General features: G+C 44.4%; 6 protein-coding genes, 1 non-coding gene and 2 pseudogenes across 40 annotated transcripts; 2 read left to right on the forward strand and 7 right to left on the reverse strand.

Annotated features, from left to right (window-relative positions):
- The first annotated feature begins 906 nt into the window (after positions 1-906).
- On the forward strand, positions 907-16,461 carry MAP3K12 (mitogen-activated protein kinase kinase kinase 12). 2 transcript variants are annotated; one of them, XM_057557486.1, is made up of 15 exons: positions 907-1,083; positions 9,221-9,369; positions 9,469-9,677; positions 10,290-10,473; positions 10,640-10,831; positions 11,112-11,270; positions 11,437-11,595; positions 12,337-12,445; positions 12,704-12,813; positions 12,937-13,053; positions 13,177-13,314; positions 13,504-14,128; positions 14,329-14,399; positions 14,491-14,764; positions 15,171-16,461. In XM_057557486.1, exons 2-15 carry the CDS (start codon positions 9,233-9,235, stop codon positions 15,267-15,269), a joined length of 2,583 nt encoding a protein of 860 aa, XP_057413469.1. In that variant the 5' UTR covers positions 907-1,083; positions 9,221-9,232; the 3' UTR covers positions 15,270-16,461. The 2 variants fall into 2 exon arrangements, with proteins under 2 accessions (XP_057413469.1, XP_007179508.1); XM_007179446.2 differs by having other exon boundaries at positions 9,221-9,677.
- A 121-nt stretch (positions 16,462-16,582) lies between these two features.
- Positions 16,583-39,303, reverse strand: PCBP2 (poly(rC) binding protein 2). 30 transcript variants are annotated; one of them, XM_057557509.1, is made up of 15 exons: positions 39,124-39,280; positions 36,610-36,752; positions 36,017-36,040; positions 35,896-35,928; positions 34,889-35,005; positions 32,236-32,367; positions 31,133-31,261; positions 30,013-30,087; positions 28,079-28,171; positions 26,956-26,997; positions 25,634-25,706; positions 25,085-25,123; positions 24,103-24,155; positions 23,020-23,189; positions 16,583-16,998 (listed from the first exon to the last, which is right to left on the reverse strand). In XM_057557509.1, the coding sequence occupies exons 2-15, from the start codon at positions 36,676-36,678 to the stop codon at positions 16,962-16,964; spliced, it is 1,086 nt and encodes a 361-aa protein (XP_057413492.1). In that variant the 5' UTR covers positions 36,679-36,752; positions 39,124-39,280; the 3' UTR covers positions 16,583-16,961. The 30 variants fall into 30 exon arrangements, with proteins under 30 accessions (XP_057413492.1, XP_057413491.1, XP_057413490.1 ...); XM_057557508.1 differs by having other exon boundaries at positions 24,103-24,158; XM_057557507.1 differs by having other exon boundaries at positions 30,013-30,099.
- On the reverse strand, positions 34,364-34,470 carry LOC114237640 (U6 spliceosomal RNA). Its single transcript, XR_003623180.2, has one exon. It is a non-coding gene; the product is annotated as a U6 spliceosomal RNA (small nuclear RNA).
- A 6,268-nt stretch (positions 39,304-45,571) lies between the features above and the next one.
- Positions 45,572-49,224, reverse strand: PRR13 (proline rich 13). 3 transcript variants are annotated; one of them, XM_007179444.2, is made up of 4 exons: positions 49,137-49,224; positions 48,478-48,516; positions 47,747-48,111; positions 45,572-46,242 (listed from the first exon to the last, which is right to left on the reverse strand). In XM_007179444.2, the coding sequence occupies exons 2-4, from the start codon at positions 48,494-48,496 to the stop codon at positions 46,198-46,200; spliced, it is 429 nt and encodes a 142-aa protein (XP_007179506.1). In that variant the 5' UTR covers positions 48,497-48,516; positions 49,137-49,224; the 3' UTR covers positions 45,572-46,197. The 3 variants fall into 3 exon arrangements, with proteins under 3 accessions (XP_007179506.1, XP_007179505.1, XP_007179507.1); XM_007179443.2 differs by having other exon boundaries at positions 49,089-49,217; XM_007179445.3 differs by lacking the exon at positions 49,137-49,224 and adding an exon at positions 48,960-49,070.
- A 4,398-nt stretch (positions 49,225-53,622) lies between these two features.
- On the reverse strand, positions 53,623-54,676 carry LOC103011070 (3-hydroxyisobutyrate dehydrogenase, mitochondrial-like; annotated as a pseudogene).
- A 7,211-nt stretch (positions 54,677-61,887) lies between these two features.
- AMHR2 (anti-Mullerian hormone receptor type 2) lies at positions 61,888-67,406 on the reverse strand. Of its 2 annotated transcripts, XM_057557298.1 has the most exons (11): positions 67,358-67,406; positions 66,874-67,056; positions 66,427-66,618; positions 66,081-66,155; positions 65,787-65,923; positions 65,441-65,671; positions 64,066-64,180; positions 63,751-63,923; positions 63,414-63,561; positions 63,110-63,246; positions 61,888-62,212 (listed from the first exon to the last, which is right to left on the reverse strand). In XM_057557298.1, exons 1-11 carry the CDS (start codon positions 67,404-67,406, stop codon positions 62,003-62,005), a joined length of 1,650 nt encoding a protein of 549 aa, XP_057413281.1. In that variant the 3' UTR covers positions 61,888-62,002. The 2 variants fall into 2 exon arrangements, with proteins under 2 accessions (XP_057413281.1, XP_057413282.1); XM_057557299.1 differs by lacking the exons at positions 63,110-63,246; positions 63,414-63,561.
- A 7,828-nt stretch (positions 67,407-75,234) lies between these two features.
- On the reverse strand, positions 75,235-118,306 carry SP1 (Sp1 transcription factor). The gene is made up of 6 exons (XM_007179441.2): positions 118,225-118,306; positions 116,991-117,148; positions 115,154-116,669; positions 83,033-83,201; positions 80,309-80,508; positions 75,235-79,035 (listed from the first exon to the last, which is right to left on the reverse strand). Exons 1-6 carry the CDS (start codon positions 118,229-118,231, stop codon positions 78,722-78,724), a joined length of 2,364 nt encoding a protein of 787 aa, XP_007179503.2. The 5' UTR covers positions 118,232-118,306; the 3' UTR covers positions 75,235-78,721.
- LOC103009996 (actin-related protein 2/3 complex subunit 3-like) lies at positions 79,485-80,295 on the reverse strand (annotated as a pseudogene).
- Positions 98,832-99,332, forward strand: LOC103010289 (glycine cleavage system H protein, mitochondrial-like). The gene has a single exon (XM_028165826.2). The coding sequence runs from the start codon at positions 98,832-98,834 to the stop codon at positions 99,330-99,332; it is 501 nt and encodes a 166-aa protein (XP_028021627.2).
- Positions 118,307-121,649: the final 3,343 nt, after the last annotated feature.

Here is a 121,649-nt window from a genome sequence, read left to right on the forward strand (position 1 = left end):
ATGGCCCTACACCTTTCTGTAGCTGGTTCCCCTACGCCAGGAGACCCCCCCTCTGGGGACTGAGAATCAGGCTATAGTGGGACAACAGGATTAGTAGGACTAAGGCACATAGTGGCCTCATTCCCTCTGCCGTGGGTCTTGGGTCTCTCAGCTAAAGAGAGAGCAAGAGAGGATTCTGGCCTCTTAAGACTAATCGACTAATCTGTGTGCGGAGCAGAACGCGTATTTTTGGGTCCCAGAGCTCCATTCCCTCTTCACCAAGGTCTCACAGCCACTGGCCTGAAAGTTGTAGGGAAAATCTTGTGACCTTGGAGAGAAAGAGATCACGAAAAATGTCTGACTCTGAGTGTTCTGGGAATGGATCAGGGAAGAGATGGGCTTCTCTTTGCGGGGGTAGAGGTCCGGAGGAATCTTGGAGTAATAACAAGGGGTCATCCAGGAACACTGGAGGGGGACGGGGCATTGAGCTGAGTGGATTCCAGCTGGGTGGAACTGGAGTTGTGACAATTAGGGGAAAGAAGACAGGCAAGATCGTTTGACAGGGGGAACGATGCTAGAGCGCTGGGGGCTGGGGGTCCCACCTGAGGGGCTGCTGTCTCAGGGTATAGGAGGGAGCTTTTAAGACCAGCATGGTGGGCTCCTACGGAATCGGCTTAAGGCCGGGGGTGGGATCGCTCCAGGTCCCCGCCAGCAGGGAGGTGCGGGGCCCGGACGACCAGGGACGAGCCTGGAACGTGCCTGATGGCAGCAGCAGGCTCCTTTAAGAGGCCGCGGCTCCAGCGCAGCATCCCCCGTTCAGGGCGTGTCCGTCCCGGGGGGCCCGGGGCGGGGGCCTTGGAAGGAGCGGGAGTTCAAGCCGCGTGAGGACGGGGCTTGGGGTCGGGGGGTGGGGGGAGAAAGCTGGGGCTGACACCCGTGCACCCGGACACCGCACGAGCATCGCCTGTGACAGCGCCCCTGGTCCGGTCGAGGGCAGCGGGGGGAGGAGGGAAAGAGGAGGAGAAGGAGGAGGAGGCGGGAGCAGCATCCGGAGCCGAGCTGCAGCAGCGCCGCCTTTTGTGCTGCGGCCGCGGAGCCCCCGAGGTGAGAGCCGGGCCGAGTTGTGGAGGGTCGGAGGCAGGGATGGGTCCGGGTCCTGGGGTCCGGGTGCCGAGGGAGGGTCGGGAGGCAGATGTGGCGGGGTGCGGGGAGGGTGGCGCGGGGATGCTGAGACCGTGGGGATGGAGGAACTGGGGACCTGGACCCGACGCCTGTGGGGATGGGAAGGAGGGGAACCGAGCGGAGGGACGCCGCGGCCCAGCTTGGAGGCGAAGGGCCTCCAGAGCTGAAAAGGAGTGTGTGGGGTGGGGGTGGGGGCACGATTGGGGGACGGACGTAAAGGACAGGGGGCAAGGGAACATCCTCCTCTCCTCCCACTCACCCTCAGGAGTGGGGAGAGGGAAGGAGGAGGAAGAGTTTGGGCCCCCTCAGGGTAGGAAAGGAAGGACAAGGCCTCATGTGCCCCTCACTCCCCTCCCCCCTACACACACACACTTAGCAGGCTGCACCTGAGGATTATAGGCAAGAGCACCTGTTCCGGGATGCCCAGGTGATGGTCATCCTCCCCTCCCCCATTCTTAGGTGGCTTTCTCCCTCCTCAGTCTCTCCATCTTCTCTGGCTCCCCTAACCCATTTCCCAAGCCCAGGCCTTTCATGGACCTCCTCCCTTTTCCCTACATACTCCTCAAACTCCTTGGCTTAAAAATATGCAGGAATCCTTTCCACAGAGTTAAAACTCCTATAACCATGGCCTTGGCTAAGGGGAGGGAAGAGAAGAGAAAGGGTCAGAGGCTCTATAGACAGTGGAAGGAAATAGTGGGGTATCCCTTAGAATTGAGGGAAGAGTCCCACCTTTTAGCTCCTTTACCTGCTCCCTCTTGGGAGGAGAGTGGGTCAGCAGCCCTCAACCAGGAAGGGGCGCACACGAGGTCTTGCCCCAACACAGAATCATCTCAAGCCACAGTCAGTGCCTCCCTCTAAACACAATTTCCCTTCCAACTCACAGAATGGACTCCATGGCTCTGGGAGCTCTGATTTTTCAGCCAGAGGGTCATATCTAGGGAAGGCAAGTAGGAGGGATTCAGGAAGGAAAGGGCCTGAGTATGCCCTGCATCTTCCCATCCAGGCACTGAAGTTCCTCTGAGCTTTAGGGCCTGCTCCCTCCTATCTCACACTTAAGGGTGGAAAAAACTTCTACCCTCTCCAGCCTGCCACCCATCTACTCACTCACTGTGGGGACTGAGGCAATGCTGGGAAGACCAATGGTGTGATACACTAACCCCAGCACATGTGAAAACGAACCGCTAAATATCCATCCCCTAATTCAACCCAAGTATGGGCAGGGGAGGCAAGAAGTTTATGTAAGAAAGTGGCTCAGGACTTTCTGGTTGTCCTTACAGCTAAGGATGGCAAAACCCCTCTAAAAACTGACTGCTGTTTCTGGGTCCTTCCCCCTGAGGTGATGTGCTACTCTGGCTTTGCCAGGAAGAGGACCCCTAAATTCTAGTACCCACCACCCTGGACTTGCCCAATGGCTTATCACGTGCAGTCCCACCTAGCCCTGCTGGTCTGGGAGAAAGAAGGGATTAGGGAATCAACCCCTTCCGGAGTCCCTGTTGAGGCAGAACAAGGATAGTGTGGAGATGACGCCAGCAGGGGACACGGGGGCTTCATGATGGGCTGGCTACAGACACTAGTCTGTCTGCTTCCTTTGCTCCCAGGAGAACTAGGGGCAGCTGTGCTGGGGAAAGGTGACGAGGCGGCAGGGGCGTGCTATTCCAGAGGAGAAGAAGAATCCTCCAGGATACAGCCCTTTTCCTTTGGTTCCTTCTTTCTTCACTCTCCTTTTTATCCCTGTGTTTATCTAGCTCCCTTTCCACCTATACCATCTCTGCTGCCTCTTGCTTTGCGGAGGGAGACAACGGAAAGAAGGGAAGGGACACACGTTTATAAAAATCTACTACTGCTTGTTAGGCGCTTTCCACATGCTAATGTTTATAGGGAGCTTCCTGTGTGCCAGGTACCAGGCCAGGAACTTTATTTGGATTATCTCAATACTGCTTTTAACAATACTGAGAGGTAGAATGATCATCATTTCTATTTTAGGGATGAGGAAACTGAAACTTAAAGAAGTTAAGTAATCTGTTCAAAATCAAAAAATCAGTATGTGGCAAAAGAGTTTAGGATTTGAACCCAGGTGTATCTGACCCAGAGCCTATGTTATTACCCACATAATATCCTGCATTGCCACTGTGTGAATTAGTGACCACTGTCGCCATTTAGAGATGAAGAAACTGAGGTTTGTTAAGAAGTCTCGTACTCCAGGTCGCCCAGCTGCTCAAGAGCAGAGACAGGACCTCAAGCAAGCCTCTCTGCTTCTCAGGCCATCCACCCTCCCTCCCTAGCTCACTGTCCAAGGCTAGGTGACAGGAATGGATATAGGCACTCTGTAATTTTCATTTCTTCTTTTTCAGTTTAAAATAGATTTTTTAATTTCTTAATAAAAATACCCACAATTCCACCTACTTAGAAATGGTTACACATTGGTTTCTATCCTTCCAGATCTTTTTAAATGCACATCCGGCTCAGGAACAATTTGTTAAAATACGCTTAACTTCTTCCAGGTGCACCTGAGGTCCTAAGTAGCAGGGACCCCTGTGACCCATCATACTTTGCTCCTACCCTCGCCTTCCCCTCAAACCTTGACGGGTAGGGCTGTGGGGTGATCCTGGGCCACGATGGCCAGGGGGTGAGGATGGGGTACAGGGAATTAGGCCTTCCCCCTCAGTCCAGAGGAGGTGGGATATAAGGATTTGCAGAGGAAGGACGGGGGCCTCTAGCACACCACTGCCATTGTGACCTGGTTCCCCTGGGACGTGAAATCAAGATTTGTCCTGGGGAAGTAGAAGGTTCTGGTTTCCCTTCTGGTCAGACAGAAGAGATGGCCTCTCCAGAATCCAGAGAAAGACCTGGTGTCCAGCCAACCAGAAAGACAAAGCCGGGAGCCCCAGCACTGTGCTCATGGCATTCCCCACATCATCTTACTTAACCCTCACCATCCCATAAGATAGGGTTGGGAGTCTCGGAGGGATTACGTTCCTTGAACTAATTCACGGCAATATGAGGTTTTAGTTCTGATCTCTCCAAATCCAAAGCTGGTTCTTTTTTCCTAAACAGTACTGCCCCCTTCTCTCCCAGCCCCTTCACTGCCCACCCTACTGGAGGAAGAGGTGGTGGCAGCTAGGGGTCTCAGGGCTGGACCTGTGTGAGGCTGGGGGCCTGGAGTTAGGGGTGAGCTCCAGTTTTGCCCAGGCTCTCAGGGGAAGGCATTCCCCCCTTATGAGGGCACAATAGAAAAGCTGTAGTTCTTTCCATCTGAGAATAACCCTGGGGCCAGGACCACAGATCCTGTAAAAAGCAAAACAAAAACAAGCTGCAGCCAAGTGGCCAGGAGCCTTGGCCAGGAGGGGTTAGAGTCTTTTACTCTCTCAGGATCTCAAAGCCTGGATTGGTGGAACTACCATTCCCAAGTCTTGGGTCTCCTTTCTGTGTGAAGACATCCCCTCCACCCCCAGTCAGGAGAGAAGGGGAATCTTCCTTCCTTTCCTGAGTGCAAAATAGGGTCCAAGACAGTGGTGAGTGCTCAGTGTGAGAGCCCAAGACTTGGACAGATGGCCTGGCCTCTCAACTGAGCCCCCAAGACAGCCAGACAAGCAGCTTGGCATTGAGATTCTGCTGTTAGAACAGGAGGGAGTGAGAAACGATTTAATGGGTTGCTTTGCCACAGGCCTCCAGCATCTCAGGCAGGAGAATCTGGGAGGAGGAATGAAAGGGGTGTGGGGTACTCCCTGCCCGCACTCCACCCCTACAGCCCCCTGGAGGGAACCACCAGCAGAGAACCTGGTAGCTGAAACTGAATTGGGGCTTCCTGGGGTGTCCGAAGAGTGGCTTCCCCTGGAAGATGCATAGTTTAGGGACCACTCTCTCCCCTCACCCAATCTGGAGCCGAGTTCTGCACAGTGACCTTTTGGTAAATATGGTTGACAGAATGACTGACAGAGATATCCACCCCTTCCTGTCACATCCCTGCCCTTCCCCCATGCTCTGCATAATTGATGGCCAGGGAGACATCCCACCCCCAGGGTGACCGAATGTCTGGGGCAGGGGTTCCTAGCCATGATATCCTCCGCCCCCCGCCCTGCAAAGCCCTGGCGCCAAGGCCCAGGTGGTGAGCAGTGGGACACAGCTGGCAGGTCAGAGATAAAGGACACAGAGAGAGAGTGTGTGTTGGGAGAGAGGAATCTCCAGTTTACTATAATCCCCTGGGGCCTCAGCTCCACCCCCCCCCCCACCCCACCCCCAATACACACACACTCCTTCAGGTCAATCTGGAAGAGCTGTCATTAGCCTGAGAACAAGGAGGGGTGGGCTGAGCGTGCCTGGGTTCCCTCCCTTTCCTTCGGTCCCATCTCCTATTTCTTCAGCTACTTCCACTGCCCGAAAAGACAAACAGGTGAAATGGCTTCTCTCCCTCTCCCCAGCTGCTGGCCCTGGATACTGGAGGGGCCCCTGGGGAGGCCAGGGGAACTGGAGGGAGGCTTGGCTGCAAGTGTCTCGGAGCGTGTCACCTTCTCTATGCCTAAGGCTCCAGGTTGCCAAATACCAGGTGAAGGCTGAAAAATTCCTTTAAAAAGCCAGGTGTTGTGCCTACTCAGAGCTCAGCTTCTAAATAGGAAATGAATTGGGGAGGGCACAGATGATCTGTTTTTCAATCCCCTTTCAGCTCCTTTTACTCAGTGTCCTCTGCTTTTCAAAATCAGTTTTTCAGTCCATCCTTCTTAGGAGTGTCTCTCCCTGTGCTTCACGCTGTTCGGTCTGGCTTTCTCTCAACTAGGTAGGCCCTCCTTCTCTGGCCGTTGCCTGTCGCCGTTTCGCGTGTCCAGTCTTCCTGTCTCACCATTTCCTGCTTTCTCTGTGGCACCGCACCCCCAAAGTCAACCCAAGTCCCCTCTCTTCACCAGCACCGGCTCTCCCTCCAATGCACGCGGGGACGGGGGTCGGCGTGGGGAAGAATGGACCCCCGGTGGGGTCCACGGTCCCCGCCTGCCAGCCCGCAACCAGCACGTGGGCCAGCCCGAGTCAGGGGCGGGGCCCGGGCTGGGCCCCACCCCCGCGACCGCCGCTCACGTGACTCCGGGCTAATCTTGTCCCGGTGACTTCACGCGCCGCCTCGGGCCCAGTCGTCATGGTTACGCCGCAGCGCCCAGCGCTTCCCCCAACCCGCTGCGTCCCCTCCCCTTCTCCGCCCGGACCCCCTCCTCCTGCCGCCGGGCCCCCGCCCCCAGCCCCAAGCCACGTGACGGCCGGGAAGGAGGTCGGGAAGCGGGAGGGGGAGCTGGGGCCGTAACCCCTTCCTCTCCGCTTCGAACGGCCCTCACTCTGGCTTCTAGCAGCCGGAGTGCCCCAGTCCCGCCAGCCCTCCCTGCAGGCCCACCCGGGCGGAGCGCCGGGAGCCCCGGCCTTCGTTCTCAGTGGTCCGGAAGGGACGCCCGGCGTGGGGGGCGCAGGCGAAAGCCCTCGGGTCCTCCCGCGGACGTTCTCCGGCGAATTGGCACGTTGCTTGGGCTGTCATTTGCCTTACTACGTGCATCTCACCTCTTGAAGCCGCCGTTATCTCGCGGGATATGTTGGGGATTCGGAGGCTGGGATTTCAGCTTTCTGAGCCTCAGTTTTCTCAAGAATATAAAGGGACCAATGATAATACCTCCTTCCCTGGGTGGTTCTGAGGAATGAGGGAGCTAATGCATGCGTAGTGTACGTCTGGTCCTTAGGACGATCCTCTGGGGTGTGTAGGGCAGTGGTTGCACCTTACTGGACACCTTCCTGCTCGCCGGGTGCTGTTCGAAGCCCTGGGATCCCGTGCGACATCGTCACTCTCAGGAGTGCAGGCTCTCGGAGGAGCCGGACGCCCGCTCGACCGCACTGTGTCTCCAGGATAATGGGAGCCATGATGGAGGAAGCACAGGGGGCTGTGCCAGCCCAGAAGGAACAGTAACTCAGAGCAGCAGGGACAGGGAAGAAGACTTCCAGGATGAAGTGAGACTTGGAAGACAATAGATGGGGCTTGAGAAGCGCCTTTCAGGTTGAGCACGGAGCTTGAGCCTCTTCCTAGCTAACAGCACCTTGGGCAGGTTATTTAAGACCTCTGCTACCTCTGTCAAATGGGCGTAAGGATGCCTAACTTAGAGTTGTTAGAATTAAATAAGCTAATGCACCTATAACAGAGGCTAACATGCATGGTAAGCTTTCCATAAGTGTTAGCCATTCTCATTAGGTGCCCTGGCCCAAACTCCTGATGTAGCTTGGTGACAAGCTCTGTCCATTATGGCCTGGGTACCAACAGCAGTGGGAGACGAGGCTGGGGAGGGGCCAAGAGCATGGAGGTGAGGCTGCAGGACCAAGTGGGGGCTACTAGAGGGTTTGAAGAAGAGGGGTGCTGGCCAATTTGTGCTTTAGAAAGATCCTTCTAAAGGCTAGGTGGAGAATGGGGTGGGGGGAGCCTTAGAAGAACTTGGAGACCATTTAAGGGGCAGTTGTCCTGGGCCAGGTGACACAGCTAATGAGGCCTGAATTAAGGCAGTAACATGGAACTAGAGAAGAGAGACTAGAAAGGCACTGGGTCAGGGCTTTTCGAATGTGCCAGGCATAATAAGAATCAACTGGGGTGCTTGTTAAACACTCATCCAGGCAAACCCCACACCCACCCACTGAAAAGGTCTTTGAGAGGCCTGGAAATCAAGAGTTACAAGAGCTGAGACAATCAGAGGTGCATCCCCACCCAGTGAGCCCTTTTTATTGTAGATTCCTGCCACTCCTCTCCAGTCGTGATTCAGAGGCTCCGATGCAGGTGGTTAAGGAGGGACCCTACTATGCTGAATAGTTAGAGAGGACTGCTGGCCTCAAGAATCCCTACACCTCAGGATGATCTGGTAACTGACTAGATGTGGAGAGAAATGGGAGACCAGATGACTTCTGGTGTCAGGCTTCGGACAAGATTGGTATAGGTTGAAGAATTCGCTGTGCCTGAGTGATAGCTAGTTTATCCCTTTGTACAGTTGGAGAAATGGAGGCTCAACTACAGCTTGCCTGAGATCATGCAGCCAGTAAGCAACAGAGGCAAAGCTAGGATTCGGATTTTTTAATGGTTGCTTTATAGATAGCACCCAGCTACGAACTAGGACAAATCTCTATTGTTTGGAAAGCTGGATCTTGGTTTGGGGAGTGGGGGGAGAGGGCAATGGAGAAAGAGGAAAGGAGACTGAACTGAACCGTGGGGGAGCAGTGGGACTGATGGGAGGGCTAAGGGGGATGAAGCAGTAGGCTACAGCTTGTCCTGACACAGTTTCTGCATCCTCCTTGGACGGTTCTACCTTTTTCCCTCGTCTGTGCTGGGCAGATAATGGAGCTGATTGGTTACAGCCGTCACTTACCTCGGAGAGGCCCAGGTGTGTACGTGTGAGCACCTGAGAGGGAGACCCAGATGTGAGCCCTGAATGTGCCTTAGGATAAGACTCTCAGCAGGATCATGTATCAAGTACATGAGTGTGAGGCCCAGGAACGTCATGTGAGAGTGCCTGAGCGGCACTGAGTCCTAGCAGTGTCACCTGTGTGTGCTTCAATGCGAGGGAGGCTTAGGAGTGTTACTGTTGTGTGCCTAAGGTTGAGACTCAGAATGTGTATATCCCAAGGACCCTTATATGACACGTGTGTGCACGTGAGCCTCAAGTGAAAGAAATAATGTGCTCCAGAGGTGAATTACAGTAATCTTACAGGGAGAAGGGAACTAGTCTATTACCGTACTTGAGTTTGGGACGTACCTTACCAGTATGTACCTGAGCAGGGCTGTTACCTGTATCTACGTGAGAATGGTACTTAGGTATGTTGCCTGTATACCTAAGGAAGACTTGTGTCACTAATAGATGCTTGAGAGGAAGCTTATGTTTCCCAAGATGGATCCCAGGGGGAGCTTGGAGGGGGATAGGTACCTGAGGGTGAGGTTCAAGTGTTACTTCCAGGAGGCTCTTGTGAGCCCAGCTCCCCACCCCATGCCCCTGCTTCTAGGGCGAGGCTCCTGAGCTGGGGCACCTGCGGCTTTGACGGCCCCTCCTCCTTTTTCCCACAGGGCCCAGAGGCCATGGCCTGCCTCCATGAGACCCGCACACCCTCCCCTTCCTTTGGGGGTTTCGTGTCCACCCTAAGCGAGGCGTCCATGCGCAAGCTGGACCCAGACACTTCCGACTGCACCCCCGAGAAGGACCTGACGCCTACCCAGTGTGTACTCCGAGATGTAGTGCCGCTCGGGGGGCAGGGCAGGGGCGGGCCCAGCCCCTCCCCAGGTGGAGAGCCGCCCCCTGAGCCTTTTGCCAACAGTGTCCTGCAGCTGCACGAGCAGGATGCTGGGGGCCCAGGGGGAGCCACTGGGTCCCCTGAGAGTCGGGCGTCCAGAGTTCGAGCAGATGAGGTGCGGCTACAGTGCCAGAGCGGCAGCGGCTTCCTGGAAGGCCTCTTCGGCTGCCTGCGCCCTGTCTGGACCATGATTGGGAAGGCCTACTCCACGGAGCACAAGCAGCAGCAGGAAGGTAGGCTGTGTCCTCGAGGAGACCCTCTCCCCAGCTCCCTGAGCCTGAGATCCGTTTGGACAGCCCCACCTAAGTCGCCTGATGATCCTTTTCTCTCCCCAGAGCCCAGCCCCTTATTTGTCCATCAGCCACTGACTCCCCAGTTTTTCTTTTCTTTTTCTTTTTTAATTAATTTATTTATTATGGGCTGCGTTGGGTCTTCATTGCTGTGCGCGGGCTTTCTCTAGTTGCGGCGAACGGGCTTCTTATTGCGGTGGCTTCTCTTGTTGCGGAGCACGGGCTCTAGGCGCGCGGGCTTCAGTAGCTGTGGCGCACGGGGTTAGTTACTTCGTGGCATGTGGGATCTTCCCGGGCCAGGGCTCGAACCATGTCCCCTGCACTGGCAGGCAGATTCTTAACCACTGCGACACCAGGGAAGTCCCTCCAGTTTCTTTTTAGACCACCCCTTCATTTCCTTCCTGTCCCCTCATCTTCTCAGCCCATTTTAGCTACTTTTCTGCCTCACCCTCCTTGAGTCATTTCAGCCAACCCAATGCTTTTCCCTGAGCCTGACCACCCCAAGGCCCCAGGTGTGGCTCTCTGAGCCTGTGGCACTGTGCCTCCTGTCCACAGACCTTTGGGAGGTCCCCTTTGAGGAAATCCTGGACCTGCAGTGGGTGGGCTCAGGGGCCCAGGGCGCCGTCTTCCTGGGGCGCTTCCATGGGGAGGAGGTGGCTGTGAAGAAGGTACGGGACCTGAAGGAGACTGACATCAAGCACCTGCGAAAGCTGAAGCACCCTAACATCATCACCTTCAAGTAAGGTCTGGGGCAGGGGCCGGGGTACTCTTTTGAGGGCAGGGATCTACCGCACCCTTCCTGAAGCGGGTGCCAGAATGGCGTGGGTGGGAATGGGGGTGCCAGGTGTGAATCAAGTGGATGCTGGGCTGGCTGAGGCCTTCATGCCACTGTGTTTGGCTCCCAGGGGCGTGTGTACCCAGGCTCCCTGCTACTGCATCCTTATGGAGTTCTGCGCCCAGGGCCAGCTGTATGAGGTGCTGCGGGCTGGCCGCCCTGTCACCCCCTCCTTGCTGGTTGACTGGTCCATGGGCATTGCCGGTGGCATGAACTACCTGCACCTGCACAAGATTATCCACCGAGACCTCAAGTCCCCCAAGTGAGTAAGCAAGCAAGCAGGGAGAAGCTACTGTGCACGGTTTCCTGTAGGTGTCCCCACACAGGTCAGTGTGACCATCTCCCTGCTTTCAGACCCTGTCCTAAAGTCCATGTGGCCATCTCAGAAACCCCTCCCAAGTGACAGTCCTATCTCAAGAGGGCTGTGGTAAGCCCCCCGTTTCTGGGTGTCCCAAATGACTTAAAACAGAAAGGTAGAGTTGCTTCAGCTAGATGAGGTGCGTGGAGGGGCCCGGACCCCAGCTGACTACACTCTTTACCAGCATGCTAATCACGTACGACGATGTGGTGAAGATCTCCGATTTTGGCACTTCCAAGGAGCTGAGTGACAAGAGCACCAAGATGTCCTTTGCAGGGACAGTAGCCTGGATGGCCCCTGAAGTGATCCGCAACGAGCCTGTGTCTGAGAAGGTCGACATCTGGTGAGGGCCAGGCTGAGGACTGAGAATAGCAGGCGGCCAGCATGAGAGCTGGCGGGGTGGGGGGTTCTTCCAGGGCCTGAGTACAAGTGAGAAGTGAGACGAGCCTGCAGTAACCTGCAGGGCCTCTGGAGGAAGAACCCCCAAGTGACGTCCCTCTTATCCCTAGGTCCTTTGGTGTGGTGCTGTGGGAACTGCTGACTGGTGAGATCCCCTACAAAGATGTAGATTCCTCAGCCATCATCTGGGGTGTGGGAAGCAACAGTCTCCACCTGCCTGTGCCCTCCAGCTGCCCAGACGGCTTCAAAATCCTGCTTCGCCAGTGCTGGTAAGGACCACCTGGCCACGCTGGGAAGCAAGAGAGTGTGGCTGACGGTTAGCCAGCACCCAGGACCCAGGCACCCAGGCCCAGGATCCTGAACAGGGAAAGGGGGACAGAGCTCCCAAATATGGCTCTCCAAGAAAGACCCCAGGATTCAGAGTGTGTATCAAGGGGACTAGGATAAACAACTGAGAGAAATTGGGCTGACCAATAGTCTGCAGGGGTGCACAAACTGTGTGTGACCTTGGGCAAGCAGTGTTCCCTCTGAACCTGTTTCCTTATCTGCAAAATGGGGACAACAGTGTCTGATATAGAGGGTGGCTATGAAGTGCCTGTGAAGGACCAGCACAGCCACTGAGCATGGTTGGTTGAGCCTCAAGTAGACTGTCTTACAACGCGGGAGGCCCTGGACCCTTGTTGGGAACCTAGACCATGGAGGAAGGTGGGAGATTTCTAATCTTTGGTTAAGCATTTCCCCAAATGTGTTTCTTTTAATGGAGTTACTCAAAAAGGTTTGTTTTGGCAAACAAGTTGGAAAATAGGATTAAATAGGTTTCCTTACTGCAGGACTTTGATATGCTAACAGATGACCTGTAACATTTCCTAGATAGTTGACCAGGGAATTCTTTTGTCACAGAATACATTCTAGAGTTGGATTCTCCAGGACACGCTTTGGGAAAGGATGCTCTAGTTCCTTTCTGGACCTCCCTGAAATTCCTTTCTCTCCCACAACTCCATTCCCTCCAGGAACAGCAAACCACGAAATCGTCCATCATTCCGACAGATCCTGCTGCATCTGGACATCGCCTCAGCCGACGTACTCTCCACACCCCAGGAGACTTACTTTAAGTCCCAGGTGTGCTGTGGGGAGGAAAACGAATACCTTAGCTCCCTCTCTTTGCAGGGATAATGGTATCCTTTGAGTGGAGGCTGGGAAGAAGGGTGGCTGGGGATGGATAGATGAGCTCTTGAAGGACTGAGACCTGGTCTTGGTTGATCCTGTGCCCCACTCCCGTCTGCTCCAACACACACAGTTTGCAGCAGTGCAGGCACCTGCGAAGGCTTTCTACAGGTCTCCTCACCCCTAATTTTCTCTCACCACCCCCCCCCCCAGGCAGAGTGGCGTGAAGAGGTAAAGCTGCATTTTGAAAAAATTAAGTCAGAAGGGACCTGTCTGCACCGCCTAGAAGAAGAGCTGGTGATGCGGAGGAGGGAGGAGCTCAGGTGTGTGTTTTGGGAAGGTGATTTCACCAATAGCAGGGTCTGCAGACCAGTTCCCAGAGACTGGGATAAATTATCGCACCAGGTGAAGCCAGCTCACCTCGGGGACCCTTCTGCCCATTTCAGACACGCCTTGGACATCAGGGAACACTATGAGCGGAAGCTGGAGAGAGCCAACAACCTGTACATGGAACTTAATGCCCTCATGTTGCAGCTGGAGCTGAAGGAAAGGGAGCTACTCAGGTAATCACACACACCCTCATTTACCAAATCCCGTCTTCCTGGAGCTGTGCCTGACTTGGAGATCCTACTGAGCCTCGGCCCCCATCCCTGGTCCCATGCCCAGCTAAAGTGTTTTGTCTTTAGGAGGGAGCAAGCTTTAGAGCGGAGGTGCCCAGGTCTGCTGAAGTCACACCCTTCCAGAGGCCTCCTGCACGGGAACACAATGGAGAAGCTCATCAAGAAGAGGAATGTCCCACAGAAGCTATCACCCCACAGCAAAAGGTACCACCAGAGTTTACAAGTGCCATCGCTTGTGAATGGTAAGGGGGATGCTGGAGAGGCAGGAGTAGGGCTCAAGGATGCCAGGAAGACGGATACTGAGATGGGAGAGGTGCCTTGTACTGCCTGAGGTTAGGGAGTGCTTTCATGTGATAAATTTATCTCCAACTTGCACTTTCCCTCTCCCACCAGGCCAGATATCCTCAAGACTGAGTCTTTGCTACCCAAGCTAGATGCAGCCCTGAGTGGGGTGGGGCTTCCTGGGTGTGCTAAGGGCCCCCCCTCACCAGGACGGAGTCGCCGTGGCAAGACCCGTCACCGCAAGGCCAGCGCCAAGGGCAGCTGTGGGGACCTGCCCGGGCTTCGTGCAGTTGTGCCACCCCATGAACCTGGGGGACCAGGAAGCCCAGTGGGGCCAGGAGGGGGACCCTCAGCCTGGGAAGCCTGCCCTCCAGCCCTCCGTGGGCTCCACCATGACCTCCTGCTCCGAAAGATGTCTTCATCGTCCCCAGACCTGCTGTCAGCAGCATTGGGAGCCCGGGTCCGGGGGGCTACAGGGGGAGCTGGGGACCCTGGCTCACCACCTCCAGCCCGGGGCGACACCCCGCCAAGTGAGGGCTCAGCACCTGGCTCCACCAGCCCGGATTCACCAGGGGGAGCCAAAGGGGAGCCACCTCCACCAGTAGGGCCTGGTGACGGTGTAGGGCTGCTGGGAACTGGAAGGGAAGGGACGGCGGGACGGGGAGGAAGCCGGGCTGGGTCCCAGCACTTGACCCCAGCTGCACTGCTGTACAGGGCTGCTGTCACCCGAAGTCAGGTAAAGTATGGAATGGTTCCTGAGCTCTTCCTCTTTCCTTCTTCTCCGTGGGGTGCGGTGCAAGTCCTTAATTTACCTCCCATGTTAGGTTCTTGATCTTAAGCCATTCCCGACTTAACCCTTTATAACCATGTTTCCTTATTCTGGGTCCTTGATGACCTCTTCCCCCTTTGACCACAGTCCGCTCATCTCTCCTGCAGAAACGTGGCATCTCATCAGAGGAAGAGGAAGGAGAGGTGGACAGTGAAGTAGAGCTGACCTCAAGCCAGAGGTGAGTGATGGAATCAGGAGGTAATGGCACTCTTTGCTTTCTGAACTGCAAGGTGTAGTCAAGCTATAATCCTGGTCTGCCCAACATACAGGTGGTCTCAGGGCCTGAAAATGCGCCAGTCACTATCTACCTTCAGCTCAGAGAATCCATCAGATGGGGAGGAAGGCACAGCTAGTGAGCCTTCCCCCAGTGGCACACCTGAAGTTGGCAGTACGAACACTGATGAGCGGCCAGATGAGCGGTCTGATGACATGTGCTCCCAGGGCTCAGAAATCCCACTGGACCCACCTTCCTCAGAGGTGGTTACTGGCCGGGAACCCAGCTCCTTGCCCATCCCACACCACAACCTACTCAGAGGGGAGCAGGTGAGTCACAACCAACCAGGTATTGGACAGGGAGCAGATGTCCAGTCATTTGAGATCTGCTAGGGAGACAGATGCAGAGGCCAGAAAGATAGGTACTTAGCCCCTGTGTCACTCTGTGTCTGAAGCTGTTTCCTCCCGTACTAAAGAGCAAATATCCACATGGTAGAATTTGGGAGGTCTAGAGTACCTAGCGAGGTTGCGTGCACGGTACCTATACATTGCAGCCAGGGAGGAATCCTGAAACTAGGAGTCTGGTGCCTTGGAGAATGGCCTGAGCAACTGAAACCTGGAGAGAGTAAAACCACTAAACCTGCTACTACAAAGACCGCAGTGAAGGATCCTGAAGGAATCTATTTGCCAAGAGATGCTGAGCCGCACATCACTGCCTTTCTGCTCTTCTTCACAGGGCCCTCCCAACTCTGAGGACTCAGACTGTGACAGCACTGAACTGGAAAACGCCAACAGTGGTGAAGCCTTGCGGCCCCCAGCCTCCCTCCCTCCATGAAAGCCACTCTTATCCTTGTACATAGAGAAATATTTATATAAGTAATATATATGCGCCACATAATCAACAAAGACAGGGCTATCCCAGCCTAAGTCTGGCTCAAGGGAGACTGACCCCTGACCAAGTCACCTGATAAACTCTAGGGACACTGGCAGCTGTGGAAATGAAAGACAAGTACTGCCCTAGAGATATGGGTAAGGGCAAACTGGCCCCTTCCTGCTTCACTCCAATACATTCAGCAAGTGGTGAGGCAACAGAAAAGCCAAACTTGCCTAGTTTCCTCTCTATTCTGCCTAAACCCTGAGGAGCAGGAAAGGGAGCCATTTAGACTGCACTTTTTTGTTTTCTGTTTACTCTGTTTACACATTTTGCACTTGGGAGGAGGGAGGCTAAGGCTGGGTCCTCCCCTCTGAGGTTTCTCAGGTGGCAATGTAATTTCTTTGTCCCTCCATCTCTCTGCCCAAGCGCTGGCTTAGGGACTAGGGGGAGGCCAGGAGATTGTGAAAGCATGTGATGGCTCAGGCTGAAGAACTGGGGTGTTGTTTTAAGTCCCTGCTTTTATCTTGGTGCCTGATTGGGGTGGGGACTGTCATATTGTAACCCCTGTGAAAAAACCTTGAAATATAACCACTCCATGCAGGCAAGCTGTTGAGGGTTTTCTTGGTGACTGAATGGGGTAGCCTGCATGGTTAAGTAGGAGCCTTGGGCTCCAGACGTTATCTGAGGACTCTGAGTGACTTCCTCCTTTTATGCTTTTCTAACAAACTGAACATCACTTACAGCCCCAACCTTGTAAAATCTACATAAATGGGAACAGGTCTGTCTTTATAAAGGATTCTAGTAGGACCCATACAATACCCATTCTTTTTAAAAACAGAAGACTGCAGTTTTAAGTCTGGACAAGAGTAGAGGCATTCCCAGCAACCTGAATCCCAGTGAGACACACATTCAGCTGCTTCCGTGTGTATGCATGTGCATCCTTCCCCACCCACCCCGTGGAAGTGCTTGCTTACACTTTGCAGACAAGTCTTAGGAAAATATAACCCCCCATCTTTTGGACCAAGGGCACAGCCAGCCAGCTTGCTATATAGCTATTAAGGTCACTCTGCAATGCAGGCTCAAGGGCTACAGAAAAAGATGGGAGTGGTAAAACAGAAGAAAACATCTTCACTGGAATAAAGGCTTACATTCAAAACCCAAGCAGGGTCCTTGTCCTTTGACGGATAAAAGGTGCAAAAATAACAGCAAGACACCAGGAACAAAACCCACATGAAATCACTGTGGCATCCAGTTTCTATTCACAAAGAAAAAGCTCCAGTCCATCTTTTAATTTTTTTGAAAAATTCCTGACATTACAGAACTAAACTGAAATGTATTAATATTCCACTCTTACATTTCCATGACAAACAAAAAAATTTCATGAGCCAAAAAAAAAAACCAAAAAAACAAAACACAAAAAAAAAACAGGGAGAAGCTTATAAAACTAAATATGGATCTCAGCATTAACAGCTGAACAAAGAAAGGAATTAAAACGCTTTAATTAAAAAATCACGAGTGGATGATAAAGTGTGTAGAAACTGAAAATTTACAAACTATTTAAAACCTGGAATCGCTGACTGTTCAGAAACTACACAGATGGATCATGGGTGGTGGTGAACAGCAGAAAGGGATTATGGATGAATCTGCATTGTTCTAGCTGCTCCCCATGCCACCCGTCTCCGAGGAAAGCCTGTAACACACACACAAAAAAAACTCGAAGTTAGTTTTCTGAGTGCCCAGCAGTACCTCACCTCCAAAACTTTTAGCCTGGTTGATGAGATGTGAAGGAGTACATAATCTGCTTCAGTATCAAGGGAGACATTTTAAAGACTTTCTGGATTAATCAGTACCATGGTCCTATAACCCCTGCAATCCAAGCTTCCTGAGGCAAATTACCTCACAACCAAGGGAAATTGAGGACCTTGGTTATTAATTGTGGGTATCCCTCAAACTACGCTCTATAGAATCTTTGGGGGAGATGTTAAGCACTCTCTGAAAATACCACACACACACACACAGACACACACACACTAAAGCCTTAGAGGGTCACAATATACACAAACTGTTTCTTTACTGCCCAGCTTATTTTAGCTTCTCCCAAGCTACTGATAAAACAGTCCCAGGTTTCTCCATCAATGTGAAGACTATTACTATTAAGAGATGCTTGAGTTTTAAACACTAAGGCATGTTAAAGAGGGAGCAGCAAGTGTTAAGTATGGGTCAAGAATTATACCCAACCTATAGTTTTTAGACCTAGTTTTCAAGACTTTAAGTGGAAGTCAAAACAATTTGTTTTCAGCACCTCCCTAGCTCACTCTAGAAGCTCCCCAATTTGTGGTCCTGTTAAGCCAAATTCTCCATCCAAATATACCTGGCTACAATGCCTGTTTCAAATAGACTATTTGAGGTCCTGGAATCCAATTTTGGGCTTTGAAGGAAAGGTCTTTAGATGTTCGGCGATCAGCCTGCTTCACTGATATTAGGTAGCCAGCAGGACTTAGCTCCCATTTTGAACAGAACTAAATGTGTAAGACCCAGTCTCAGTTTATAACTTTTTTTTTTTGGCCGCACCTCCTGGCATGCAGAACTTCCCCAACCAGGGATCGAACCCACACCCCTGCAGTGGAAGCGTGGAGTCTTAACCACTGGACCACCAGGGAAGCCCCTGAGTTTATAACTTTATTTCATAAAGATTTTAAATTTACTGGCATTCGTGTCAAGAGAGTATTTGCATCTCTTCCAGAATAACGCAAATCCAAAAACTGGCCAGGAAGGCAGGGGCAAGGGGGTGGGGGAAGGGCAGGAAATAGGTCCTTCAACTACAAACTGCATTTAGTTTCAAGTCAGAAATGCTACTGTAACCTCAGCATAAAGGAAAATAGTTCTTAAAGGGGGTAGGTTCTTGCCAACCTCAAAATGGGATGATTTAGAGCAACATAAACAACAGACGCTGAATCAAAGGGTTTAGTGGGAACTGAAGGTTGAGGAAAGGAGCTGCCGCAAACAGTTTAGATCTAGGACCTAAAAAACACTAAGTTAATGTAAGAAGGTGGTGGCACTCTGGCACCAAAAAGAACTCAAAAAGAATAGTCCAGAATTTATACACAGCCTGGGCAGGATTTGGGGGTGGCAGGGAGAGGGGGCAAGGAGAAGGGAAAACCCAACCAGAAATACTGTGTTAAGGACTGTTAAGGACTCCAGAATAGAAGGACCACATGGGGGAGCTGTAAGCTACTAAAAAATCGAGCACCAAGAAGTACCTTTGGATGCGGTGATTTTGGTCAGCCCTTAAAACATCTGACTTGCTTCCAAGCAATCCTTTAGGGAGTACTCATTAGGTAAAGAGGCCTTCTAAAATCAAGAACTAGATAAAATAAAAACCAGGTTTCTGGGGGAGATGGTATCAGCAAGATATAAAAAGAGCTTACTAAGGAAAGCTGGACCACACGATAAAGGAGCATCTAGCAACCAACAAGAAAAACCCTATCTGGACAATGAAATTTGCCCCCCTAGTCCTTCATGCAGACTTGGGACATGTAACACTTACTCACAGCCCCAATATGAGACTGAAGGACCACGATACCAAAAGTTAATATATTGCAATATAATTAGGTTTTTTGTTGTTTGTTTTTTAAACAATGTAAGCCAAAGGGGATATGGGAAAAGGTCACCAGGAAAAAAATCTCCACACTGGTTTTCTAAGTCCTGGGAAGAGCATCATACTTTCATTACCCTGGCAATACGCATTCAGGCTGAATGGAAACTATCAGAGCCCTTCCACCATTTTACCTGCAGCATTCCTACTCTTTTACAGAGAGAGATGAGGCTTCAGGGAGATCAAGCACAATCTTAGAAGACTGAGTAAATGTAAAGCACAAATTGCTAGTCCTGACTACTCACTCATGTGGTCTGCAAATTTAAATTCTCCCAGAGCCTCTATTTCTTTAATCTGATAAAGTGAATCAATGAGTTACAGTTGATCTTAAAGGTCCCTTCCAAATCTAGGTCTTAATCCTCTAATTATGACAGGGTTGGTGGGGAGACAAAGGTAGGCGGGGAATAGAATAAAAGGGTAAAAGGACCTGGTTGAGTAATCAGGGTTGACTTAGGATAACTGGACAGAATCCTGCCAAATTTGAGGCAGTGTCACCCATTGGTTGTTCAAAATTTATCCAATGTCACAGGGAGAGGGGTAATACTAGTTCAGAGGAATGCAGACAGAAGCCGGCAAACTTTATTAGACTTTTCCCAACTTGCCTCCCCATTCTGGGTAAAGAAATAACTTCTTTCCTTCACAGCACAGTCAACTAAGGTTCTTACTGTGGCAACTTTATTACAGCTAGAAACACAAATCTGGCCAAGAAGGCTGGTTGATAACCATGAAATAAAAAAAAAAAAAAAAAAAAAAGGTTAATGGAGAAGCTTTTATTCATTAACACAGAGCCTAAAACATTGTTATATTGCAAGGCAGAATAAAGCTACAAAAAAGTAACAGAATGAGAAAGAAGAGCAAGAACTGTGGCTCTAGATAAAGAATTCAACAAGTCAGACTCTGAAACAGGCACTCAAGCAGAAACGGCCTAAACCTAAACAGTTTACCATTGCCCCTGCCCCCACCCTGTTATCCCCCAAAACAGTAAAAAGGAAACGGTCACAAGCTCACAATAGTTTGGTTCTCACCAATGTTAACAAAGGGAAAACAAAAACAAAAACAAAAACAAATACTTGAGGGGGTGCCCCAAGATATATGCAATCAGTAGGGAGAGAATCTCTGTTTCTCGCCTTTCAGTTTGTTAGTTACACATGGCACGGCAGAGGTGGTGGTGGTGGTAGCTGAAGCCCCGGCACCCTTAGCAGCAGACACAACATTTAGAGCCAGGAGAGGGATGGGTTTCATGCCAAGCAGACTGGAGACACAAGGGGCGGTCGGAAGAGGGTTGGGGAGGCTGGAGGGTGCGTCGGAGGTCCCCGCTGTGGCGAGCGAGGGGGTGGTGGTGGAGGAGGAAGAAGAAGAAGAAGGGGTGGAGGGTTGAGAGAGGTTGATGCTGAGGTGATCAGGGATCGTGACGGAGGCTGCCTGGGAGGAGGGTTTAGCGTTTTCTAAACTGTAACAGAGGAAAAAAAGGAACAAAAAAAAAGGGTGGGTGGAAGGGAAGACCACAAAAGGGAAAAGTACAGGACAAAATCCGCTTCAGTTATCAGTAAGTGCCTCTGGTTGCCAATTAGGAAGACTTAATATCAACTTGTGACAAGCTGTCTTTTATTCTGTGTCCCACCCTCTAAAAATGTAGTTTGCCAAATTCCATTCCACAATGCTATTTAAAACTGCTATGGTGAAGAAAAAGCTGACAGACTGAGAAAAATCACACACTTCCTTATTACCTGACACACTGATCCAACCCAGAAGGCAGAAAAGAACGATTTCAAGCAGAAAATGAAAGAGTACCCATCCACCTCCAAACAAGAACAAATGTTTCACCCACCAATCACTTGAGCAGCTTTGGGATACTAATGCACAGAATTTTTAATTGTTTTTTTCTGTAACTGATATTAAAATTTGCTTCTACCACCACAGCAAACTTACCAAATATATCAGGATGGAAAGGGACAAGAGCCTAAAGTAGGTCACTCATTTCAAACTTCAAAGATTGTAGCATTTTCAATGAAAAATGCTGAGAACAGAAGCATAGATAAAGCCTCATTTCTGGTGATGGGGTGGGAGAGAAAAAAGGTTCTTTGTTTTTGTTTTTAACTGACTGTACTTCTCATGTAGACCTTAGAAAACTGGAAGAGAGAAACTTAAAGCACTGCTGAAAAATTCAGTTTAATAAAGTAAAACTACCACTGCTACTCCTAAAATAAGCTCTAAATCACAGTGATGACCTGTAGCTCCCAAATGCCTGCATGTATCTATGGCAGAACTGCAGGCATTTGCTGAAGTCTGTTGGACATCCTACGGCTCAAGATTAACTCTTTAAAGGCAGGGAGGCTCCTCTCAAGACTCCATTTTGTTTACCTAAATCCAAGGACAGTTGCAATCCATAAAAAAGGTGCCAAAATCAGTAGAAATGCTCAGGGTCCATTCCTGAAAACAGAGAACTCTTTCTTGCCTAGTATTCATAATAAAACCAGTTTGCTTTCTGCGTTCAAACTGGGCCAATATGAGAAAATGAAGAGTTAGCTCCGTGCACACATAGTCCTTGCTTGGTGTTAAATGAAGCTTTAAAAAGTTTTGACCCAAATCCATAGCTTGGACAGTTTCATTAAAAAGGATGATCCTGAAAAGAGTGACTAAAATCAGGAAACAAAGATGGACCAAGTTCTGCTTCCTTACAACTTAGCCACTGACCTAGTACAGGGGTCAGGCAAGCAGGTTATGTGGAAGTGCTATCTGACAACATTCAGGGCAGGTCTACCCAAGCAGAAGAAAAATCGCTTGGTTTCCAGCTTCCAAGAACACGATTCTTGCCTCTTAACAACCCACCACCCCCATTAGAAACAAGGAAACAAACCTTTGCAAACAGCCTCCATGCAAAACTAATAACTACCATTTCAGTCTGAACAGTAAGAATTTGACATCTTGGTAGCTGAAGAAGAAAGCAGATCTAGACACAGAAAAGTCTTTTCTACATAAAGACTAGAAAATACCTCAAGGCATGAAAAGACATAGGCAAAAGTCAGAACCACTACTGGGGAACTGATAAATTCTTAACCAGGGGATAAAAGACCACGGAATAAATACAAGATCTGCAGAAGCATGGCAAAAAATAGATCCCATACTTAAGAATTCCTTTCCCTTGCACTAGATTCAGGAACCCATAAAATTTTTATGCACAACAGAGACCAAAGAATTGTGACAGAGGTAAATAACAACTAGGTAAAAGTCTACATAAAAGGGATAGCTAAGTCCCTTGGGGAATGAGCTAACACTGGTTTAAGATGTTAGTAAGCAATTAAGAACATGACTTAAGCACATGTGCTGAGAAAGCAAGTAATATAAATGCCTTGTAGGATGCCCATTGGACTGTGAATAGTCCTGCTACAATTGTATTAACATTAGCTACGTCTGGATAAAAAAAAGTAAAATCTCAGAAAGTCATTAAGAGATGAGATGAGACTGTGGGGGAAAAAGAAAATACTAAGCATTTCTGAAACATCCAATACCTGTACCTTCTCCTTTTCCACAAGCTCTGAACAATGGAACACACTGGCAACTTGAGAAAAATGGATGTTTTCAGAATAAACGGTAATGACTGCCTCCAAGAAACTGTCTTGCTGTCACGTAACTTCATTATCCTTATTTCAATTAAGGGTGCTTTGGAGCCTAAACCCAATCAGTGAAGTATTAGTCTATATGACATCTACAGCAAGACCCACATTTGGTTTTAAGTCAGTGCTCCAGCCAGAGCAATCCTACTGGTGAAGACATGCTCCATACCTTCCACTCCCAAAACCATCAAAAAGTCAAATGCAAACAATCTATTCCCCGTCCCCCAACCCCATGCAAACTTATTACAAATTGGTTTCTTTTTCTACTACACTAAGGATGGATGAAAAGTAGAGCTAGACTTTAAACTTTTTCTTTTGCCATCTCTACCCTTCCCATTTCCATCCCCCAAAGAATCCCACACTTTACATTACAGTGTAACTTCCCCCAACACACACATTACTTGTGCTGACATGAATAACACAAAAGATAGGGAACCCTTACCTGACATTGATTAGATATTGAGCCAGGCTAATGCTGGCAGCAGATCCAGTGATGGTAACCTGCCTATCAGTAGATCCTTCCACTGGGTTCGCAATTTTGATCTGCGCCCCAGACATCTGACGGATCTCATTGATTTTGGCGCCTTGACGCCCGATTATGCAGCCAATCAACTTAAGGGAGAAAAACAACAAGGCATACCAAATTAAGAGTTGCATGGTTAGGTCCAAGAATTCCACCCCACTCCTCAGGCTTCTACAGCTTGGGTCCACAAACATGACAATGGAAACTACTATCTGCATCCTACACATTCTACTCATATACTCCTGATTTTAAAAATTGAGTTATAGATTATATCTCAACTCTTGCCCTATTCTTCTGTCTGATCACTACAGGTCAGAGCCAACTCTAAGCTGAATGACTCCTAGGAGCATTAGCTCATTTCCTCAGAGTACTAACTCCAAAGACAAAATAATAAAGCAGAGCAAACATGATGATAAACCTAGTTTACCAGAGATAGGAATAAAGATAAAAGTATATTCTGTTTTTGACAAAAAAGATCCCTTAACTCATCCTGCCATGATTCCTACTTTACTATAGTGACAAGAATTCTGGCTATTTTCTAATGCTTTTGCCTTGGGAAAAAGTAAAAAATTGATCAACATTTGCACTGTCCCATACCGCAGACACTAATAACGTGATAACTAAACACATGAAGTGTGGCCAGTAAGACTGAGAAACTGAATTTATTATTTTATTATTCTCAATTCAAACAGCTACACGTGGTAGTGACTACCATGTTGGATAGTACAGACAGAACATCCAAGGACCACTGTGTTAGGGATAAGGCTTCAGGTTCTACAAGAAACAAAGGCAAATGGGAATTTCTATTTGAGACAAAAAGGTTCTTTCTGGCTCATCAATTTCCTCCATCAGTTTTTACTTGAGATTTTATATAGTTTTAATAATTTAATTTGGTGTCTACAACCCCATTTTCTTAAGAGTGGCATGATGCCATTGAAAAGACCTCTATTCTTTAAAACCAATTCTCTTATTTTCACCCCATGCAACCCAACCATATCTTACATCGTTTGGAATGGTGAGTTCATGAGAAGTAGTCTGAGCAGATGCATCCAAACCTGCTGAAAGACAGAAGAGAGCAAAGAAGTTCAATGCACAGCATACAAACTCCCACTGATTTGTACATTAACCTAACAGAAGGAAAACGAACTGGAAACCCAGCATTGGCTGTTGGGATTCATCACTAACTTGGAAGCCTCCAAGGAGGAAAGAGGGGGAGAGGGGTGTAGAAATATGCTGGAAAGGTTCCTCTGTACACACAGAAGAGGCTGATTTCATGCCATTTCCTGCAAAGCCCAGCCTATTAGGGTGTAAGGGGATGGAAGCAAGGGGCAAGGGAATGTGGTATCCTCAATTCTCAGGACCAAAATCTAAACAAGTACTTCTGCACTTCTCCCCTTTTCTGATTGGATTTCCTGCTGTTGTGTTCCAATTTTATCTCACCTGATGCTATCACCAGCGCCAATATCATGCCTGTTATTGGGTACCATGGACTTTTGGCACACATGCAGAGTTGCTTTAAATATACCTATATCAGATTAATACCCTCCTAACACACCCTTACCCCTAACCTACACTTGAAGGTCAGTGAGAATGAGATGGCAGTAAGGTGTGGGAAGTTCGTTTCTCCAGATTTATTCCGTCTTTTGCTCAATAATTTGTTCTGGGTTTTGTTTTCCAAAGAAAAAGAAAAAAAACTCCTATCAGCAAACACCCATACCCATCTGACACCTGGACTAGACCAGACCAGCTGGCTAACTCACAAGTCTAGTCTTGCTCTCAGCTGTGGCTGCTGAAACTCAGCATTTTTAGAAGGGGGTAGGCCAGATCCATCAAGGGACCCTCAGGGGTACCAGGCCCACCCCCGCTTTGCTCTCTCAGCTCCTTTCTGCATGTTCTGCTGGTATGTCATGGGTAGTGAAACAAGACTCCCACCAGTTTATTAATATAACAGTAGAATACTACAGATTTTTTTTTTAATCATTACCCCAATAGCCTTTCACCTCTGGAGAGCTGGATTCAATGCCTGTTAAGATACAAGTGAAAATGAGTTTGGTGGTCTCATCCTAACCCTATCGGACAAGTTATTCCTTATATATAAAAAAAAAAGCCCAAAAAAACAAACCAAAACCAAAACCAAAACCAAAACCACTACACAATTTGGCACAAATGGATTGTTTCTACCCAGGTCTATGAATAGCTGGTGGAGAGAAAAGGGGTGCCAATCAGATCAAAGGGGCAGCAGTGAGGATGGGTTAGAAGAAATATCAGCCTACCCTTTGCCTGACAAGCATCCCCAGACCTCACCCCAAACCTTCCAGGGCCTTTTTTCTCTTTTAGAATAACTCACCCCAAATGAAAACCAAGTTAACAAACACATTACCTCCTTCGGTTTAGCCATAGAAAACAGACAAGTTTAAACCAGCAGGATGCTGGGTAATGAAGTTTGTTTTAAACAGATGTCAAACTGAGACCTTGGGGCTGGGCCTCTGTCTTGTACTACACCTTACAGAAATAAACACTGAGGTATCCATACCACTGAATCCGGTGTTGCCATGCGTCATGGGAAAATGAGACTGTTGCATTGCCAACTGGTGCAGCTTGGTCAACTGCAGGAAGGAAACAGAAGAGGTTGGCATTAGAAGAGCAAAATAGTCAGGGCTCAAGCACATTCAAATTTGAAAATGCAGAGCTCCTGCTCCCCAAAGTTGGCTACTACTCAACTATGACAGAGAGTAAGATATGGGGCTGGTATCACCATCCTGGGGATGGGCACAAGAAGGTAAGGGTTAGAAATAGAAAGGGTATCAGTACAAAGAGAATGAGCGCATTTGGGGTGTGTGAAAAGACAAGCAGCAGCACCCGCCTGACAACCATCCCCCTGTGGGCTATTTAATGAAGGTGCTTGCAGCCATTGCAACAGTTGCCCCAGGGACAAGCACAGACAGGCTAGGAAAACAAACTGTGCAGTGGTGCTAGGGAAAACACACCATGCAGGGTTCTGTCAGTATTGGGAGGAGGGAAGGAGATGAGGGCGCAGGGAAACTGCAAGGAGGAGAGAGATTAAGGTGTAACCAAACTGGGTTTAGCACACCCCCACCCCATGATTTCTACAGCTATTTTTCTTTGTCTATATGAACTGTCCTGGCTGTTGTAAAACCATCCCTCTTCAAGTCTACTTCCCCTCCTGGGGACTATCACTAACCAAGAGCCAATCTCAACTTCCCAAATCTAAAGCTCAGCACCTGAAAGAGTTAGTAAGGATAGAGGATAAGTGCAGAAAGAAATGCCCTTAAAGTCTAAATACCAGCACTTTTTAAGTTGGAGTTTTTAGTGACAAAGAAGGTTTTATTGAGTTGAATTCCCAAATATTCAGCTTCCTATCCCTCCCTGTGTAAATAAGCCCCTTTTTCCCATCCCTCCAGATGCTTTTTAAATTGTCATCACCTCAGAATGAGGAGTACACAAGGGCAAAGCCAACCTCCCACCCCCCATCCCCCGCCATGGAAAGGACTCCATGCAGAGATGCACAGCCCACTGTCAATTTAAACTGTGCCCTGGGATAACAAATGACAGTATACCGTGGAACATTTCTCTTTTAGAGTAATCTGGAACATGGGAGAAAGTAGAATCCAATAATCTGCCAGATTATAATTTCCAGGGATTAAATGTCAAAAACAAGGTGCTACTATGTCCTGATTAAAGATTATTTAAGGGCCAAAATATGGAGTTCACCTTGTGAGGAAAACAATACTGCAAATGTTTAAGACCCAACTCACTTCTGCCTACGTGGAGAAGAGAGACAATTTTGGACGGGAGAAGGAACTTTTCAAAACAAGAAGTGAAAACAAAACTTACATCTGGCTGTGGAATGGCATACTGTCCTTGAATGGTATAGGCCTACAAAAGGAGGAAAACAATTCCTATTAAAAACCAATCACGGACAGCCACCCAGTGGGGGGAAAAAGACAGATTTCAACTAGCCAGGAAGCCAGAGTTGAACTAGAGAATAGGGAGGCCAGGGGTTGAGGCAGTAGATGGTATCTCACAAATACAGTCAGACCTGCTGGCCTTCTTTAAACCCTAATATGATGGCTTATTCCAGGATGCCTATAAAGGGAGCCATGTTCCCTGCAATCAAAGACAAAATAACACATCTGTTTCTTAATGAAAACGAGGGAAGTGGGATTAAACAATGCCTCGACTGCCCGAGACCCCTTCCTTCTCCCTGTGTACAAGATAGCCTAGAAGGAAAACGGTCTTTCTTCAGCCACCCCAACCCTTCTACCAATCATGGTGACATGAATGATTTGTATCTGCACAAACCTACATGGCATGTTTTGAAACACTTCTTTTCCTATCTTATTTTTCTCTACATCTGCCTAAAGACCTTAAGCGCACTGGAAGCTAGTTGGGTCCCTAGCACTAGGGAGCTGACCATAGGAACACACACATACAAAAAAATCACTGTGTTCTAAGTCCTGCCTTCTCCCACCTCCCCTCCATAAAAGGCACTTGCAGCTCCCACTACACCCTCCTCCCCCCACACCATAACCTCCCAAAAAGGGAGCTGGGTCTTCAGGGCAATGGGGTGGGGGACAAGGAGAATCAGGAAGGGAGGGGAAGGAAGGAGCAGCTGGTTCACAGGATGTGAGGCTTCTCACATCACAGTGGCCAGTACCCCCGAAAGTGCACCCAGGTGGGGGTGGGAAGGTGAAAATGGGGTAGGAGGAGTAGGAGACAGGGAAAAGGGGTTGAACAAAAAAAGAAAAAAAAAGGAAAAAAAAAAGAGAGTTGGTGTTACCATCTGGTGGGCTACGCAGCCTGTGTGAAATGAGGTGGGGGGGTCAGTCCAGGTCCCCGTGGACAGGTGGTGTCCACAGCACAAAAATCACCAGCGCCACTGGCCCCCCGCGTGTTGGCAGTCTCGGCTGAGGCGGAAGGATTGAGTGAGCCTTGGAGACTGAACATCCCCTCTCACCTCTAGAGGTGGTCCCTCCAGGTCAGGGTTGAGGCACATGGACGGGGTGGTGTGGGGAAAGCTCGCACTGTCGCTGCCTGTGCTGTACCTGTCCTGTGGATAAATAGAGGATTTCAGTCTCCAGGGCTGTCAATCCGGCACCTTGTCACCAGCATGAAATTCACACAAAAAAAGTTGTTTAATTTTTTCTTTTCCTTTAAAAAGGAGCTCACAACACAATTTGAAACGAGCTGCAATCAGTGAATTAAAAAAAAAAGTTACCTATGGTGGCAGATTTTACACTGCACAATTGGGCTATTTTCAGTCAGAATGAAGGCGTGGGGCAACAGAGCTGATGCCAGCTCCTGGTCAGTGTGCGATTAAATTGAACCCCTACAGAGCCCACTTTGTCACACAGGAACAAAAGACACAGGTCCATCTGTGGACACTGCATGAACTGGTCCATTTAAAAAGGCCCATGGGAATAATCCAAGACAGGGCCACTCATGGAAGAAGAAGCTGCAAGTTTTTAGAGGGTGGTCAACTGAATAAAGGGGAGGGAGGGAAGGAAAGCAAAGAGGTAAGAAGGGGGGGGTGGGAAGGGGAGGGAAGGAAAGGGAAATGAAGGAAGACTTGTAAATGGAGAGGACTGCTGCTGTGCAGCATGGACTCTATAGATAATCCCAAGTGGGAGTGGAAGAATCCAAAAGAGTAGGAACTTGTAGTTCCAGGGTAGAAGGGAAAACTCCTAGAACTAAACCTCCCTGCTACACTGACTCTGGGTCTGTTTATCCTGCCTAACTATCCAGACTCATGGAGAGCCCTTTGACCAAACCAGTTTGTACAAGGCTAGTGTTAAAAGCAAGGTACTAAACTGTGATATGATTAATTTCTTGTGAAAGCTTCCAGAACTACAAGACAAACTAAGTCCCCCAAAACTTGCTGTTTTATGACAACTCAATAGAATATGAATGAGATGGACTTTAAGTGCTTCTCCAGTTCAAATATAAGATGGAACTAGTTGAATATCTGTGCTTGTAACAGGTCAGCCCCATGTAGGAAAAGGCACTTTGAGCACTATACTTGTTTAGGCAGCTACCAAAATGAAGGTCACTATTTCAGCCTGAACCTCAATACTTAAAAAACTAACCTACCTACTCCTCAAATACTAACCAAAAAGCATAAAACCATGGTGCTAATCAGTGCCCTTTGTCATAAAAATCTAAATTCAGAATAAACCACGTGCCAAGGATCCAGAGTTTAGGTGGGTGAAGGAGGAGAGGTCAAAGGGGTGCTTTGGTGTTCTTACTCTAACACCAAAGGTCACAGCCCCACACAGCCCAACATGCTCTCCCCCTTCTATTCTTAGACACTGAACCCTTACCCCAGCTGATTTGTTATGCCACGTGGGTTCAAACCAGTGTTTATGAGGTTAAGAGCCCGGGGACAACACACTGGAGTTTGGGAGTGAAGGGGTAGGAGTAGGGGAGGTGAGGTGGGGAGAAGGGGAAGTTTGTAGGACACTCAATTTCAGGACCCCCAATTTGAGACCACCATCCAAGAATCTCTTTCAGAGGTCCAACTCTTTGCTACCTTTATTCAGACCTCTAAAGAACACCCCACACATGAAAAAACATGGGATGGGGTGGGGTAGGGAAAGAAGTAGTGACACCAAAGCAATTTAACCCTTTCTTCTAACCCAACCCACCTTAAATTACTAAGTAAATTACCTCTTCCGAGTGCCTACAAAACTCCCATTGCCTGCTAAAAATTAAATAAGATAGCATTCATAGCTTTCTCCAGTATAAAAAATAAATAAAACTGAAAGCAGGTCAAATTATGGCCAGAGTACAGGTTTCAGCAAGCATGCAGAGTGGCCTGGTGTGCTGCTGGCAAAGTTGACATTTCAAACATAATCCTTGTTCACCTTAGCCCACCAATAAAAAATTTCTTACCTGACCACCTGCAAAGATGACTGGAGAACTGGACGGCTTGGGCCGGTACGGGATGGTCACGCCCTTCGGGGGGGACTGGGAGAGAGTCAGAGGGGGAAAAAAACAAAAAGAGATAAGGTTTCAAAGCTGCTTCAGCTGTGTGGCTTAAGCTCACACAGGTCAGTTAAATTAAAAACTGTATTATTTCCATTCCCTCACCTACCAACGTTGTCTCTGGCTAGATCTAATCTCAAATCATCTGCAGTTATTTGCCTTTAAAGCAGTAAGATGGTCCGTGGACTACACAGCTCACACTAATTCTCATCAAGGCAGATTCCCCTGTAATAATTTAGGCATTATTTCCATGTGTTCAAATAAGTCTAATTAACATAAAAAACCTGTATGTATACATATGTACGTTTGAGTTGGTAATTAAGATCCTACATTTTGGCCTGAATAGGAAATAAAGCCAAAAAAGGAAATAAAGCTCCCAAATGTTGCATCTAGGATAATACAGAACTGTCCATAAATAGTTCAAAGGCTCAATCAATATTTTCCTAAACTCTACTTGAAAATTCTACTTTCCTTTCTCACCAATATGGGACCAACTCCCTATGACAATTCTAAAAAGGTTTAATTCCCCTTAATTTTGCTATTCTTGTTAATTAAATAGCATCTACTAGAACCTCATAAGTCATTCAGAAACACCATTATGGATACATTTTTTTTAATATATATACCATTCTGAATATAATTCTGCCTCATAACACAGAAATTAATTTAAAGAATATATCAAAGTTGCATGTAGCGAAAATATTGTAATCTGAAAGGCAATTTAACTTAGCTTCTCAGGAACCCAGATACATCTTTTGTCCACTCATTCCTAGTAGTGAATCTTCCCCTACCAACTCTGCTAAAATTGCTGTAAACCAAATGATCAACACTGCTTAGTTTCTATTTTTGCTTGGACTGTAAGAAAAGTCAAAGCTGGGGGAAGGAAAATATGAACTCAGGGAACCTCTTCCCCACCCCCACTGGAGGCTTCTAACAGCCTCACCTAATTCTAGTCTTACTAAATATAGATCAGTCTGTCTCCCTAAATCACCCTCCCCCCATTCTCAGCATGAGCCTGAGGGCTTACCTCCAACATGACCACGCAGATCTGTTTCACACACTCAATGATGGACTGCGGAATGCCAGCAATAGTGATGGCCCGCTCAGTTGAGTTGGGGAGCATATCCCCTGCCACCTGGACCTGAGCCCCTGTACTCTTTGGGGGTAAAAAAAAATTTAAAATCAGAGAAAACAGCTCATACTCTTCAGTATCTCCCAGCAGAAATCTTAAGAGTCTAAAGGTCAGTAGACACTTAACCCATCTCCTATCTTACCCTTTTTATCCTCCCTTCCCACTCTTCCCTTATTCCAGATAAGACTGTTTAATCAGTTATAAATTAGCCTCTGAAAGCTGTAAATAAGGCTGAATAACAGCCTAAATTTAACCTGTTCTCAAGAAAAAGGTCCCTCTAGACAGTTTCCTCTCAGCTAATGACAGCTCTGTAGGCCATCAAACAAAATACCCACAAATATCACCCACCTTTCATTCTTTTATTGAACAAATGTTTATATCAAGCCCATCCTATATGTGCCAGGTACCACCCCAGGTACTTGGAATACATCAATAAACAAAATCAAAATCCCTGCTCACATGGCATGTACAAAAGGCTCCCAAAACTACAATTCGTTTTCCTTTAGGAGCCATTCAAATTTCATTCCAACATCCAATTCAATAACTCCCAGATATAAGTAAAAGCTTCCATAATTTTATGTAACTTCCATAATTTAAAAGGGAGAATTTCAACTACACCCCAATACACCTTCATTTTCCCCTTGCTATTTAGGGATTTGGCCAAGAAAAATATTTGATATTATTATCGATCAAATTGTAAGCTCTTTAAACATAAAAAAAGATAACGTAGTCTCATGGAAAAGAAAAGTTGCCAATGGGTCATATGCAATAGGTGGAAATTCTGGTTAACTTTTCTGACTTATTGTTGTTAAAGTATATGAAATATAAAAAATATATATATATATCTCAATCAAATTATAGTCTTCTAGGACTATTACTTTAATAAAAATCTTCATCTCAATAAACACAAACTTTTCCTAGACATAGTAAAGGCTAATAGAAGAAGCACATTTAGAATAATTTACATTTCAAAAAGAAAATGAGCACAAGTTACCAACCTCACGTATTTCCTTGATCTTGCAACCACCTTTCCCAATGAGAGAGCCACACTGACTAGCAGGGACCACCAGCCTCAGGGTGACTGGGGGTCTACTGGCAGCTGTGCTATTGGTCATAGAGCTGCTGATGTCCTACAACAAGAAATTAGTCAAAACATCAGAAGAATGTAAAAGTTTTAAACAGATTCCTGGGAACCCATAACTGCCATGAGAGAACCTTACAAGGGACATATTATGTCACAATCTGCATCAACAAAGGTTCAAATATTGCCTCCCCCCAAAACCCTATTTCTGAAAAGATAAAAAGGCCTACAAACGTCCTCAGATTTAGCCCTAAATATATTTTCCTTCACACCGGGGGCAGTGATCTTGGTAGAGAGAAAATTTACTTTGAAAATTAAAGAGTTTTTTTCAGTAAAATAAAACAATACTGAAGACAAAATTAAATATTAAGAGATACAACAATGCAATCCAAATTCAAGTAACCAATTCTGTTCTCTTAGAAAACTACATAAAGATTAAATACTGTACTTCCATTTATCCTTGTCTTAATTTCTTGGTAATATTACCATTGTACAGATAATGAAATTGAGGCTGAGTACCTACCCCAATCACATCTAAAAAGCTGTAGATTTTAAACTAAAGGACTGTATTGGTTCCAAAGCCCATAGTCTTTCCCGTTACAATATGCTGCATTTGCAAGTCATGGCTTTAAACTAGTTAAGTTTAGCCTTCTGAGGATTAAATGGTTTTAACCTAATCTTTATGTAGTAGCTAGACCTGGGAATTCCTCAAACATAAGCCCCTAAAGTCAAGAACATGCTTCTTATTTGTTAAAAGTATGAACAGATTTTCTGAATTTTTTAAAAAAATATTTATTTGGCTGCACCGGGTCTTAGTTGTGGCACGCAGGCTCTTTGGTGCAGCATGTGGGATCTAGTTCCCTGATCAGGGATCAAACCCGGGCCCCCGGTGCTGGGAGCTCAGAGTCTTAGCCACTGGACCACCAGGGAAGTCCCTAGATTTTCTGAATTTTTTTTTAAAGCTACAAGCTCTGGATTAGCAGGGTCTTGCAGGTCAAAGGATAACATTTCTGATCTTGGGAAGGTTAAGATCTCAGGCACCATTAAGGCATCAGGCAGCAGCCCCGAAGCTCTCCTCTGCCTGCAACGTCAATTGCATGATTAGCAGTATTACTGCAGAAGTGGGAGGAAGCTGAAGACTGGACCTAGAGCAATGGTTGTTCAGCATTATAAGGTTGAAACCAGTTAATTAAAAAAACAAACAGGGGCTTCCCTGGTGGCGCAGCAGTTGAGAATCCGCCTGCCAATGCAGGGGACACGGGTTCGAGCCCTGGTCTGGGAAGATCCCACATGCCACGGAGCAACTAGGCCCGTGAGCCACAATTACTGAGCCTGCGCGTCTGGAGCCTGTGCTGCGCAACAAGAGAGGCCGCGATAATGAGAGGCCTGCGCCCCGTGATGAAGAGTGGCCCCCACTTGCCGCAACTAGAGAAAGCCCTCGCACAGAAACAAAGACCCAACACAGCCAAAAATAAATAAATAAATAAACCCAAAAAGTTAAAAAACAAACAAACAAACAAACAAAAAAATCTTTCTTCAGTCAAAAAATCTCTGGTATTGATATTTTGCTTCTGATAACCTGTAAAATGCATTCCCTCCCTCCAAGTATAGCTCTGACACAGTTACCAGATTGATTTTTTTAAAAATATATAACTGCATCCAGGGTTGGGAGATACCTGTATTTATGGAGTATATTAGTGTTCAGAAGGGCTCCTAACAAAAGCATGTTAATTTAGTCCACTCAACTATGAATTAGGGGACATAATTACCAACACAGTGGTGGCATACCTTCAAAACTGCTGGTTAAGAAATAAAAGATGCTGGTTTTTCATACATTTTTTACAGAGTCCCTGATAATAGTCACACTATTTGGGGGTTTTTCTGGGTTTTTTTTTATTCACGTATAGTCAATATACACTATTTAGTTTCAGGTGTACAACGTAGTGATTTGACATTTAAATACATTACAAGATGATCACCACAATAAGTGTAGTAACCATTTGCCACCATACAAAGTTAACCTCCCATTACTTATTTTATAACTGGAAAATATGGGATGCTTCACAAATTTGCGTATCATCCTTACACAAAGGCCACGCCAATCTTCTCTGTATCATTCCAATTGTAGTTTATGTGCTGCCAAAGTGAGCACTCAAACTACAGTTGGGGGTTAGGGGTGCCGACACCCCACCCCAGTCAGAAGTCCATGTATAACTTAACTTATCCACAGTTCTGCATCCACAGATTCAACCAACCTCTGATTGTGTAGTTCTCCAATACATATTGTGTAGTACTATAGTACGTATTTATTGGAAAAAACATCAAGTACAAGTAGACCTGCACACTTCAAACTCATGTTGTTCAAGGGTCAACTGTATTTTTCTACCGATTAAAGTGAAATCTTTTTTTAATTGCAAATGGTCCAATATGGGGGATGATGAATGGGAGCAAAGAACCCATTTACAGAGTTTCATGATCTAGTCTGTCCTTGAATTTTAAAAGCCCTTAGAAATCACTAAACTATCTAGAAGCACTTAAAAATAAAGAATGAGGGGCAGGGAACAACAAACCTCTTCCAGTTTATCAATGATCATAGCAAAGGCTTTGAAGATGGCATTAGTGGGTCCAGCCAAAGTGATAATCCTCTCAGGACAATTCCCTTCTGAGATGTTGATACGTGCTCCACTCTGGATAGGAAACAGAGCCAAAAGGTTAAAGAGACAAAAAGATCTGAGCTTACACACACACATACACACAAATATATAATCCCTCCTAAATAAGATGGGCAAGAAGCTGCCTGTATACATGATCCTGACACAAGGCAATATCGACATCACTTCAAATACTGCTCCATATTTGTCCTCAAACATAAACTACAGAAGCTGCTTTAAGTCTTGAATGAACTGAGACTTCCTAAAATTACATTTCCCAGCATACTATTTGTCATTACAAATAACTGCGCCAGAAAAACACCAGCTTCTCCTATTAAGATCTCCCCCTCGGGCTTCCCTGGTGGCGGAGTGGTTAAGAATCCGCCTGCCACTGCACGGGACACAGGTTCGAGCCCTGGTCTGGGGGATCCCACATGCCGTGTAGCAGCTGAGCCCGTGCACCACAACTACTGGGCCTGCGGCTCTGGAGCCCGTGAGCCAGAACTGCTGAGCCCGCGTGCCACAGCTGCTGGGGCCCACGTGCCTGGAGCCTGTGCTCCGCAACAAGAGAAGCCACCGCAATGAGAGGCCCGTGCACCGCAACGAAGAGTGGCCCCCGCTCATCGCAGCGAAGACCCAATGCAGCCAAAAATAAAATAAATAAATCTAAAATAAAAAAGAGAGAGAGAGAAAAAGATCTCCTCCCTTCTGGGACTTCCCTAGTGGTCCAGTGGTTAAGACTCTGCGCTTTCACTGCAGCGGGCACAGGTTCGATCTCCAGTCGGGGAACTAAGATCCCACATGCCGCACAGCCAAAAAAAAAATTCCCCCTTCTAATCTCTCATTAAATTTTTTTGGCTTTTGTTTTCAAGGTTTTTTACTTCCCAAGTTAACAGTCCCTTAACCCCCCATCCGCAATAACTCACCTCCTCACGCATCTTCTTAACTGATTCTCCTTTCTGTAAGAGGAAAAGTTAAGAGTGAGTTCCAACTGCTATTTAAAGGCAGACTGACTAAATAGTAATTAGAGTTGAAGTGATGTCTTACCTTTCCGATGATACTGCCAACTTCCTGCAATGGAGAAAACTAGTGTCAAATATGAAGAAATTTGAAGCGTTCATTATCACAAAAAGTAATTTTGAACAGTCCAAAGCAATGGAAAAACTAAGATTTATTGGGAAAGGGAATGGACAGGCTTATTATTTTCTTTGCTCTAAATATAAGCAAAGCTATCAAAGAACTGTGAAGAAATAATGGAGTAATTAAATGCTAGCTTTGTTTAATAGAAATTCTTTTTTAAAATACCAAACATATCACCCCACCTTAAAGTTACCCCAAAATTGTTTGGGCAGGGGAAATCTACCTATCACAAGCTATAGCAACATCCATGAGAAAAATCTTATCATCCAGGTATGAGACAGTCTTTGGCTCTAGCCTATGGTTAAGCCTTCCCTGCTCAGTGGCGCTTCTTAGTAAAGTCTGTCCATTTTTGCACTACACTCTCATCTACCCTGCTAGAGAAGAGTGCTAAAGCCAGACACCCCACAGTGCTAATCTGATGAGCTCCAAGATCCATGCCCTCTATTCCTGGCCCCTCCCCTAGCAGTTACTATGACCCAATTTCCCAAGCTGGTGCATACCTTTCCATGCATAAGTAGCCGGATGGTGAGAGTGACATTTAATCCACCTTCAATCACACCGGTGTCCATGTCGAGCAGTGTTCTGAGGAGCTGGACGCTGAGTGGTCAAGTCTTTGGTCACTGGTGGGGGTGAAAGCCAAAAACTGAAATGAAAACATGACCAAAATCAGAGAAGGAAAACAACGGAAATATTTCCCAATGTTACTTTAACCATTATCAATGTTTTCTAATGAACTCTTTTCCTTAAATGACAGTCTGTCAGTTGGCAGGCTTATATACATCCAGCACAACTGCATTAACAGCTCAGGTTCTGTTACAAAGTATGAAAGCAACTTTCCAGTCTGCTCTCATTAACGGTACAGTTTCCGCTGACTCTCAGGATGTGAAAGATTCCTTCAATTGGCAATGGTTCTAAGGGAACTGCTGAACGTGCACCAGTTGTCCTTCAACAGAATAAGCTTCAAGAGAATACAGAAACACCTGGAAATCATGAGGGCAAACCTCAAACTAATCAACTACACTGAGGGCAACGACCTTTTGCTTCCCTGTTAGGAAACAGCTTGGGTTGAAAGCTAGAGAGGACACATGTAAACGTTCTTACTGGCAGCAATTTCTAACTAAAGAAATTGAGAAGCATCTCACATTAAAATTTTGAATGTCAATAGATGTCACCAAATAATTTTTAAAAGATTTAAATCAAAAACCTCATTGAAAAAGGCATCTGAAATGCCTTCTATTATTGCAGGCTGGGTTCCATATTCCCCTTTGGGAAATGACTCAATACATTAAGTGCAGCCTGAGTCCTCTTTTCCCAACCTAACTTGATAGTCACTCAAGATGTGAAAATTTTCCTTGCTTCTGTGTTAACCTCTGTTACCACTCAAGTCTTCATTCAAATCTATTAAATCTTAAATTTTCTTCCAAAGGAAACAATCGAAATTAAAACTGGTACTGCTAAAAATTTATTGTGTAGTTGTTTTAGACAACAGCAGTAACGAGCCTTTCCTACTGAGGCCCTTTCCCCACGTATCCTCTAAAGCAATGTTCCTAACATTTCTGCTTTAGAATAATTGATTACGTGTAGAAAGAATGTTTTTGGATATACCTTAGCCTACAACACCTCTTTAGGCCCTAAGACTGGTTCTCCCCAAAGTTGTGAAATTTCTCCAGTGACATTTTTAGTATCCATCCCTTCAAAACAACATCAATGATCTCTCTCCTACAGCCAGTCTTCCCCCTTAACAAAACCAGCCACCGTTTTAACTTTGCTCTAACACAAAACCCATATCCTAAGTATTTAAAGTGTTTAAGTGGCTGCCAGACCATTCTGTATATGGCAAGCTGCCCTATGGCTACCTCAAGTGAGTGACTGAGGTGACTGAGGCATCCCCAAAGCACTTCATTCCCCCATTTCCAGAATATAATTAATTGCTGGCAAAATCCCAGAATTCAACACTTTTCACTCAAGGAAAAACAACAGTGCTGGGGGTGGGGGGGAAATGGGGAGACAGAGTTAAGTCTGTGCGGAAAACTTTCTTTTTTTTTTTTTTTTTCAGTAAGACGTGGTAAAAATTTGGCAGTTTAATTCCTTATCCCCACTCACGTAATAGGAAGCACGTTACAAATACCACAATAAATGCAAGTTCGAACGAGCAAGAAAATTGAAAACCTATTTGAAGCCATTTCTTGAGGTAAGGCACAAAGGTGCATTTCCAACTCCAAATCATCCAAGAAATCCCTGTCATATTTCTCTCCTGACTAGGTCAACGTCAGTGTACCCAATCCCAGGAATCCAGCTGTTAATCCTGCAGTCCATTACCCCTTCTCCTATAAATAGCTCGGTCTGGGTCTGCAGCGGCAGGCATTTTGTAATTTCAAATTTCGTTACCCCAAGAGAATGTCCTGAATAACTCGGTAACTGGAAGCCCGTCTACCCTTTCTTCAACTCCACAGCCCCCCTCCCCTTGGTCATCCAAGCATTTTCCACTCAAAAAATGCACCCCCTATCCCTCCACTAGAAAAGAGGAGAAAAAAAATAAACGGTTCGGTCAGGGGGGGGCGCTGCGATCCAGGGGGAGGAGCCGGACTAGTAGCGCCTCCTCGTGTGGCTGCGCCAGCGTCTGACCCCCGCGGGGAGCCGCGCTCACCCGCCCGGCCAGTAAGCCGGCCATCGCCTCCCCCAACCCGCCTCAACCAACAAATCCACCGCCGCCCCCCCCTACCGCGCGCGCGCCCTCCTTGACTCCTGCGCAGCCGCCACCGGGAAAAAGCGGGGGGGGGGGGGAGGGGGGAGGGGGGGAGGGGGGAGGGGGGAAGGCCTTGCGCGAGGCCTACTAGGCCTCGCCGGAGCCAGGGCCTCGCGTGAATGGCCGGCCAAGCAGAGTGAGGAGGTAGGCGCTCACGCAGGACTACGCGAGGTCGGGGCTCGTGACGAGGACCGGAGCCCGCTAAGAAAGATGGCAAGAATAGAAATAGAGCTATAGCCGCGGGCGGAGGGAGAATCTTGAAGCTTACCTGCAGGCGCGAGGCGACTGAGGGGAAAAGGGGAGCGGGCGGGAAGGGGAAGGGCGGGAGGCCGGGGGCGGAACAATAGGGGCGGGCGGGAAGGCGAGGGGGGCCCCGCGGGCGGGCGGAGGAGGAAGGGGGGGGTGGAGGAGGAGGAGGAGGAAGGGGGAAAGAGACCCCGGGGCGGGTGGAGGGCGGCGGAGGGCGGGCGGGCGGGCGGAGGGCGGGCGGGCGGGCGGAGGGCGGGCGGGCGGGAGAGGGCGCAGGCTGCGGCTGCTCCGGCTGCTGCCTCTGCTGGTCTGGGAGGGGGACGGGGCGGAGCGGCCCGCTTTCAACCCCGCGCACCCTCCGACCCCGGAAGCGCTAACCGCCCCGGGGGCCGGCGAGGCGACTGCGTCGTCCAAGCCTTCCCCACGCAATACGGACGGCCTCCCAACAGCCTAGAGCGGCTCCGTGGACAGCGCTGGCACCAGCGAGACAACTGGTGGCAGACGCCGAAGTTCATGATAGAGCGGCAGCGTGGGGGGGGGGGGCAGGGAGGAAACTAGTGTCCCCTAGCGGGCTGGTTGGAAAGCCCAAGCGTAAGTGCGGAGAGAGTTGGCAGTCGCCATGGATAAAGGAGACGGGAATATGGGATGTGTGAGGAGAGACTGACAAGAGCCGGGAAAACCCCGTAGTCTATAGTGATACTCAGAAAGAGAAAAAAGCTAATTCGCCACATTGGAGGTCACTTTTACACCAACTTACTCTGAAAATTGGTAATTAAAAGGAAAGATTTAAGCATTTACCCTTTCTTTTAGGAAGAACTGTAGTTCATTCCTAGTCGATAAGGGAAAACTTTTTTCAAGAGTTCCATATAATGAATGTAGAGAAATAAAAAGTTAGAAAATCACCATTCATTCTCCAACCCAAAATGAAATAATTGATTCAAGCAAGTGCCATCAATCACCAAAACTCTAAGGGAAAGTTTATTAGGGAACAGGATGTTATCCTGGTGCCAAATATCACATGGACTATCTGAAAAAAAAGAAAGAAACCCGAAAATTTTAAATCGAAAGATCATATAGTCAACACATCACCCAAGTGATCAAACTTTGCATCACTAATAGTACAACTTTGACATAGTCCTTGGTGAGATGCAATAAGTACATAGCATCATCTATTAAGTATTCTTGTCAAGTGCTTAATCTTAATATAATCAAGCCTTCAGACCCGATTTGCAATCTACAGGAAATTTACAAGGGATAAAGGAAAAAGTTAAATACATCAAGGAGATAATCAGCAAATCCAGAATCCAGGACATTCTACAAGACAACTAGGCTGTTCTCTTCGAAAAGAAAGAGGAGGAGGAAAAGGAAGGGGAGGGAAAAGAGGAGAAATTTGAAAGAATGATAATCAAATATAATGTGTGGATCTTGTTTGGATCCTGTTTTTTTTTTTAAGAAGAACAACCGCTATATAAGACATTTTGGAGACAACTGAGGAAATTCAAACATGAACTGAATATTAGCAAATATTAGGAGGTGTTGTCAGTTTTCTTAGGTGTGATAATGGAATTGTGGTTATGCAGGAGAAATGCTGTTTTAAGAGGTACATGATGAAATATTTAAGGGTGAAGGGTCATGATGTATGAAACAGACTTTCAAATGGTTCACATAGGTATATAAATGAAGCAAATTTGGTAAAATGTTAACAGTTGTTGAGTGTAGGTGGTAGGTTTATGGGTGATCATTGTACTGTTCTTCAAACTTTTAAAAAATAATTTTCAGGGAATTCCCTGGCGGTCCAGTGGTTAGGTCTGCACTTTCACTGCCGTGGCCCGGGTTCAATCCCTGGTAGGGGAACTAAGAACCTGTAAGCCCCGTGGTGTGCCCCCAAAAAATAATAATAATTTTCATAATAAAAATTGGAAAAAATATGATGTGGAATGGAACAAGATTGGCAAAGTGTTGATAATTATTGAAGCTAGGTTATGGGAAATAGGAGTTCATTAAACTGCTTTCTCTACTCCTGTATATATCTGTAAATTTCCACATTAAAACTTTTGTTTAAAAAATAGAGAAGAGGGGCTTCCCTGGTGGCGCAGTGGTTGAGAATCTGCCTGCCAATGCAGGGGACACGGGTTCGAGCCCTGGTCTGGGAGGATCCCACATGCCGCGGAGCGGCTGGGCCCGTGAGCCACAGTTGCTGAGCCTGCGCGTCTGGAGCCTGCGCTCCGCAGCAGGAGAGGCCGCGATGGGGAGAGGCCCGCGCACCGCGATGAAGAGTGGCCCCCGCTTGCCGCAACTAGAGAAAGCCCTCGCACAGAAACGAAGACCCAACACAGCCATAAATAAATAAATAAAAATTAAAAAAAAAAAAAAAATAGAGAAGAGCCCTGGAAGGGAATAAAACAAAATAAAAAGAAGGATATTGAAAGAGACAGCTACTACAGGGTTATTATTTACCCTTGTTTGAGTTCTTCAGGTGTCAGTTCTGGCCTTAATATTAGTCAAGTATTATTGGGCAACCCCAATTCAGTGGAGTTATCCAAAAAGAGATAGCTTTCTGAAGTGGAAAATAAGGCTTGGGGTCTCCAACGTCTTTCCTCTGACCCTCCAAATGATGGGTGGGCATTAGGAACAGTGTGAGATAGAAATAAAAAGAAGTCTGTCATTTGGCAAAGGCAAGGGACAGAGCAAATAATGACAGAGAGGAAATGAGGTAGGAAAATGTTAGGACACCCAGAAAAAAGCAAACCAAGGAGCAAGCTTACTGTGAGGCCTGGGCTGAAGGTCAGATTAACCTCAAGATTTTGCAGTTGGGTCATTTACACCCCAGGGACTCTAAGAGCTGGGGTGAAAGTGAGTGGCTATCTGTGAAATCATCTCTAATAATGGGGGCAAAACAAAGATCAAATTAAAAGTTGATAACACAACATAACTCTACTAACAATAACATGGCTTCTGTTGGGACTGGCCAACAGTTGCTGCCAGCTTTGAAAGAGATGCATCCAATAGCAACACTTGATAATTCCATGAATCAATAAATTCTTCTCAGAAGGGGAACCAAACTAGTCAAGTGAGTGAACTTGCCTACAGCTACAAAACAACCTGATACAGGGAAATGATTCCGAAAAGACAGCAAACTGAAGACTCATCCCATGACTTAACAGTCCCCAAAGCTACAGTGTCAATTTGTATTTTATTAATAGATCTAATGGGTTTCCTATCCTTTCCCATTTTCAATTAATTGTGTGGAAATCTTACTATACTTAGTTCCTAGTAAGAAAAGAATGGCAGAATCTCAGATCCTCTCATGGACATTGGGCATAAGATAAAAACATGTGAGAACCACCATCTTTAGAGCCTTATACTGATGCACAAAACAGGGCGCACCAACCTAGTGCTCTCGGGAGCCAGGCAAGTAATGTAACTGGCCTAAAGAAAGGCAACAGGAAGCTGAAAGGACAATAAGAAGACTGGAGAGTACAGGGTCCATCTATAAGGAATGACCACTACTCAGGGGCCAGAACTTCTGTCTTCAGAAATGTGGACCCACTATTGCTAGAGTTTCCAGCTTGAAATCTGAAACTTTATTGAAAACGTCTGATAATTAACACAGAGTGGTCCCTCAAAAAAAAAAAAAAAAAAAAAAGTCCATGGCCAGATATAGCTGTAAGCATCCAATTTTTCAACCTCTGGCAAAGATATATTTACCAAAATGCTCCCCACAGCAGTTAAGTATAGCAAGGTTGAAAACATTCTAAAATTCCAGCAATAAAAGATTGGTTGAATGAAATGCTGTTAAAACAATGTTATACACACACACACACACACACACACACACACACACACACACTGATATGGAATCAACTCCAAAATAGATAATTAAATGGGAAAATGTTAGGTCCAAAAGAGGGCCTGTACTATGCTCCCATTTGATATAAAGTCGGGGTAGGGGCAATAGGAACAATGTAAGGTAGAAATAGAAAGGGAGGGGATACTTAACTATGTTCAGAATAGCTCTGGAAGTTTACAAAAGAATTTGGTAGTCATGGTTGCCTTGGGGGAGGAAGCTGGAAATCTGCGATGAGAAGAGAACCTTACTTTTCACCAAACATCCTATTATAATGTTACAATTTTTCCCCAAGTACATGTATTACTTTTAGCTTTCAAAAAGTTAATAGACTTTTGGGGATTCCCTGGTGGTGCAGTGGTTAAGAATCCGCCTGCCAATGCAGGGGACACGGGTTCGAGCCCTGGTCCGGGAAGATCCCACATGCCGCGGAGCAACTAAGCCTGTGCGCCACAACTACTGAGCCTGTGCTCTAGAGCTCGTGAGCCACAACCACTGAGCCCACGTGCCACAACTACTGAAGCCCACACGCCTAGAGCCCATGCTCTGCAACAAGAGAACCCACCGCAATGAGAAGTCCATGCACCACAACGAAGAGTAGCCCCCACTCGCCGCAACTAGAGAAAGCTCACACACAGCAACAAAAACCCAACGCAGCCAAAAAAAAAGATTAAAAAAAAAAAAAGTTAATAGACTTTTGAGAAACAACAATAGCAAAACAGCAAGGTGCTGTGCATGTGACTTAGAAAAGCCAGGAAGGGGAAATGGGCTGTCCATGGTTAAAACTGGGGAAGGAGGTCTGTGAATTTTCTCCCTAATTTCTTTGTTTCTCTTTGTGTTTTCCCCCTTGAACCCCTTCTCATTATCTCTCCTTATTTGTGGTTTGTTTGTCAACATCTGTTTCTCTTTCACCTCACAATCCCCCTGTCCCCACATCTCCCTCTCCTCCTCGAAAAGGAAGGGCTGATGAGTAAATGAAAATGGAGTATGATTGGGAAAAAAACATTAAAACGGCCCCCAAATCCAGGACACTGGAAAACAGGCCTTGGTCTTGGATTTTCTAATAAAATTAGAAGCTAGCTCTAATATATTTATTTTAAGCATTGATTTCATATAACTCACCCCAGGGACAAGTGGTAGATGCAATCCAGCCAACTAAAAACACTCCTTCCCTGTTCAAGCCCCACACTCAATCCCTAAGCCCTGTGGGTTCCACCTCAGAAACATCTCTCAAGTCCACTCCTTCCTCTAGACCCATCTAGAGCCTCATTTCCTGCTTTCAGGCTCCTGTATGGTATCTCAGGCTCAGGAATTCCTGAACTTTCATCCCACGCCTTTTTACAACTCTGTGCCTCTGCAAAACTGCTTCTTCTGCCTGAAATCCACTGGGTTAAAAGCATAGACACAGGAGCCACAATGCCTGAGTTCGAATCCTGACTGAAGTTTTCTTCTTCCACAAAATGGAAGCAGAGTACCTACCTCATAGAGTTGCCGGGAAGATTAACACAAGTTATAAATGTACAGCACTTAGTGTCTGGCACGTGATAAATGCTTGGTGTTAGCTGATGTTATTTACCAACTAGGAACCTCCTACGCATCCTGAGGCCCAGCCAGGACCTCACTCATTTCCCACTGGCACTGTCACTCCTTCCTTTGCTCCCCCACTGCTTGATCCCTGTCTCTGTTGTGGTCCCTTTTACTGTATTATAATAACCTATTCACATATCTATCTGCTCCCTTAGCTCTTGCAGGCCATGAAGAGCAGGGACTGTCTTATTCATCTTTGTACCTCAACACCCGGAACACAATATTTCCTCAATAATCCTTTTCCAGGGAATTAATCTAGCTGCATTGGGATACCTGTGATTCCCAAACATGCTATGGAGCTTTAGACCCTGTACCTAAGCACATGCCTTTCCCAGCCCTTCTCTGCCATCCACTTGGTAGATCTATTCTTTCATTTTTTGGTGTACTCATGTTTCTCCACTCATGGCCCTAGAGGTAAAATGTCACTTTTCCTGTGAAGTCATCTTTGACTCCTCCTTCACTTCCCAGTTATTTCTACGTTTATATCTCTCTGGCATTTTATACCATCTGTATTAATTAGTTCTCTTAGATGTCTTTTTCCTCTACTCAACAGATCTTTGAGAACCCAATGTGTAATACCATGTATGGCATTTGGTAAACCAGTGGCCCTCAGTTCTAGCTGTACATCAGAATCACCCACAGTGTTTTAAAAATCCTGATTTGCAGGGCCCCATCCTTTAAAAATCCTGATTTGCTGGGCCCCATCCTTATCAAGAGTCTTTCAGGCAAAGCCCTAAATCACTCTCTGATAGCTGATGGGCAGCCAGGGTCGAGAATCTTGGTAGCAGATATGAAAACTTACGCTAAAGACCTCTATCTATTCATCAAATGGAAGACAGTAAAGATTCATTCCACTAAGCCTGAACCAATTCTGAAGGATCCTCCCACTAGAGACATATAAGGACAGTATGCTATCTTCCTGATGATGCTCTGGTTCCTTACCAAAAAACTGATACACTTTAAAGGGTCCGTGGAAGGCGAAAGTAGTAGAATGTGCTAGACCCACCCACGGTAATGGCACAGGTGAACAGAGACCAGGAGAAACAGCTTTATTTGGACTGAGAGTTGGAGAGTGAGAGGAGGACCTGAGATAGCATACTGAGCTAAGGGGTAGAGATCAGTTTCCAAAATGGCAGGCAGAGCTCATCAGCCAAATGGACTCCACTTCCCAGCAGCCTTGCAGTGAGTGCAGTCAATAAAAGGCCTGCTGGGAAATGTTTATTTGCCACTAAATCATCCAAGCATGCCACAATTACAAGAAAGGTACAGGTCGTTTTATCCTTTCCATAATTAAATTTCCACAGCATCTCCCCAATCATGAGTATTACAAAAGAAAGTAAAAAAATCACATTTTACAGATCTTAGACTTGTCTTCAGCATTTAGCTCAAATCTCACCATCTTCAAAAACTAGTTCTCCAGCAAAATTCACCAGCTAAAAGTTCTATCCAAGCAGTGGGAAGACGGCCTTTGCTAGCCCATGGCAATTCTTTTCCCATTTTCCCTAGCCAGTTAGGGTTGAACAGCAGAATGAGGCTTAGATTGCAGGCGTGGCGGGGGGAGGGACACAAGGGCTAATTTCCCCCAGTACAAGATGGCATCTGAAGCTTGATGGGAGAGCAGAACTGGAGAGACTTGAGGGAAGGGTCCAGGCCCTGTATTCAGTCAGAGTCACTGCTGGAAGAGGAGGAGGAGGAGGAGGAATGCTGCAAGGGGAAAGGGGAAAGGAGATATCATCAGATCCAAATGAACTTTGATCACTCCATGGGACATTCTTTGGTGCCCTACACCTCCACCCAAGTGCCCTTTGCTTTCTAAGAAGGTCAGGAGTCTTGAACCAGACTGTCCCTTAAACAGCAAAAGCAAGGATTTCCTTCAGCAGTGAGCACACAGGAATGGATGAAACCATCCTAAATCACTGCACAGAATTTACTGCATTTGGAGCAAATTTCCAATTTTCTTTACCTAAGCCAATGCCTAGGCAAGGAATAAATTATAGGCACAAGCATAGTATAGTGCAGGGAAACAGCTGCTACCTTATAATAATGATTAGCTGCATGGACATTCCTAGTGGCTATGAGTCTAAGAAAAGTGAGTAGAATCAGCTGCTGTGTGTGCATCTGTCTCTACGTTTTCCTAAGCCCCAATTGGGAGAAAGTGAGGAAGGCGGGAGAGAAAGCTGGGAGAGTCCTAGTCAAGGTTCTTTACATGCATAGTCCCATCAACAACTGTCATAAAAAACATTTTTGAGTCTCTCCATTCAATCTCACCTTTCCTTCTCCTCAAACTTCTACCAAAGATCCAGAACTAGGATTAGCACCCAAAGCCATAAGGCAAATAAATACTAGGCAGAAAAATGTAATTTAAGGCCTCCTCAAGATCGAGGTTGGTTCAACCCTTCCAGAGTTGTCCTGAGAGCTACTTTTACCCTTGCTAATTAACACTCCTCTGGAATGCTGCAAGGGGAAAGGGGAAAGGAGATATCATCAGACCCAGATGAACTTTGATCACTCCATGGGACATTCTTTGGTGCCCTACATCTCCATCCAAGTGCCCTTTGCTTTCTAAGAAGGTCAGGAGTCTTGAACCAGACTGTCCCTTAAACAGCAAAAGCAAGGATTTCCTTCAGCAGTGAGCATACAGGATACTTAGCCTTGGGGCTGAGCATGAAACTCAGGGTTTTATTTGAGGCTGAGAGTCACTGACTGCTCTTGTCCTGTTTCCCTGCCAGACAGTAGGACAATAAGGCCCATGTAATTAACACAACACCCTGAGAATACTGAAGGAGAGAAAGAAACTCCAGGAACTAGGGCCAGATTATTATCCGTTAATTATTATATAAGACTTTGCTTTGTCAAAGGACTGACTCTATTACTTGACATTTGACCACCTCAGTGGGTGTGTCCAACCTGCTAAAACAAATGTAGGGTGGGGAGGGGTGGAGTTCAGGGAAGAGAAAGGCAAATTAGAAAAAAAAAGGCTTTTGATTCTGATATCCATTCTAAGGCTCAGCCTAGCCCCTCCCAGATAGAAGGCCTAATTAGCCTAATAATTCTTTTGAAGATTATCAGATTCTTCCCAGTGGGAATCCTTTACACAATCGCTGCCCCATGTCCTCAGACTTTGAATCCTCCTTCCTTGCCCACCCACTGCCTCTCTAGTCCCCCTGAGGGGACACCACTTACTAGCCAGGATCCAGAGGGCACTGACCTTGCCATGTTTGTGGTGTTTCTGCTTCTTTTTATGAGCTTTTTTCATTTTCTTTTGCATCTTCTTGTCAATCACCATTCCTGGTCCTACCATGCCAGGAGCCAATGGATTCACAGGACACATGCCAGGGGCAGGTGGTGGGTATGGAGGGGGGTAGGGACCTGAGGGTTGGCATCCTGGATACCCTGGTTGTGGCACAGTATGACAGGGCCCACCAGGGGGAAAGGCTGGATTCCCCTGGGGTGCTCCTGGGGGAGTGGGAAAGGGGCCTGGAGGAAAGGTAGGGGTGGCAGGTGGTGGATGGGCAGGATTGCAACCTCCAGGGTACCCGACGTTAGGGGGGTGTGGATATGGCCCTGGCTGCCCTGGTGGAAGAAGCAAAGAATCAATTAAGATTAGAACTGCCCAGAACCTCTGACAACAAACAACAAAAAGAAGAGGATTTCGTTTCTCACTCAATAGTTAAAGGCAAACGGAAAGGTGAGGAAAGAAAATGGAGGGTAGGGGAGACAAACTTAAGTAAGAGAGAGAAAAGGTAACGTCCCTGGCAGGGCGGGGGAGAAAGGGAGACTGAACTCTAGGGAAAGATGAGAGCATCAGTCAGCTATGGACTAAGGACTTTGCTTTTGCAGGTTAGGGGAGAGGTGGACGAGAAACTGACACAGAAACCTCCTGTTGTGGCCCTTCTGAAAAGGGGTTGGAGCAAGAAAAGAGATCCCCCAAACACCTACCGGCATTGGGATTCCACATGTTCAGGTATTTCCTCCAGCCTGGGAAGAAACAAATGAAGACAATAAGCTGACGGCCCAGAAATGGGTAGGGGTTTTAGAGACCAAGCTCAACTCCAACGCCTCCCGCTCCGCAACAGTCTTTCAGAGAACTACCACGACCTCCACAGAAGAAATGTTTCTTTCCACCCGTTCCTTCGCCCCCAACACCTATTCTATTCCTAGTTCCCTAACCACAGGAACCTAGCTCCCAGGGCCCCTCCACCTTCCACTAGCTCTGGCCGCGGCTGGAGGTTTCTAAGTCCTCCGGAGAGGGGCAGACTCCGCGAATCTCGCTATCCCCATCACTCATCTGCCTTTCCGAGACCGAGTCCGGAAGACTTTAGCCACCCATAAGCTGCGAAGGGATCTTAAACAACTTAACTGCTCCCGGAGAAGAGTGACGGGGGACAGGACCCCCACCCCAGGCTAAGAGAAGGACCTGCCTTGAGGCGAAAGGAGGTAGGCGGCTCAGGAAAGATCCTCAAACGCTTACATAGCTAGACATACCCCCTCCCACATTAAAAAAAGGCAAATAGAGATCCTGGCTCCCAGCTGCGAAGGGACCCCCTCACCCAGGAATGGAAAAAGAAGGAAACTGAGTAATCCAGGCGTCCTGTCACCTCTACACCACTGCTTCCGCGGACTCCTCCTTTCAGCCTCCACTCTCACTTCCTGGTCACCCTCCCACCTTAAGCTTCAGCATCCGCCTCTGCTACCGCCTGATTGGTACTATGTGGTCATTCGGCGTTACGATTGGAGAACATGGTCGTCAATCACTCTAGGCTAGAAGGCAGCGGTAGGGGAGGAGCCAGGCGCTTCAGGACGCGGCGGTACAGTGGAGCGGGCGGGCCGGAAATCCCTGGGGGCGGGGCTAGGAGAAATGGGCTAGGAGAGGGCGGGGCCCGTTTCTGGGCGAAGTCCTTGAGTGCCTAGGGAAAACTCAACCCTTGACCTCTGAGCCCTTAGTCCAGTGGGTGCCACACCTTGTAATGTGAATATACTGTGATAAGCGGTATACAGACACATACATACATATATACATATATATATATATATATATATGGATGGAGCGCTTAAGGAAGGACGGTGAGCTGCTAAATCTCACCCCAAGCCTCAATACTGCCGCCTCCCTCTTAGTCCCCACAGGAAATAAGGAAACATTCTTGGGGAAAATACAGAGATTTCTAATCTCTCCTAGGATTCTCTATCTCAATTGCATAGCTCTGCCATCTGTCAAATTGCATAAACCAGAAACCAAGAAGTTCAGCCTGATGGCTCTCTCTTCCCTTCACCTTTCCCCCGCATCTCCTTCCAACTTCAGGAAGGGTCCGTTTTGTTTCCCACATAAATCTGGAATCCCTACACTTCTCTCCATCTTCTCTGCTCCCAGCCTACCATCATCTCTCAACTGGATTGCAGCAATGGCCTCTATTTTTTTAATAACACAATTAACAAGCTTGATTTAATGAATATGTATAGAACCATACACCCAAAATTTAAAAATACTTATCCTTCTTAAGCATACATAAAACATTTAAAAAAATTGGTCTCAACTAATATTATTCAAATTTCAGAGAATTGTGTATTACATACTGTATTCTTTGACGGCAACGTAAAATATAAATACAAATGAAACCGAGCAGGACCCTGTGGGGCCCTCACGGGTACAAAAGCCTTTCCATGTCCCCTTTTCTAGTTTGTAGGAAAAAGGGTTTAGCCTCCTAGACCTTCCCTGATTTCCAAAGGGAAGATTCAAACAGTTGCTAATTAGGGAAGGGAGGGAATGCAGAAACAAAGGATGAACAGTCAAAAATCAATAGCGCATCAATAAAGCAGGGTCCTGGTTTCTCCTGAAGGTGAGACAGGCTGGGACCTGGGACCCTTTGCTGCAGTGCTGCAGTTTTTGCACCTGGACACACCTCTCCTCGAGCAACAATATACAAAGAGACTGTACGGGACTAAAAATAATGTGCATGCACAGTTGGGGCAAATTCTGGACAAAAGATACAAAGACCAAAAACCCAACTGCCACTTTTGAAGAGCCTGCAGCAAAAGCAGGGTACTGTGCATGCCCCCTGCACACACCACCACTTAAGGGGTGGGCAAACCACCTAAGCCACTCCTCCGACCCGACCACTGGACACACCCCTACCCTCACCCCATATAAGGAACAAGGCTCACCACCCACCCCTCAGGGAGCGAGCCAGCGAGGGAACTTGTTGTACGTACTTGCTCCCCCCTGCTGTAGCAGGGGCCCCAGTAAAGCCTTGCCTGAATTTCTCATCTGACCTCTGATCAATTTCTATTGATTAGGGAGGCCAAGAACCCTCGTCTGTAACAAAGGGATATACATAACAATGTATTTTTGAGTTATTCTGTGAAAACTAAGACCCCCACCCAGTTGGAGGATGGTAAATTCCAGCTGAGCGCAAGATTCCTGAATACCATCTCAGTTACCTCACCACCAGCCAATTAGAAGAAAGTCACATGTCCTGCAGGCCTTGCTCCAAATTTTGCCTATAAAAACTCCTCCCCGAAAACCATTAAAAAATTTGGGTTTTTTGAGCACAAACCACTGGTTCTCCTTGCTCGGTCCTGCAATAAACCTTTCTCTGCTCCAAACTCCAATGTTCTGGTTTGGCCTCACTGTGCGTCGGGCACATGAGCTTGTGTGCATTCGGCAACACAAACATACATTTGGAAGTTAAAAAAAAACAGTCTTCCAAATAACTCTGGGTCAAAGTATAACACATGATGGAAATTAAATACTTTGAACTCAACCGTAATGAAAACATTACATCCCAAATTTGTGAGCTACAAAAAATATGAAGATAAATTTTATACTGAGTTTGTCATCTTGAACTAAAATTTTTGATGGATTTTCAATTTTTTTAGATATTTATTTATTTATTTGGCTGTGCTGGGTCTTAGTTGCAGCACACGGGATCTTCGCTGTAGCATGTGGGATCTTTAGTTGCGGCATGTGAACTCTTAGTTGCAGCATGTAGACTCTTAGTTGAGATATGTGGGATCTAGTTTCCTGACCAGGGAACGAACCCAGGCCCTCTGAACTGAGAGCGCAGAGTCAACCACTGGACCACCAGGGAAGTCCCAATTTTTAATTTTTTAATTAAAATATTTTTGTTATATATATTTTATTGAAATACAGTTGACATACAATATTATGTTTTACATAACCATAGTACATATTGATATATTTTTATATCAGGTTTGTGCTAAATATTTGAGATGAATCGGGACCGGCACTTTTTTTGTTTTTGTTTTTAACGCAATTTACATCTGAGTTATTTCTTCCTTGTAAGATCATTGAGTTTGAAAGAAATTATTGATGTGTCTATATGGGCATGATGCCTCTCAGAATTTAAATATTTAAAACTATTTCTTTTTAAAAGCAGCTTTATTGAAATATAGTTCATATACCATACAATTCACCCATTTAAAGGGTACAGTTCAATAGTTTTTAGCATATTCTAAGCTTGTGCAACCATTGCCATTATTTAATTTTAGAACATTTTTTGTCCCCCTTAAAATAATTCCACACCCCATTAGTAGTGAATCCTCATTCCTCTCCCTACCTCTCCCCCATTCCGCCCAAGCCCTTAGCAACCACTAATCAATTTATAAATTCTATTTTAAACATTTTATACAAATGGAAAATTGTACAACATGTGGCCTATCGTGACTGGCTTCTTTCACTTTGCATAATATTTCAAGGTTCATCCATGTTGTAGTATGAATCAGTAGTTCATTCTTTTTTATGAAGGAAATACTGAATAATATGCCACTGTTTGGATATACCACATTTAGTTTATCCATTCATCAGCTGATGGACATTTGAATTGTTTTTACGTTTTGCCTATTATATATATCACTGCTATGAACATTCATGTACAAGTTTGTGCATGACCATATGTTTTTTTAATTATCAGCATAGAAATGTATTTGAATTCAAAATTATATGGTTATATTTAGAATAATGTAATAATTATCTAAAACACATATCATCCTTGGCTCTGAAACAGTTCTAAAGATGTCATTCTTTTGAAGTCAAAAAACATGTAGTAAGAATGTACAAGGAGGACTTCCCTGGTGGCGCAGTGGTTAAGAATCCACCGGCCAATGCTAGGGGACACGGCGTCGAGCCCTGGTCCGGGAAGATCCCACATGCGGCAGAGCAACTAAGCCCGTGCACCACAACTACTGAGCCTGTGCTCTAGAGCCCGCGAGCCACAACTACTGAGCCCACAAGCCACAGCTACTGAAGCCCGTGCGCCTAGAGCCCGAGCTCCACAATAAGAGAAGCCAAAGCAATGAGAAGCCCGGGCGCCGCAATGAAGAGTAGCTCCCACTCACCGCAACTAGAGAAAGCCCGCGCAGCAACGAAAAATCAACACAGCCAAAAATAAATAAATAAATAAAATAATTTTTTTAAAAAAAGAATGTACAAGGAAACAAAAATATAAAAAACAAGTTTGCTGAGTATTGGGAGTTGTTACAAGAGGGACACACCAAGATAAATGTAACAGAGTCCAAATTATATAACATGCAGCAAGGCGTTCTCTTGCTTTATCAACTCCTAGAAAATAAATTAGTAACCTCAGTAATGCAAGAATACCACCACTTGGTTAAAAGGACAAACTTTCTGAGGGACACAGGTAGTAATTCACTATACTTCCCCTTTCTATAAGTCCTTTCTTCACATCAGTTTCTTTTCGTTCCCCTAAAATATGTTTTATCGTGTTAAAAACAATGTGGTTTTATTTGTAAACTGGAGTAAATAATATCCTGATTGAAATATGCAACTATTTAGTTAAAGATGCTCAGGGATCAAATTTTTGAAAAAGGTCAGTCAGCTAATTAGCAGGGACCATCAGTAGCAAACAGAAAAAAATTTTTCAGATATTATATGTTTGCTAAATAGATTAAAAAAAAAGAATAAGCAGTTAAAAATGGGTGAAAAATCCCAGGGTTTACTGTGACCAAGACAATCAAAAGCAGACAGACCCATTTACTTGTGGAGCAAGCTATAAGGAGGTTCCAAGATAGACTCTGGTTCCCAACAGAGTCCACCACCAAAGGGCAAACTCAGAATGTCTCCTCCTCTCGTAGAAACTGGAACACGGATGAGCAGGCTTCCTCTGAGTAGCCCTTCACATGCATCATCCTGTAGATCTGATGGGCTTGACTGCCCAGAAGGATTGGGCTCTTTGTGCTAACTGCAGAGTCTTGTGCTAATCCCAGATCCTTAGTCATGAGTGTTGTTCTGAATCCACCCTGATAGTTATTAGGCAAGGGAACTCCATCAATCATGCCAGGTATGGGATTATAAGTATCACTTGACCAAAACTGTCCTGAGCTCACATATAAGATTTTAGCCAGTGGTTTTGGGTCAAGCCCCAACCTGATTCCCAGATTCATAGCATCAGCAGTTCCAATCATACCATACCAACAGCGTGTTGTAGCCGATCCTCACAGCCTGCCCAGTCCCAAGGGCTCCACAATGCACCACATTGGAGCCCTTGTACCCCAGCAACTCTTGGGCAGCAGCAAATTCATCTGTGACTCCTCCCACCACAAACATTAGGTTCCCAGACTGAGCAGCTCCCACACCACCAGAAACAGGGGCATCCATGAAAATTGCTCCCATTTTCTCAACATCTTTGGTCAATTCTTTTGAAACTGTAGGATCAATAGTACTGGAGTCTATTCATAGTGAGCCTTTCTTCACTTTTTTTGGAACTCCATTTGCTCCAGAATAAGCTTCTATTGCATTGATACTGGTGGGCAACATGGAAATAATTCCGTCAGCTTTTTTGGCTACATCTGCTGGGGAAGACACTACCAGTATACCTGCATCGAGAAATTCTTTGCATGCATCAGGGAACACATCATAAATAACAAGCGGATAGCCATGTTTCATGAAATTTTTTTGCCATTGGATGCCCCATTTGCCTAGTCCAGTGAATCCAGCTGGAATCTTAGAGGCCATTGACCTAGAACACACCACTGCAAGGCTGGCCCTTGCCAGCGGCTCCAGTAGGGAGGCCCGAGGCCCTCCACAGAGCTGTAAGGTGGCTGCCTTGCTGCCCCGGCTCACCCACTGACTGTGAGGGTGCGTGGGGACGCGTGCAACCACCATATGTTTTCAATTCTGTTGGGTATTTACTTAAGAGAGGAATTGCTAGGTAATACGGTAACTGTATGTTTAACTTTTTTGAGGAACTGCCAGACTACTTTCCAAAATAGCCACACCATTTTATATCCCCACCAGCAACGTATAAGCGTTCCAGTTACCCCACATCTGCATCAGCACTTGTTGCTGTCTGTCTTTATTAATATAGCCATGCTAGTGGGTATGAAGTGGTGTCTCATTAAATGTCCGGTCAGCATCCACTCGGGCCCTCTTCTAATTCATCCTTCAACCTCAGAAATTGTTTTCTAAAGCCAACTGTGACATCACCCTACTGCTTAAGATTCTTCAATGGCTTTGCATTATCCTTAAGACAACGGTGGAAAGTATTTTTACATGTATGTATTCATTTTTGTTGAATAGGTAATATGTTCACATGCTTTGAAAACCAAAAAAGACCAAGAGGTATAAAGTGAAAAGTCTCCCTCCCACTCTTGTTCTCCTTTACCCAGCCTCCCCCAACCCACATAGCCCACACAACCACATAACTGGTTTCTTATATATATTTCCACAGTTTCTTCATTACAATCAAGCAAATACTGATATAAATTTATATCCCCTCTTTTAAGTATACAAACAGCAAACTATGCAGAGTTTAATTTGCAACTTTTCCCCCCACTTAATATATCTTGGAGATGTTTCCATACCAGCCAGCACAGTGTGTCTTCAGTCTTTTTCACAACCCCATTTGATTCTTTTGTATGATGTACCATAATCAATTTAACCAGTCAATAGATATTTGTGTTGTTTTCAATCTTCTGCTACTAAAAACAATGCTGCAACAAATAACCTGACAAATACGTCATTTTACATATTTTTACTTTTTTATAGGTATTGATGAATTACCCTCCATAGAGGTTATATTTATTTACATTCTCACCAGCAATATATGAGTGTCTGTTTCCTCCAACTTGTCCAACAAAAAAATACTCAAAATCTTATTACTGCAATGTCTGCAGTGGTCTGGCCCTGCTACCTTGCTGGTCTCCTCTCATACCACTCACCCCTGGCTTTCTGCGCTTCAGCCCCTAGGCTTCTTTCATCCCTCCAGAAGATCTTGGTTCCATTTGCAGGAGGGCCTTTGCACTTGCTGCTCCTGCAGCCTGGAATGCTCTCCCCATCTCTCTCCACTTTGCCTAATTAAATCCTGCTCATTCATCAGCTCTCAGCTCCAGGATCACTTCTTCAGGGAAGCCTCCTTGACACCCTAGTCAGGTAAAACTCCTTTGTTGTAGCCCCTAGTAGAGCCTTGTCTTTCCTTTAACACACCTATCTCAGTTTATAATTATACATGAATCAGTAATTACTTTATGTTAGCTTCCTACATTAGACTGTAAGCTTCTTGAAAGTAAGGACACTTAACAGTTCACACAGTGCCTGGTACATAGGATGGTATGAATGAATACACTGTTAAATAAATAACTACATGAATGAATGAATGAATGAACAAATGGACAAAGAGGAATAGAGCATGGTGGTTCTGGAGTTAGTCAGAGAGACCTGGATTCAAATCCTGACTTTGACACTTATTGTGTGACCTTGAATAAGTTATTTAACCTCAATTCACTCATTTGTAAAACAGTGGCAATGGTACCTACCTCATAGGGTTGTGATGAGATAATCGTGTATCTGTCACATAATAAGTACTTACTATATGCTACCATGTATTACTATCATGATTCTTGTTAATATTAAGAACTTTTACTGTTAGACTAGGATGATTTTAACCTCCCTTCAGGACCCTCATAGGTTGCCAATACCCTCCATACCTCTCTTCACCTACCTGCTAGTTGGGAAATTCTTCCTCAGATTTAAACTCAGATTTTTTTTTTTTCCCCACGCCAAGCAGCCTGTGGGATCTTAGTTCCCTGACCAGGGATGGAACCCGTGACCCCTGCTGTGGAAGTGCAGAGTCCTAACCGCTTGACCGCCAGGGAATTCCCTAAATGCAGATTATTTTAAAAGCATTTAAATAATGCTTGTAAAGCTCATTTCTCTGATTCATTAAATCATTAATGATTTACCATGCTTCTGTCATTCATTCATTCAACAAATATTTCTCAAGCTATCCAGGTACTGTTCTAAGCACTAGGGATAGAGTGAAAACACAGAGAAAAAATCCTTGCCTTCATGGAGGTAATAACTTGGTGGGAGAGGCAGAATATAAATAAATATATAATAAAATGTCAGATAGTGACGTGTACTATGTAGAAAAATTGATTGAAATAAGGGGAGGAGCTGTGGTGCCAGTATTTACAGATCCTTGTAAGCCATGGGAAAGAGTTTAGATTTTATTCTAAGTGTGAATGGAAGCCTCTGGAGGGTTATGAGCAGAGGAATGACATGATCTGATTTTCATTTTAAAAAAGTCATTCTGTAAACCAATGTTCATGGAAGCATTATTCATAACAGCCCAAAGATGGAAACAACCCAAATGTCCATCAACAGATGAATGGATAAACAAAATGTGGTATATGCATACAGTGGAACAGTATTCAGCCCTAAAAAGGAAGGAGAGTCTGACACATGCTACACTATGGATGAACCTTGAAGATATTATGCTAAGTGAATTAAGCCAGGCACAAAAAGACAAATGCTGTATGATTCCACTTATATGAAGTGCCTAGAGTAGTCAAATTCATAGAGACAGAAAGTAATTAGCAGGGACTGCAGGCAGTGGGGAATGGAGATTTATTGTTTAATAGGCACAGAATTTAAGTTTAGAAAGATGAAAAAGTTCTGGAGGATGATGATCACAGTTGCACAACAGTGTGAATGTACTTAATGTCACTGTACTGTATGCTTAAAAATGGTTAGAATGGTAAAATAATAATAATAGTAATTATTATTATTATTCTGGCTACTGTGTGGTGAAAGAACAAAATAGGGAGAAATGGTTAAAGTGGAAGCAGAGAACCCAGTTAGGAGGCTACTACTGTACTCCAAAGAAGGAATGGTAGTGGCTTGGATGGAAGTTGTAGAGATGATCAGGAGGGGTCAGACTCTGGGTATTTTTTTTTTTTTAATCGAAGTATAGTTGATTTACCAGTTATTTTTTTTCTAAGGTAGAGCTTAGCAGATTTGGACTGGAGGTAGAGGTGAAAGAAACAGAGAAATCAAGGATGAACCCAAGAATATTGAGCAACTGGGAAATAATTGTGTCATCTACTGAAATAAGACGGGGGAGGAGCAGATGTGAGTACTTTTGGACAAAGTTAAGTTTAGGATGGCTATCAGATATCCAAGTGGAAGTGTTAAGAAGGCAGTTGGATTTGGCAGTCTGGCGCTCAGGGAGAGGTCTTGTCTGAAGAGAAAAAAATTGAGAGTTATCAAGGTATCTAAAGGAGCCAGTAAGCCAGAAAGAGAAAAACAAATATCGTATTTTTTTTTTAAGCAGAAACTATCTTTTTAAATTTTATTTTATTTATTTATTTATTTATTAAATTTTATTTATTTATTTATTTATGGCTGTGTTGGGTCTTCGTTTCTGTGTGAGGGCTTCCTCTAGTTGTGGCAAGTGGGGCCACTCTTCATCGTGGTGCGCGGGCCTCTCATTATCGCGGCCTCTCTTTTTGCGGAGCACAGGCTCCAGACGCGCAGGCTCAGCAATTGTGGCTCACGGGCCTAGTCTCTCCGCGGCATGTGGGATCTTCCCAGACCAGGGCTCGAACCCGTGTCCCCTGCATTGGCAGGCAGACTCTCAACCACTGCGCCACCAGGGAAGCCCCAAATATCGTATATTAATGCATATATGTGGAATCTAGAAAAATGGTACAGATGAACCTATTTGCAGGGCAGGAATAGAGACGCAGACATAGAGAACGGACATGTGGACACGGCAGGGAAAGGAGAGGGTGGGACAAATTAGGAGATTAGGATTGACATATATACACTACTATGCGTAAAATAGCTAGTGGGAACATGCTATAAAGCACAGGAAGCTCAGCTCAGTGCTCTGTGATGATCTAGATGGGTGGGATGGGGGGTGTGGGAGGGAGGTCCAAGAGGGAGGGGATATAGGTATACATAAAGCTGCTTCACTTCATTGTACAGCAGAAACTAACACAATGTTGTAAAGCAATTATACTCCAATAAAAATAAATAAATAAATAAACAAATAAAGGAGCCAGATAGGGACTTCCCTGGGGTCCAGTGTTTAAGAATCCACCTTCCAATGCAGGGGAACAGGTTCAATCCCTGGTCGGGGAACTAAGAACCCACATGCTGCGGGGCAACTAAGCCCGCGTGCCACAACTACTGAGCCCGTGCACCACAACTACAGAGCCTGTGCACCACAACTACAGAGCCTGTGAGCCACAACTAGAGAGCCCGTGTGCCGCAACTACTGAGCCCGAGCACTCTGGAGCCCACATGCCACAACTAGAGGGAAGCCCTCGCACCGCAACAAAGAGCCCATGTGCCACAACTAAGACCCGATGCAGCCAAAAATAAATAAATAAATATTTTTAACGAAGAAAAATTTTTAAAAATTCAAGGAGCCAGATAAGCTCAGCCAGGCAGCAGGGGTAGCCAGAGTAGAAAAGAGGGCCCAGCCCGTGGCCTCAGGCCTGCCAATATTTAGAAACTGGCAAGAGAAGAGGAATGAGCAAAGGATACAGAAAAGATACAGATTTTCCCCTTCTTCAGTGAGGAAGTGGAAAATCAGAGGAAAGTGTGAAGAAAAGATTCAAGGAGGAAGCTATCAAATGTTCACATGCTGCTGATAAATTTTGTAGGATGCAGACTGAGAAATGGCCATTGGATTTTGCAAGAATAGTGAACTTTTTTAAAATAAATTTATTTATTTATTCATTTATTTATTTGTTTTGGCTGCATTGGGTCTTCGTTGCTGCGCGTGGGCTTTCTCTAGTTGCCGCGATCGGGGCCTACTCTTCGTTGCGGTGCATGGACTTCTCATTGCGGTGGCTTATCCTGTTGTGGAGCACGGGCTCTAGGTGTGTGGGCTTCAGTAGCTGCGGCATGCAGGCTCAGTAGTTGTGACTTGCGGGCTTAGTTGCTCCGCGGCATGTGGGGTCTTCCCGGACCAGGGATTGAACCCGTGTCCCCTGCATTGGCAGGTGGATTCTTAACCACTGCGCCACCAGGGAAGTCCCAAGAATAGTGAACTTTTTTTTTTTAATTTATTTATTTTTGGCTGCATTGGGTCTTTGTTGCTGCATGCAGTCTTTCTCTAGCTGCGGTGAGAGGGGGCTACTCTTCGTTGTGGTGCGCGGGCCTCTCACTGTGGTGGCCTCTCTCGTTTTGGAGAATGGGCTCTAGGTGCGCAGGCTTCAGTAGTTGGGGCGCACGGGCCCAGCTGCCCCATGGCATGTGGCATCTTTCCGGACCAGGGCTCGAACCCGTGTCCCCTGCATTAGCAGGCAGATTCTCAGCCACTGCACCACCAGGGAAGCCCGTGAACTTTTTAAGAGTGGTTTTAATTACATTCTAGGCATGAAATTTTGCCTGCAACGAATTGAGGAGAGAATGAAACATGAGAAGGTGGAGGCAGTAAATAAAAGCAATTCTTCCAAGGAGTGTTGGTAAACAAGAAGCAGAGAAATGGAGCAGTAATCATAAGAGAATGGGCGAAAAAAAAAAAGAGGATGGGCAGTCTGGGAGGGGCTTTTTAAGATGGGAGAGTTTAAATCATGTTTGTAACTGATGTGAATAATCCAGTAGAGAGAAAAAATGCTTTTGCTGGAGAAAGAAGGGATAACTGAAGGAGCAAAGTTCCTAAGTGACCAGGAAAAGAGGGGTTCAAGTTTACATGAGGAGACATCGACCCTAGATAGGACAGTTCGCTTGGTACAGTGTAGTGGTTGAGAGAATGACCTCTTGTTACCTGAAAACTGGGTTCACCTCTTGGTAGGTGTCAAGCCAAAAGACACAACCAAGCCAAAGAAGAAGGAAGAAGAAGGAAGGATTTATTGCTTGCAGCAAGTAAGGAGAACACTGGGACTCTGTCCCAAAGCAGTGTTTCCCTGAACAGCAAAATTGGGGAATTTTTAAGCTAAGGGTACATGCATATTCATGAAGGGGCTCGAGCAGAGGAAACTTCAGCATAGAAGTGGGGCAAAGGTTGACAGGGTCCAAGCTTTAGTTGATTGAAGTCATGAGTGTCAGAAAAGGTGACCATCATCATTCCATTCTCCACCTTGGTGGGAGCCTGCAGAACTTATCAGATTGTTATGTATACCCCTTGAGGAGGAATTAGGACTCTGCTTTATCCCTCAACTATTGCTTCTTGACAGCTTTTCCTTTGTTCCTGCATTCCCTCACTTCCCTTAAGATCTTTTTTTTTTTTTTTTTGGCTGCGTTGGGTCTTTGTTGGTGCGCGTGGGCTTTCTCTGGTTGCGGCGAGCAGGGGCTACTCTTCGTTGACGTGTGGTGGTTTCTCTTTGTTGCAGAGCATGGGCTCTAGGCGCATGGGCTTCAGTAGTTGTGGTGCACGGGCTAAATAGTTGTGGCTCGCAGGCTCCAGAACGCAGGCTCAGTAGTTGTGGCGCACGGGCTTTGTTGCTCTGCGGCATGTGGGATCTTCCCGGACGAGGGATTGAACCCCTATCCCCCGCATTGGCAGGCGGATTCTTAACCCCTGTGCCACCAGGGAAGTCCTCTTTGCAGTTTCTTACTGCACCACGTGACAGTACAGCTTACTGGGCCAGGAATGCCCTACTGCTCCAGCACTCCTGGAAAACTCCTGGTCTTCAAGACACATCTCAAGCATCCTGTGCTCTGTGAGGTCTCCCCACTCAAGCCTCAGGAGAGGATACTGCCCCAGGACACTGTATGGGTGGCCAACAAAATGAGCTGTGGGTCTTGGAGCAGTTTCAGAGCAGCAATTTCATCTTTCTCATCCTTTTCCCAGTGCCAGTATGAGATCCCACCAAATAAAGGCTTATGAAAGAGAAGGAAAAGGAGAGAGACAGAAGGAGTGCAGGATCACTGGAAGGGAGGAAGGCCTCAGGACCAGGACGTAGAGTCAGGAAAGCTGACTTTATCTCTTTCCTGTGCACACCACCCGCCCCAGTCACTGGTCAGAAGCAGTGGATTTGATACCCACGGAAGGAAGGATCCATCCAAGCATTTGGCAAGTAGGAAAGGCCGTGGCGAGGCAGAGCAGACAGGCATCTGATCACCGTATTTATGTTTCCATGTACACCGACTCTACATAAACTGCATATTTACACATGAGAACTGGTACGGGCAGGTTGAGGATTTCTGGAACAAGGGCCTTGCTGAACACTGAAGTGGCAGACACTCAGCTGAGGCCTACGAGGGAGAATGGCAGGGCGGAGGAGTGGAGAGACGGTCTTCTGGGCAGAGAGGTGGGCAGCCATGTGGACAGCCCTGTGGGAGGGGGTGGGCCTCCTGAGGACGGGCCAGGGAAGCCAGGCGTTGCTGTACACATTCAGCTGTCAGCCGTGCTTCTGGGTCTGCATCCCAGCAGTCCTCCAGGAGCTCTCTCAGGCCACCAGGGTCCTGGGAAGAATGACCAGGAGGCAGGCTTTACCCCAGGATCCTGAGTGGCCCCATGAGTGGCCCCAGGGTTAAAAGGTATCTATCATGGCCCTGTTCTCAACACGCTTCTTCTGATCCTTCCTGGAGCCTTCTTCCTCCCCTTCACTGAAATCCAGCCCTTTGCATCTTGTTCCCTATGAGACAGGTTCTCTCCAAAGAGTCCACATTTTCCTCTGAGGAGCTAATTCAGGTTAATTAATGGCTTACCGTGCTGATGGGAAATTACTCTCCTTCCTCTCAGGCAATCAGGGTCTTCTGCAAACAATGCCTGGGCCTTTGTTATCTAACCCAACAGACACTTGTGCAGTGGAAACTTCAGATCAGGTAGCAGAGGAATGGGCTTCCTGTTAGGAAACTATTTTCCTCAGAAACCCTGAAATTTCACTATTAGGCCACTGTTTTAACCCTTCATACTTAGTTCTGGCTTTTATTGGGTCATGGCAGAAACACAGATGTGTAGGACAGAATGAGGAATTATTGGATTAAATGTTGGGCTCCAGTGTACTAGGAGAGGAGCCATCTTGGGGGCAGAGCTCAGGGCAGAAGCAAAGCCAAGGAGGGCTTCCTGGAGGAAGGAACTGAGGAACAGGGCAAACTGATGATGGAGAGAAGAGGGACGGACAAGGCAAGACTGAGCAAGAGGAAGGTGTGTGTCTCAGGAGTGGGCTGTGTGAGACTTACGGTGGAAGGGGATGAACTGAGGTTCAGAGCACGTTTGCCCAGCTCCAGCTGAACAAGAGCCAGGAGGGTGGGAGATGAGAGGGGATAGGAGTAGGTGGGCTGGTCCTGGTGGACAAGTCCTTGAAGCCCGTGCCAGGACTCTCCAGGTCCCCAGCCCACGAGCCTGTGGCCTCTTACTGTGGCAAAGCAGCCCCAGGTGGATGGGATGTGAGGGCGCCTTCTCTCCTCCACCGCCAAGTTCCACAGCTCACAGGTGGTAGGGGTGCTACCCAGTTCTGCCTCATAGGCCAGTTGGAAGGGTGGTGGTCTGCTGTCTGGGAAAAGGCACATGGGGCTAGGTGTCAGCTAGCCCGTGGGGGTGCCTTCTTGCGGAACGGTCACGAGGGACAAGGGAAGAGCCTCCTGGGTCAGGAGGTAGGTGGGTCTGGAATGGGTAGGCGGGGCATGGGGGGAGTGAGGCCACTGTTACACCCATCCTTACCGGGTCGCAAATCTGGGCAGCGGCTCATGATCTCCCACAGGAGCAGAGCCAGAGAGTAAACATCAGCTCGCCGGAGGGCCGTGCCCCAGTCCTGTAGGTCCAGAGTCTTGTCCAAGAGCTCCGGTGCCATGTACCTCTGGGTGCCCGCCTAGACAGCAAGGCATGGAGGGCCAACAGTCATCAGCACGGCAATCTTCACCACACAGTGGTCCATGCAACAACCCCCCAACTAGACTCAGCAACATCCCATGTGCTATAGGTGCTGCTGCACTGTTGTCACATCTTCATCAGCACCACCACCAGCATCCTGGGCCTCACCCTTATCCAGAGTACTGACCTCCATGATGGCAGCTGGGCCTCGGGGTTGAGTAGGAGCCCAGGTTGGGGGCTGGGCGAGGCCAGGGAGCACCAAGGCGAGGCCCAGGTCTCCAATGGCGCATGACCCATCGTCCCGAATGAGCACATTCTGGCTGCTCAGATCCCGGTGGGCGATACCTGGTTTATATTGGCCTGTGGGAGAAGCCAGGTTGAAGGGACATGGATCTTCTTCCTTTCTCTTTTTGACCCAATCCTTCCCCTCCAAGCTAAGGGAAAATCAGAAACAGCGGTGTGGCTCCTGACTCCCACGGCTTCCTGCCCCCAGCTCACCCACCATCCTGCCAACGTTCCTCATGGAGAAACGCCAGGCCCTGTGCCAGGGACAGTGCCATCCGCAGGGAACTTCCCCAGTCACTGGTGTGCTGGGCCAAGTAGTGGCACAGGGAGCCCTGGGGAGAAGCAGAGAGAAGAGAGGGACACACAAAGCTGGAGGTGGCTGATCCACCCCAGGGAGCAGAGATCAACTGATCCCCCTGCATCTCCCAGCAGACTTACACGCCGACACACCCAGGGCAAGGCAGCAGGCAGTGCGAGTGAGGACGTGCATCAGTTGGATTGACAGGAAAAACAGTAGCTCTAGTTCAAGTGTCCCAAGCACTTACTGCGTGCCAGGCCTCCTGTAGCCCTCACTACAACCCTGGGAGATAGGTACTCCTGTCACTCCTGTTTTACAGATGAGGAGCTTGCTGGAAATCCCTGGGCGAAAGAGTAGAAGAGCTTGACCCTCAGCAGTCTGACTCCAGCATCACTCACCTTTAGCCACCTCATACTGCCTCACAGGACTTGGGGTAAAGACAGAAACAGAAGAGGCAGAGCGGGTTAGGCGGGGCACCCTCGCGAACCACCTGGCCTGAGGTGTCACCCTGTAGCAGAGCATGGATGGGAAGAGCCGTTGGGTAGGAGAGCAGCTGGCAGGGAGCAACTGGGAATTGGAGGGAAAGGAGCAATAGAGTCCCTCATTCTGCAAACATTATTGAGTACTTTCAGTGTGCCAGGAAAGGGAAACAAACAAACAAAACTTAAAAAGCAATGATTTTTGAGCTAGGCAGTGAGGTACATTGGTCAAAGAAGGGACTTTCCAGAATTCAAGATTTCAGAGGTGAGGGAACTACAGGTGCTGATAAAGTCCCACGTCCTTAGCAGGCCCACAAGGCCAGTGTGGTCTGGCCCCTGCCTACCGATTCCTCTTCATCCTTCTTGCTCATGATCTTCCTTATTCTTCTCTTATAGTACCTTTTCTTTTTTTTTTTTTAATATTTATTTATTTGGTTGCACCGGGTCTTGGAAAGGCAGGGACTGGGTGTGTTTTTCCTAGCACAGGAAGTGTGACATATAGTTCATAAACATTAGTTGAATGCCTGGAGGTAATTCTTTAACAATGGTTTTCCTTGAGGTTGGGAATATGAATTGCTTTGATTTCTCCCTTTTCTTGTCAGTGTAAGTCAAAAATGTTAGCAAGTACTGCTTATAATAATAAAAGGTAAAAACAATACAAATCATTTTTAATGTTCTACAGAAAAGGAAATCTAAAGAATAAGAATAAAGCAAAAGAATAAGCGTGGACAGGGCCTCGCTGCCATCCAGCACCCACGCGCCGACGTCTTCCCACACACAGGCAAACACACACATATGCGTTCCTCAGCACTCACCTTGGGGTGTAGTTCCAGTACCAGCAGGGGCCCACAGGGCAGGGGACCAGGGCTGCCCCTGCTGGCGGTGATCAAGCGGACAATGTGGTCATGCCGTAGGCCCGGCAGCCCGTACAATGCTCTCTCAGCTTGGAACTGGGCCACAGCCCTCAGGGGGAAGGCCTTGATGGCAACCAGCTTGCCTTGCAGCCGCCCGGCCCACACCACTGCGTGACCTCCTTCCCGGATTACCTGGTGAGGACATGGTGCTGGGTGTGGGCCCCAGCTAGGAGCAGACCCAGGCTTCCTCCCCAGCACACCCTCCGAGAGCGCCCAGAGGAGCCCGCCGCCCACCCTCCCCGGGCACCTGGGAGAAGCACAGCTCGGGCAGCTCGGGCAGCTCGGCACTCCAGTCCCTGCCTGAGTGTGGTTCCGGCTCCGGCTCCGGCCCCGGCCCTGGCTCTGGCCCACCATGCGCCCGGCAGCCTTTCCGTTGTAGCAGGGCTGAGGCAGAGAAGAGCCTTAGGGCCGGGGTGCACGGGTATGGAGACTGGGAAGGGGGCTTTGTGGGAAGTGATGGGGGTCAGGGGAGCCTGGAGAGGGGTCAGAGCGCTGGGACAGTGTGTTGGGGTCACAAGGGAGGGTTGGGGCAGATTAGTACCCAAGATGATGTTGCTCAGCAGCAGCAGGAGGAGGAGCAGCCCCAGCAGCACCAGTGCCATCCAGATGGACTCGCCTGGACCTTAAAGCAGGAATGCAGGCTGGATGAGCCCTGCCCCAAATCGTGCTCTCTGCTCCTCTCCCGCTCCGCAGAGAAGTTGCTTCTCCACCCGCCCCCACCCTGGTCACAAGCCCCCTTATCTCCCAGTCACCAGGGCAACCAACTTCTCAAGGCCAGGAGGAGGGAAGCTTGGGACGGGGGGTAGGGTGAGAATTGGCCCTGGTTCTACCTCTCATTCTAACCTGGGCTCCAGCCCCCACCTGGCTCCCGCATCCTGGGTGGCTACCTGGGATGGCCTTGGGGCCCTGGGAACCCGGTGTCCCAGGGCTCCCCAGACGAGACAGATGGCTGTAATTGGCATTGCAGAAGTCAGTGCCACAGGAGCAGGTGAAGAGAGTAAAGCTGGGACTAGGATGGGCTCGGGGGCTCGGGTCACAGTGGGGGGACTCACAGCCTGGCTCATCACTGTCTCGGCATCCTGATGGGATGGGATTGGGAGAAGAGGAGAGAAAGGGGGCGAGAGAGAGAGAGAAAGAGTGTACGAGTGAGCATAACGGGGTCTGGGAACACGGAGGGGGTCCCTTCTCTATCAGAGGCGTCCCTTCCATCTCTTATGGGCTTTTCTTTCCCTCCACACATTCCCTTTCTACTCCTCTTCTCAGCTGCCACCCCCCACCCAGGATGTGCGTCTCCCCCCCACTGGCTATCGCCTGCCATGTGCTGTGCCATTCACCTTGCATCTCCACCTGTGCCTGGTCTTGGGTCAGGTTCCAGATCCCAAAGCAGCAGCGGCTGTAGAGGCAGCGGATAACCCTGGGGGGCCCTGGTCCTGCATCTAGCAGCTTCCCCAGATTCTTGGTGCTTCCCCGCACTCCAGGGGCCTCAAAGAACACACAGGTCCGCCTGCCTGGGGGTGCTGCGGCCCAGGGTAAGGAGAGGGGAGGGTTCAAGATGAGAGTGAATGCAGGGGCAAAAACAGCAGCCAAAGAGAGACAAAACATGTTTTATATCCCAGGGCCAGCCTGGTAAAGCCACAGGAGGAAACAGGGTCAGCAGAGGCCTGGAACCTGACCCCCACCAAGGGGACCCATAGCTGTACCCATCACCTTCACTTGCCCACCCCATCACCACTCTTCCAAAGGGGTGGCTGCTGCTTCAAGTGCCCCCTCCCTTAATGGGTGGGTGGAAGGACCTTGCTCCTCCCTGTAGACACTTACCTTGCACAGCTGTGGGAAGCAGTGCCCAAAGCCCCAGAATCCCCAGCATCATGCAGTGGAAGGGGGGGGAGCATGAGCCAACACAGCTGCCCCTGGCCAGAGCTTCCTTCAGATGCAGGGCACCGTGGGGCTTCTGATCCTTCAGTCCCCAACTCCGCCCCCTCCCTCTTCCCAGTCTCTGTGGGGGAGACGGCTGCTGAGGGGGAGAGGATGGGTGTGGGGAGAAGCAGGGAGAGAGAGGGAGGAGCAGAGAACCAATCTTGTGTCTTCCTCTCTTCAGCCACCTCCTCTTTCCTCTGTAAAGTGAGAGGAGGGGGCCTTAGTGGTCCCGCTGAGAACCCAGCAATGCCTAATTTCAAACCTCTGCCCTTTGCTGACCCTAGGACAAAATGCTGGATCCTGTCAGCCCTTCCCAGGCTGGAAACCAAAGAGAGGTCAAGTGCTCAGAGCCATTCAGCTGTGCCCAAGAGCCTTTCTAGCCCTTATTTTCCGGGCTCAGATCTGCAGTTCCCTGGGCACAGAGAGGCTTCACAGCCTATACTAGAGTTGACCTCATTTTCCAAACTCAAGAGTCATAAAAGCAGTTGTATAAAATTACTCAGAGTTTTTTAAAAATCACATTGAAAATAGGTATGATGGTAAATTTTATGTCATCAAAATTTTTAAAAAATCACATTGAGTCACACACTAAACACATCACCATTATTGAATGGTAACAAACTTTTATTGACCACCTACGTGCTAGGGCACAGCTAGGGCTATGAATTTTACAATCCTCTCATCTAATTCTCCCATTGAGCTATTTATTATTATTTTCACTTTATAGGGAAGAAAGCTGAATTTAGGTACCTTGCCCAAGTCACTCTGCTAGGAAATAGCACAGCTAGGATTTGGACCTTGTTAAGTCTGACTCTAAAGCCCAGGCCCTGTTCTTTGCACTTATGCCATGATGCCGGAAAGAAAATACAAAATTCGGCAATAAAAAAGTATTTCCATTTAACACAGTATTTGAATATATGAATATGGATTGAGAAAATGTGCATCAATACCTGTGAGCAGGCCACTAACTAGAAAAAGATACAGTTCAAACTATCACCACCAGAGGTCAGCAGACATAGGAGAAACTCGGGGACATAGTGAGGGGGCAGAAAGGGCGTCCTCTGATGACTAATATCCATAGTACATCTCCAATATCTATTAAGCTGCACGAACTGTAAAATGTGAAGAGAGGGCACAGGGTGTGTAGAGGGAATGTCAGCATGGAGATGGAAGGAGAGAGGTCTATAGCTTGTGCTGCAGTCGAGAGACAGGAGGTGTCCAACTCCACCAGATTACTGCTCAGAATAAGGGAAACTACAGAGCAGCTGCCTCCCATGAGAATTAGAGCCAGAGGAGACTGGTTCCCTGTTTTCCTAACTTTCTGTTCCCCTGGTGGCTGCCTGGAAACCCTTTCTGGGGATGGTCTGGCTTAGATCAGGCCTGAGGGCCTGAGTACTCTTTGATTCTGGAGCCTTTCTCCCAGGGAGGCTGCATGAGAGGGTAAAAGCTCCAGTGGTGTGAAGCAGCAGCTAGAGGAATGACCAGGGCTTAGAGGCTGGTGGATAGCTGCCCATCCCCTCCTGGGTCCTTTTGGGAGTCCAGTGAGTTGGAATGTTGTACTTAGTTACAACTATCTTCCTTCACCAGCTCCCAGATCAGTAAGTCTGGGACTGAGGGGAGGAGTTGAAGGTAAAATAGTTTCTTGTGTCAGGAGTGTCTCAGGAGACTCTCCTCCAGAGGAGAGCAAGGTAAGGATCAGGCAGGAAGGCAGAGTCTCCTCACCCAAAGCCTTGGATAACTACACTCAAGAACAGAAACGTTCCAGTCAGGTTTACAGGAACTGGCAGTCAGAGTTTAGAGTTGAGGTGGTGAGAGAAGGGGTAAGGATTTGAGAGCTGGGGGATTAGGAAGGTCCTGAGAGAGAACTTCAGCATAGAAGAAAGGCTTCCTGGATTCCACATACACAAAGCTCTTCATTAGGATCCCCTGATTAAAGTCTGCAGTGGCCCAATAATTTACCTTTGACCCCACTGACGACAAGGCTAAAGTGAGTTGTTTATTCAATTTATAAAATATTAGGTCCTAGTCTTAAAAAGGTATTCCATTAAGTGCTGGACCTACAAAGATACATGTGATTCCTGCCCTCCAGGAACTCATAGTCTAGAAAGGCAGGAAAATATATCAATAAGCAACCAGAAAAATGTGTCAAGCTAGGGGTATGAACAAGGAGCTATACAAGCAGAAAGATCAAACAAACTAATTCTGTTCAGGGCATAGAAGACAAGGGAAGAAAGGTGCCCAGAGTTTTCACAGCAAAAGTGATATTTAAATTGTCTCAATGTAAACACACTGAAAACAAATAAAAGGAGGCTGATTATTACAGGCCAAGGGAACAGCAAAAATACAGGCAGCAAGAATAAAGGTATGAACATAAAGTGTGTATAGTGGTGTGTTGGGGGCGGGGGAGATTGAGCAGGAAAAAGGGGTATGAGATATGAAGCAGAAAATCGTGACTAGAGATAGACTGGGACCAGACTGGAAAGTGTAGACTTTTCCTGAAAGCAAAGGATTTTACGCAGGGGTCTGGTGGCAAAGTGGAAGATGGATGACTGAGGCTCAGGGAGACTAGAAGAAGGGAGATCAGTTACAAGACCTAAGCAGTAGCCAGGGTGAGTACTAGGACAATGGAAATAAAAAAAAAAGAGGGAGGGAATTCCCTGGAGGCCCAGTGGTTAGGACTCCACGCTTCCACTGCAGGGGGCCCCGGGTTTGATCCCTGGTCAAGAAACTAAGATCCTGCAAGCCGCTCGCCGAGACCAAAAAAAAATCCACAACCCCCACCCCCCAAAAAATAGATAAATAAAAGAGGGAAAAAATTGAGATACACTGTATTTTTTTAAAATTTATTTATTTTTGGCTGCGTGGGGGTCTTCGTTGCTGCGTGTGGGCTTTTCTCTAGTTGCAGCGAACGAGGGCTACTTTTTGCAGCAGTGCTCGGGCTTCTCATTGCGGTGGCTTCTCTTGTTGCAGAGTACGGGCTCTAGGTACGTGGGCTTCAGTAGTTGTGGCACGCGGGCTTCAGTAGTTGTGGCACGCGGGCTTCAGCAGTTGTGGTGCTTGGGCTTAGTTGCCCTGCGGCATGTGGGATCTTCCCAGACCAGGGCTCGAACCTGTGTCCCCTGCATTGGCAGGCAGATTCTTAACCACTGCGCCACCAGGGAAGTACCGAGATACACAGTATTGGTAATTGACAGGATTGGTAATCAAATGAATGTTGGTAGATGAAAGGCAGAATTAAAAGATGATTCTGAGGGGAATTCCCATCCCCTCGTGGTTCAGTGGTTAAGAATCCACCTTCCAATGCAAGGGACACAGGTTCGATCCCTGGTGGGGGGAACTAAGATCCCACATGCTGCGGGGCAACTAAGACTGGACGCTGAAACTACTCAGCGCACAAGCTCTGGAACCCTTGCGCCACAACTAGAAAGAAGCCCGCGAGTGCTGCAATGAAAGATCCCGCATGCCGCAACTAAGACCCGATGCAGCCAAATAAATAAATATTTTAAAAAAGAGATGATTCTGAGGTTTCAAGCATAAGTCATCAAGGAGTAGTAATACTGTTAAGTGAGCTGAGGAACACAAAGGATTATTTTCCTTTCTTACATGTTGAGTTTGAGTTATCTGTGGGACATCCAGATTAAAATGTCCACTAAGCAGGCTGCCAGGATGAGAAAAAAGTGAGGCATTTTGATTTGGGAGTCATCAAAATGTATGTAATAGATAAAGAATGGATGCAACTTGTTTAGGGGTGAAGAGTAAGGAAAGGATCCAGGATGGGGAACAGCAGTATTTCAGGGACAGAGGAAGAAGTGGCTATGAAGGAGACTAAAACAAATAGAAAGGTTGAAGGAAAGCCAGAAGTGCCTCAGTTTCACACTCAGTGGGAAGAAAGCACTAAGGCACACACTGTTGCAAAGAGGTCTAAGAGGCTAAGGACTGAAAGACCACCCGAGCAGGCAACCAGGGCGCTGGTATTGATAAGAAAAAATTTGGTAAACGATAGGTGCTTAACAAAGTGGACTGAGAGGTGAATAAAAGAGAAAAATTAAATGTAAACTACTTTCACTAACTTTGGAAATGTTAAGAATCAGATCAGCAGCTTGAAGAGGAAGCACAGGTTTTTCAAAATGGGGGGTGGGGAGCAGGGAGGCAGATTTTAACATGTTTATAGGCTGATAAAAGGGGACCCAGGAGAGACTGAAGATAAAAGGAGAAAATACTATCAAAACAAAGAACAAAAAGAAGTTAAAACAAGGTTGGGAGCACAAGTGGCAGGGTTGGCCTTGCAAAGGAAAAATATTTCTCTCAGAAGAGAGAAGGGGGTAAACTGGCACTGGTGAGTACCTAGATGTTTGTTAGAGAGAAGAGAGGGAGGTCTGAGGAAATTGATGCTTCTGTTTCATGAAATAGGAAGCAAATCACCTGCTGAAAACTGGGGTCAGGATTGGGAAATTTGCAATTAATGGTATGTCTCACTCACCAGACTATGAAGTACTTGATAGCAGGACTTGTCTTATTTCATTTTTTATCCTCAACCTAGCACATAGTAAGGGCTCAATAAATGTTTACTGACTGAATAGCTGGCACAACTATTAAAGGCCCACTTAAGGCTCCAAAGCCAAAAAATAAACACTCCCCCCCAAAAAAAACCTCCAATAAAGTCAAATATTAAAATGTTATATTGCTAATGGCTACATAAGGAAATCAATTGGCTGGCTGAGTGATTGACAAAACTGACATAGGGAATCAAATGACCAAAAATAATCAAGAATGCTGGTAGCTATATATAAACAAGCAACCAAGGATTCTTAGATAGGTAGGAAGGGAAGTAAAGGTATAGGCTGATGGGAAATGGGAAAGGCTGTCAAAATAACTTCAATTTCAGTTTCAAGGGGCCATAATCCAGATTCGATCATTTTAGACACAGGTTGGTATTAACTGAACGCAAAATATGTTGGAGCTAGATCTTGGTTTCTAAATACCATTCTCCAATAAAAAGAACAAAGGCTCCTTGGAGAAATGGCTGATCTAGGGCTGGGGCAGGGAAAATACAACATGAACCTGAAGCATCTTGTGTATCAGAAAGTAAGAAAGTGCTCAAAAAAATAAACGGATGTAGACATATCAAGGGGACACAGAAGTCAACTTGAAAGCACTCCCTATGTCCAAAGCTGGGACAATTCCATCAAAATAGTGTATAATTGGATTATAACAACCCACCTATAAAATAAATATACGTGAGTACATGCTAGTTTAAATTAATGGAGAAGAGACAGTTTCCTCACAGAAGCTTAATTCCCACCAACCCCATTAAGGGTGGCCTAGACTTACTTCCAAATAGGGAAAGAGAAACAGTGGAGAAAGCAAGCAAACACTACCTTAACCAGGTGCTGAAGGTTTTATCATCAGTAATGTCACGTGGTTATCACATACTCCTTGATAGGATGTGATGAGAAGGGCATTTCACCTGTGTGGGTATTTTTTTTTAAAAAACCTGTAAGCTCAGTCTAATAATGAGAAAAAAATCAGACAAATTCAGACTGGGGGATATTCTACAGGACATGGCCAGTACTCCCAAAGACTGTCAAGGCCATGAAGAACAAGAAAAGACTAAGAAACTGTCACAGAGAAGACTTGGGAGACATATCAACTAAATGCAACATGGTATCCTGCAATAGACCCTGGAACAGAAAAAGGCCAACAATGGATGAAGCCCATAAAGCCTGGGATTTAGCTAAAGTAATGTACCAGTGTCAGTTTCTTAATTTTGACAATGTACCATGACAATGTTAACAATGGAGAAAACTAGAGAAGGGGCATATAGAAACCCTCTGTACCATCTTTGCAACTTTCCTTTGAATTTAAAAGTATTTCAAATAAAAAGCTGAATTAAAAAAAAGTTGGGCCTGCCCCTGTTCCTCTGGGTCCTCCACATTTCTATGTAGTCGTGGCACACTGATTTGGTCATGAAACTCTTTACCCAGGAGTTAAGTGTAGGACAACTGCACTGATTAACATGTATGTAACAACAGTGTAGCTGGAAACCTTTGTTGGGTTTAGTATATGAAGTTATAACCATATTCTCCCCATTCCCAACCCTCTCAACACACCAGAGACATGGCTTTTTATTAAAAAAACTTTTTTTAATTGGTTTACAAAGGAGCTACAGACTACATTGAACTAATCTTTGTACAAAAAGGCAAAAAAAAAAAAAAAAAAAAAAAAAGCCCCAAAACACCCAGAGACAAAAGGTAGGGGGAGAGACAAGAAAGGAAGATACAAAAGAGCAGGAAGAAACTAAGACAAGAGATTAGCATCATACATACACAAGATCAAGGGGAAAAAAGAGCAAGAAAGATGAGAGAGCATTTAAAAGTTATTTCCCCACACAGCCCCGGTGATAATCGGATTGGAACCAACAACAAACACAGCATGAGGTTATTAAGAGATTTAAAAAAGGCAACAGTGGTATAGAGACTGGTTATTGCCAGTGTTAAGAGAGAGAGAAATAAACTTGTCTTAGGCACCAGAGACTGGAGCACTGCCCCTCCCTCCCAGAGGAGGAGAGACTCGGGAAGAGGAAGCAGGCCCTGGAGCAGCTGCCATTGGTGTGTGTAGACGTGGTCTCCTCAGCATGTTTTCCCAAAATCTTTGTGCCCTAGACTCTAGGTGAAAGCTATGGGATGCCACTGGGAGAAAGGGGTGATCAGAAATATGAAGACTTGCCCTTGTGCACACTGTTCAAGAGCAGCTGCTGGGAAAGTGGGGGCCTGGGTAGAGAATCCCATTCCTCTGTGGAGAAGGCACAGTGTAATTCCTGAAGGTGAGAAAGAGGAAAACACACACCCCAGGAGAGGTATCAACAAGGTCCTCACCACAGGCAGCCTCAGCCCCTTAGGTTATGCTTTTTTCCAGATACTGAAGGGAGCTGAGGGACAATCACCATGCCTCTTCTTGCTCAGCAGGGACATGGAAGGCTGGGCTTGTTTGATAATGAGGAAAGGAGAAAATGGGACAAAATACTCTTTTCCCTCAAATGAACATTGGGGAGGAAATCTTTTTGGGTTCGGGGAAGTCAAATTAGAGAAGAGCTAGGAGGGGAATAAAGCCAGGGACTCCCATTTTTTCCCCTTTCCCAGACTCCAATCTAAGGCAAGTGAGCTAAATCTGGAAGAGGGAGTAGGAATTTAAGCTTAAGGCTGCTTACTGTCCTCCTGGGGGCTGGTGTTTAGGGAAGGCAGACAAAGAAAAGAAACAGGTCAACCTCAAAGCTGGTCTGCTCATCCTCCTAGATGAGGTCTGTACCCCAGGAGTAGAGCCAAGAGAGGCACCAGAGAGCACAAAGGCTCCTAAACAAAAGTAATAACCTACCCATACTTTATCAGCAGTTTTCAAAAGCAATGTTTTCCGGGACTGGAGAAGTGCCATATCCTCCTCCCTTTTTCCCCAAAGCTACTGCTGCCACCTTTCATCCTTGCACATAAGTTACTGGCTCTCTTCTAAGGGAGATGAAACTCTGAGATTTCACATTTCTCCTCCCAACTCCAAGAGGCTACTCAGCTTTGAATAGGGGAAAGGAGAGTTATGCAAAGGGCCCCTCACTTGAGGCAGCTAGACTATCCTCATTTCCTTGGTACCTGGATCAGAACTCCTTTGATCTGATCCCAAGGTCCAAAAGGCATCAGGGTACTTACAATTGAATGAAAACTTTAAGTAACTAGCACCAGGGCTCCCCCAAAGCACAAGAGGGGCCTGATTAATACCCTCAGAAGAACCCCTCAAAAGGTATATAAATTTATTGCGTCCTAGCAAAGATCTGCAGCTTCCAGTATTCACACAATGTGAAGATATTAACAATACAAAATATATTCTGAAGTCAAACATCTGCAGTTCATAGTGCTTTCTCAGATTTGTTAAAAAAATACAATGCTTAGTTTCCTATATAGGATATATAAAAGCAAAAAATATATATATGTATATAGTAGAAATAAAATCAATCAGCCATAGTAATTTACAGCCTTTGTCTCTAACCCTCCCCCAATCATAATCTTTACACCACACTTCAGTCTATACTTTCTGGGATCAAGAGTTCTATCTATTCTGAACTCTGAGAAATGTCTGTTAAATTGCATTCTGCACAGCACCCACAAACAGAGTGCCAGCTGGGAAGTCCCTGAAGGAAGATGGTGTGGGTTGTTACTGCTCTGGGTAAAAAGTCAGACAGTCAAATGATAAGCAGATAAATGTGACTGGGCAACCTCAACGGACAAGGGAATAATATTACCACTCCTCTGGGCACCCCCCACCCCACAAGGTTTGGTCATTAAGAAGTTAAATAAAAAAGCAACTCTTGAAAAAAATTTAGAATCAATAGCCTGTCAGTTACATTAATTTCTTCTGGCAAAAAGTTCAGGGAAAGGGAGTTTCATCAATAAACTCCTGACTCAAGGAATGTGGGCTCCTAACTTCCTGTGGAAAAGACTGAGTGACTTACTGTTGCTGGGAGACAAAAGCAGAAGCTGCTTCAGTTTTAGGGCCAAACAAGATACTGGATCTGGAGCTTCCTTGGTGAGAAGAAAATAGGGCAAGTGGAAAGAACTGGATATAAATTCACTCATGCTAATGAATGGAGTTGAGGGTAAACCAGCATTCCATTCCAGAGAAAAACATCATCAAATAACCTTCTAAAAGCTTGTAGGCTTCAGCATCATTAAGCTAGTTTATATCTAATAACTTCATACTGGGGAAGATTCCATTCCTTGAAATCTCTAGTGAATACTCACACTTCAGTGAGTTATCCTGCCCCTTTCCTCCAGAAGATGCCTATGAACATGATTACAGACATAAAATAACAGGTTCTGAGTTCTGCCTTTCAGAGGGGACAAAGGGTGCGATAAGTGGCTGGGCATGGATAACTTTTACTTCAGTATTAATAGAATTTGATCTGGGGAGAAGTTCCTTGCAATACTTCCTGTGTTAAAAACAGTATTAAGTCTGCTGAGAAAGGACCAAATGGAGTAAACTTTTGTTTAGATTAAGTTATTGTATTTCAGGTTAAACAACAACACAAACTTACCCAAACCCTAATTTGGATAGATTTTATATAAAATATATAGTAGAATTATAGCATCATCTATTTGTAGTCAAGGTAAATAGATTCATGAAAGGAACTAGGACTCTGCTATAGATCTGGATGTTGGTTTCACTTTCAAACACAAAAATAGTTTCTTCTTTTAAAAGTGCAGTAGAATATCCCCCATTCATAATTGTAACTAATTTAGCAAAAGCAAAGAAATGACCTCAGGAACATACCCAGGTTTTAAGATAGATTTCTAGGTAATGGGCCTGAAAAGCATTTGATCTGAATTTGATTTATTTTCCAACAATTTCAAATATTAATTTCTCATCTGCGTGTAGATATATACAGGCACAAACACACATTCACACACAGTCATACACAAACACTTCACTTTCTATCAGATTAGGGTAATTTTTTATTGCAGGTCTCTTATAGTATTGGCTAACAGAAAACCTATCCCCAACCTAACAGATTACACACATACACACAGCCATTTCCACACTTCCTCACAGTGAAAAGCTCTCTGACAAGATACCAGAAGGTCGAGAGAGACAATGTTTTAATGGCTGGGCCTTGAGGACAACTCTGGTTGCATTTAAATCTCAGTGCCAAATGCACTAAGAGTTCCCTGCCGCTATAATTTTTGGATCAGTCTCTTCAGCAATCAGGCCATGGAGAAAGCAGGATGGTTTTTCCTGATCTCTCCTATAAACCACAGTGGTAAGACAAGATTTCTTTTTGTTCTGGGCTATCATTCCCGTGATCGTGTGTGCTTCCTTTCCCCTTAGGAACCACCCAAGGAAGAGTTAAGGGAAAAGATCAAAGAACCACTGCCTTGCCACTGGTCCATGCTCTGGAGTTTTGCAGAATGGAAACCCAGAACAGGTTCATTGGCTGATGCTCCTTAATAACATAATGGGAAAGAAACTACTGGGGATGTTCAAAAGAGGAAGTGTATTTCCTTTCAGAATGTGAACTCAGAAGCCCACACATCAAAGCTGAGAGCTACCTTGGAAGACAGTTGTACAAAGGTCCAAATAATCCACTAACTGCTGAACTGGACTACTTGAGTCACTTCCGCTTCTGAGCACATCATTTTCCTATTGAAAGCCCCTACCTATTATTTGACCATCTTTTCACAGTTTATATAAACTGATCCCAGATTATAACCTTCAAAGGGTCTCTTGTACAATTCCATAGAAGGACTTCTGATTCTTGATGCTTAGAGCAGCTAATGAAGAGAGAGGTGCCTTTGACTCTCCAGCGCCAAGAGGGTGCCTGCGTCAGTAGTATTTTGAACACTCTCTTCACAGCTACCTCAAGCATTCGCCTGAGCTTCAAGGCTTCTCTATTCTGCTGCTGGGACTAAGGACTTTAAAAGAATGACAGAAGTGCCTCATCCAGGGACCACTACCAAAAACAAAGCATGAAGTGATCAGGTGAGAGAAGGGGAGACAGAAATGGTTGAGTCAAGGAAGGAGTGCAAGAAGCTGATCCCAAATTAAAAGACAAAATTAAGAAAGGAAAACATTATGTATGTATATATAAACTAAAAGCAGAGCATATAAATGCTTAATCTGGTGGGAAGCCAAGACAACATCTATAGAAAATCTTGATGTGTCACAACAAGGCTCAGCCATAAGGAAATAAGGCAATATAAAAAAAAATGACCAAGTTATTTTGGTCACAGAATGGTCTCCTTCCTCCTCCCAGCCAACCCCTGCAAATGCATCTCTATATATCTTTTTTATATATATATATATATATATATAATATAGAATCTGTTTTTTGTTAAAAAGTATTTCAATGATCATATATATTTATCAAGGCATGATGGCTTTAGGAAAGGGGGGGGATCCATCATGGGGGAGCTGAGAAGGGAAATGCAGGAAGTGGAGGCTGGGGTAAGAAGTGTTAAGAAACTGTTTGGGGTCAAACAAATGCTCATCAAAGGGTGGCACCAACAGAATTTTCACTAATGTTTCCCACTTCAAGGAGGTACTGATGATACAGGTGGATGCCAGGACCCCATCTCTTCTCTTGTATCCCTCCCCCAATTCTTCCCACCACCATGCATTTTTAATGCCTCATGGCTCTCTCTCCCACATGTCTCTTGGACCCATGCTACCTTGCATCCCAGGGTTGATGGGTATGGCCCATATGTCTCTGGCCCCGGGTGCCTGATCTCAGAAGCCATTGCCACTGATATTAATGGACTGCAGATCTGCCACCTGCATGACGTTGATGCCACTGTTGGCAAGACGGGCAATACCCTCTGGACAGATGGCCTCCATGGCTACCATGTTGGTGGTAATGAGGGCCGAAGGGGTGGCAGTGCCGCTGCCTTCTGAACCTGCCCCACTGTCCAGGGGCAAAGTGCCCACACTTAGGGCTACACCTGGGCCTCCCTTCTTATTCTGGTGGGTCTTAATATGTTTTGACAGGTGGTCACTCCTCATGAAGCGCTTGGGACACTCAGGGCAGGCAAATTTCTTCTCACCTAGGTAAAGGAAGAGAAAGAAGATGAGAAACTCACATCTCAGGAAGTAGTGGTACCTTGTCCAATTCACTGCTTTCAAACTATATAAGGCAGAATAAAGCTAGTCCTAGAAGGTGATTACAAACAAGAAAAACCTGGTGACTATCTTTTGCCTTTTGGGGGAACAAAAAGTAAGTAAAGGCTGGGGAGTACTCAGAAAGGAAGGAGTATAGCAGAAAAGTAAGGCAGGACCTTCAAAATCCCACTCAAAAGCTAGCTCCTTCCTTCTTAAGGGTTTTCCAGATTAACTCCAATTCCATTTATGATCCATACATTCAGTTTCAAACATAAGTTGCTCAGAAATTTTAGTTATTCCATAGGTACATTTTGTGTATTTTTCTTTTTTTGACTTGAAATGTTAGAAATTTCTTTATTATTACTCAATAAGCACCAGCTTAATACTGTGGAAATTTCAAATCACTCCCCAACCCCAAATTCTTGATAAAGAGCTCTTTTAGTAAAGACACGCTCTCTTCTCTCCTCTGTATAAAACTTTACAAAATAAAGGCAAAGAACTGTGTACATCTTGCTGTAAATGCTGCCCATAGCTGTGGAGGCAGTGTCTGCCCAAGGCTCCCTTTACGGTCCAGGTCCTGAAAGACTCTTGTTCATGAACTGTCTCTTTGCAAAGCGAGTCCACCACTTGCTGGGTTTATCATCCTGAGGGTCAAAAACTTTCTCACAAAGTCTCAGTCCAGTCTCTTGCCTCAGCTGTTGTAAGTAGGCCCTCATCACTTCATCTTCCTGTTTGTTTGCAGGTTTGGCGTAAATTGCATTAAGTGGAAAACCAGGCTCTCCAGGAATGGGAAAATTAGTGATTCCCAGTGTATACATTTCTTTCTCGCCTTGGCTTTTAGAATTGCAATTTTCTGAGTTTCTTTAGACACTCAGAAATGTAGAGAGTTATATATATCAAGATCCTATCAGCTTCATTCTTAATTTCATAGTTTTTGAAGAAGACATTGGCCTTGAAGTAATAGATAGCTTCATCCACAATATCTGTATCTTTTGTCTCTCTAGGAGTGGGTCCTTTGAACTGACTTCTGATAGGCAACAGTGCCATGTTTCCAATGAGTGTGGTGTCAGGGTCCATGAGGGAAGAGTGGTAAGCCGGCATCTTGAAGGCACCCAGGTTTCAACCCCAATGAGGAGGATCGGGTTAGAGCACGGCGCTATTTTGTGTCTTTTTATTCTGGTCTATTACTACCTCTCCCTTCCCCAAGTTCCTGCTCACCTGTGTGTGTGCGTTTGTGCCTCTGTAACTCGTCCGAACGTGTGAAGCGCTTCCCACAGTATGACCAGGTACACATGAATGGCCTCTCGCCTGTATGCCAGCGCAAGTGTGCCCGTAGGTGTGAGGTCTTGCCATATACTTTGCCACAGCCTTGCATGTGGCAAATGTGCTGTTTCTTCTTGCCAGGATCCCCAGAGCCCCTGGAAGCGAGAACACAACTATTCATCATTCATTCTAGAGACAAAAATTAAAGAATCACAAAGTATCCATCATAATTACTGGATCCACTCAAAACTAATCCAAAATTTTATTTAAAAAAAAAAAGCCCTCTCTTTAGTATCAAAAGATAAACCTTTAGTTGATTCGGATGTTTGATGTTTGAAGAGATAATCATTCTCAAGGTGACTTGTGAAATGTGAGAGGCATTTTCTTATATTTTTTGGAAGTTAAGTCTCAATACAAGCATTTTCCATGAGAACTACTGTGAATATGGTGACATGGTGATATTTTTGGCTGGGAACTTACTTAATGAACAAAGCGTCTCTCCATTTAAGCACCTGGTGGAGAACTTTAAAGAAAACATAATATTTTACAACTATAGAACTTTTCTCCTAGAATAAAGGTCAAGAGCCAAACAGTAAAGATTAAAAGCTGAAAAGAGGGCTTCCCTGGTGGCACGCTGGTTAAGAATCCACCTGCCAATGCAGGGGACACGGGTTCGAGCCCTGGTCCAGGAAGATCCCACATGCCGCGGAGGAACTAAACCCGTGTGCCACAACTACTGAGCCTGCGCTCTACAGCCCACAAGCCACAACTACTGAAGCCCATGTACTGAGAGCCCGTGCTTCGCAACAAGAGAATCCACTGCTATGAGAAGCCCACGCACCACAATGAAGAGTAGCCCCTGCTCACTGCAACTAGGGAAAGCCTGCGCAGCAACCAAGACCCAAGGCAGCCAAAAATAATTTAAAAAAAAAACAAAAACTGAAAAGACAGAACAATATCAGAGACTTCAGTGGAAAAGGACGATGGGATGGATAAAAGTTAAAAGAGAGGAAATAAGGATCCTAACTAATTCAAGGTATGTAAAAAAAAAATATTCCCTATATGGAGCAAATCCTAAGCTCCTCTCAGGAAATCAGTTCTGAAATGTTTTTGCCAAACCAATTTGTACCATGTGTGAACCATTAGTGGGCACTGGGGAGATTTCCAAGAGGGATTTTTCTTGGGTTTTAACAGCACATATTAGTGGGGCAGGGGGAGGGGGGAACCAACCATAACAGAAATGAAATCATACTGAGGTAGAAATCACAGAATTTCCTTCAAAAACTTAAATCCACTTTAAGCTTTGTGAGAGGGAAACTCTATTGTACTCAAGTGTTTCTGATTCAGGTTTTTCCTGTAATATAGGGTAACCTACAAAGAATTCAAATTATTTTTTGTTTTGGTACATTTATTTTTGTGTTTATTTTTAATGGAAGAAAAGTTTAACAGATTTTTTTCAAAGGCATTTAAAAAACTATGTGACTTTTGGGCTTCCCTGATAGTGCAGTGGTTAAGAATCCACCTGCCATTGCAGGGGACACGGGTTCGAGCCCTGGTCCGGGAAGATCACACATGCCATGGAGCAACTAAGCCCACGCGCCACAACTACTGAAGCCGGCGTGCCTAGAGCCCGTGCTCTGCCACAAGAGAAGCCACTGCAATGAGAAGCCTGCGCACCACAACGAAGAGTAGCCCCCACTCGCCGCAACTAGAGAAAGCCCACGCACAGCAATGAAGACCCAACGCAGCCAAAAATAAAATAAATGTATTAAAAAAAAAAGACCCAATGCAGCCAATAAATAAATAAATTTATAAAAAACTATGTGACTTTCTATTCTCTTTCAAAATCAGTGACTTGAAAAAAAGAAAGTAACTTGGAACTCTCCAGAGATAATACTGAATAGCCAGTACACTAATGAGAAAATTCATCAGAATTCTGTTCTGTAGGACATATTAGATTCCTTGATGGAAGAATTTTCTACCCAGAATAAGTATTTTTATCTATTTTGAGAGAAAAAAAGATTATGGAAAACTCATGATTTTTACACAGCCACTGTAAAAAATCATTACAGTAGGTATGTTTCTTTTTCTTTGCCAGGCTGTTTTATAAGCTATCTTGTTAGGAGACTTCCCTGGTGGCACAGTGGTTAAGAATCTGTCTGCGAATGCAAGGGACACGGGTTCGAGCCCTGGTCCGGGAAGATCCCACATGCAGCAGAGCAACTAAGCCCGTGTGTCACAACTACTGAGCCTGTGCTCTAGAGCCCGCGAGCCACAACTACTGAAGCCTGTGCACCTAGAGCCCATGCTCCTCAACAAGAGAAGCCACCGCAATGAGAAGCCTGTGCACCACAACAAAGAGTAGCCCCCACTCGCCGCAACTAGAGAAAGCCCACGCACAGCAACGAAGACCCAACACAGCCAAAAATAAATAAATAAAATAAAGAAATTTATTAAAAAAAAAAAAAAAGAGTTGAAAAGGATCAGAGCTGGAACCAAGACCTCATATGCTGGAACCAAGACCCCATATATAATCTAATCAAAAGCACTGTACTATCTCTGATCCCTTTGCAACACTGCCAACACTTAAAAATTAAAAAAAATAACCCTTTCTTTTTACCTCCAAGTCTATTAATTTTTCTTCTTTATACTCTTAAGAGATTGGCTGAGTCAACTTACCTTCCTTCACTATCTTTACAGTAGGGGCAGGTGCATGCTTCCCGCCGGGTCCTCCGACCAGCTTGGGGTTGGGGATCTGGGCTGTTCTCTCCTTCCTCTCCGCCTGTTGGGTCATCATGTATTCCATCACCACCAGCCCCATGCAGGCCAAGCTGAGCTCCATGATCACCTGAAATTAAGAGAGTAAAAGGGTCAAGGTGGGAAGTAGGGGAGGTCATCACAGCCGCAGGCATATCAGTGACACTTCACTTTTACAGCACCATTTCTTCAAAACTTTGAAGTCACATTCACTGATACTGCCCATACTTGAAATCTCAAGAATCAGAGTTGAAGAGACAAAGAGCCAATAAGTCTATGAAAACATGCTCATTCTCACTCAATTTTTAAAACGCAACTCTATTTATAATAGACTTGTAATTTTTCACCTACTAGTTTACAAAAAGTTAAAACTCTAATAATGCACAGAATTGGCAAGGATACAGGGAAACAGGCATTTTTATATACAGGTGGTGATAAATCAGTACAAACTTTTTTTTTTTTTTTTTTGGCTGTGCCGTGCAGCTTGCAGGATATTAGTTCCCCAACCAGGGATTGAACTTTCGCCCTCAGCAGTGAAAGTGCGGAGTCCTAACCACTGGACCACCAGGGAATTTCCAGTACAACCTTTTTGAAGGCCAATTTGGCAATATTATTAAAAATTTAAGTGCACTTCTTCAAAGAAGTTTCACTTTGAATCAGCAATGTCCTATGGATATATTCATGAGTACATAAAGATATCTGACAGTAATGTTTTCTGTAGCTTTATAATAACAAAAAACTGGAAAAAATCAAAATGTACACCACTGAGGAACTAGTTAAGTAAATTATGATAAACTTATGCAATGGACTACTATACATGCATTAAAAAGAATGAGATAAAGTTATGTACTGTTATAGAAAGATGTACAACAAATCTTATTCATTCCCAGAACTAAAGTGCTATGGAACCAACCAAATGGAAGTGACTAAAAATAAGACTTTAAGGGATTCCAAACTAGAAAACATACAAAACTGGAAAGAGGAAACTTCCTAAAATGAGCAAAAAATTGTGCTGAATATTCAGTGGGAAATAGTACATGTACATTATAAATTTTAACACAAAGAGAAAAGGAAAGAGCTGAGGTCAAAGTTAATTCTTTTTTTTTTTTCTTTTGGCCATGCTGCACAGCATGACAGAATCTTAGTTCCCCAACCAGGGATTGAACCCACGCCCCTTGCAGTGGAAGCACAGAGTCTTAACCACTGAACTGCCACGGAAGGTCCTCTAAGTTAATTCTGTGTAGCTAGATATACACCCCAGGCAAGTTTCGGTTTGGGATTGGATGCTTTTCAGAATGCTACAAAAGGAAGAAAATATCGTGCATACAATCTATTATGTTACTTGATGTCATTTCCTTTTAAAGATAAATTTGTGGACTTCCCTGGTGGCACAGTGGTTAAGAATCCACCTGCCAATGCAGGGGACACGGGTTCAATCCCTGGTCCGGAAAGATCCCACATGCTGTGGAGCAACTAAGCCCGTGCACCACAGTTACTGAGCCTGCCCTCTAGAGTCCGTGAGCCACAACTACTGAGCCCATGTGCCACAACTACTGAAGCCTGTGTGCCTAGAGCCTGTGCTCTGCAACAAGAGAAGCCACCACAATGGGAAACCCATGCACCGCAATGAAGAGCAGCCCCTGCATGCCGCAACTAGAGAAAGTCCACGTGTAGCAACAGTCCCAACGCAGCCAAAAATAACTAAAATTATTTTTTAAAAAATAAATAAAAAATAAAGATAAATCTGTCTGAATCACTATAATTTCTGTCCTGGTTAAATTAAAATAGATAAATGCTACAAAGCTCCAGGCCAGTGTTTCTCAAACTTTTTAAACTTGCAACCCACAGTTAAAAAATATATATATGACACTGTGACCTAGTATATAAACATGTAACTGAAACAAGTTTCACAAAAAATGCTTACCCTTATGATAAGCAGGGTATTCTGAAATTTTCTAGACTCTATTTAAATTTTGTTTCCTTAATGCTGGTCATGACCCAGTATATTGATTTTATGAGTTACTAATGGGTCACACTTGACATTTTCAAACACTGCTCTAGGCCAATAGACAGAAGCAATGTTTTAAAGGAATAGATAACATTCTTTTCAAGCTTTCAAATCTACTATCAATAAGCATTCACCTATGAAAGCACCTTGTAAATAAGTTAATGTCTCTATCCATATTTAAGATTCCAATAAATGGAGAGTGTTGAAATGGCCAGCTTTGTTTTATCTATTTTATAAAGAAGGAAACTAAATAAATGGGGTAGGTCAGACTTAACATCTAGAAACCTAGGCTCTTGACTTTACTTCTGTACCTAATTTCAACTCTTTTCAGCTCATCAATGTAATTTTGAGTCACAATACCTAATAAGCAGCTCTCTTTGTACTTTCTTTCTCACTCTACCACTTCTAAGCACCAGCTTATTGCATTAAAATAAATTTAATTTGAATATTTTGAGATTTTCATGATACTGGCAGAACTAAAACTGGGGAGTACTGGAGTACAGGTTAAGAACAAATTTTGTTTGTTTGTTTGTTTGTTTGTTTAAAGCTTACCAGGTTCAGGTTATTGCTAATCATTCCTAGCAGTTCTCACTTTATTTATTTATTTATTTATTTATGGCTGCGTTGGGTCTTCGTTTCTGTGCGAGGGCTTTCTCTAGTTGCGGCAAGTGGGGGCTACTCTTCATCGCGGTGCGCGGGCCTCTCACTATCGTGGCCTCTCTTGTTGCGGAGCACAGGCTCCAGACGCGCAGGCTCAGCAATTGTGGCTCACGGGCCTAGTCGCTCTGCGGCATGTGGGATCTTCCCAGACCAGGGCTCAAACCCGTGTCCCCTGCGCTGGCAGGCAGATTCTCAACCACTGCGCCACCAGGGAAGCCCAAGAACAAGTTTTGAAGTAAGACAGACCCTAGATAAGAGTCCCTACACTATGATTTGATTAGCTTTTCTGGCAGTGATCAAGTAACTTCTCTAGTTATTAATTTCTCCATCAGTAAAACTGGGATGAAATATTAACAATCTCATAAAGTTATTGTGAAAAACAAATGAAATAATACATTGTAAGGCACTTAGCACACTATCTGTCACATAGCAAACATTTAATACATTGTAGCTATTACTATTAGGAAAATATCTTGTGGAAAAAACATAGTGAGAAATCATGGAATAAGATACACCGGTATTTCATTTAATCATTCCACCTTAAAATTGTATGTGTTACTGAGTGGAAACTCCCCCTAGTGGGGATGGAGAATTTATCCTTTAAAATAAGCCAAATAGCTCAGCAGACAAGACACGATGCTAGTTAGTATTGCCAGTGGTTACCTACTAAAAATTACCTTCAGAAGAGAAATTTATAAAACTGTAGATCCAGCTATCTATAATAGGTCTTTAGAAATAAGACAAAACTGTGGTGCATATCAGCAGATCATCTTCTTTGATCTATTTTCCAAGCTAACCTAACTCCATTAAAATTTGAGAAGCAATCCATTAATCCCCAAAGTTCTCCCTTGTCCCAATCAACTGGAAAGAGGCAAATCTTTCTCCACTTTATTGAAATATAAGAGTAATATTCAAGATAGGCATAATACACTAAATAGGGACACAAAAAAATACTTAGATATCAGGACTACTAAAACTAAATCTCTAACCCTCTTTTCAAATTCTTATGAAATGGATAGTCAAAAATTAACATCCTCCTGGACCCCCACAATGATTTCAAATTTTTTTAAAATAAGAAAACTGAGAATGGGCTTAGATAAAATGAACAATTTTGAATTTCATTTAACAAAAAGAAGGGATAAAATGTCAACAAAGCATCAACATCAGACCAAAATCTGTTTCCTGCCTCTTTTAATAACAGTTTTAGAAAAAGAACAGTTTTATCTTAAAATGTGGCACTGGTTAAGCAATGAAATAAATTAAAGATTTTCCTTTCCATGATTAAAATAACTGGTAAACCAAAGGCACAGTTTAATGACAGTCTTGCCCAACCCAGTGGTTGCCTCTAGCATCAGTTTCTGAAATAGCTATGGCAGTTACACACTTTTTTAGTTTCCTCAAAGTGAAGAAGCGTGCTGAAGTCATGAACTTTCAAGACCACCACATGGTAAGTCAAACACCCTATTCTTCTCTGAGAAAAAACTTGGGTAATACTAAAATAAGATGAAATAAGAACCTCCTCAATAATTTTCAGAAGGGTGGTTCCCATACACTTCCCTATTTATCTGCTTTCTGAAACGATTTTGGGAACACTGTGTTCTTTAACTTTAATTCAGTAAGTATTAATACAGTAAGACTAAAACTTTAAAACTATACCTATATTAAACACACACTGGGTTTTCTGAATATGTTTCAGTTTACACAACAGATTTAATTCAAAGAAGCATATCTCAGACCACAAAGTGTTTGTGTCTTTTCAGCCATGTTGAAACAGAATATTGGTAACACCACTTATGCCTGAGGAACAGGGTATCCAGAATATGGCCCCAAATCAAGAAATAAAAACGTCTCTAAGGACTTCCCTGGTGGTCCAGTGGGTGCTCCAATGCTGGGGGCCCGGGTTCGATCCCTGGTCGGGGAACTAGATCCCGCATTCCACAACTAAGAGCCCACATGCTTCAACTAAGACCCCGCATGTTGCAACTAAGACCCGGTGCTGCATTAAAAAAAAAAAAAAAAGTCTCTAGTAACAGAAATAGATGATTCACAATACATAGGGATCCAGGGATTGAACCCAAGCCCTCAGCAGTGAAATTCCTAACCCCTGGACTGTCAGGGAATTCCCCTTTATATTTCTAAATGATAATAATTTTATTAATCTAGTTTCCCAGTCCAAACAAAGTATATTAGAGGTAGCAAATTAGAGAAAAAGGAATAGAAGAATCATACCTTTAATGGCACAAAAACTGACAACTGGGAGTGATATATATAAATGACCCACAAATCCATCCCTATATTGACTATTTGGTTACTCTTGAAGTACAGTCTAATGTAGAAGAGATAGGATAAATGCTTGATTCTGTCAATTAGTAGTTTTTAAAATAATGAGTTGGTTTCCTAGACTCCTTAAGAAGTGACTAATGAGTTTTCCTTTTCTTAAAAATCAAGTTTCTTGAGATACAATTCACATACAATAAAAATTCACCCTTTTAGTAAGTTTAGACCAGGGTTCTCAAACTGGCACCATTATACTCTGCGGGAGACATCTGACAATATAGGCATTTTTGATTTTCATGTTTGGCATCTAGTGCTGCTAAATATTCTACAATGCATAGGACAGCTTTGCTCCTCCCCGCCCCAATAATTACCTGGATCAAAATGTCAATAGTGCTGAGGTTGAGAAACTATGCTTTAGACAAATGTATACAGTAAGTAATGTAACCACTAATAAAGCACGATACAGAATATTTCCACCACCTCAAGTAGTTCCCTTAAGCCCCCCCCATAGTCAGTCTTTTTTGCATTGATACAAACTCATTGATTTAAACATATTTGATGCTTCAATCCACTGCAGTTATTATTCTTACTGATGCTCAAGCTATCCTGCACTTGGCCACAGAAACATCAAACTGGCTCCTTTGTTCTTTGACAAGACGTCTCACGTTTGATATTAATTTTCTGCTCTAGATCTAGAATCAGCTATTTCTTCAAGTATTCCTAGTTTCTTTTCATGGGAAATTAGTATTCAGGTACCGTAATCTGGTCCTCTAGTCATTTTAGTTATTTGAAGCTCTAGTAGATTCCACAGGAAGGGATCATGTGAACACTATTTCCTTTATTCTTACATGTTAGTGATCTTTATACTTGGAGGTCTATTTGTCTGAACAGAAAATTCTTGATTGTTGTTTCATTTCCTTGATTGTCTTAAATGTTAATCCATTGCCTTCTAACACTAAACATGCTGTCAAAAAGTCTAGTGAAAATCCATTTTCCTTCATTTGTAAGTGATTAGGTCTTTTTTTGCTAGGATGCCCAAATGTCGTTTTTCTTTAAAGTCCACCAGTTTTAATAGACTATGTCTCAGTGTTGGCCATTCTGGGTCGATTTCCCCAGGCACATTTTTAAATTTTTAAAATAAACGTATTTATTTATTTAATTTTTTTGGCCTGCCTTGGGTCTTCGTTGCTGTGCGCCGGCTTTCTCTAGTTGCGGCAAGCAGGGGGCTACTCTTCGTTGCGGTGCGTGGGCTTCTCTTTGCGGTGGCTTCTCTTGTTGCAGAGCATGGGTTCTAGGCGCACAGGCTTCAATAGTTGTGGCATGTGGGCTCAATAGTTGTGGCTTGCGGGCCCAAGAGCACAGGCTCAGTAGCTGTGGCTTGCGGGCTTAGTTGCTCCGCAGCATGTGGGATCTTCCTGGACCAGGGCTCGAACCCGTGTCCCCTGCATTGGCAGGTGGATTCTTAACCACTGTGCCACCAGGGAAGTCCCTCCCAGGCACATTTTGGGAAAGTTTTCTTTCTGTCCCATGCATTTGGCTGTTTTCTTCCTTGGGAACTTTGCTCACATGAATGTTGGTTCCTCTTTGCCTATATTTTGTATCATTTCTTCTCAAACCCCTTTACTTCTTCTTTTTTTGGTAATATTTATTTATTTATTTATTTATTTATGGCTGAGTTGGGTCTTCGTTGCTGCACACTTGCTCTTTTCTCTAGTTGTGGTGAGGGGGGGTTATCTTCCATTGCGGTGTGTGTGCTCATTGCAGTGGCTTCTCTTGTTGCAGAGCACGGGCTCTAGGCACGCGGTCTTCAGTAGTTGTGGCTCACAGGCTCTAGGGCGCAGGCTCAGTAGTTGTGGCACACGAGCTTATTTGCTCTGCAGCATGTGGGATCTTCCTGGACCGGTGATTGAACCCATGTCCCCTGCATTGGCAGGTGGATTCTTAACCACTGCGCCACCAGGGAAGTCCTTTTTTTTTTTTGGTTTCTTTTATTTTAAAAGCTTCCCTCTTTCTATTACATATAAAAAATTAATTGCTTTACTTTGTGTTTTTTGAGTCATATTTGTTGTCATTACTTTATGTTCCTTTTATTTTCATCTTTATTTCTGAAATGATTTTTTTCTCTTATTTCTAATTTTTCTGTGTGGTCCATCAGTTCTCTTTTCAAATTCTCCTTTTCTCCAATCACCTCAATTCTGAGATTTTTCTAATTAGAATATAAACTTTCTCTCATAACTTCCATCATTTCCTAAATTAGCTCATTTTCAATTTTCATCTGTTTGGTGAGCATGTCTTTCCAGGAGCCTTCCACTGCCTTAGGGAGTTTTTCTGCTTCTTTCTGTTGTTGCTATTGCTATCTTTTGCTAATAGTAATTTTACATGGATTCAAACTCATTTTTAAACTTAAGTGAGTTTTCCTGAAATTTTATGAGGAAGGGGTATGAGCCAGGATGGGTTTTCTAAGCTTCATGGCTTTAGAGATTTTCTCTTATTTTTTTTTTTTTTTTTTAATTTTATTTTATTTATTTATTTATTTATTTATTTATTTTTGGCTGTGCTGGGTCTTTGGTTCGTGCGAGGGCTTTCTCCAGTTGCGGCAAGTGGGGGCCACTCTTCATCGCGGTGCGGGGACCGCTCTTCATCGCGGTGCGCGGGCCTTTCACTATCGCGGCCCCTCCCGTCGCGGGGCACAGGCTCCAGAAGCGCAGGCTCAGCAGCTGTGGCTCACGGGCCCAGCCGCTCCGCGGCATGTGGGATCCTCCCAGACCAGGGCTCGAACCCGTGTCTCCTGCATTAGCAGGCAGATTCTCAACCACTGCGCCATTCTCTTATTTTTGAAAAGTGATTAAGAAACAAAACACAAAACAAAAAACATGTAACTCTTCCTTCTTTCTACCCCTCTGCTCTTTCTCTGACTTTTATCTTGTCCTTTTCTTTGTTCCTGTCTTGCTCAAAGTGGATTCTACCCCTAGAAGTTTCTCCTCAGTGCAGTTTTGCATTAGAACTTCAGTTTGTTAATTTCAAAAGTTGCCACAGTTTATCTCCATTCCCTCCTACTCACCCTCTAAGGGCAGAATCCCTTCCCAGTTTCAGTTACTGTTCTAGATGTTTCTCCGGTGAATACCTGTTGGTGATTTAGAGGTTCTCCTGTTCTCAGGGCCATCAGAAGCCTTGTTGCCTTCCCTCTGCTTCCTTCCCTTCACAAATGCCAATAATCAAAGATCTACAGTTCATTGTAGATATAAGGTTTGATTGTAAAGTTTTTGGTTTTGCTGTCCTAGTTTCTCTAGCTATTGTAATTTTTTTGTTTTGGAACAATTTTAGATTGATAGAAACATTACAAAGATACTTCAGAAAGTTCTTGTATATTCTTCTTCCTTTAATGTTAACATCTTACATAACCAAAGTACATTAGTCAAAACCAATAAATTAATATTGGTACAATACTAGTAACTAAACTGTAGACTTTACTTGGATTTCACCAGTTTTTCACTAATGTCCTTACTCTCTACCAGGATCCCATCACAATACCACATTGCATTTAATTGTCATGTGTCCTTAGGCTCCTCCCATCTGTGACAGTGTCTCAGTCTTTCATGACCTTGACACTTTTGAAGAATACTGGTTGGTATTTTGTAGAATGTCCCTCAATTTGGATTTGTCTGATGTTTTCTCATTAGACTGGAGTTGTGGGTCTTGGAGAAGAACACCACATAAGTGAAATGCCCTTCTTATCATATCATTTTAAGAGGTACATGATATCAACATACTCTGTTTTTAGGAGGAAGATCCAGGAAGATTTAAAAAACTGGCTGCCATTATGTTCCCACAATTTTCAGTAAATAATCTTTTGAAAGTTTTAAAGTAAAAAAAGAGGGCTTCCCTGGTGGCGCAGCGGTTAAGAATCCACCTGCCAATGCAGGGAACACGGGTTCGAGCCCTGGTCCGGGAATATCCCACATGCCGCGGAGCAACTAAGCCTGTGCGCCACAACTACTGAGCCTGCGCTCTAGAGCCCGTGAGACACAACTACTGAGCCCGCATGCCTAGAGCCCGTGCTCCGCAACAAGAGAAGCCACCGCAATGAGAAGCCCGTGCACCACAACAAAGAGTAGTCCCCACTCCACAACTAGAGAAAGCCCGCGCGCAGCAACAAAGACCCAACGCAGCCAAACTTAAATAATAAATAAAATAAATAAATTTTAAAAAATAAAAGAAACAGAGTCATTCATCTAAAATAATTATTTAGGTGGACTCCTCATGCTCTATGTGTGGTCAGTGGTATGCATATGTATGTGCACTAGGCTATGGCGCTCAATAGCAGATACTAATTCTTTTTTTTTTTGGCTGCTCTGTGCAGCATGTAGGATCTTATTTCCCTGACCAGGGATCAAACCCATGCTACCTGCATTGGAAGTGCGGAGTGTTAACCACTGGACCACCAGGGAAGTCCCAGCAGATACTAATTCTTGTTACCAGTTTTCAATCTCTCTTTCTTTCTGCCTAAAAGCCACCTGATTTTTGTTCAGGGTAACAGTGCGCCAGGTTAAAAATATTCTCCTTCCCAGATTCCCTTGCAGATCAGGAGTAGCCAAGTAACAAGGTCTTGGTCAATCAGGTATAAAACAAAATTGCTGGATAAGACTTTCAGGAAAGCTCTTTAATTGGGAACAACTAGGTTTGCTTCCTCCTTTATCCTGTCTGGAAAGAGGTCACAATGACCAAAGGTGGAGTAGTTGCAAGCATGGCAACTGTCTCACACTAAGGCAAAAGTAAACACGGCAGGGGTTCCTACTGTTACCTGGAGATGCCACACCAACTCTGGACTCACTACTTCCAGATTTCATATTATATGTGAACAATAAACCCCTATCTGGTCAAGCCACTGCAATAGGTTTTCTAGTACATACAGCTAAATGCATTCCCTAACTACAAAAAAAAAAAAAAAAAAAAAAAGGGAATTATGTTTTCTTAATGTGAGTCATGACTACATTGGGCATACAAATTTTTCTTGACTGCAGTCTGTATCTCAGTATGTTCTACCAGTATTTTGTGTCACTATTTTGTGTGACTCAAATTGATGAGAGTCTTTAATTTTCTTTGTCCAACTCCCAGAACTATGCCGTAAGTGGGTAAGCATGTAACAAAAAATTCTGATGATAATTTTGTATTAAACTAGACCACATAAGGGGCTTCCCTGGTGGCGCAGTGGTTGAGAGTCTGCCTGCCAATGCAGGGGACATGGGTTCGGGCCCTGGTCTGGGAAGATCCCACATGCCGTGGAGCAACTAGGCCCGTGAGCCACAGTTACTGAGCCTGCGCGTCTGGAGCCTGTGCTCCGCAACAAGAGAGGCCGCGATAGTGAGAGGCCCGCGCACCGCGATGAAGAGTGGCCCCCACTTGCCACAACTAGAGAAAGCCCTCGCACAGAAACGAAGACCCAACACAGCCATAAATAAATAAATAAATAAAAATAAAATAAACCCCCCAAAAAAAAAAGTTAAAAAAAAAAAACAAACTACTTTATAAAAAAAAAAAAAAAAAAAAACTAGACCACATAAGAATAGAGAATGGGCAACAGAAATTTATTTCCTTCTGCTCCAGAATGCAAGTCCTTGCTAATTCATCAGTAACTTGTGCTCTATACAAATCCATATATATACCTTGCTTCTAAACTTATTTATTACACATTGAATCTTTCCTGTTTTAAAATTACCACAACATATTTTATACACACACACACACACACACACACACACACGCATGTATAAGTTATAGGCTTTACTACATATAAACTTACTTAAGAGCTTATCCCTATAGTGCCTTATACCACCATGTGGACTCCCTAAAGGCAATCTGTAGAAATGTTTATCAATTATTTACTGTCTATTGCTCCAAGTACTATATAAAGCTCTGAAGATTCAAAGAAATAGTTCTCACTGTTGAAAAGCTTGTAGTTCACTAAAGAGAGAAACAGATAATTTCAAAATAATGATATAAATGTTACAGTAAAAGCCATTCAAAAGATGTTCCAGAATTGAAAAGGGTAATTTCTCCAGTCTGGAATTTCAGAGAAGGCTTGCTTCCTAAAGGAACTGAGATTTGGGCCAAACTTCAAAGAATGCATAGGAGTTAGCCAAGTGAAAAATGCTGGCAAGGGAAGGGCATCCCAGGCAGAGGGAAGACTATGAGCAGCATAAAGGAATGTAGGGGAGTGTGGGATGATGGTGGAATAGAGGGAGAAGATATAGGTGGAGAGATGAACTTCAAAACAGATGATATTATTAGATGCAAGACAGATATTTAAATGACTGACTTTTTAAAAAGGTGATGGTAGATAGAGTATGGAGAGATAAGCATTTTCATACAACTGCTAGTAGCATGACTGCACTAAAGCATATGTCAGGGAAACAGCACGGTGTGTGTAGGGCATGTTGGCAATACAGACCAAGTCTTTAAGATGTGACTAATATTTAACCCAGCAAGTATACCTCTAGGAATAAGGACACATGCCAGATATTGTATCAGGCTCTGGAGATAGATATAATCCTGGCCATTATAGAGCTTCCCAGCTTCATTATCTCACTGGGAAGACACAAAATGAAATCAACAAGTATAATATCTGTCCTATAATTTGTATATTAAAGTACTAATAAAACACTCTAATAAGAGAAGTATTAGAGTTGGGAGGGGAACTATTAGAAGGAAAAAAGTGGAATATTCTGGGCTATTTCATTAGATAATGGTGAGAGATAATAAAGGTATAAAGTAGGGCAGTGGTTCCAGTAAAGAGAAAGGCATGGATAAAAAAGTATTTAGGATTTAAAAGAAAGCAGGATTTAAGTGGCTGAATACAGGGAACTTCAAAGTTTCTGGGATATAACTGAAAACAGCAAGACTGCCAGGGATATGAACAAAAGACAGGCAACAAGCATTTTTAAAGATTTTTCGAAGATACAGACTAAGGGACTCATTAAAACTAAATAACCCAGGGAATTCCCTGGCAGTTCAGTGGTTATGACTCTGTGCTTCCACTGCAGGGAACCGGGGTTTGATCCGTGGTCAGGGAACTAAGATCCCGCAAGCTGTGCAGTGCAGCCAAAAAAACAAAAACAAAAACTGAATAACCCAGTAAATTCACTCCTAGGTATATAATCAAGAGATATAAAAACATGTCCACACAAAAACTTGTACACAAATGCTCAAAGCAGCATTAGTCATAATAGCCAAAAAGTAGAGACAACCCAAATGTGTATCAACTGATGAATGGATAAACAAAATTCGGTATACCCACACAATGAAATATTATTTGGCAATAAAAAAGAATGAAGTACTGATACATGCTACAACATGAATGAACCTTGAAAACATTATGCTAAGTGAAAGAAGCCAATCCCAAAAGACCATATATTGTATGATTTCATTTATAAGAAACATTCAGAACTGGCAAGTACATAGAGATGGCAAGTAGATTAGTGATTGTCTTGGACTGGGGATGAGGAACGACAATGGGGCATGATAGCTAATGGGTCAAGTGGTGTTTCTTTTTGGGGTGATGAAAATGTTCTTAAATTCGAATTGTGGTGGTAGTTGCACAATTCTGTGAATATACTAAAATCCACTGAACTGTACATTTTAAATGGGTGAATTATAGAGTATATGAATTATAGCTCAATAAAGCTGTTTTAAAAAGCAAACTATAGTTCAAAAAGTTCTTTTTTAAAAAAGGAAGGAAGGAAAAAAGAAAAGGTTCAAAGGGGAAAAGTGAAAAGAAAAACCCTACACTGTCAGGGATGAGGGGGGTACCACAGGAATAGGGAGACAGAAAATATTTATTTTTTATTTACTTTAATACAACAAATCTTTATTTCACCTCTGTTGTGTGCCACACACTAAATTTAGGTTCTACGGTCAAGGACCCAAACTCTAGTGAGATAAAACACACAGAAAAAGGTATCTCTAGCTGCCTTTTTTGCTCTGGATGTCAGGAAGCTGAGAGACAAACCATATGTTCAAAGTAACTTTAGATATTGAAGTTACAATATCACACCCTTGTCACACTTCAAAAATAATTCTGGGCAGATAAAGTTCAATGTTTACAAAAATGTCTGGAAAGAAAGACTGGAAAAAAATTTAAAAACACTAATATTGGTTTCTTTAAATGATGGGTTGACTTCTTTGTATTTTTCATATTAAACAATGAAAAATAAAGGGAGGGAGGGGAGTTAAATACACACATATATATATATTTAAATACGAAAAGAAAACAATTATCAAACTTTTAGGGACTTCCCTGGTGGCACAGTGGTTAAGAATCCACCAGCCAATGCAGGGGACACGGGTTCGAGCCCTAGTCCGGGAAGATTCCACATGCCGTGGAGCAACTAAGCTCGTGTGCCACAACTACGGAGCCTGCACTCTAGAGCCCGTGAGCCACAACTACTGAGCCCGTGTGCCACAACTACTGAAGCCTATGCGCCTAGAGCCGCTGCTCTGCAACAAGACAAGCCACTGCAATGAGAGGCTCACGCACCACAGCGAAGAGTAGCCCCCGCTCGCCACAACTAGAGAAAGCCAGCGCACAGCAATGAGACCCAATGCAGCCAAAAATAAATAAATTAATTTAATTAATTAATTAAAAAAAATAACCCGCCTGCCAATGCAGGGGACACGGGCTCAAGCCCTGGTCCAGGAAGATCCCACATGCTGCGGAGCAACTAAGCCCATGCGCCACAACTACTGAGCCTGCGCTCTAGAGCCTGCAAGCCACAACTACTGAGCCCGTGTGCCACAACTACCGAAGCCCACGCACCTAGAGCCCATGCTCCACAACAAGATAAGCCATCGCAATGAGAAGCCTGTGCACCGCAACAAACAGTAGCCCCCGCTCACTGCAACTAGAGAAAGCCTGCGCACAGCAACAAAGATCCAATGCAACCAAAAATAAAAAATAATAAACAAGCAGAAGGAAAAATATTCAACCTCACTAATAAGCAAAAACATAACTTATTTGGGGAAAGGTCAGAGTCCATAAAAATGCTCATCACTGAAAAAAATCCAACTATGGAAAAAGTCATTTGAACAGGCACTCATCAAATTATTTACAACAGCAATAGAAGAAATGAATTAAAATGTAAATAAACTGTTCAAGTAACCTGATGGACTACTAGGCAGTCAGTAAGATTTATGATTAATTAACGTATAACAGTTTAGACAAAATGCTTATGCTATATTACCAAACAAACCAAGAAACACATTACATGCATACTAAGAAAAAAGACTATGCTAAAGAAATACTGCATTGGCCACAAAGTTCATTTGGGTTTTTCCATAGGATGTTACAGAAAAACCCGAACGAACTTTGTGGCCAACCCAATACATACATTAAAATTTATATAAAGTAGAGCAAACACCAAATTGGTGACTGTAAAGGGAAGTGCTATTAGTTTTGTTTTTCCCCTTTCTCCTTCTCATATTTTCTATAGTGTAATTATACAACTTTTATCATCAAAAACACCTACACAGTGAAAACAAAAATCAGCCTATGCATCTCCCCACTTTTTGGTATATTAACAGTGTTTTGCTTTTGTTTTTCCAATATATTTGGCTGCGCCGGGTCTTCAGTTGCGGCACTCAGGATCTTCATTGCCACATTCGGGATCTTTTAGTTTCAGCATGTGGGACCTAGTTCCTGGACCAGGAACTGAACCCAGGGCCCCTGCGTTGGGAGCATGGAGTCTTGGCCACTGGACCACCAGGGAAGCCCCTATCTTTTTTCTTTTTAATTTATTTTATTTTTTATTTTTTAAGTGGACCTGAAACTATCAATGTAGAACTGGTTTTTTTTTAATTGGACTATAGTTGCTTTACAATATTGTGTTAGTTTCTACTGTATAGCAAAGTGAATCAGCTATACGTATACATATATCCCCTCTTTTTTGGATTTCCTTCCCATTTAGGTCACCGCAGAGCACTGAGTAGAGTGCCTTGTGTTATACAGTAGGTTCTCATTAGTTATCTATTTTATACATAGTATCAATAGTGTACGTATGTCAATCTCCATTACAGCGTTTTTTAAAAATTGGTTCTTCACATTGCAGAAACTGCATAGTTTTCCTTAAGTACAGGGCAATCAATCAGCACAATGATTGCAAAGGCTCTCACCAGTAGGTGTCGCTGTAACTAAGTGATAAGTGTTTTAAAAGCCCACCCTCCCAGGGAAGAGTGTTTAGGAGGAAGAAAAAAAGAGAGGAAAGGTGTGCAGTGTATGCACAAATTTTAAATGGGACCATTTGAAGAACTATAATTCAGATGTCTCTCCATCAAAACTACATTTTTTCCCCCAGTTTTGGTAATGTTTCCTTAACTAAACACTCTCTGGTTTTACGTTATCCATCGGTACACATTTCCTTATTTTTCATGTCCAAGAAAACTAAGGATTTGAAAATTTGATCATCATTAGTAACATACCAAAATTCTTATAAATTCCAAGACTTTCACCTACTTCCCATCTCTGTCAACATCATTCCATAGTGAAAATTGTTTTTCAAGACAGAGAAATGAACTAAAATTGTCTTATCTTTCCGCCAGCTCTCACCATAGTGATAATTTCCTGGGAAAGGGACTCACTTTAACATCCCTCGCAAACTAGCTATAATTATCTATTATTATTCAGACTGTTATGATTTAAAATTCATTTAAATATATAATATATACCAGAGGAAAGCTGTGGAGAAGGAGCATAAAGCTTAAGAGAATATAGTCGGGCCTGCGAACATGGCGCCGCGAGTGGCGCGCAGCGTGCGGGCCGCGGTCTGCAGACTGCGCGCCATCTCTGCGCCCAACGCGCCCTGCCCGCCGCGGCCCTGGGGACTGCGGGCGGGCGCCGTCTGGGCGCTGCGCACCGGCCCCGCTCTGCTGTCGGGTCGTAAATTCACAGACAAACATGAATGGGTAATAACAGAAAACGGTGTTGGAACAGTGGGAATCAGCAATTTTGCACAGGAAGCTTTGGGAGATGTTGTTTACTGTAGTCTGCCTGAAGTTGGGACAAAATTGAACAAACAAGAGGAATTTGGTGCTTTGGAAAGTGTGAAAGCTGCTAGTGAACTCTATTCTCCTCTATCAGGAGAAGTAACTGAAATTAATGAAGCTCTAGCAGAAAATCCAGGACTTGTCAACAAATCTTGTTATGAAGATGGTTGGCTGATCAAGATGACACTCAGTAACCCTTCAGAACTAGAGGAACTAATGAGTGAAGAAGCATATGAGAAATAACATAAAATCTATTGAGGAGTGAAAATGGAACCCCTAAATAAACTAGTTTGAAACAACTTAATCTAGCATAGTTGTCTTAAATTAGTGGTGGATAGATTTTTAAAAAGCAACTTTTAGCAAAAGAAACTACTTGAAACAATGTTGCCTGAAGAAAATACCCCTTAACTTCCTAATGATTTCAGATAAACACTATGCATCTTTTTCACAACACCCTGTGATTTTTAGGCTAGTCTCCAGTTATAATACTCAGAATTCCTGAAATTATCTGTGGTAACACTAGTTATAAAAATTATGTAATTCAAGGATAACATTGTTATCTTAACCTTATATAATATTGTAACTTGCTTACAGCCATCCCTGGATTTGGGTCAAAATACTCAATGAACTTGCCACTGGAAATAAATGACAGTGGAGAAAAGTTTGTTAGTTGTATAGTGTCCCGTGAAGAACATTATTATCTTAATTTTGCAATATACTGTGTTTGCTGGTGCTATTTTTATACAGTGAAGCAACAGCCTTGCAGGAAAATAAGAAACAGTTTAATAATAAAATATTCAACTTCTTAAAAAAAAAAAAAAAAAAAAAAAAAGACTATAGTCGGGAATTCTCTGGTGGTCCAGCGGTTAGGACTCTGTGCTCTTACTGCTGAGAGCCCAGATTCAATCCCTGGTCAGGGAACTAAGATACTGCAAGTCGCACGGCCCAGCCAAAAAAAAGTTTTAATAAAAATTAAAAAAATAATTAAAAATTTTAAAAGACACCCTTTTTTAAAAAAAGAGAGAATACAGTTGTTTGGTTTAGTAAGAACACGAAAGTGATATAATAAATAGGAGAATGATAAAAATTAATTTTGGACTTATTTCATGCCTCTATCACTTCCCTGATAAAAGGAGAGATGAACACAATCCTAACCACTGGACCACCAGGGAATTCCCTTGACTGACTTTCGAACTGTTCATATTCAACCGACATTTTAAATTACTGAGAGCCTCTGATGATTAAAATTAATAAGAGCCATTACACACACTGTAATGCACTATAATGGTGCAGTTGGACAAACTTAGGTATGAATCCTGGTTTCACCACTTATTAGCCAAGGAACCTCTCTGAGCCTTACTTTCCTCAGGGGCAAAAAGGATACTGGGATAACTAATAAAAATTAATATACAGCATACCTAGCATTGTTCCTGGCACTTAGGAGGTACTCAATAAATCACCGTATATTAAGAAAATGAAAAGGCTAAATGTGACTTTTAATGTTTTTTTCCTCCCATCTACACATGTACCCTTACTACCCACAGTATGTGCTTTTGAATTTATCTAGGGGAGCTCTAACACCAAATTCTATCATTAGTGTTTAAAACAGCAGCAATAAAATACTGTAAAACAAAGAATAAAATGCACTGTAATCTAACATTTTGTTTCTAACCACTGGATTTACCACTGAAAAAGGATAATCATATCGAAGTCTTCAAATTATACATAATTCCCATTAATAATAGCTTGGGGTTGATTAGTAATACAGAAATAACTGTTCTGAATACACAGTGTACTTCTGAAAGGAGAAAGAAACTGTGGATAAAAGTTCATGTTTTCAGAAAATTTCCTAGATAAAATATAGCAAGGAGATGTTGTTTGATGATAAAGCATGAAAGAATGCTGAAGCAAAGTAGAGATGTACATAGTAAAGATAAGAACCTCAAACTCAAGTATCCTAGAGGCTTTCGCTAACAAGACCAAATTAATTTCTCTAGTAGGGCCTGAAGAAAAATGAATAATAGTAGCCATCTATCATGTTCTGTGAATAAGAGTCTAAAAAATATTTATAGTACTATTAACAGTAATGGAAACCAAAAAGGGGGTGAAAATATCCCAAATTCTACCATCACAACAAATTAACTATTATTATCCTTTTCATCTTCCCCTCAATTACTATTTGCACAAACTTTACATATTTATAATCATAATACAGTAACATTAAGCATAAAAATCTGAATTAATATTAAGAAGTAACTCTTCAGGGGACTTCCCTGGCAGTCCAGTGGTTAAGACTCTGCGCTTCCAACGCAGGGGGTGCAGGTTCGATCCCCAGTCGGGGAACTAAGATCCCACATGCCACTCGGCGGGGCCAAAAAAAAAAGAGGTAGCTCTTCAGATCCATACCATCCTGAGATCCCTGAAGTGACAATGTAAATAGGCACTTACATATTGGGTACCTTTTAATGATAAGGCTCTCTAAGTTTATGCCCACAGTGCAATTATATAATCTGATACAGTACAGCTGACATTTTAAACCTCCCAAGCGTAAACTCCAAGGTAACTTTTTAATATGACAACTAGACTTCCCCTTGTCTTAATTTGTCCAGTTTACTAGATAAATACTAAAAGCAGATACTCTATTTATATCTAGTGTTACAGAAACACATCACAGCTTTAAACTGTCAGTGACAGTAGGACAAAAGAATAAAAGATGGAAATGCTACTCCATGAAAATATACAGATGTTCATCTATGCATTTGTGAACTCCTTTTCCTAAACTGGTTTCCTTCAACTTTTGCTTAATATGGCAATGAATAATTATGGCAATGAATAATTCAGATGTATGCATTTTATTTAACGTATTCTGAGTTTTCTGTTCTGTTCTTTTAATACTGATTATGTAATAAATGAATCAGCTAACATACTCTTGAGGACTTATTCTAAGAAAATGATTTAAAATGATAAAACTGGACTTCCCTGGTGGTGCAGTGTTAAGAATCCGCCTGCCAATGCAGGGGACACGGCTTTGAGCCCTGGTCCTGGAAGATCCCACATGCCGCGGAGCAACTAAGCCCATGCGCCACAACTACTGAGCCTGCACTCTAAAGCCCACGTGCCACAACTACTGAAGCCCACGTGCCTAGAGCCCGTGCTCCACAACAAGAGAAGCCACTGCAATGAGAAGCCCCAGCATGCCGCAACTAGAGAAAGTGTGCACGCAGCAACGAAGACCCAACGCAGCCATAAATAAATAGATTTAAAAAAAATAATAATAAAAGTGTACAATTCAGTGGCATTTAGTGCATTCACGATGTTGTGCGACTACCACCTCCCTCTATTTTCAAAACTTTCATCACCCTAGAAAAGCCCCTCTGTCCATTAAGGAATCACTCCCCATTCTCCCCTCACCCCATCTTCTGGCAACCACTGTCTCTACGGATTTTCCTATTCTAGATATTTCATATAAATGGAATCATACAATATGTGACCTTTTTTTGTCTGGCTTCTTTCACTTAGCAGAATGTTTTCCAGGTTCACTCACATTGTAGCATGTATCACTACTTCATTTCTTTTTATGGCTGAATAATATTTCATCAAATGGATATACTACTTTTGTTTACCCATTGGACATTTAGGTTGTTTCCACCCTTTGGCTATTATGAATAGTGCTGCTATAAACATCTGTGTACAAGTTTCTGTGTGGATGTACGTTTTCATTTCTCCTAGAAATATACCTAGAAGTAGAATTGCTCACTTACAAAATTTTAATCTAAAAAGTATAAACAACAATATTCATCAGAGCATTACTTATAACAGTGAAATTTTAGAAAAAAAAGTACATCAGTAGGGTTAAGCATATCCTAGTACAAACATACTATGGAATTCCCATACAATCATTTAAAATGATGATGTAGATGTATATTTATTATTAGTTATGGAAAATATGTTTATGATATTCTATTTAGTAAATATAAGATTATGGAGAATTGTGAATAGTATGATTCTACTTCATAAAACAATATGCAGACTTCTTTGTAAATTGTACACAAAGGTACAAAAAGATGTCTGGAAGGATGATCACCAAAATTTCAACAGTGATTTTCTTCGGATAGTTAATGTTCAATAAATTTTTACTTTACTTTCAGTATTATTTGCATTGTTTAATGTTTTTACCAATATCATTTAAACAGGTTACTTAAAAATATATTTAGGGAGTTACCTGGTGGCCTAGTGGTTAGGATTTTGGGCTTTCACTGCCTTGGCCTGGGTTCAATCCCTCGGGAACTGAGACCTCATAAGCCACGCAGCATGGCCAAAAAAATTAATTTTTTTCCTATCCTCAAAGGTATGTTTTCTAATTTTAGCTCTGTAGATCTTTATAAAGTGAATGCTTTGAATTTTCCCATTTCCCACACTGAAACTGTAATTTACATAGCAGTGTGCGTAACCAATGTTCTCCCTTTAGATCATTTATTCTGCACCCATATGTTTATGGTACCAAACATGCTCTGTATAAAGAAAAACAGAGGTGGTTCCTGTCCTTCAGGCATTTAAGATCTAAAACACTGACATACCTAAAATTGTACAAAGAGCAGCTAACAAATGTTTTAGATATTTGTTTGTATGTATTTGTACATCTATGAATTTACATCACCACAAAGAATTGAGCAGCTATAATCATCCTTGTTCTTAGATGAACAGAAGTCAAGAAATTCCAAAATCACTAAATTAAGTCCGTTCAGACCTAACCAGTTTCTCAATTTTTTACTTTCCTTTTGCGATAGAAGATTAAAACAAGCGAGTTTACATACACAACCAGAACAACCATTACTTGATAAAACACACAGTTCAGCAGCAATTTTAAAAAATTTTAGGAGGGCAGACAAATTTTGTGAGCTTTAATAATATTTATAATGTACCATTTTGTGAACTGGGATATGGGTAAAAGAATATCCATTGTATTATCCTTCACACCTGCCTAGATGTCTTAAATTATTTCACAACCATTTTTGAAGTGTTGAGTTTTTTCTTGGGGGGTGGGGGTGAGATATGTGAGACAGGAATTAGCTGCGATTACAACAGGAAGTAAAACAGTGATTGAGTAAAATCAAGTTCTAGAAAGGTAAAAGGAAAAAATAAAATTGTTTTAATGTACAGAAAACCAAACAACTCTTAAGAAAATAGGGACAGAAAAATGATTCATTGAAACAGAAATTGAGAAACCTAATTATCATTATATGGAGTGTCAACAAAGTGTTCATCAAGGAGAATGTTTTTCTAGCAAACAGTCTGCACCAAGTTCATAACCAGGCCAAAGAGAGATGAAGAAACAGAAAATCCACGGGTAATCCTAAAAACCTCTACTGTCAACTACTGTTTTTACTAGAATGGTTTATGAAAGAACAAAGCATACTGGTTGGAATTTACTTCCTTTGGCAGTTGTGGTAGTTCAATGACTACACCAATGGACAAGAAACATAATGGGTGAGAAAGAATGTGAAGGTCTAGACACAACAACTTGAAAGAGCTGCCTTCAACTAAGTGATTAAAATCCTACTTTTAAATGGATGGGAAGACAGAACTTTTATTGAGAGGTGGGCACTAATATGTGTTGAGAACCTATTATGTGCTCTCACATGTTCTCTACCTCATTTAATCCTAATAATCCCATGGGGGTAAATATTAATACTAACTAACTCTCTTTTACAGATAAAGAAACCTCAGCTCGGGCTTCCCTGGTGGCGCAGTGGTTGAGAGTCTGCCTGCCGATGCAGGGGACACGGGTTCGAGCCCTGGTCTGGGAGGATCCCACATGCCGCGGAGCGGCTGGGCCCGTGAGCCACAACTACTGAGCCTGCGCGTCAGGAGCTTGTGCTCCGCAACAAGAGAGGCCACGATGGTGAGAGGCCCACGCACAGCGATGAGGAGTGGCCCCCGCTCGCCACAACTGGAGAGTGCCCTCGCACAGAAACGAAGACCCAACACAGCCAAAAATAAATAAATAAATAAGTAAAATTAAAAAAAAAAGAAACCTCAGCTCATAGAGGATGAAGAACTTCCCCTAAGTCACACAGCCAGTAAGAAGCAAAGTTATGATTTGGATCCTAGTGTATCACTCCCCTGTCCATACTGAATATCTCATTCAGGACAAACTTTCTTTTTCTTTCACAAAGGATTTTCAATTACTGCTAGTTTCAGAGCTGGAGTTATTTCGTCCAGCTAAACTGTTCAATCTTATACTACACAGGATGTGAGACTTGTTCATCTGCAAAAACAGTATTTAAAACAAAAAACAAACCGCAGTATTTTGGCTTTAAGATCCCACTTAACAGTCAGTCATCTATAACTTCCCATCCAGAAGAGCACTAACCAAGTAGAAAAACTTTTCCCAACAACTGTTCCCAATCTCCCAACAATTTTGTGGATTTTTATATTGTACTTTCAAAGAGTCATTTCATTCTCCCTCCTAACAGCAGCATAGCAAACAGGAAAAAAAAAAACCCAGTACTCTTTAGCGAGTGCCTGTGTTTGTTCATAGTACCAACATCTCACGGGAGGTTGGGAATAGAAATGGGGGTGGTGTGGAGGTGGTATAAGAAAACAGGAGACATGACACAATATGACTCACTTATAAACAGAACCATTCACGTGCAGCAGTAGCTTTCATTTTCAGCCTCCATTTCAGGTTTCAGAAGGCAGCTGCATGGGCCTGATGGTGGTTTTGAACCAGAATTAGAAAAGCCTCAGAACTTGACTTCTGAACAGAAGCTCATGTCTTCCAAACATAACCTTTATATTTTTGTTTCCTCTAGGTACAATATTGTAGAGCATGCTGAGCACAATGCCAGGTATCTCCAAACCATCCGCTACTGTGGTCCTGGGATACCTTGCTTTTATGAGGGGGTCTTCAGATGATGCAACATTAGTAGTCCTGCAGTAACATTCTCATTAAGAGAATCATTCTGGACAATACTATCTATAATACTGAGCCTTTATGGAGCTAAACAAAATGAAAAGTTTGTTGTAAGTTTGATCCTTAGCTTTTTGGAAAGGGACAAATTTCTTGGGTGGTACCACTTTTAAACAGCATCAAACTCCTTTGCAAGCAAAGCAATGATTAAAACCAAACAGTCCATGGAGTAAAAATTTTCAATACTAAGAAAGAAGTAAGGGAAATGAAAGTGCCTATTTCATGTAACCCCTCTTACATGTGCCTATTTCTTAAAGTTTAAATGCTTATTTCTTAAATTTTTATGGTAAAACCCATCTAGATAATGTAATATGATAATATTTTATAATGTCTCCATTCTGGTTATTGCAATAAAATTTTAAGACTTAAGTCAATTATTCATCAGGATGTTTTCAGGAATAAATCAAAGAACCATTAGTAATTTAAGTCTGGATGCATCTGAATTTCACATTTCAGTTAAAAATAGTACAACGTGGGGACTTCCCTGGTGGCGCAGTGGTTGAGAATCCACCTGCCAATGCAGGGGACACAGGTTCAAGCCCTGGTCCAGGAAGATCCCACATGCCGCGGAGCAACTAAGCCAGTGCGCCACAACTACCGAGCCTGCGCTCTAGAGCCTGTGTGCCACAACTACTGAAGCTCACGTGCCTAAAGCCCGTGCTCCGCAACAAGAGAAGCCACCACAATGAGAAGCCTGCGCACCTCAACGAAGAGTAGCCCCCGCTCTCGGGAAACTAGAGAAAGCTCGCATGTAGCAGCGAAGACCCAACACGGCCAAAAATAATAAATAAATAAAATAAATATAAAAAATAAATGAATAAAAGACCCTTCACAATCCAGCCTCAATTTCCCTTTAAAAAAGAAAAAAACAACATTGTACCTGCTGTATTAAAAAAATAATAAAATTAGGACTTCACTGGTGGCACAGTGGTTAAGAATCCCCCTGCCAATGCAGGGGACATGGGTTTGATCCCTGGTCTGGGAAGATCCTACATGCCACGGAACAACTAAACCCGTGCGCCACAACTACTGAGCCTGTGCTCTAGAGCCCGCGAGCCACAACTACTAAGCCCACACACCTAGAGCCTGTGCTCCGCAACAAGGGAAGCCGCTGCAATGAGAAGCTTGCGCACTGCAATGAAGAGTAGCTCCCGCTCGCCACAACTAGAGAAAGCCCGCGCGCAGCAACAGACTCAATGCAGCCAAAAATAAATTTATTAAAATAATAAAATTAAATTTAAAAAAAAAACATTGTATATCATGACAATTTTTGCACAGCTTGTGGGATATTAGTTCCCCAACCAGGGATCAAACCAAGGCCCCCTGCAGTGGAAGCTTGGAGTCCTAACCACTGGACCGCCAGGGAATTCGTTATCATTAACAATTCTTCATGTGCAATCCTAAACGGTAATAATTCCTGTCTCAAATCTCAATCCTTGAGCTCCATTTTAAGCATCTTACATTACAAATATCCATATTTAAATAATGTAAAAGCAGCTGGATATCAGCTATAGTGTATTAATGATCTTGCTCCATTAGATTAGGAAATCTGGAAATAATCTTACAGGAAATCTGGAAATAATCTTATCTGGAAATAATCTTATAATCAGACAAAAAAGCTTAAAATGTAGTTCTAACTGAAAACATAGTATGGAAATGCAGTTTTTAAAAATCTTTGTTTATAGAAGCTAAAAGCAAAGCTACAAAATATATTTCCTCAAAAAATTAAAAACAGAATTACTTGGGAGTTCCCTGACGTTCCACTGGTTAGGACTTGGCACTTTCACTGCCGGGGCCCAGGTTCAATCACTGGTCGCGGAACTGAGATCCCCGCAAGCCGCACAGCACGGCCAGAAATAAATAAATAAATGAAAAAATTAAAAATTAAAAAAAACAGAATTACCATATGATCCAGCAATCCTACTTCTGGGTATATATCCAAAAGAACTGAAAGCAGGATCTCAAAGAGATATTTGCACACCCAAGTTCACAGCCACACTATTCACAATTGCCAAGAGGTCAAAGAAAGCCAAATGGCCATCACAGATGAACGGATAAAGAAAATGTAGTATATACATACAATGGAATATTATTCAGCATTAAAAAGGAAGGAAATCCTGTCACATGCTACAATATGGATGAGCTTACAAGACATTATGCTAGATGAAATAAGCCTATTGCAAAAAGACAAATACCCTATGATTCCACTTACACGAGATATCTAAAGTAGTCAAATTCATAGAAATACAAAGTAGAATAATGGCTGCAAGGCGCTGGGAAGAGGGGGAAATAGGATTTTAATAGGTATAGATAGTGTTTCAGTTTTGTAAGATGAAAAAGTTTTGGAGATCTGTTGCATAACAATGTGAATATACTTAATATCACTGACCTGTACACTTAAAAATGGTTAAGATGGTATATTTTATGTTATGTGGTTTTTACCACAATTAAAAATAATTATTTAAAAATATCTATATAAAAAAAAATCTATATTACTTTTCATATTCTTTCGTTTTAATCAATTTTTTCTAAAACTACATAAATGCTAGGGATTTAACAGCAACCAAGCAAAAATATCATTAAGTACATCACAATATATATACAAATCTCTTCCCTCTTTCCATGCATCTTCTTTTACAAACTTGAGCCAAAATTATAAGTAAAAGTAAAAACAATTAAGTATTAAAGGACATGACAGCCTTTTTATTTATTTTTTAAAATAAATTTATTTATTTTATTTTTGGCTGCGTTGGGTCTTTGTTGCTGTGCATGGGCTTTTCTCTAGTTGCGGTGAGCGGGGGCTACTCTTCATTGCGGTGGCTTCTCTTGTTGCGGAGCACGGGCTCTAGGCATGCGGGCTCAGTAGTTGTGTCTCATGGGCTCTAGAGCGCAGGCTCAGTAGTTGTGGCGCACGGGCTTAGCTGCTCCGCGGCATGTGGGATCTTCCCGGACCAGGGCTCGAACCCGTGTCCCCTGCACTGGCAGGTGGATTCTTAACCACTGCGCCACCAGGGAAGTCCATGACAGCATTTTTAATTAAAAATAAATAACCTGACAATATATAACACAGTACAACGAGACTATAATATAAATCCAAAATACTGTGGGACCCTATTATTTAATATATTTTGGTGCAACCCTCAGAATTAGTTGTGTGAAAACTGGTTCCCCCCTCCCCGAAATGCACTAAGTGTAGGTTAACTATAACGCAACAGCAACTGGAGCTCCAAGAAGGCACGGGAACATATCTGTTTCAATGAATTCCAAGAGCCTAACACATCTGACACACAATAAATGCTCAATAAATTTTGCTAAACTTTGGACTTCCCTGGTGGCGCAGTGGTTAAGAATCCACCTGCCAATGCAGGGGACACGGGTTCGAGCCCTGGTCCGGGAAGATCCCACATGCCGTGGAGCAACTAAGCCTGTGTGCCACAACTACTGAGTCTGCGCTCTAGAGCCCACGAGCCACAACTACTGAAGCCCGCGTGCCTAGAGCCCATGCTCTGCAACAAGAGAAGCCACTGCAATGAGAAGCACACGCACCACAACGAAGAGTAGCTCCCGCTCACCGTAACTAGAGAAAGCCCACACGCAGCAACAAAGACCCAACGCAGCCAAAAATAAACAAATTTATTTTTAAAAAAAGAGAGAGTAGTAGTGTAGTGGAAAGGATACTCATCTGAAGTCAGAAGACCTCTATCACTCTGTAAATTTTGTCAGTGACCTTTGGCAAGTCACTGAATCTTTCTACACCTTAGGTTTCCAAAAGGAGGGTACTGGAGGGACTTCCTTGGTGGCACAGTGGATAAGACTCCACGCTCCCAATGCAGGGGGCCCAGGCTCGATCCCTGGTCGGGGAACTAGATCCCACATGCATGCCGCAACTAAGGAGCCCACGAACTGCAGCTAAGGAGCCCACCTCCTGCAACTAAGAGCCAGCACAACCAAATAAATATATTTAAAAAAAAGGAGGGAATTGGAGGGGATCCTCACCCCCCTTCTAAGCAATCCAAACAGGGTCAAGTTAATGAAGAACATATGGAATAATCTGAAAAGATCTATCTCAATAGCATTTAACCTTACTTAGATTATTTGCAGCAAATATTTGATTTCCTATGAAAACCGTTTAAAAAATTTTTTTCAGAGATGCAGATTTTTTGTTTTGTTTTTGTTTTGTTTTGGCCTCACCGCGCGGCTTGCAGGATCTCAGTTCCCTGATCAGAGACTGAACCCAGGCCCATAGCAGTGAAAAGAGCCGAGTCCTAACCACTGGACCACCAGGGAATTCCTTCAGAGATGTAGATTTTTAACTGAGTTCTCTCATCTTGTAAAGGGCAAGTCTTTGTCTTGACCTGGGTATTTTATATTTTAACCCCTTCTTTGAAATCATTATTTATTTATTTTGCACATAGATATAGGGTGAGAAGGATTCATAGTAAATTAGACAGGCACGCCCAACTTGTCAAACAAGTTCTACTACGCAGTTTCCATAAGCCACTCAGAGTTTAAAACACACTGGAGTGAGGGCCTTCCCTGGTGGTCCAGTGGTTAAGACTCCACGCTCCCAGTGCAGGCGGCCCAAGTTCGATCCCTGGTCAGGGAACTAGATCCCGCATACATGCTGCAACTAAAGATCCTGCACACCACAACAGAGATCCCGCGTGCTGCAACTAAGACCTGGAGCAGCCAAATAAATAAATGAATATTTTTAAAATAAATAAATAATTAATTAAAATTAAAAACACTGGAATGAAAAGTATAAATTCAAATTACAGCCCAGATTTGCAACCAACTCTGAAGAAAAAAACTTTCTTCAGAAACTTTTTCAGGGTCTTTTAAGGGGCCCAATTCTTAAAACCTAGAATAGTATTAACAATGTAATCATAGTGTGGCATATACCTTTTAAATAATGCTTCAGAACACCAGGGCCTGCATAATAATGCTAAATGTTAGAGAAAGGGATAGTACTATTGTGATATCCCTTCTGTATGAAATATGAAAAATATGCCTGTTTTTCAATTAAACAGCAAATTGAAAAATTTCAACTAATTATTATCTATTAATGTTACAGACACCCAATCAGAAACTTACAAAGCGTTATGTAATAAAGCTTTTCTACAGATTTTCATCTTACATTTAAAACATTTTCAAGGAGGGAAAACAAAACAATCAGAAGCAAGGAAGGAGCAGAACTAAAGTTTTAGTGCCAACATTTATATGCTACTTTACAAAGTAGAACAATTAAAGGGAAAGGGAGATATGAGAACAGATAACTAAATTTTTCTGAAACACTAGGCACCCTTGTGCTCGTTATTTAATTAAGAACTAAAATGGCCACATTACACAATGCAACGGGATTTAACAATGACGTCATTGACAGAAAGCCACTGGAATTAATAAATAGGAGCAATTGAAAAGGTCTCAAGACTGCCTTCTCAGTCTTTTCAAATCAATCAAGGCACCTAGGTTTTAAAGGAGACCTTTTCTACTTACACTGAACTCGTTTAAAAAGCACTTAAAAAATCACACTAAGAATCAAATGTAATATTAGGTACAACAAATGATGCAGAAACATTTTATATTTGATAAAAGTATATTATTTTAAAATAGAAAATTCTGTTGTATAACCTTTTGCACTAGAATGTTAATTTTGAACACATTTAAATCATCTAAACCTACTTATCACTAATGTTCAAATGAACTAGTCTAAAATACAACTCTCTTAACAAATTAGGTCTCAGCAATCTGACCCCAAGTTTAGCGACACTTGGCAAACCAACTCTGGTATCGCATTCAACTTAACTTCTAAGAGGAGACATTTTCCTGACCCCGATAAAACTAAGCAGATGTGAAATTTTTATTTTTAGTGCCAGAAATTTGCTTCTTGAGGGAATTATAGCCATCAAGGAAATGTGCTCTATTCTCTTGCCAAAGCCCACCCCTGCACTCTTTATTAGGCAGAACTCCCACAAAGTCATCCAAACTAAGTCTTTCAAAACCAGGCCCCTCCTCAACCTGGGGGAAGAGTTTTCTGGATTTAGTAGTGGCTGAGAAAAAATCTGAAGCTTTAAGTTTAAAAAAAAAAAAAAAAAAGCAAGATCTATGAGCGTATGACTACAAAATGAAAGGAAAAAGGGTGCTGATAAAGGAGAAAGGGTGTTGATTAAAAAAAACAAAAAAAGCTTCTAACTTAAAAAACAACAAAAACTAAGAGCCCATAGATCATTTCACTGTCTGGAAACTAAACTCAGTTTACTGGGTGGTCCCTTCTTCACCACCACCCACCAGGGGCAGAGCTGTGAAAAACAGGAATACAGAGACGGCGGGCTTATTTGGTTCTAAGTTTGTGCCTTTGCCTGTATATTCAAGCAAACAAACATAGTGAAAGTCAAAATGAGAGCTTAGAAGATTTTTAAACGTTACTTTTTAAAAATAATAAATGTGGGAATTCCCTGGCGGTCCAGTGGTTGGGACTCCTCGCCTCCACTGCCGGGGGCGGGGGGAGGAGGGGGGATGGGTTCCTTAGATCCCTGGTCGGGTAACTAGGATCCCACAAGCCCTGCAATGTGGCCAAAAAAAAAAAAAGTAAAGTAAACATACTAAGCTGCAGTCTTCCACAACCATGTAATAATAATGTCTCACTTTGCAGAGTGCTATCTACCTACCTCTCTGTATCTTACAACATGATTTGATATCCAAAGCTCTTTCCACTACATCATACTGCCAAGAGGTTGAGTTTTTCTAATAAAATAACTATATACCAGAAAAACCATATATCAGAAATAACTATACATGAGACACTTTGTAGCAGCCACACAACAGCTAAGGAGCACTAAGCTTCCAGGAAATGACTTTATTATCTTTCATTAAGGCTGAAGTCAGATCAATTGAAGGGGAAAAAAATGTTGCACAAGTATGACTAACCAGAAAGGAAGAAATATGTATCTTCAGAAACCACTATTAATAAAGCAATCTCAACTCACACAAAATGGCCTTTCAGAGCCTCATTCTCTCCTGAGTGAATGTCAAACTGCTGCTACCTTACAAAAAGGCATGCATTTTCTAGAGCTCAGAGACCATCAATAACAGCTAGGTAGGTAGCCCTATCTTATGACATAGTAAATGGCAGACTTCCCCAGAGCATGATTTAGCAATGAAAGTGTCTCAGAACTGTTCCTTAGAGCTGAAGTTATAAACCTTTAAAAAATTGCAAGGATCCAAATTATTACTAACTAGAACAATCTCAGTTTTGCTTTCCTTTGAAGAGCAAAACTGCTGGATACAACAACCTAAGAGCAAAGAGAAAACAAACACAAATGTAGATTACCCAGAAAGTGTCTAATTTTCCAGGCTGCTGGGTTCAGTTTTTATTAAACTTTTCCCATTTCTACTCCCATAATTTTTAGCCTATAAAACACTTGCCAGCTCTAGAGCCTTAAATTTCAAAGAAACAAAAATATCTTTTCCGAAACATTTTAAACAGTCTAAAGGATTTCTCATGTCCCAAGTTAAAACTAACAGGTAATGAATGCCCCAGACTAGAACTAACAGCAAGTAGTCTCATCACTTAAGTGCTTCCCAGTATCTCAAAGTACTCATCTAGAAAATAAGGCAGTTGTATGAGATGATTTTCTCAGGTCCCTTCCAGCTCTAACTTTCTATTCCAAGATCTCCAATTCACTAAGAAAATTACTGTCTGTTAAGGCTCAAAATGTACTAATTTTAAACACACTACAAGACTGTAAGAAAGTAGGGAACTTGAGCAGACCTCCCCAGCACAGATTTTCCTAAACTGCAAAAGGCAGGAAATATGGTTGCCTATTTGTTATCCTCTCTTACATAAGAACCAGTCTAAACACAATGAGAACTCTATAATAAAAGTAAACAGTTAATAAACCCACACATATTCCAAAAGAAGTAGAAGTTCGGTGGTATTAAACTATTTCCCATCATAACTTGCATATATCATGCCAGAATATAAAAATGTGTATGTATCCTAATGTGCTTTATTAAAGATTAGCTCCATCACCATGGAATTTAAAATGATAAATTCTAAATAAACTTTCACCTTTTTAAATAAATGTTTTAAATTTCAAATTAACCAATACTAGTGAACATAGTTCAAAATAAATGACTGAATAGTAGCATCAACTGATTCAACATACATTCCAATATATACGTCTTCCCTGACGACTCTTTCCCCTTCAAAGTTCTCCTTATTCCCAACTCCTCTCAGCTCCACCTCCCCAACTCCATTCTGGGCCCCACTCCCTTTCTTGCCCCTCCCTTCTCAACCACACACTACTTTCAAAGCAGACTAGGAAGTGGCTCTCTAATCTAGGAAGTATCAGAATCACCTCGGAAGCCTAAGAAACAAAAAATAAATAAATTTTTTAAAAAAAGAATCACCTATGAAGCTTGTTAAAAATACACATAAGCACTTTCAGGGTAAGTAGGAGTTGAAAAAATTAAACCTTGCTTGCTCAGAGGGTACGCTCTTCTGGTTAACTAAAGATTAACCAGGGAACATATTTTGTTGAAAAGTCCTTTGGAATCCATCACTTTTCCCTTGCTTACAGTTCATGAGAAGTATCTGATGATTTAATAACTGCCCTACAAATAGGTTAAGTTTATAATCAATTCCTATCCCGCAGGGGTGAGCCCTCAGGCCAAATAAAGCCCTCAAGGTAAGAATGGTTTTATATTTTTAAAGTGTTGCAAAAACCAAACAAAAAAGTACATGTAACTGAAACCACATGTGGCCCACAAGGCCTAAAATATTTACTGTCTGGCAGTTTACAGAAAAAGTTTGCCGACCCTTGTTCCGTAGCACCAAAGGCACTGAAGTACAGAGACCCCAGGGACACTGCCCAGAAGGGCTCCTTTCTCATCAGATTAACTGAGGAAAAAAAAAAAAGATTCCATTAAGTCAGTTCCAAATGACTTAGAATCACTGCTATTTCTCTAATTGACTTGCCCTCAAGAAAGTGTTACCCTCAAGAGGTTCTACTCCCTTCTTTAGACTCAATAGTTTCAGCTAGGATGCTAGGTAGCTCTGGAGATAAATACAAAAGATTTCAAGCCTTACCTGAGGCATTTGCTATAGCCAAGGGCAGACTTGGAAGCTGGTGCACCTGGATTCCTGAAGCACCCAATGCACTGAGGTTAATGGTCTGGAGGCCAGGCATGGAGGAGAGTTGAGCAGCATTCACAGTGACTGTGCTGGCAGGGATGGAGGCAGCTGAGGCAATAGGTGTAAGGGTGGTACTGCTGCTGCTGGTCTGCCCCAAGGAAACACCCTGCATTGGGGCCAAGGTGATTGTCTGGGCCTGTGGGTTCTGAACTTGGAGGTTCTGCAGCTGAAGAGTCTGCCAGCTGACCTGTCCATTGGGCCCCACTGTTGGTGTCCGGATGATGATAGGGCCAGAGTTTGGAACAGCCTGAAGCTGAAGGTTCTGGAGGGTTTCCTGGGAGATAGCTTGAGTTGTAAAGGTCTGCCCTGACAGTGGGGCTGCTTGGAGGGCCTGGAGGGCCTGTCCCCCTTGAACTAGCTGAGGCTGGATGAGAATTTGTTGTTGTTGCTGCGTCTGCTGGTTTTGCTCTCCCTCTTTTTGTTGACTTGCTTGCAGTGAGCCTCCAGATGTCTGGTTCTGCTGGATGTTCAGAGCATCAGATCCCTGCAGCCCACTGACCCTCTGCGGTGTCTGGCTTTGAGAGTTGGTCCCTGCTGATCCGCTGGTGGTAAAGTTCATAATTCCCATGTTGCTGGTGGTAGTAGTTGTTGAGTAGCTATTGGCATTGGTGAAAAAGGAGCTGGAACTGGCTTGTGATGATACCAAACTGGCAGAACTGATGGCAGTCCCTGAGGTGACAGGCTGTGAGCCACTTTCCTGGGACCCAGAGCTGCTGATCGTGACTGCCTGAGAGCTAGGAGTCAAGGTAGCTGCGGAAACGCTGTTGACAGGTAGCAAGGTAATATTCCCATTCAGGGCCACTGGTACATTGGTCACATACTGAGTCTGTCCTGAGAGTACATTATTAGCCAGGCCTTGGAGGGGGACAGCCTGCTGGAGTAGGTTTGGCATAGCAGCAATGATGTTGCCTCCACTTCCTCGATTTGTGATGATCTGTTGGTTTGCACCTGGTATGATCTGTATCTGACCTGAACCATCCTGCTGCACTTGAGCCCCAGTGGCAGCAAATTGCAGCTGTTGCCCATCAACGGTCTGGAACTGTGGGATTACTTGATACTGAATATTAGGCATCACTCCAGGCAGTCCTGTCAGGACTTGCTGGTTCTGTAGGTTGGAGGTGGCAGCCACAACATACTGCCCACCAGAGACCGTGCGATTCTTGGAAGACTCACTGCCATTGTTGCCATTGGTACTGCTGCCACTCTGTTCCTTTGAGGTAGGGGTAGCCCCAGAGGAAGAAGAGATGATCTGCCAGCCATTGGCACCCTGGGAAAGTTGTGTGGCTGTGAGGTCAAGCTCACCTGTGCCCCCTGACTGGCTTGGGCCCTGGGAGTTGTTGCTGTTTTCATTGGGTGACTCAATTCTGCTGCAAGTTGCTGCCAGCAGGGCCAAAGGGGATGGCTGGGATTCCTGGCCAGAAATAAAGGAGAGGAAAGGAGTTACTTTAGTGACACCCATCTGTCAGCCCAGGGGGTAGTACACAAAATATAAACAGCAAAACAGTGCAAAGAAGGAGAAAAAAACAAAAACAAAAACAAAAAGCTGACCTATCTATATTGCTGAAATTCTCATTTTGGGGGATCTCCAAGCTACTTGTCTCTCTGTGCTTACTTCCCTATCTATAAAAGTTCAGCCCTTTCTTAAAAATTTTCCTATGAAAAGTAAGACAATCATCTACGAATATTTACATCCTCTCAACACCTTCCCCACTCTGTCCAGATCCTCACTTACCTGCCCTCCTCCTCCTCCACTGCTGCTGCTACTGCCTGTGCTGCTGCTTCGAGCCTGAGAAAAGGCACCACCACCATTACCATTGCCCCCATTATTGCCACCAACTCCTTTTTCAATCTTCACCACAGCTGTCATTTCATCCATGGAGTGATCTTGGTCTAAAAAGAATTTAAAAATAACTTAAAGTTGGAGAAAGGAAAAGAGTAAAGTGAGGAAGGGTAAAGGAGGCTGTGATGAAACAGAAATGACTAACAGGAAGGTGAAAGGCGCCAGTATTAAGAAAAAAAAAAAAAAAAGGATTGGGGGAGAAGGAACAGTTGTAGGACCAGTAGGATGTGAACTAGGCTAGGTGGTGCCAAAACTGGGCCTCAACTCTCCCTTGCACAAAATTAAACTCAGAAAACATTGAAAAGGTGCTTTTGATATAGGAAATGTGAAAGTCGGTGGGCATGTTGAAAGAGTTTAAAAGTATCCTGGGGAAAAAAAGGATAGGTAAGGCACAAAACAACATGTGGGTAGATGGAAAGCTTGCTAAAAGTAGGGTCAAAGGAGATAGGGAAAAAGAAAAATTCAAGTGTAAAAAACAACAAGAGGAAAGGAAGAGAAAGGGGAAAAGAACAGATAAAAAGTTTGAGTGGGGAAACATCTGTGAATACTAGTAAGGGGCTAAAGAGGTCCAGGGGTTAGAAATCAGGCGTTTCGGGGCGGCTACAGGGCGGGCCCTAGAGGGAGAGGGCGGTTTCGGGGTGAGGGGCGTGGAAAGGGCGGGACGGTAGGGGGGAGGGGTAATTTGCGGGGGGGAGGGGTAATCTACGGCCGGGGGGTGGGGGAGGGCCTTGGGGCCGGCGGCGACCAGAGGGCGGACCAGGGAGGCGGTTGGCCCGGGCGGGGCCTGCACTGCTCGGGCCGCCCCCGCGGCTCCAGCCCCCGGCAGGAGGAGCCTCAGGCGGGCGGCCGAGTAGTGGGGGGTAAGGCCCGTCCCCCGTGGCCGGGGCGGGCAGGGGGCGGGCGAGGCCACGCTGCCCCCTCCCCCGGGGCGGGTGGCCCATCCCCCTCCTCCGCGGAGGCCCCGCCACTGCCCCTTCTCCCTCCCTTCCCTCCGCCCCGGGCGGGACCAAGGCCGCCGCCGCCGCCTCCCGCCCGTCCCCCCTACGGCGGGGACCGCCCGGTCGGCCCTCGCGCGCGCCCCCTCACTCCCCTCCCACCCCTAAGCTTGGAGTGGACTCATCCTTACCGCTCATGGTGGCAGCCGAGGGACGAGCTCAAGGGGGTCCTGTCCGGGGGGGTTGGGGGGGGCCAGGAAAAACGCGGACGCTGACGAGGCAAGCGAACCCGGACCGGACAGGGAGGGGGGGGGTAAGGAGGAGGGAGCAGCGCGCCACAAGCCCGGCCTAGGCCCCGCCCCTTCACTGCTGCCCCGCCCAATGAGGGAGGGAGAAAGGAGGGACTTGCAGAAGAAAGACCGGTAGATTGCCCAATGGTAAGACTCGCTTGCACTCTTAAGGCGTGCAAGACAAAGTTGCGTGCGAGGTGTCCGCCCAAAAAGAGCGCCCTCTCAGTTTTAAAGGCCAATGAAAGACGCAGGAAGTGAAGGTGGGCGGGAACTAAAGGTGATAGGCTTGAAAAGAAGCCAGTCAACTGCCAGGCGGGCTCCCTGAGAGGTAGGGATAGGAAGAGCTTTCATTGGAATGACAGAACAACAACCAACCAGAACCCTGGACGTGCCTGGGCAAAGTCCTGGTGGGAGGAGGTAAGAAGTAGACAGGAATGGGATAGGATGAAACTGATCAAAACCAGTCAGAAATCAGGCGGGCAGCCAGGAAAGTTATGATTGGATTAACACTGAAAAGAGACACGATAGGACGCAAGTTGACATGAATAAAAGCCAATTGAACGCCGCGTGAGCTCTGAGGGCAGGAACCTGGAGTGGGCAGAGGAGAATTGGCGTCTCCCTCAGTCATTCAGTCCAATGAGGCGGCGGGGGAAGCCTGGCACCGCCTCCAACTTAACCAATGGGCGTTACTAGAGCCGGGAGGGAATAGGGCTGTGCCAGGAGGAGTCCGTCGCCATTTTGGCTCTCCTCAGGGAACGTCTTCACCGTGGTTAGGTAGCAACGCTTCAGCGGAACCGTGCAGCTCAACAAGTGTCAGGGCCGAGCTACTCGGCGCGTAGGTCTGCCGTGACACCAGGGCTCGTTTGAGTCTTAATTTAACCGCTCTTAAAAGTACTTCTCAAGTCTCACTCTCCCCCGGGTGGGCGGACAGGCAAGCGGGTGCCTCTGAATGTGGTGTAAGCCCTGTAGATACACGCGCAACGAGATCTGGCCAGGGTGTTCACACATTCAGTTAATAATGTGCTGACCAATTTGCACGGTCTTTGTGACTGCAGCAAACTCCATTTTATTAAATTCCCCCCAGACAGAGGTGCTAGCTACTTAAGGCGGGTTAACTTTTCAAGAGCTTGCCTTTGAAGGCTAAAGCATGTTGGAGAACTTCCCAGAGTCAAGATTCTGTAAGCCACTTCCCCTCCCCCCGCCCCCTTTAATTGTAAATACAGTCTAAGCAAAAAGCAAGCTAGCAAGATAGAGTTCCTGCTTTTTGCAACTACAAAGGTTAAAGGAGATTTTTCCTGAGACACCTGAATTTCTGGTCTCCCATTCTGCCTCTCCTGTATCCTAGTTTTGGTGGAGGCAGCCTGGGTGGTTTGTCAATAACACGACAAGGTCATTCTCTTTCTCATTTGTATGTTACATGTTGGCACTTCATTATCTGCAATTCAGCACTTGATAGTGTCACGTTTTGAAGTCTGGATTCCCCCAAAACTGAGATCTCTTGCTGCTTTGGGCAAGGCCTGAAGGTGAAAGCCTATAGTGTTAGGTGCCTAGGTCAGCTAGGCATCTTGCATTCCTTATGTCATTCTCATAATGAAGATATTAGTATTAGAGATATTATGTATTTTATAAGTGAAGAAATTGAGGCTGGGAAGTAATTTGCCCAAGATCACAAAGCTAATGAGTTGTACTGCCAGATTCCAACCCAGAACAGTCCCACAAAAAGTCTTCTATAAATTCTTAAGTGAATAAAGCAATGCCTTGTATAACCACTTATGAAAATGGGCTTAATAAAAAAAATACTTCTTTTAATTTATGGCCACACCCCACTGCATGTGAGATCTTAGTTCCCTGACCAGAGATCGAACATGCACGCCCTGCATTGGAAGGCGGAGTCTTAACCACTGGATGGCCAGGGAAGTCCCAAATTTATTTAGTTTTAAAAAAGCTTTTTATTGTTACCTTCTAACTCCTGAAAAAAATCCTGCCCATACTTCCAGGACGGCTCAAATGGTATCATACTCTTATAAAACATCACATTTCCATTAATAGCATCTCTCCCTAGGTCAAAGTTTCTCAAAATATAATATCAGAGTCTTTATCTGTATCCTCTGGACTGCTTTTTTAAAAAGGTGGATTCCTAGACCCCATCTCAGACCTAATAAATGAGATTCTCTGGGGTGGGTCATGAGAATATGCATTCTTAAATAGCTCTTTCAGGTGATTAGTCCCTAAATCAGAGTTTAAGAAACACTAAGGGAAGAAATTGAAGAGAAGAAACTTCCAGAAGGAAAGAAACTTCCTGGAGGGAAGAAGCTGTATTACTCATCTTTGTAAACCAAGCTCTGGAGATTCCAACAGCTGTTTAGTGTATTTAGCAAAGGACCACACCCAAACTTGCTGGGGGGGAGGGAGGAGGAACTAACACCGAAGAGCAGCCCTCTGAACGTTTCACGTGTGTTGTTTAATCCTTTCAACCAATTTAAGAAATTGTCATCCTCTTCTACAGATGAGAAACCTGAGGCTCAGATACTTCAGTTAAATTATGACTGTTTTGTTTAGTTTCAACGCTTGTGTTTTTTCCAACAATTCTAAGCTAGTCTAAGCCTGAAATGGGGACTAGGGTTTGATTTTATTCCAGGTAGTGAGAAAAAAGGTCTAGATTTAGACTCAGAAATTCAAGAGCCACCATCCTTTTCACAATACTCTCTCCTTGCTTCTCCAGGACAAGACAGAATTCAGATCCTGGCTAGTGAGGGACGTCCTCGACATAAGCCTGTTTATTGATAGTTCCTGAGAGCATATGGACATGATCCATCGTGTCCAATTCATCTGTGAAAACCTGAACAAATTTTCTTTTTTCTTTTTTATTTATTTATTTATTTATTTATTTTTGGCTGCGTTGGGTCTTCGTTGCTGTGCACAGGCGTTCTCTAGTTGCGGCGAGCGGGGGTTACTCTTTGTTGCGGTGCATGGGCTTCTCATTGTGGTGGCTTCTCTTGTTGTGGAGCACAGGGTCTAGGCACGCGGGCTTCAGTAGTTGTGGCATGTGGGCTCAGTAGTTGTGGCTCGCAGGCTCTAGAGTGCAGGCTCAGTAGCTGTGGCGCACAGGCTTAGTTGCTCCGCGGCATGTGGGATCTTCCCGGACCAGGGCTCGAACCATGTGCCCTGCATTGGCAGGCGGATTCTTAACCACTGCGCCACCAGGGAAGCCCCCATAACTCTTATCTTTGATAAGAACGAACTCTAATGAAGTCTGTCCTACCTCCCCCAGCTATTGAACACTCACTCTGTCCACCATGCTCTTTTTACATACATCTATTAGAGGT

Source organism: Balaenoptera acutorostrata, chromosome 11 (assembly GCF_949987535.1).
Source record: "Balaenoptera acutorostrata chromosome 11, mBalAcu1.1, whole genome shotgun sequence".
NCBI classification, from domain to species: domain Eukaryota; kingdom Metazoa; phylum Chordata; class Mammalia; order Artiodactyla; family Balaenopteridae; genus Balaenoptera; species Balaenoptera acutorostrata.

Excerpts from the sequence above, each read along its gene's own strand:
- MAP3K12 (XM_007179446.2), top strand. The coding sequence starts at position 9,233 with ATGGCCTGCCTCCATGAGACCCGCACACCCTCCCCTTCCTTTGGGGGT. Across the intron at positions 9,678-10,289 it reads GCACAAGCAGCAGCAGGAAG|ACCTTTGGGAGGTCCCCTTT; the intron begins GTAGGCTGTGTC and ends TCCTGTCCACAG. Across the intron at positions 11,596-12,336 it reads ATCCTGCTTCGCCAGTGCTG|GAACAGCAAACCACGAAATC; the intron begins GTAAGGACCACC and ends CATTCCCTCCAG.
- PCBP2 (XM_057557488.1), bottom strand. The coding sequence starts at position 36,678 with ATGGACACCGGTGTGATTGAAGGTGGATTAAATGTCACTCTCACCATC. Across the intron at positions 28,172-30,012 it reads TCATCTTTGCAGGTGGTCAG|GACAGGTACAGCACAGGCAG; the intron begins GTAAGAAATTTT and ends ATTTATCCACAG. Across the intron at positions 23,190-24,102 it reads AACTCACCATTCCAAACGAT|TTGATTGGCTGCATAATCGG; the intron begins GTAAGATATGGT and ends TTCTCCCTTAAG.
- PRR13 (XM_007179444.2), bottom strand. Across the intron at positions 46,243-47,746 it reads AACACCACAAACATGGCAAG|CATTCCTCCTCCTCCTCCTC; the intron begins GTCAGTGCCCTC and ends TTCCCCTTGCAG.
- AMHR2 (XM_057557298.1), bottom strand. The coding sequence starts at position 67,406 with ATGCTGGGGATTCTGGGGCTTTGGGCACTGCTTCCCACAGCTGTGCAA. Across the intron at positions 65,924-66,080 it reads GCTGAGCAACATCATCTTGG|CCCTGCTACAACGGAAAGGC; the intron begins GTACTAATCTGC and ends TCTCTGCCTCAG. Across the intron at positions 64,181-65,440 it reads TACTGGAACTACACCCCAAG|GGCTCCCTGTGCCACTACTT; the intron begins GTGAGTGCTGAG and ends GCTTCTCCCCAG.
- LOC103010289 (XM_028165826.2), top strand. The coding sequence starts at position 98,832 with ATGGCGCCGCGAGTGGCGCGCAGCGTGCGGGCCGCGGTCTGCAGACTG.
- SP1 (XM_007179441.2), bottom strand. Across the intron at positions 116,670-116,990 it reads GTGGAGGAGGAGGAGGGCAG|GAATCCCAGCCATCCCCTTT; the intron begins GTAAGTGAGGAT and ends ATTTCTGGCCAG. Across the intron at positions 79,036-80,308 it reads GCACAAACGCACACACACAG|GTGAGAAGAAATTTGCCTGC; the intron begins GTGAGCAGGAAC and ends TCCTTTACCTAG.